The sequence below is a fragment of the Pinus tabuliformis genome, chromosome 1_1, assembly GCF_031772625.1.
Source record: "Pinus tabuliformis cultivar Carrire ecotype Pingquan chromosome 1_1, CPIR1, whole genome shotgun sequence".
NCBI lineage: Eukaryota > Viridiplantae > Streptophyta > Pinopsida > Pinales > Pinaceae > Pinus > Pinus tabuliformis.
The window spans coordinates 529908963-530053141 of record NC_142297.1 but is presented as its reverse complement, the minus strand read 5'-3'; the positions used below and the strand labels follow the sequence as shown (position 1 = coordinate 530053141).

The following is a 144179-nucleotide window of genomic DNA, read 5'->3' as shown; positions in this document are numbered from 1 at the left end:
CAACGATTTTACCTTCACCTGAATGAGTTATCTGATATATAGATAGAAGGTTGCAGAATAAGGTTGGAACACATAATATGTCATTAAATTGACCATTGTCTAGATGAATAGTTTCAGTCCCTACAACACTAAGAGATCTATCATCACCAACATATATATTTTTGGTGTTACAATCATTTAAAGAATAAAACATGGCTTTGTTTTTGCCCATGTGATCAGAAGCTCCAGAATCAATGAGCCACTCATGAGAATGAGAAGAAAAAGTACATTAAGTGCATAACCAAACCGACATGCTTGACAACCATATGCAGAAAATGTTATTCCTGAAGATGAAGATGAAGTTGAAGAATGATCCAAATGGATGTTATGCTTCTTCATTGCTGCTTCCAAGGCTTCTGTATTAGTGGGATGCAGAGAACTTCATTGGTGCACCCAAGAATAATAAAAGGGAGCGAAGACAACCAGACAGATAATAGGCCCTAGTAGCTCAAGTTGGGAACCTTCTAGTTTTCAAGAGGTTGTTCAGCATTAAGAATGGGTAGATGCTATGGTGGAGGAATACAGATCTATAATGGTCAATGATGTATGGGAATTGGTATCTAGGACTTAGGACAAGTCAGTGGTAGGTTCGAGATAGATCTACAAAGTGTGGAGAAATACAAAGCCAAGTTTGTGGCTAAGGCATATGCTCATAAGGAAGGGATAGACTACGAAGAAACCTTTGCCCCAATAGCCAGGTATACTTCTATTAGAACCGTGATATCCCTTGCTGCACAGATGGGGTGGGAGATTCACCAGATGGATGTCAAGACAACATTCTTGAACGGGGTGATAGAAAAGGAAGTATACATTGAATAGCCAGAGGGTTTTGAGACACATGAGAAGAAATCTCATGTATGCAGATTAAAGAAATCCTTGTATGGGCTTAAACAGGCACCTAGAGCATGGTACAGTGGAATTGATGGCTACTTGCAGAAGATGGCGTTCGTCAAGAGTGATGCAGATCCTAATCTCTACTATCTTGTCATAGAGAATGAGCCTCTAATCCTAGTATTATATGTGCATGATCTTTTCCTAACAAGATCATCCACGCTCATCAAAGACTGCATGAAGCATCTAGCCACAAAATTCTACATGAAGGATTTGGTACAGATGCATTATTTCCCGGGGTTGGAAGTTTGGCAACAGAAGGGTGAGATCTTCCTTGGACAAGGGAGATATGCTACAGAGATCTTGAAGAGATTCAGGATGCAGGACTGTAGACCTATGGCTACTCCAATGATCACCAACTGGAAGAAGATTGATGCATCAGAAGACAAAGACGTTGATCCCACCTTGTGTAGACAGCGTATAGGGTCCCTGATGTATCTAGTCAATACCAGGCCAGACATTTGTTACGCTGTCAACACCCTCAGTGAGTTCATGGTGGAACCCAAGAGGGCGCACTGGGCAACAGCCAAACATGTTCTCAAGTATATAGAAGGAACAGTCGAGCATGGACTATTGTACACCAAAGGCAATGACATCAGGCAGATTGGGATGGAAGTTCAGTAGAACGTAAAAGTACAATTGGGTACTGTTTTAACATTGGATCAGGAATGACCTACTGGTGTAGTAGAAAACATAAATTTATGGCTCTAAGCTCAGCTGAAGCAGAATATATGGAAGTTGGCACAACTTCGTGCGCAACCATACAACTTGGAAATTCCTTGTGAATCTATTCAAGAGAAGGATGGAAGCAACCTAGATTTTGTGTGATAATCAGAGTTGCATCAAGCTCTTTGAAAATCCAGTATTTCATGATCAGTAGAAGCACATTGATATCAGGTGTCACTTTGTTAGAGACTATGTCCAACAAGGGGCAGTATAGTTGAGGTACACTCCTACAGGAGAACAGGTGGCAGACATCCTCACCAAGGCTCTAGGAAGAACAAAGTTTTTTTTTTTTTTTTTAGGGAGAAGATGGGGATGGTGAATAATCCATTTCAGTAGCAGAAATGGATAGGTATCGAGAGTTTTAGTGCAGCAGTTAGCAGTGGCAGTGCTATGGGCAGCATGTTGAGAGGGAGTTGAAGTACAGATATAGCAGTGGCAGTAGCAGTGTCATGGGCAACAGTACAGGAAGCAGCAGTGCAGTGGATGAGAGGCAACAGGCCTAGCATCAGCACAGAGGACCGATGTGGAGGATCAGTGTGATGCTTCTATGGTGAAGCATTGCTAGAGCACATTCCTCGCTAAGAGGGAGTGTTGATTTTGGGTAGCATCGGATGTGCTCTAGCCTTGAAATTTGGTGGAGAGGCTAAGGCACACGAGATCTCCAAGTCCCAGAAATTTTTTGGAGAAATTACACTCGAATGAGGAATTATTAAAACCATTAATATTTTTAATGGGTTCCTAAGTCTAAACTTAGGAAAATTAAAATATTAATGGGTATTAATAAAGATAAAGGTGAGAAGCTTCTAAGAGACGAGGATCAATTCTGTTTTAATCTTAACCGTTGATTACAGAATTAATCTCAGTCGTTGATTCATCAATAGGAAAAGTATAATAGAAGACTTGAAGATCATTTGGAGACACACAAGCAGATACGCAGTATCTCAAGGAAAATTGATTTTCAAAGAGAAGGAGATTGATTTTAGAGGGAGAGTTGTAGGGTGGAGGAAGAGGAGGGCATCAGCAACAGTCAGTGACCAAGGAGGAGTTGACACATGGACATTGAGAGACAACGCAGAGGGAGGTACAGTCCAGGGGAGACACAGCCCTCATGCAAGCTGACGCATAGGGACGCAGAGCCACGCAGAAGTGACACAGATGTGGGAGAAGGGTCTCCAAGGTGTCAGAAAGCATCCAAAGGAAAGTCTTCGGTGTTTTCTCTTAGTTTCTCTGTAAAATCATTCCTTGTAAAAGCGATTGTTGTTGAAGATTAATAAAACCCTCATCTATTGCATCGTTTTTCCCACATTGGGTTTTTCTGGGGACAATTGTCCAAAAACAACTGTGTTGATGTGATTAGTTCTTGTGTATGTATTTTCTCTGTGTAATTATGTGATAACTGTAGTAGAATTTATTTTAATATTTGCTAAAGGGATTTTGTAAATAACTTATTGTGAAGAATAAGTAGGTGAAATAAATTAGTTGTTGCAATAGAGTTTCGGGTTAGAAATTTTCACAGAAGAACAGTTGAAAACAATTGATTCTCCTTTTGATGAAAACTCAATCATTGATGCTTATAATGAGGAAATCAATGAGGCTCCTACCTACCCACCTCATGATTATATATTCAAATCGCTTGAGCCTTTAGATTATGGGGAAGGAAAAATCGTCAAATATGGTAGTTCACCCTCCCCTTTGCCTTTCCCTCTTGTTCGTCATCTTGAGTCTTCCTCAAGCAAGTCCCTTGTCCCTTTTGCTATGACCTTGAGTGACCATGCCCCTTTCCCCCTTTCTAAATATGGGGTCAAGGAAGAACCCTTCATTAAATATACCTTATCCCCTTTGACTCACTCGCAGGGTTTTGATCACTCCATGACCTCCCCTCTCTAATGTGACCATCACATTGAGCAACCCATTTGTTGCACTCCTTTCTCTCACCCTTCGTTCCCCTCTCATCACAACCGTGTGACATATTCAAAGCATGATATTACAAGCAATGATTCTGATGAGGATTTATTGAGAGTGATCTTTCATTCTGTCGTTGTGTACTTAGAAAGAAAGCTCGGGACCTCTAGATAGACCTATTTTCTTTCTCCTAGGACTCCCCTTTACCTCGGATGGAGATCATGTTTTCCCACCTCCCACCCGCTTCATCTACCATGTGACTATGCCCACATATGATTTGGGAGTTGTTACATGAGTAATCATACTGGTAGGCACATGTATATTTATGTGATGATATGTTGGTTGCACTGGCTTTTTTATCACACTTAGTATTAGCCTTACTATATGCACGTTAGGATAGGGTGCATTGCATGCTCATTTTCTCATTAGAACTAACATCATATATTATTTCTCATGGTAGATTAGATGCATCTAAATTAGAATTTACATTTTTTTTTTGTTGATTTTATGGCCTAACATTAAGCATGTGCGATCATGAGACGCCGTGAAAGCATGTTACCCCGTGTTCTTCATCTCTTATATGTGCAGGTAACAGGTCTATGGTAACCTAAAGATTGTTGGAGTTTTCATGACCTCCCGTTCAAGTAGCTTCATCTACTTCGAGAGAGATCACATCCCAGTTGGAGCCAGATGTTACCCACCATTTTGTGGGTGATATCCCTAGGAGAATTTTTTTTCCTCCAAGATGGTCCTCAGTCGGCAGCCATCAGCCCTTGCAGCCACTAACTAGTTCATTGTGCCATTTCTCTGCCACCTAAACCAACCATGTGGTCCCTCTCCCATTTGCCATGATTGTATGTTTGAAGGTGGGCCTCTCGAACCTAAAGGTATGCCTTGTCATTTGGTAATTGAGTATTGTAGTTTGCTTATCATGGACACTTCTAGGCATGGATTAATGGGAGGATTCGGTGGAAAGAACGGGATAGGTTTGTTCTTTTGTCCCCTAGACCCCTTTTGGATATTAACCTTTGATTCTAGTCCCATGGGATCTATTTTACTCACCATCTGGCTTTAGGGATGGTATTTCACGGGAAATCTTGATTTTGGTTGTGTGGCCCCACTCCCTCATCTACATATATCACCCCCTTTCCACTCATTATTACCCCATTCATCATTTCTCCCACTTGGGTCCACATTCCTCCACTGGGTCCACATAGGGCTTGTTCTCCCCTTCCCCTTGCCCACACCTTGGGTCAGACCTGGAAAGATGCCCCGGAGGTTGATGGAGCTAAAAAGAAAAGTAAAAGCATAATTTGCCACAATCAACAGGAAAATGTACCACAAAAGGCAAAAGATGGTTAGGACAAACACATTTAGCACGTGGGCAAAAGCCAATACATGGGCTCTACCCCATCATCATGGTCATCACCCTAGTTCCTACACGTTCTATGAGCCTCCTTCATCATATAAGAACCTATGATTGTCCCAACCCCTAGTGGGCAATAAACCGCCCTACCTTAAAAGGGGGCATCCACTTCTATATCTCACACATCATGCTCTTACCCCTTGAGCCCTAAGCAGTTAATTAAAGGAAAATCATGAAAAGGCAAAAGGCATATAAAGAAAGGTGGAAAAATCAAAGTCAGGGCACCTCATGTACCACGATTTCTCCCTTCTATACATTATATACCCAAGTATGGGCTTCCCTTTTATTAGATATCCTTGTGCCTCATCATGTGGTCTGTTGGGTCCCTATAATACTAGTGATTACCCCATTACTATTGTATTTATACCCCTTATTAATATTGTTGTGCCCCTATTGCCCCCATATTGTTATTACTATGCCTCATAGAATCCCTCTATTGTTATTTTTGTGGCTTTATATTATTATTGTTAGGTCGGCTGGATTATATTGTGACTCCTTAAACTCCTATATATAGAAGGGAGGTTTTGTCATTTGAATCATCAAAGAATTGTTCATTTATGTAATGTAAAGGAAGTTGTCCCCTCGAAGAGGCTGAATTCTAAGGCGTTGATCTATCTTTTCTTGAGTTGGTTTCATAACATTTGGTATCAGAGCTTTGGGTTCTAGGGTTTCGCTGCTCTAAACAGGTCATCGTGGCATTTTCGCAATAACGTTTTTTCTGTGACGTTTCAGAAGTCGCAAAAAAAACCCATTTTAGAAGAAATCGCGCTTAACCTTGGATCCGAATTTTAGAGCTTTTAGCCCGATATTTGCGGAGATATGATCTGAGGAATTTGGTCTTTTTGCAGACTCCTGAATTACATTCAAAATAGGTGACCTGGGGAAAATCGTCATAACTTTCTCTCTGGGGATCGGATTGAAATTGCATCAGAAGGTACAGAAAGAGGATAGACTGTAGTTTCTTGTATACATTTTTCAGATCCAAAGGTCAAAACAGTGACTCGTGCCACGTCGTACAAGTTCGCTCTACTGAACTAGTATATAATCAAGTCACTGTGGGAGATTTCGCATAACTTTTCCGTAGAGAATCCAATTTGGGTCAGACTTGTGGCATTGGAAAGAGGACACAGAGGGCCACTTTAGATCACAAATCCAAAACTAGATGATCGAAAAGTACAAAGATACATCAGAGGCAATAACGAGCTCCTACAAAGTGCAAAAAGGTGTGTAGATTTTCTTCAATTTTTGCTTAAGATCGGTTTGAAAATTATTTTGAAGGAATTATTATCGGTATCTAATGCCCCGAGGAAAGAAAATGCAAACACTTACTAAGGAACCTGAAAGCTCTAGCATGACTCATGAAGAAGAGGAAGAAATGCTACATGATATATCAAAATTACAAGAACAAGTGCAACAAATGTCACGCTCACAAAAGCTAACAGAAGCTAAGATAAATGGCATGGAATCTAAGATAAAGGGCGTGGAAGCTAAGATGGATGATTGGAAGACAGATTTGAAGACAGACATGGAAGAATTGAAGATAGATTTGAACACAAACTTGAAGACAGGCATTACGAATATGAAGACAGATTTGACAAATTTTCTACAAGAAATACTTACTAATGGTGAAAAGGTAGTAAAGGAAACTCATGATGTGAACAAAAGAAATGTTAATCATGATATCATAGACTCTAATGTTGGATCGAAGACCCACCATATTCCAAAAATCGATATGAGGAAGTTTGATGGCAAGGATCCCACAACATGGATATTACAGATGGAGCAATTTTTCGATCTCAATAATGTGCAAAACACACAAAAGGTATGTACGACAACTTTATATTTGGAACCAAATCAGTTTGTATGGTATCAATGGCTTTGCTCTCGTAAACAATTTATCACTTTGGCAATTTTTACGGAAGATTTGATAGCACATTATGAGGATAGAAAAAGCAACACTTTTTTTAGCCAATGAATAAGTCTCAAACAAAAGGGTTCAATAATTGAGCACATTGAGGAGTTCCAAAAATTGAACATTAGGGTAAAAGATATTCCAGAGGAGCATAGGATTGATGTGTTCATGGGGTCTTTAAAGGATAATATCCAACATGATGTTCGCCTTTGGGAACCTGATTCATTAGAGAAGGCATTCAGGTTAGCAAGAAAAATGGAAAGCAAAATTATGGCAACCAGGAAGCATACCACTCACAACTATAAAGACGAAAGTGTTGTTGCCCCTAGTCTTCCACAACCTATAAGGTTGACACCACAACAATTGGAAGAAAAAAGAGCAAAAGGGCTTTGTTACAGTTGTGATAGCAAATACACTAAAGGTCATAAGTGTGCTGAGAAGAAATTATTCTACATAGATTGTGAAGAGGAAGAAGAAAAGGAGCAAGAAAGGTCAAAAGAAGAGGATATACTCCAGGAACAAAGCCTAGATGAAGAACAAATAAATCCGACCATATCTTGTAATGCATTGGCGGGAATTACCACTCCTCAAACCATCAAGATAGAAGGACAAATCAAGAAGAAAAAGGTAATAGTGTTGATTGATTCAGGAAGCACCCACAATTTTATTCATTGTAGGGTAGCAAAAGAATTGAATTGCTTCCTATATCCAGCACCAGAGTGTCAAGTGATGATTGCAAATGGAGGAACAATAAATTGCTCTGGAAAGTGCCATAATATCAAGCTATCCATGGGAGAATATGTATTGACTAGCCCAATGCTTTCCATTCCAATGGGAGGTGTTGATGTTGTACTAGGAGTCCAATGGCTACAATCCTTGGGTACAATAGCTTTTAATTTTCAAGAACTTTTCATCAAATTTTCTGCGGAAGGAAAGGAAGTTGAATTAAGGGGTATTGCAGGGAAACCAGGAAAGATAATCAGCTCTAATGGTATGACAAAGCTTCTAAAAAAGGAGCAAAGAGGTGTAATTGCACAATTATGTTCGCTAGATGTTTCCACATCAGAATCATCTATTTCTCCAGATCTCCAAAAAGTCTTGGACAATCATTCCAAGGTATTTGAGACTCCCAAAGGTCTCCCACCTATGCGTGATCATGATCATGCTATTCATCTGATTCCAGGAAGTGTTCCTCCAAACATCAGGCCGTACAGATATCCCTATGTCCAAAAAAGTGAAATTGAACGTATGGTTGCAGAAATGCTAGAGGCTGGTATAATTCAACCGAGTCAAAGTTCTTTCTCTGCTCCAGTAGTATTGGTGCACAAGAAGGATGGATCATGGCGCATGTGTCCGGATTATAGGGAGCTCAACAAGCTCACTATTAAAGATAAGTTCCCCATTCCTGTCATTGATGAATTACTGGATGAATTGCATGGATCAATTTACTTCACCAAGTTGGATCTTCGTTCAGGATATCATCAAATCAGAATGAAGATTGAAGACATTCCGAAAATAGCATTTAGAACTCATGAGGGTCATTATGAATTTTTGGTCATGCCTTTTGGCCTTACCAATGCACCTTCAACATTTCAAGGTTTGATGAATTCAATTTTCAAACCATTCCTTAGAAAATTTGTGTTAGTATTTTTTGATGATATACTAATCTACAACAAGTCTTGGAAGGATCATGTTGAACATGTTGACAGGGTGCTACAACTATTGGAGGAGAAACAATTATATGCAAAAAGATCCAAATGTTTCTTTGGAGTCCAGGAGGTGGAATATTTGGGTCATATTGTATCTCATGAAGGAGTTAAGGTAGACCCTAGCAAAATTAAAGCCATTAAGGAATGGAAAATCCCCACATCCATAAAGCATCTGCGAGGATTTCTGGGTTGACAGGGTATTATCGCAAGTTTGTTAAGAATTATGGGAGAATAGCAGCACCTCTAACAACATTATTGAAGAAAGATGCATTTTCATGGACTCCAGAAGCAACAAAGGCCTTTAAACATCTTAAAGAGGCAATGTGCCAAGCACCGGTCTTAGCTACACCGGACTTCACAAAAACCTTTATTGTGGAATGTGATGCTTCAGGAAATGGAATTGGTGTTGTTCTAATGCAAGATGAAAGACCCATTGCTTTTGAAAGTCGTCCAATCAAGGGAAAGTTTTTAAGCAAAGCTATTTATGAGAAGGAAATGTTGGCAATACTCCATGCACTTAAGAAATGGCGACCCTACCTAATGGGAAGACACTTCAAGGTAAAAAACAGATCATGATAGCCTTAAATACTTTTTAGAACAAAGATTATCCTCTGAAGAGCAACAAAAGTGGGTCACAAAGATGTTGGGTTATGACTTTGAAATCATCTACAAAAAAGGGAAGCAAAATGTGGTGGCAGATGCACTCTCAAGAAAGGATGAGGATGTGGAAGCATTGTTGTGCGCCATTTCTATTATCCAACCAGATTGGATAAATGAAGCAAGGGAGGAATGGAAGAATGACGAAGAAGTGTGGGCACTTATTCGAAAGCTACAACAAGATTCCAGTACGTCTGATACATTTAGCTGGAAAAATGATTCGTTATGGTACAAAGATCGCTTATACCTCTGTAAGAATTCCCAGCTAAAACAAAAGATTCTTATGGAATTGCACACTTCTCCCTTAGGAGGGCACTCAGGATTTTAAAAAACTTACCACAGGGTTAAGAAGGAATTTTTTTGGGATGGCCTTAAATCAGATATTCAAAAGTTTGTGGCGAAATGTTTGGTTTGCCAACAAAATAAAGTTGAAACAATTAAGACACCGGGTCTATTACAACCTTTATCCATTCCAAGCCAACATTGGGAGGAGGTTTCAATGGATTTTATCACAGGTTTACCCAAGTCTGAGGGAAAGAGTGTCATCATGGTGGTAGTTGACAGACTTACCAAGTATGCACACTTTTGTGCATTATCACATCCATTTAAAGCCAGTACAGTTTCTACTGCATTTATGGAAACAATTCAAAAGCTACATGGAAACCCAAAGATTATTGTAAGTGACAGAGATCCCATTTTCACTGGAAATTTTTGGACATATTATTTTCTTGTCTTGGTACTCAGTTAGCTCATAGCTCATCTTATCATCCTCAATCTGATGGGCAAACTGAGATAGTAAACAAATGTTTGGAAGGATATCTTCGTTGCTTTGTATCTGATAAACAGACACAATGGGTCAAATGGTTGCCTCTGGCTGAATGGTGGTATAACACTTCCTTCCATACAGCAACAAAAATGACCCCATTTATGGCACTTTATGGGTATCAACCACCATCCATCACATCATATTTAAGAGAAAATTCTAAGGTTCAGGCAGTGGAACATCACATCGAACATCAACAACAAGTCCTCCAACTCTTAAAGGATAACCTCGTGTTGGCACAGAATAGAATGAAACAACAGGCAAATCAACATCGCAGTGAAAGAAGTTTTGATGTAGGTGATTGGGTATTCCTACGGCTACAACCATATAAGCAAATGTCCCTCAAGCAAGCTAAGAAGGATAATAAATTATCACCAAAGTATTATGGTCCATACAAGGTGTTGCAAAAGATTGGTACTATGGCATACAAATTGGAGCTTCTTGCAGCTTCTCGATTGCACCCAGTTTTCCATGTTTCATGTTTAAAGAAGGTTATAGGTGACAAGCTCCTAGTTCAAACAATATTGCCAGAACTTGACGAGGAAGGAAAAATTATATTGGAACCAGAAGCAGTCATAGAAACAAGAACTCGACAGCTACGAAATCGATCAATTTCAGAGTATCTTATCAAGTGGAAGAACTTATCCGCTGAAGATTCCACATGGGAGGATGAGAATTTTATGCAGAAGTATCTAGAACTACTCAAGCGTTGAGGACAACACATTTTTGAAGGCGAGGGGCATTTTGGGTCCCTATAATACTACTGATTACCCCATTACTATTGTAGTTATACCCCTATTAATATTGTCGTGCCCCTATTGCCCCCATATTGTTATTACTGTGCCCCATAGAATCCCTCTATTGTTATTTTTGTGGCTTTATATTATTATTGCTAAGTCGGCTGGATTACACTGTGACTCCTTAGACTCCTATATATAGAAGGGAGGTTTTGTCATTTGAATCATCAAAGAATTGTTCATTTATGTAATGTAAAGGAGGCTACCCCCTCGAAGAGGCTGAATTCTAAGCCGTTGATCTATCTTTTCTATCTTTTCTTGAGCTGGTTTCATAACATGTTCCAAGGCTGCCCCTTCTCATCCCCTACTTCAATCACCTCTCTATCACATACCCCCACCTTTAAAGGATATAACTTGAACCTATTGTCCCCTTTAGAAGTAGAAACCACCTAATAGGATTATTGTTTAACCCCATTTGGAGCTTGGATACATTAGCACATGCCAAAGCCCATTATGGAAGGGAAGGACATTATGAAGTCCCCCCTTGTGGTCCATGGTTGGTAAGCTCTTTTACTCTATTTCTCTAATGACTTGTTGTAATGGAAGGCTAGGGGACACATTGGATATTATGCAGGATTGCAAATGGTCTCCATCTTGGGTTTGGTCTCCCTATACAGAGTCCTAACTTCCAGAGGGCTACATTGGCACATGTAGGGTGTGCGTTGAGAGCCATGGGCCTCCATAGCAGTAGACATCACTCCAAGGATCCCTCAGGATGTTCAGAATCCAATTATTGCTTGAGATTCACCTATTGGACGAGAAAGATGCACCTAGTTCACCTTTGCCCAACCAACCCCATAGATGTACCATGCACTTGGCAACTAACCCAAGACTTGTAGGATGATGTGGCATCACCTAGACTATCATCAGAGCCCATACAGATGATCGACAAGCATATTCGACTCATTTGGAGATCCATGAAGTTATTATTGTGCCCCCACACCCACTGGGAGCACCACAAGTCTATTGTTTGGAGAACAAGGGGTTGACTTTTGAGGGTCCTATTCTTCATTACGGCACCTATGGAGCTCATCCGACCTCTTGAAGGTCCCTACGACATGTATTATTTATCATTTGACCTCTTAAGAGGCTTATTATTATTTCTATTGTTTGGAGAACAAGGGGCCAACCCCTTGTCCATCACCTTTGTGGGTCCTATTCTTCATTATGGCACCTATGGAGCTCATCTGGCCTCTTGGAGGTCCCTACGACATGTATTATTTATCATTTGACCTCTTAAGAGGCTTATTATTTCATTTGTGAACTAGTTTGGTGGGCTTGTCACCAAAAGTTAGGTTATTACCACATTATTTTATTTTTGGGGCTTATGTAGGCCTAGACGACTAATTCAAACTCCTCATTATCATATAAATACAAGTGAGATGAGTTCATTTGCTCATCATCATTTTGGATTGGATATCTTTTCTCTCTTAAGAATTTCGCACTTTTTCGTGGAGGATGAATTGGAGCTTTATGGATGAATTTTGATGTTTGGATTTGGTTTATCTTATCTTGGAGCTTCTCTATTGTCAAATTGTCGTGGTTGGATATGTTCTAATACATGTAAGTACATGCTTTTAATGTTATTCTTGTTTACTTTGTCATATACATTAGATTGAGAATTTTGTTATTTTTAGGGCTAATTGTTTCATTCATTTACTGCTTAAATTGTGGAATTTTGTCTATATATAACATCTCTCAATGTATGGGCCACGTAATTTTGAATGAACTTTCCTAGGGATAATTCTATTAATGAATTCATCTTGATAAGCCATCACCTTTTGCAATTCGAAGCATAAAAGTTGTAAGGTTGCTTCCCTTTGCCCTAAAAGGCTAGCGAGGTAGTCTTAAGTCCTCCTTGACTAAAAAAAAGGTTCCTCATTCATATTTATCATAGACACAATTCTCCCAAGACAAAGGCATTGATCTAACTATAGGTGGTCACTCAAAATTCAACTCCTTTTCACCTTTTTCTAGGTCTAGCCAGGTTGGGTCACGTAGGGCATCATTTTCCCGACAAAGTAGCCCCCCAAAAAGTTCGATCTCCTAGCCCCTCCTACGTTGATGTGTCCTCAAAGCCTCCTCCAATTTTGAAGCCATTTTAACAGTAAAGTTGTGAGAAAAGCCAAGCCATAGCTCCGAGATCAAACTTTCCCTAGTATCCCCAAGGCTAGTGCCTCATAGGATCAATTCAACACCTTTAAGTGAAAATTCTTACTTTGATCCTTTCCCCCTCCTCTTCTGGGTTAAGAACATCATTGGTTGCTAAATCCTTGTCCCTTGACCTAGGCTAGGTCCACTTGGTCCCATGTGGTCCCACTCCTTTAAAAAGACAATTCTTCAAGAACCATCTCAGATACCGATTTCAAAAAGGATTTTAGGGATTGGGAAACTCTTTCACAAGTCATATTCTATAAACCTAACCTTCAAATCCCCACATCATTCGCCTAGCAGACATTGTACCTTGCTTAGAAAGCAAGCAAGCTCCATTCTTGATCCTCTCTTCTGGAAAAGGATTGTTTGGGTAAAACTTTATATACATTTGTTTATCTATCCTTCATTTGTGACTCCATATATATCAGGTCTCCTCCCATCGGTGAAAGTTCGTAAATAATAGGTAGCGTTAGCTGAAGTGACAACGGGCTAAGTTTCCTTTTGTTGCCCATGGTCTAGCATTTGACCCTTTAGGAATCCCCTTTACGTCCCCTGTTAGTTTGAGCAGTAACAAGTAGTATACATAGAAAAAAATTCTCCTAAATGGTCGTCAGCCCGTAGCTAGCAATCACCAGATAGCTCAATGTGCCACTATCTCTGCCACCTGAGCCAGCCATGTGGTTCATCACCCATTTGTTATGATTGTATATTTGAAGGTGGGCCTCCCCACCCCAAAGGTATGACTTTTCATTTGAGTAATTTTGTTTACTTCTCATGGACACTTTTGGGCATGGATTGGTGGAGGGATTCAGCGGAAAGAGTGGGCTAGGTTTGAACTCTTGCCTCCTATGCCCAATTTGGTAGTTAGCCTTGTATCCTTGTTTCGTGGGATCTCCTTTACTGGCCATTAACTTTAGGGATGGCACTACATGAGAAATCTCAATTTTGGTTGTGTGGTCTCGCTTCCCGACACCATACACATCGCTCTCTTCCGCTCATTTTAACCCCATTCATCGCTTTTCCCATCTGGGTCCACATGTGTTCAATCGGTCCACATAGGGTTATCCTCCCCTTTCCCTTGTCCACACTTCGGGTCGAGCCTGGAATGATGCCCAAAGGTTGATGCAGCTAAAAAGAAAAGAAAATACATAATTTGGCCACTCACAACAAGAAATGTGCCACAAAATGAAAAAATATGGTTGAGACATACAAATTTAACAAGTGGGCAAAAGCCAAACATGAGCTCTACCCCTCATTCATGGCCATCACCCTGGTTCCTATGGGCCTTAGATGAGGCCCCTTCACACAAAGGAACCCATGACTATCCCAAACCCTAGTGGGAAATGAGTTGCCCCACCCTTAAAGGGGGGTATCTACTGCTATATCCTACACTTCATGCTCTCATCCCATGGAGCCCCGAGCAGTTATAAAGGAAAATCAATCAAATAAAAAAGGCATATGAAGAAGGGTGGAAAAACAAAGGTTGGGGTAACTCATGTACCACGATTTTCTCCCTCCTACACGCATATACCCAAGTGTGGGATTCCCTCATCATAGCTACCCTTATGCCATGACATGTGGCTTGGAGCCTTCCCCTGATCCCAATCTATTCCATCACTATATCACATGCCACCTAGCCATTTATGGATGTACCATGGATATGTCATCCCCTTTAAAGGTTGAAACCACCTAATAGGGTCCTTGTTTAACCCTCTTATTGAGCTTGGAGACACTTGTACATGTCAAAGACCACTATGGAAAGGCATGCCACCATGAAGTTCCCAATTGATTCCATGATTTGTAAGCTATTTTGCTTGATTGCTCTAATTATTTGTTGTATTGGAGGGAAAGAGGATGCATTGAATCTTATGCAGGATTGTAGGTGGGTCTCCATTTAGGGTTTGGTCTCCCTTTATGGGGTCCAAGCGTTCCAGAGGGCCACATTGGCACTTGTAGGGTGAGTGTTGAGAGCCATGGGCCTTGTTATGAAACCAGCTCAAGAAAAGATAGAAAAGATAGAAAAGATAGATCAATGCCTTAGAATTCAGCCTTTTCGAGGGGGCAACCTCCTTTACATTACATAAATGAACAATTCTTGGATGATACAAATGAAAAGACCTCCTTTTTATATATAGGAGTCTAAGGGGTCATAACATAATCAGAGCCGACATAACAATAATAATGTAAGGGCATAATAATAACAACAGTGGGCTTCTATGGGGCACATTAATAACAATATGGGCACTACATGGGTACATCAATATAATAAGTGGGTTGTACTAATAACAATAAGGGGTTACACTAGTAGTATAGGGGCCTAACATGCCCCTCTCCTTCAAAAAGCGTTGTCTTCAACGCTTGAGTAGTTCTTGATGCTTCTGTATAAAATTCTTGTCCTCCCATGTGGAATCTTCAGCGGGTAAGTTCTTCCACTTGATGAGATACTCTGAAATTGATCGATTTCGTAGCTGTCGGGTTCTTGCTTCTGTGAATGCTCCAGGTTCCAATATGAATTTTCCTTCCTTTTCAATTTTTGGCAATATTGTTTGAATTGGGATATTTTGCAACTTTTGAATAAGTGGCCATACTTCTTCGTCCTTCTTCCATTCATCCCTTGCTTCGTTTATCCAATCTGGTTGGATAATAGAAATAGCACAAAACAATGCTTCCACATCCTCATCCTTGAAGAGTCTTCCCATTCGGTAAGGTCGCCATTTTTTAAGTGCATGTAGCATTGCCAACATTTCCTTCTCATACATAGCTTGCTTGAGATGTAGCAGTAAAAATACCCAATCACCTACATCAAAACATTTTTCACTACAATGTTTATCTACTTGTTGTTTCGTTTGATTTTGCACCAAAGTGGCGTTATCCTTTAAAAGTTGGAGAACTTGTTGTTGATGCTCGATGTGATCTTTCACTGCTTGAACCTTTTTCTTCTTGATATGTCCTTCTATCTCTAGAGTTTGAGGAGTGGTAATTTCTTCCAATCCTTTACAAAATATGGTCGGATTCATTTCTTGATGCTCGATGTGATCTTTCACTTCTTGAACATTTTTCTTCTTGATATGTCCTTCTATCTTGATAGTTTGAGGAGTGGTAATTTCGAACAATGAATTACAAGATATGGTTGGATTCATTTCTTCTTTCTTGATGTGATCTTTCACTTCTTGCACATTTTTCTTCTTGATATGTCCTTCTATCTTGAGAGTTTGAGGAGTGGTAATTCTTGCCAATGCTTTACAAGATATGGTCTGATTCATTTCTTCTTTCTCTGGGGTGGGGTCCTGGCGTATATCTTCTTCTTTTGATGTTTCTTGATCCTTTTCTTCCTCCTCTTCATATTCTATGTAAAATAATTTCTTCTCAGCACACTTATGACCTTTAGTGCATTTGCTATCACAATTGTAACAAAGCTCTTTTTCTCTTTTTTCTTCCAATTGTTGTGGTGTAACCCTTGTAAGTTGTGGAAGGCTAGGAGAAACAACACTTCCATCTTTATAGTTGTGAGGGGTACGCTTCTTGGTTTCCATAATTTTTCTTTCCACTATGTCACAAAGCCCTTTTACTCTTTCCAATTGTTGTGGTGTTGCTCTAAAGAAGGTGTTGCTCTTTGTATCCTCATAATGTGCTATCATTTCCTCCGTGAAAATTGACCACATAACAAGTTGTTTACGAGAACAAAGCCCTTTGTACCATAAAAATTGATCTGGTTCTAAATATGAAGATGCAATACATACCTTTTGTAATATTTGTACACCATGTAGATCAAAATATTGCTCCATCTGAAGTATCCAATTTACCGGATCCTTGCCATCAAACTTCCTCATCTTGCTTTTTCTTGATTTTAGGAGCTCGACTTTGAAATGACTATAACTCTATCCTTTCAGATCTTTAAGTTCTGAAATTGTGACCTGTAGTAGCCCTCTATGTCCTCTTTCCAATGCCACCAGTCTGATCCAAATTGAATTCTCTAAGAAAGAGTTATGCACAATCTCCCAAGATGACCTGATTATAGACCTTTCCAGAGGAGCGAACTTGTATTAAGTGCCACGTGTCACTGTTTTGACCTTTGGATCTGAAAAAGATATAAAAACAAAAACTGCAGTCTGTCCTCTTTCTGTACCTTCTTACGAAATTTCAATCCAATCCTCAGAGAGAAAGTTATGACGATTTTCCCCAGGTCACCTGTTTTGAATGTAATTCAGGAGTCTGCAAAAAGACCAACTTCCTCAGATCATATCTCCGAAAATATCGCGCGAAACGCTCTGAAATTCGGACCCAAGGTTCAGCGCGATTTCTTTTCAAATGGGTTTGTTTTGCGACTTCTGAAACGTCACAGAAAAAAAGTTATAGCGAAAATGCCACGATGACCTGTTTGGAGCAGCGAAACCCTAGAATCCAAAGCTCTGATACCAAATGTTATGAAACCAGCTCAAGAAAAGATAGATCAATGCCTTAGAATTCAGCGTCTTCGAGGGGGAAACCTCCTTTACATTACATAAATGAACAATTCTTGGATGATACAAATGAAAAGACCTCCTTTTTATATATAGGAGTCTACGGGGTCATAACATAATCAGAGCCGACATAACAATAATAATGTAAGGGCATAATAATAACAACAGTGGGCTTCTATGGGGCACATTAATAACAATATGGGCACTGCATGGGTACATCAATATAATAAGTGGGTTGTACTAATAACAATAAGGGGTTACACTAGTAGTATAGGGGCCTAACAGGCCTCCACCATAGCAGAGAGTACTTCATGGATCTCCAACACCTTGGAGTGATTGCTCGTGTTCCACCTTTTTGGATAAGGCTGATCCACCTAGATCACCATGCCAAGTCGGCTTCACACTTGTACCACACACATGGAAGAGGTTCCAGGATCCAGATGAGGATGTGTCTCACTACAGGAGACAAAGGGAGGACTTATGTCATCATCTTAGCCCTTTCATAGGGTTTACAAAAATTATTGATCCACTTGGAGACCCATAAGGATGTCATAGTGCCCCCACACCCACTTCGGGACACCACATATGACTTGCTTGGATATCAAGGGGCCTGTTGTTGCTCATATTGTATATGCACGGTGCGATAAGGACTCAGGTCGAGGGTTGTCACTCTGATCCCCAACCTCTCCATTCTAGTTGTCTCCCAACAGCAGACTAGAAGGGGTAGTCCTAATGGAATATGGAAATGTAATACTTATTGACAATCAACAAGTCCGAGGGACACAATTGAATGGCCTAGCCACTTGGTTGATTTTAGCAAGTTTTAAATATTTTATTAGATTTATATATGAGACCAGTGCCTTATGGAGTCAACTACTTGCTTTAGATCAATTATGAACCAGTTGACCAGATGAGCAACCGTTGCTTAAATGCTTAGCTATCCTATATGAAATGCAAGATCTAAAACCTAGGTGAAATGAAAGATCTTGGTTTCCTTTAATTAAATGCCTAGCTAAGTTTATCCCTTGGTCTTTATCTATTTTGAGCCTAGTCTCTAAAGTGAGTGGAAGAAAGAAGTCAAGGTGAAGCAAGTGAAGGCTTGGTTAACGATATCTCTACTTGAAATCTAACGTACCTGATGCCTCTGACGCTGCAAAGACTGTGACTCTGATGACTGCAAGGTCACCATTTTAACCACTAGAGAGAGCTAGACTTCTCTTGCAAAGATGAAAGGGTGTTTCTATCTCTCTATCAACCAAGCTTATGCTTGGAGGTAAATTATTAATGCAAGACTAGCTCTAGGATGAAATGCAAGATGGGTGAGTGCTCTCGAGTTAAGATTGTTTGTGATCTTAAGTGCTTAGTTGTGATTAATCTTATGACAAGGAGTACTTAATTAATCAATGAAAAGACAATCTTATACACAAGACAAAGTGCTCAATGTCACAAGTGCCAACAAGATACAAGAGATAACCGAGATACAATTGACCAAGTATTAAATAACCACAAGATATATGCTCTTAAAGAAAAAATCACCAATATGCCAAAGATCCACAATAGATGTCAACCATAAAATAATAATGATAGTAATGACAAGAAAGAGATATGAGAGCTCTTATCCACGATGTTATTCAAAATTATTATCTAATGACAATTACTCAAGAAAGAGACAATAAGATTATCAATGCTCTTTAGACAATTAGAATCCTTCCAAGTTATGTCAACAAGATGATGCCAATATTGTAATTAGATTCTTCAACAAGAGATACCAATATCCAATGAATTCTTAGATTTATCCACTTAAACAACCATTCAAGAAGATTATTGGATTGTGTTAAGTGCTTTAGAGAGTGAGTTTATTAGTGCAAATTTGGAACTTATTGAGATCACACAAGACAACAATATGTTAGTGTTCTTCTTATAAAAACAACTTGAATAATCACTAATCTCTTTAGCAACTTAGGCTTCAAATGTCATTAGAATGAGCAATAGAAAAAATTTATAACAATAGCAAGCTAACAATGAGTAATTTTGATGCCAAATGTGTCAAACAATTCCAATTACTTATTTCTCTCTTTATTTAAATGCAAACAAGAAGGAAATGCTTATGTCACTATTAGGACCAAACCTTAGCATGCAGTCACAAAAGAGTATGACAGTCATCAATAAATCATGAAACAAGTCAAATAGATTGTTATCCAATTATTGTTGATGACTTGTCAATGTGTTAGACAACTTATAGATGATTTTAGGGCACTTAAATGAATCTAATACCACTGTTAATGCAATATTCAGATAGTTGAAAGCTAAGTTGCACGAAACAGAGAAACGGGTACGAGAAATGGGCACAGGTACGAAACGTGATGCCCCAAATTTTGGAAACAGGGAAACGTGAATATATATATATATATATATATAGATATATTAGGACATTTAAGAAATATGTGCAATCATAAAGCATATATCATAAATTTTAAATTATTAAATTTTGATAAAATTGTCAATTGTCAATGCATAAACTATAAGTCTCTAAATTTACATCACATTTACTCATGAATGATCACATAATGAAAATAGAAATATCCAAAATCAGTGACGAGAAATTTCTAATTTCTTGTCTCATGCTTGATTGGGAGTCTCCTCCTACATAGTCAAACGACCTTAGTGCTCTTGATTAAATACAAGTTTCATACCCTAGTACCGTACATGCTCTTGATTATTAGGAGTCTCCCCTGCATAAAGGGCTTGGTTCTCTTGATTAAATACAAGTTCCATACCCTAGTACATGATAAAATCCAATGGAAACATTGCAATCCCCCCAATCCTAAAATCCTGAAAAACAGGTAAGTCTACTGGATTTTGAGTGAGATCTAAGATTCTACTTTCTCCATATGAAATCCAATGAGGTCAAAACCACTCTCAAACATCCTGAGTCATTTCACGATAATGTTAAAAATTTAAGTAAAAATATGAAAATGAAAAATAAAGGAGAATTTCACTTTTACTTTAAGAATTTAACATTACCATGAACTACATATCAACACTAAGGCCATAGGCTTGAACATTCCGCTGCCCCATTCAAAAAAATCCTTTTTTTTATAACTTGAGAGACATCTAGAAGCATCTAGAGGATATTTGAGTTGCCCAATAAAAAATTAGAAGCGAAAAAATAAATACAAGAAAAAGTCAAGTTACAAGAGGAAACTCCGACGTATGGCCCAGAAACGCATTTCCAGCCGTACTGGCCACGTTTCCTCCTCGAGAAATGGGCCATTACGGCCGGCTTCCTGTACTAACCCCATACTTGAACACAATCTCTGCAACCAAACTGCTTCCTTGCTTGCATGAGTGGCTGCCATGTATTCTGCCTCTGTAATTGACAATGCCACTACAGATTGTTTCTTACTCATCCAATTGACTGCACCTCCAAATAGGTTAAACACATATCCACTTGTAGATCTTCTCTAATCCAAATCTCCAGCCCAGTCTGTATCAACAAAGCCATGAATATCGAACACTCTGTCCAATCATGGTCTTCCTTGGTAACACAAACCATAATGACTAGTGCCACGCAAATACCTGAAAAACCGCTTCACTGCGGTCCAGTGCTCCTTCCCTAGTTTTGACATAAACCTGCTCAATACTCCGACTACATGTGCAATGTCTGGTCTAGTACAGACCATTGCATACATCAGGCTACCCACTGCACTTGCATATGGAACATGGGACATGCCCTCTTCCTCTTCTTGTGTCTTGGGACACTATTCAGCAGACAACCTCACACCTACAGGAATAGGAACCTTCACCGGTGTACTATCCTGCATATTAAACCTCTGCAATATTGTCTCGACATACTTCCTCTGGTTTAACCAAAGCTTCTTCTTTGCCCGATCTCTTTTAATTTCCATGCCCAAAATATATTTTGCAACACCAAGATCTTTCATGTCGAATTTGGAGGACAATTGGGTCTTCAAATCCTGGATAACTTCTTTGTCATTTCCAACAAACAACATATCATCCACATACAAGACCAGATAAATAACACGGTCACCAATTAATTTAAAATACACATAGTGATATGCTTTGCTTATGGTGAAGCCAAGTCCCCATATAAATGTATCAAATTTCTGATACCACATCCTTGGTGACTGTTTTAACCCATATGAAGACTTTTTTAACTTACATACCAGTTCTTTCTTACCCTTCACCGCAAAGCCTTCAAGTTGCTTCATGTAGATCTCTTCTTCCAAATCCCCGTGAAGAAATGTTGTTTTCACATCCATCTGTTCTACCTCAAAATCAAAAGCAGCAGTAACCAATAAAAGTAATCTAATAGAAGTTACCTTGGCAACAGGGGAAAAAATATCACCAAAATCAATTCCCAGCACCTGGGAATAACCTTTTGCAACCAACCGAGCTTTGTATTTCTCCACTTTTCCTTTTGCATTTGTCTTCTTTTTGAACACCCATTTGCTGCCAATGGGTTTCCTTCCAGCCGGCAACACCACCAAATCCCATGCCTCATTTTTGTGCAAAGATACCATTTCATCAACCATGGCCTCTTTCCAGAGTTTTCCATCCTTTGAATCCACTACTTCCTTCATAGTTCTAGGATCATCATCAGTAACAGACAAAGCAAAATTTGAACAGAAAGCAGATGGACTATACCTTTCTGGTTGCCTTCTTTCTCGAACTGATCTTCTCATAGCCGGAGTTTGTGGCTCTTCATCTTCTGATTCCTCCTCTGCTGTAGAGTCTGATTCTTCCTCCTTTAGCTCAAACTTTATCTTCTCAGGTTCCTTTGGTTGGACTTCATGTTTAATAACATCTTTCACCTCTCTGAACACCACATCTCGGCTGTACATAACCTTCCTTGTTACTGGGTTCCAAAGCTTATAACCTTTTAAACCATCCTTATACCCAATAAAGATGCGCTTTTTAGATTTACTATCCAACTTTGTTCTTTTCTCATTTGGAACATGTACATATGCATCACATCCAAATACCCTCAGATGTGAAAGAGAGGGTTTTTTACCAGTCCATACCTCTTGTGGAGTCTTATCCTCCAACGCTGATGAAGATGACCTATTGACCAAGTAACATGCAGTATCCACCGCCTCTACCCAGAATTCCTGTCCTAACCCAGCACCACTGAGCATGCTTCTTGCCCTTTCCATCAACATCTTGTTCATTCTTTCTGCAACTCCATTTTGCTGAGGTGTATATGGAGTAGTCTTATACCGTGCTATACCACACTTCTTGCAGAATTCTTCAAATTCTTTACTACAAAACTCTCCACCATTATCTGTCCTTAGCACCTTTATCTTCTTCTCTGTCTAGTTTTCCACTAGATCCTTAAATTCTTTAAACCTATCAAAGACTTCAGATTTCTTCTTAAGGAAATATATCCATGTATTCCTTGAGAAGTCATCCATAAATGATACATACTAGGAAACCGGATTCGTCCTAAACCCCCTGCGAATCCCGAATCCGGCGAATCCGACACGATTCGGTCCGGATTCGTGTCCAAATCACAGGACACGTCGTGTCCGAGGGCGTGTCGCGATTTTAGGACACGTGTCCGGTTTCCAGGACTCGCTAAGCTCAGCGCGGGTATGAAAAGGGCGTGTTTGCTCATTAATATTTTCATTTGGTAAGTGATTTGTGCTGTTGCAGGCTGCAGCAAGGAGTAGAGCATTTTGGCAGCTTCATAATCAAGTCTAGGCCCTAGTATTGATATGCTATTCATGGTAATGTTAAATTCTTAAAGTAAAAGTGACATTCTCCTTAATCTTCATTTTCATCCTTTTACTTAAATTTTTAACATTACCATGAAATGACTCTGGATGTTTGAGAGTGGTTCCGGCCTCATTGGATTTCATATGGAGAAAGTAGAATTTTAGATTTCATTCAAAATCCAGCAGACTTATCAGTTTTTCAGGATTTTAGGATTGGGGGATTGCAATGTTTCCATTGAATTTTGTCATGTATTAGGGTATGGAACTCGTATTTAATCAAGAGCACCAAACCAAGAGCTTCTGAATATGTCGCTCCCCCTCCCGTTTTCGCTCCTGCTCCCAAGTAACACTGTTCCTGATGATATGGGTCTGGACACCATTGTTGAGTTGGCATTGGCCAACATGGATCTCAATGATCCAGTGCTAGAGCCTGTTAGATTTGATGACTTAGAGGGGTCAGCCTCCATACCAGCAGATGCAAAGGCGACTATGGATACAGGGGAGGAGGAGGATGTAGAGGAGAGCAGTGGGGACCATGATGATGGGGACAGTGATGCTGATTCTGATGCTGATTGATGCCTTGAGGCTTGTATACCTGTAGTTGTTTTATATTTTCTATTTCTATTTGCCATTGGCATTGCACCAACACTACCTATGTAACACATTTTGATTTGATGACTTAATGAGAAAACTAACAGTTGTCAGTGTGTTTATCTTACTATCTTGTAGTTGTAAGTTGTCTTTCAGTTATGAATTATGAATCATGATTTAAATTTTTAATAGATTTATCATTTATATGACCAGTACCACTGACATTTATTTGAATTTTGTATGTACTATGCATGCTAATAGCTATAGATGAAGATCTATGTTTGAACTCAATAAATTTGTATCATTAATTAAAATTTGTGTAAGAAATATGATAATATCTAATTTTTAATATATATATATATATATATATATATATATATATATATATATATATTTTTAAATATATATTATATATATATATATTTTTTTTTAAATATATGTTATATATATATATATATTTTTTTTAATAAAATAATATATAACGCGTCCTAACGTGTCCTGTTCCGGGGGTCAGCGTGTCCCGAATCCGACACCACGAATCCCGAATCCTACGTGTCTCGAATCCTCGTGTCAGGTGACTTAGGATACATAGTACACAGACTTACCCAATGATGGAACCTTCACAGGTCCAAACACATCACTGTGCACAAGCTCTAATATATGTTTCGCTCTCTTACCACCAGAGGGGAAACTCCCCGATTCTGCTTCCTATATACAAAATTTTTACAGAAATCAAAATCCAGAGAACTATTACTCATACCTTCTACCATACCTTTACCATGAAGTATTTGAAAGCCCTTCTCTCCAATAAGTCCAAGCCTTTGATGCCACAACATGGTCTTTTCTCCAGAGACCACTAGATTTTCTGCTCCACTTTCAAGAACCACGAAACTGTTGCACCCATCAACAACAGTGCTACCTTGCAGCGTGTACAGAGTTCCAATCCGAACTCCCCGCATCAATACCAGGACTCCCCGAACCATCTTGTAGGTATCCTTCTCGAACACTATTTTTACACCTGCATCATTGATCTTACCAATAGAAATCAGATTTCTCACTAATGCAAGAATATGCAAAACACCCAGAAGTGTTCTAACCCTTCCACCTTGCAGCGTCAACTTTACTTTTCCACGACCAATGATTCTAGCCTTCCTGTCATCCCCCAAGAAGACATCCCCACAATCATATTTCTCATACTCACAGAACCACTCTCTAGGGGAGTGAAGTGAAAGGATGCACCTAAGTCAATCAACCATAGCTCATGATATACATGTGTACTTGAAGAAGCCAAGTACACATCCCCACTTTCATCTGAGGTGGTTTCCGCCTCTGCAGAAAGACCCTCATCAGATCCCTTTCCTTTGTTAGGAGCTTTAGATTTACATTCCCTTTTGAAGTCGCCTTTCTTTTCGCATTTCCAGCACACCACCTTTACAAGTTTTCCTTCCCGGAGATTTAGATCTCCCTCTAGATTTAAATTTCCCACTCGATGACTTATTTTTGTTTCTGTTCTGGGACCGTCCTCGTACAGACAAGGCATCACCATTTTGGCTCCCCATATTTTTCCATTTCATCTCCTTCCTCAACAAGGCTGAGACTATTTCATCAAACTACAAGGCAATTGCATTGCTACCTATTGCAATAACCAGACTATCCCACGAATCTGGTAGAAAACACAACAAACTGATGCACTTATCTTCATATGAAATTTTAATATCAACAGATGCTAACTGACTTACCACAGTATTAAATGCGTTCAGATGCTCTGTCATCGAGTCTCCATCTTTCATCCTCAGGTTATACAGTATTTTCCACAGAAACAGTTTATTCACCAGAGACTTAGATTGGTACAAAGTCCCTAACTTGTCCCACAAAGCCTTTGCTATAGCTTCCCCTGATACATTCAGCAATACTGAATCCGAGACACACAATCGTATTGTGCTCTTTGCCTTTCGATCCAACTTCTTCCATTCTTCATCGGACACTCCCATTGCTTTAGTACCTGGATCTACCGCGATCCACTAATCTTTATCCACCAACAGATCCTCCATCTTGAGTTTCCACAACTCAAAACTCTAACCATTAAATTTCTCGATCTCTATCTTTCCACTGTTCACCATCTTCTTTCACCATTAGAATCGATCTCGCAGATCTCCCACTGAACAGGGTCTATCACAGGCCCGAGCGAAACCCCTCAGCAACAAAGACGTCCCGTTGAAGCCAAATCTACTCTAATACCAAACGTAGGTTTTAACCCCAGAAAGTACCTGCATATGAATTCTAAAACACAGAAAATAAATAATGCGAGAGCAGAACACATTAAACACATATACATAGAGATTTCCCCTGGATCCCAAAACCGGGACTACCAGCTTGATTTTTCATTATTTTCCTTTCAATGTTATAATACATATTTATACATGCCGAAGCATCCAATACCATGGACCGAAAACCATTGTGTCTAATACCATGGACCGAAAACCATCGCGTCCAAAAAACATGTGCAAAAATCATGCACAAAACCATAGGTGGGTCCACCCAACCTAACATAGGGTCCAAAACCAAAATTTTTGGGTTACAAGTGCCCCTCAAACCCCCTGTTAACTACGTGGAAAGAATATAACACGTTCCCGGCCCTACTGGCCACATTTCATCTGGTGGCTTGGTAGATAATTGATCTAAATGTCAAAAAGGTCTTACAGACATGTTAAAAATTCCATTTGTGTTAATGTGTGCAACAAATCGATAAGATTACGAATTAACATAAATAAAAGAACATAAAACCAAATCTAAGTAAACACAAATAAATAACACAGTATTTGATTATGGCGTTCACCAGAACCTCCCTGGCTACCTCTCCAATCCGCTTCTCAATCAACAAACCACTCTTATTAGGCTTCAAATGTGCACTTATAGCAATGACCTCAAAATCAAAGGTTCAAATGCAGAAAAGGACTGCAGAATCGAAATCAGCACGAAAAATCGTGAAATTTGACTATAAACTCAACTATATTTGGACCAGGTGACCTCTGGACCCCCCAAAAGACATTCTCCCCCTACAACACTGCCAAATTTGGAGAAAATCCGCCAATCTGGAGAAATTCTGCTAACTGTAGCAGAGGTTCACTAACTCTGGCTGGTGCTCCTAGTTCCTGCAACTTCAAAATAATTTAAGTTCCTTTCTCTCTACATGAAGGCGATCTGGCACATTGGTTAAATAGCATAGTGGGGGAGGGGAGGTCAGAGGTTCGACTCCCCTTGACCCCGATCCACGGCGCGTTTGGAGATTTGTTGCGATTTGGATATATAATGTTTTATATTATAAGGTTTGAAACCTTATCTGCTCCATTTGTGTGCCATATTTAGAGGTGGCAGTGGCGGAGTTTCCAGTTATGGCGGGCTCCGCCCCCATTTAACTCTGCTCAAATATATAGCCAATAAATACAATCAAATCCGCTATCCTGTCACGAACTGCCTGCCGGATATGTTGGTTAGCCAAATTTGTTGAGGTCCTTGCCGGAGTTTTGTTGCGATTTGGATATATAATGTTTTATATTATAAGGTTTGAAACCTTTTCCGCTCCATTTGTGTGCCATATTTAGAGGTGGGGGTGGCTAAGTTGCCAGTTATGGCGGGCTTTGCCCCCATTTAACTCCGCTCCAATATATAGCCAATAAATACAACCAAATCCGTTATCTTGTCATGAACTACGCACCGGATTCGTTGAGGTCCTTGTCGGATTTAAGGTTACAGGTTTAATTCTCATGGAGTTTGTTGCAACCTTTTTTCGAATTCCTTGGGCCACTTGGCCTTAATTCGAACTGCCACGTGGTGGCTCCGGATTGGGTCGTGCTATCTATTGTGCGCCCAGTCAATGCTGAATCATGGGGTCATGTGGCGCTCCCCAACGACGATGCCATGTAGTCCTTCTTTTTGCAAAAACTGGACAAACTTCAACTGAGCATAGAATTCGCATACGATGTCCATTTGACGTGTCGTTTGCGGCATTGGGTGCGTATCGTTGAGCACTTCAACATGGTACTATGTGCCAATGCATTTGAAGCCTTTTGAAAATAGCATTTGCATTGATCCACCTGGATCACTCCTTCCCACTCAGAAGCTTTTGGACCACCAAAAGTTGGTTTTATTTTGAAAACAAGTGAGGATATAATTCCTTCACCCTCCCTATTTCTATCCATCGAGCCTTGCTAGGATTGGTGCCTTTGAGTCCAATACATAGGTATTCCACATCTCCGTGTTTTGAAGTTTTGACCCTTTTGTCCAAAATTACATCCTCCTGAAGTTCATTCATGTATTCTAGAGCGAAATCTTCTATGGACGGTACTTGACTTCGTTCTTCTTGATCATCGATCATAGAAGGCTCATAAAGGCACAAATTTTCCACATTTATGACGGAATAAATTTGCATGTAAGGTGGCAACTCTAAACAAAAAGCCTTATTACCAATCTTGTCCTTTTGAAAGGACCATATCTGATTGGTTTTAACTTTTTACCTTCACCTTGAAGTCATTCCTTGTTGATGTGTAACCAAACTTGATCACCCACCTTGAATTTATGATCCACCCTGTGCTGGTCGTGTCTTGCTTTGTACTGTGCCTGACTCTTCTTGAGCTGTTCTTGAACTGCTTGTTGTATCAACTAAATCTGTTCGATGAAGCGACTAGCTTTGTCCTTCTCACTTCATCCATTTGTTACAACATCTTTGCCAAAAATAAATTCCAAAGGAGACTTAGGTAAATACACAGAACAAGTCTCGAAAGGAGATCGCTAAGTAGAAGAGTGCTTTGCTTGATTGTATGTATGTCGTATGTAAGGTAGATGTTCATCCCAAAGTTTTGGATGCTTGTTGTTGTATCCTTGAAGCAATTGAACCACTATCATGTTGACTACCTCTGTCTATCCATCTGTCTGTGGATGAAATGTTGTGCTCTTCTTCAATTTTGTGTCCATGAATTCCCACAAACTTGACCAACAAATCTGGTTTCTCGATCAGATACAATTGATGTGGGCAATCCAAAATGAACCCATACATTTTCAAAGAACAACTTAGTTGTTTGTTCAGTTGTGACCTGTTTAGTACATGGTATTAAAATACACATTTTACTAAACCTACCCACTACTACATACAAATAGTCATGATTTTTCCTAGACAAAGGTAATCCTCCTACAAAGTCCATTGAAATGCTTTCCCATGGACAAGATGGAATAGGCAATGGAGTATACAATCCAAACTTTCTATTACTAGGTTTTCTAATAGCACACATAAAACATCCCTTTACATATTTTGATACAGTATCAATCATTCTTAGCCAGTAACAAAATCTTTGAAGATATGCAACTGTCTTGCTGACGCCAAAATGTCCTGCAATTATGACATGTACTCTTTCATTCATTGGAATGCACAATTTTCCAAGATGATATAAAAGTTCGTCATGGAGATGATAATCAAATGCTACACTTTTCTTGCCATTTGTTAAAGTTGCATAAATTTGTTGAAAATAACACTGAGAGGGGGGGTGAATCAGTATTATCAAGCCAAATATTCCCTTTTGAAAATTCAGAAGATATACGCTACTTCAAATAGTCAAACCCGCGTATATACGCAATTATGTAGAATGAAACCCGCGTATACAATGCAAACTTATAATTTACTTTATCTTTCAGATGTTGATTATTAATCTGTGTATCTGAGTGAAATAAACAGTAACCAGACCAGTAAAAACAGAATAGAAGACAGTCACACACAAGAACACAAGATATAAGGTGGAAACCCAATGTGTGTGAAAACCACCTGCTGCAATTCGTCTCTATCTTTCTTTAATTAAAAACTTCTTTTTACAATGTACTGGTGCAGTCCTTTACCAGTACGCAGGCTACAACCTGTAGAGAGCTACAACCCTCTCTCGTTTCCCAGCTTCTCCTGGAAGGGAGCTACGACCTCCTTAGCTCTTGTACTAGCCAAGATACTAGTACGTAGGTGCTGGCCTACTGAAAGTTACAACCTTCTCTTTCTTCCAGGGACCACGTTTCATAAATTTTCAGATTGGATCCATGAACATCAATCAATCATCAAGATTTTTGTTTCAACCAAACTCCTTTTCAACCGAACAAACTGATTCACAATAAACACTTCTCTGATAGCTGTACCCAGAACATAGTAACAGTAACCATATACCAAATTCTGAACCCAAAACACTGCAGCAACAAACAGAGGCAGCTAGATCACAATAAAATACATATACACTACTTAAACAACCTGAAACATGTGTGTATACGCTCATGTATGTGGAGCAACCTGTGTATACGCAGTTTTCCTTTGCTGAACCTGCGTGTATACGCGCCTTCGCTTCACTGAACCTACGTACATATCTATAAAGGATAATTGGCTAACAGTAACCATATACCAAATTCTGAACCCAAAACACTGCAGCAACAAACAAAGGCAGCTAGATCACAATAAAATACATATACGCTACTTAAACAACCTGAAACATGTGTGTATACGCTCCTATATGTGGAGCAACCTGTGTATACGCAGTTTTCCTTTGCTGAACCTGCGTGTATACGCGCCTTCGCTTCACTGAACCTGCGTACAGATCTATAAAGGATAATTGGCTATTTCAAACAGTCAAATACAAGTTAACCCAGATTATCAGATTTATAGATCAAGCGTGCACCTCACAGAACAGATCAAGATCATATAGATATACTATCATTCAAGCCTTAAAGATTATGACCCATCAATAGATCTTATCCTTCTTTGTGCGCTTAGGTTCTTCCTTCATTCAGATCCAGATCTACACCATAACCCCAACCACAAAAGTTTCAGATCTAGCACAGGTTAGATATTCCATTCATTCCCAAAGATGCTTTGCCAAATGATCTCCTTCCTCTTTTATAGCCTTAGGGCTTTCTCAATACCATGGTCCAAAACCATAGTAACTCAATACCACGGGCCCAATACTTTGGGATCAACACTTCTGACGAGATACCATGGTCCAAAACCATAGGTTCAAATACCAAGGACTAACTGCCTTGGACCAAAGGTAAGTTTTCCAACATATATGTGCTTTTCCTTGCATGAAAGTGCGTGTATACGCATACGCGCCTTCGAAACGCCCAACCCGCGTGTATACGCATCTTTGTCTAGATGAACCTGCGTATATGACTTTATCTTCATTCTGAAAGCCTAAACTGAGATCTGTCACCAGATAGAGTTGCCATCAAGGACAATGCCTGTGCCATAGCTCTAAACCTATACCATAATGCCAACAAAATTTCCTTAGAGTCATCATCCTTAGCATATTGTTCAATATATACTTCATGTGATACTGCATTATGCTTAAGAACTGTTGATGCATTAATGATTGGCCTTGATAATAAATCAGCAACTTTATTATGTACGCCTTTCTTATATCTGACTACTAAGTGAAATTGTTGTAGAAAACCCATCCAACGATAATGCCTTGATTGTTGCAACTTAGTTTGTGAATGCAAATATTGAAGTGGTTGATGATTTGTGTGAATTATTGTTTCTTTACCAAGTAGATAATGTTTCCACTTCTTTACGCTTTGAACTAGTGCATATAATTCTTTATCGTATGTAGGATACTTAGCTATTGCTGAAGTAAAAGTTTCAGAATGAAAGCATATAGGTCTTTTGTGTTGGAGCAACATAGCTCCCATGGCATAGTTACTTGCATCTGTCTCTATCTCAAACGGCTGTTGCAAATCTGGCAATGCCAATACTGGTGCAGTACTTATCTTTTCTTTCAGTGTATCGAAGGCTTCCTATCATTTGCCTCCCCACTGAAACTCTTGTTTAATACTTGTTAAAGCATGCAGCGGGACTGCAATAAGGGAGAAGTTTGAAACGAATTTTCTCCAATATTGTGTTGCACCTAAAAAGCTCCTAACTTTTGTAGCAGTTCTTGGGCGTGGCCAATTTACAATAGGCTCAACCTTTGAAGGGTCGATCTTTAACTCACCATTCCCTACAACATATCCTAAGTAAACTAATGAAGTTCTGCCAAATTCACATTTGGACAGTTTTATATATAATTGTTCTTTTCTTAGGACATCTAATACCTACTTTACATGCTTTACATGATCATTTAAAGTCCTACTAAACACAAGAATATCATCTAAGTAAACTATTACAAAAATATCTATGAATGGTCTAAATACATCATTCATGACGCGCATAAATGTAGCTAGTACATTTGTCAAGCCAAAGGGCATGACCATCCACTCGAAGAGTCCCTACTTGGTCTTGAACGTTGTCTTCCAAATATCTTGTTCAGCAGCTCTGATCTGATGATATCCACTACGCAAATCTAGCGTAGTAAAATACACGGCATCCTTCAACTAATCTAACAAGTCATCAATACGTGGAAGCGGATAATGGTTCTTTATTGTGATCTTGTTCAAGGCCCTAAAGTCAACACACATCCTCCATGAACTGTCCTTCTTTCGAACCAAAACGATAGGTGAACCACACGGAGAAGTGCTTGGATGAATCATACCTTGACCAAGCAGTTCTTGAACCTGCTTCTTTATTTATTCATTCTCTAATGCTGATAACCTATACATTCCAATGTTAGGTAGAGAAACATCCTGTTGCAACTGAATTTCATGTTCAATTTGTCGCTTAGGGGGAAGACCTTTAGGTTCCTGAAACAAATCATTGTAATCAGAAATAACTTTCACAAGATCTTCTTTCAATTCGGGCTGACATCCTTCGAAGGCATTGGAATCTGTAATGTCTTTGTTTTTACAACCGTAAGCATGAACTGTTTGCTAGAATTTATTATTCTCTTCATTTGTCCTAAGTTGATGAGTGAAAAATTATTCTTGAACTTATGTGCTCTGACGGTATAATTTACTCTGTCTTTAGTTAACTGATATTTGTTTTCTTCTCGATAGAAAATAGCCTTTCTATCATACAAAAATGGACTACCAAGTACAATTCCACATATATCAAGTGGGACTATATCTAATTCTACCTCATCCATGTATTGTGAGCCTATGGCAAAACGAAGTTTACATTGTTTAGATACTTGAAGTTTCGTTTTGTCACAAACCCATCCTAATGGATATGGTTTTGGATAAGAAGTAGCCACAATGCCCAACTTTTTAACAATAGTTTCAGAAATCAACTTGACTTGTGACCCACTATCAAACAAAGTATCAATTTTGTTATGTTCAACAATTACTCTGATATGAAAGAGCGCACTTCTTTTCCTTTAATCATTTGCCTCATTATGAACTTTAGAAGAACTAATACTAGCAATGGGATTTTTACCTTTAATGTTCGTGCTTATCACCTTTGTTTCATCTCCCGAATCCTAAGTCAAAGGACACGTCCCCTAGGGCCCCGTGTCCCGTATTTTTCGTATTAGACACGAAAACGGCCCTAATACGTGTCCAATACGATTTTCAACGTGTCATCAAAATTTGAATACGTATTCGAAGTTTTCTTTCGTGTCCCACATTCCGAATACGCGTATTTCGTAGGTAGAATACGTTGCCCTAACGTATTTCGACTGTTTGAATACGTACTGCGAAAAAATCATAGTTTAAAGCCGACGCGTTGGTCTATTCCGGGTTATTTTCGTCCAACTGTCGTCTGGAGCCGTCGTCTGGAGCTGCAGCAGGGTGTTTGTCTTTGAAGTTAGCATTATAGCTGAAGTCTGGATCTATTTGAAGTCTGGAGCTGCGAGCAAAGTGTGCCAGTGTGCAGCGTTCAGGCATTGCTGGGCCAAAGACCCTCCGCTCTGATTTCAGGCCTGAGGTACTCTAAACATCACTGGGGTAACTTCTCTTTACATCTGCGCTAATGGAACACTCCACCAGTGCCGTAATCCTTATCCAACAAATGCAGCAGCAGATCCTTGATTGGGCATAGAGGAGGAGGATGGAGTACAGTCAGATGGCAGTGGCAGTGATGGTGACTATGACATAGAGCTAGAGGACATGGACTATTGATAGTGATGAGTCATGACTCATGGACCTGGGACCAGTACCGACTACCGAGCTATGATATTCCTACTTATTTTGTATCTACTCTTTTGTATTTTCCATTGGCATTCTCTCAAGAGTCAGTATCTACTATGATCTATGATCTATCTATGTACAATGTACATTGTAAAGACTGAATAGTGATACATTTTGATTTTGATGACTTAATGGAAAATATGTATTTTATGGTTTTAATATCTAAGTTCTAAATTTATAATTAGTAGTAAGTACTTACTACTTAGTTTCTTATGTGCTTGTAAGTTGTAAATTTTGATTTTATTTATTTTTTTAAAGTGAAGTTGAACTATGAACTTTGAGAAGTAATTATATTTTAATTTGATTAGATAAGTTGCAACCTGCAATTTAATATGGATAAAAATATATATAAAACGTGTCCCCCGTGTCCTGTTTCCGGGTCGCTACGTTTCGTATTGAATACTCGTATTTACGTGTCCTCCGTGTCTCGTGTCCTCGTGTCATGTGACTTAGCCCGAATCTGATCCCAAGTCTTTGAATGTAGACGCAACATTCTTTTCTTCCTTATTGAATTTCTTTGGTTTCAACTTTGGATGAAGCTTCCAACGGTGACTTTCATCGTGACCCTCTTTCTGGCAATGTGTGCAAGTCACTTTTTCCTTTTTAACTACCATTGTCTTTTTCGCTTCCCACTTTTGCTTTCCTTTCCCTTTATCTTTACTTTCTGCAGATTTAGATGAAGGTACAAATTCCCTATTCTTTCCTCTAGCTTCTATGTGAGTGGATTGTACTGAAACATCATCTAATCTAGTAGGATTTAACATCAAAATAGTATGTCGTGAATAACTATGTAGACCTCCAATATATTTCAACAAAGTTTCTGGAGAGTCTAATGCTATCCCTAACATTAATGCACGCTTTCTAAATTCTTGTGTATAGCTTTGAACATTTTGACCTTTAAGTTGGCGTAAAGTTTGCCAACTCATCATAGCTTGTTGAACATAGGCCAAAGGATAAAATTGCTTCCTTAAAGCAGAAATAAATTCACTCCATGATGAAATGATCTTACCATGTCTTTGAAGGTCAGTTTGAGTTTTTCCTTCCCACCACACGAGTGTAGTTCCTCCAAGTCTTAAACTTGCCAATTGGATCTTCTATCGACCCTTCACTATCTTCTATATCCTTCAGTAGATTTCAACTTGTCTGATCCAATTGTCTAATTTTTCAACATTTAATTCACCATCATAAATTGGCAAATCAAATTTTACATCAAGCTTAATTAAAGAAGAAACTTTCTTTTTTTTCTTTTTAGATGAAGATTTTTTAGCAGAAGATGAAGAAGATTTATTAGAGGAAGAAGAAGATGATGGAGGAGAAGGTGGAGACGTAGGCTTTGTCACTGCTCCCACATCTGAATTTCCTGATTTTTACCCGCCTTTTCCTTTTTTTAAATCGTTGTACATCTCCTCAACCATAGCTTTGATTGCCATGAATGAGTCCACGAATTGAGCTTCTGATCCCAACGATCCTTCTTCAGTCATATTTTTCTTGCGAAATAATCTTCCAATTTCTGACTTTGGCGAAACGAGTTCTCCTTCTCCTTGCTTCAATTTCAGCCTTGTAATCATTCAACACTGTCAAGCCTTATCAAACCATTAGCTCTGATACCAAAACTTGATCTAAATGTCAAAAAGGTCTTACAAACATGTTAAAAATTCCATTTATGTTAATGTGTGCAACGGATCGATAAGATTGTGAATTAACATAAATAAAAGAACATAAAGCCAAATCTGAGCAAACACAAACAAATAACACAGTATTTGATTACAGAGTTCACCAGAACCTCCCTGGCTACCTCTCTGGGTTGCTTCTCAATCAGCAAACCACTCTTATAAGGCTTCAAATGTGCACTTACAGAAATGACCTCAAAATCAAAGGTTCAGATGCAGAAAAGGATTGCAGAATCGAAATCAGCACGAAAAATCATGAAATTTGAGTATAAACTCGACTATATTTGGACCAAGTGACCTCTGGACCCCCCAAAAGTCATTCTCCACCTGCAACACTGCCAAATTTGGAGAAAATCCACCAATCTAGAGCAATTCTGCTAACTGTAGCGGAGGTCCGCTAACTCTGGCTGGTGCTCCTGGTTCTTGCAACTTCAAAATAATTTAAGTTCCTTTCTTTCTACATGAACGTGCTCTCGCACAATGGTTAAATAACACAGTGGGGTAGGGGAGGTCGGAGGTTCGACTCCCCTTGACCCCGATCTACAGCACGTTTGGAGATTTGTTGTGATTTGGATATATAATGTTTTATATTATAAGGTTTGAAACCTTATCCGCTCCATTTGTGTGCCATATTTAGCGGTGGGGGTGGCAGAGTCGCCAGTTATGGCGGGCTCCGCCCCCATTTAACTCCGCTCAAATATATAGCCAATAAATACAACCAAATCCGCTATCCTGTCACCAACTGTCCACCAGATATGTTGGTTAGCCGGATTTGTTGAGATCCTTGCTGGATTTGAGGATACGGGTTCGATTCTCATGGACTCTGTTGCAACCTTTTTTCGAATTCCTTGGGCCACTTGGCCTCAATTTGAACTGCCACGTGGCGGCTCCGGATTGGGTCGTGCTGTCTACTGTGCGCCCAGTGACTGCTGAATCATGGGGTCATGTGGCGCTCCCGGGTGGCTCCATGTGGCCCTTCTTTTTGCAAGAGCTAAACAAACTTCCACGGAGCATAGAATTCGCATACGATGTCCATTTGACGTGCCATTCGCGGCATTGGGTGCGTATCGTCGAGCACTTCAACATGGTACTATGTGCCGACACATTTGAAGCCTTTTGAAAATAAGCATTTGCATTGATCCACCTAGATCAATAATTCACACAAAGCAAGTATTTAACTCCATTTAATGCATTGGTCTTTCAAAGTAATCTAATCAAATCATTAAATTTGCTAAATTAACCAAGTTGCTATGTCATTCAGTTGTGTCTCCTGGACTTATCGGTTGTCAACAGGGATTTCATCTTCACATCTCATAGGGACAACCCCCCATATCCTATTGTTGGGAGACAACTAGAATGGAGAGGACAGGGACCAAAGTGATAGCCCCTGCCCTGATCGTGGTCACATCTTGCTTGTACAATTTGAGCAACAACATTTTGGTGTTGTTGTTGGGGATAGATTTTGTTATGTTTCCATTTTCATGACATCCTTTTTCATCTTTCATCTTTTCATTTATGTCGGCAACTCCACATTTTGGTGTCGTTGACCTCTTTCTTCTCAACCATCATCTTATCATCTTCATCATAACAACATCCTCTGGTTTCTATCCACACTTGGACATTTTGGGTTAATTTCCTGTTTGGGTGGCGACTCCACTTATTCATCCATTAACAAGGGCCTATACTAGAGGGTATCCTGGTACCCTAATTAAACCTGCTCCTGATCCTGAAAAGGCTTTCAAAGTTCATCTAAGCTGGGTTACTTCTAGTAGAAAGCTCATCTTTCTCGGACAAGAAGCCCTCCCTGATATCCACTTACTCTTCCTTGATCCCATTAATTAACCCATCATGGATCTTTTCGCTCCTTGCATCTTTACAAATGTGCAGGATATCCTCATGATCTTCCAAATTTTGGCCTGGAAAAGATACCTATGTTTCATGGGAACAATGCGATCGATGTAGAAACCTTCTCCCGTAACATCTTCCCTCACGTTGCTGATGTCTGACATCTATAACTGTCCATCAAGCTACTGCGCATACTCTGATTCATCTACCAACAATGTAGCTGAACCATCTAGCATCTGTGTTGTTGTTGACATCTGCACCATGCCTCCTTGCACTGCTGCCAATTGTGCTCTGCACTGCAACTAATCTCATGTTGTTGTTGTTGCAACTACTGCAACTAAAAACCAAATCCCAACAACTGACTTTCTAACTATCCACTGAGTCTCTGATTGCAACTAGCTCTGCTCTGTCTACTAAGTAATTGTCTATGCCCCTCAGTAAATGACTGCTACTACCTCTGAAACCGTCTCTCAGTAACTGACTGTGTCTGCTGCATAATACGATCCAATTGCAACAGAAAAACTGTGGGCCCATGTAGCAAGGGTACTAATCCATGAGAAAACACGTCTGATGTTATCCTCCTTGGATCCTGCCTAAATATCTGCAACTCAGGGGACTATAGTTCAAGGTCTCCCCACCTCTCTCGTGGAGGTATAGATACATACAAGGTGAATTCGTCCTCCAATCTAGTGGACAAATCATCTATGTATGCTAAAGTTGTTGTATGTTGCTCCCCCTTCTTATCCTCCTTCTTGGGACAGTGGGTACTGTAGTGAGAAAACTCACCACACCTAAAGCATTTGATCTTCGACAAATCTTTCTTCTTCTTTTCTCCTCCCTATGAGCCTTGTCCCTGACTAGGACCTTTTCTCGCTTTCCCTTTAGATGCAAGGGCTAAATTCTCCTCAACTTTAACACTCTTTAGTCCTTTGCTACTGTTGTTGCAGCTATTACTCTCGACAAGAGAAAGCCTCATCTTTTCCTGAGAGAAATCACTCCACAATCAATCCCATCCACGTAGTTGATCTCGTCTAGTGATACCCTGAACAAATGTTGCCCACTCCTTGGTGAAACCATTGAGAATTGTACGCACTAGCTCATTTCGAGAGGTGTCTCTCCAACTATTGAAAGCTCATCTCGGAAATTCTGAATTATGGCGAGATAAGGAGTCACTCCCTCACCTTTTTGCATTCTGGTAGTCCTCAACTTCTTTAAAAACATCTTTCGATTCTCAGAAGGATCCTGGAAAAGCTTTGCAACGACATCCCACATCTCTTTGGCAGTATTCTTTCCAGATAAATGTGGAACTATATGATCCCGAACTCCATCAAGGATCATCCTCTTCACCTTGGCCATCTCCATGTTGTAGTTTCCTAGTTGTTGATGATATGTAGGTATGGCTACAACATTCTCTGTATACGTCTTCAGACCATACTCATCTAGAAGGAAAGTCATTTTGGCTTTCCAGACACAATAATTAGAGGCTCCTTCAAGCCTATCCTAATCTCAGAGGCCTGCTACGAGCATTTCTGCGAAAAATCAAACTCGGAAATAAACAGGAATATCCTCCCTTTCCTGTTCGGCCTCTCTCTGTTACTAGCACTCCCTCCAAGAATGCTCAGATCTGCTACTAATTGCCTCTGGATATCCCTTCTCCCATATTCACTCTGCCTGCTACCTCAATTGGGTAACTCGCTCAACCTTCCGAAAGTCCTTCTTCGGAATCTGGCTGACTGGCAAAACTACTACGACCTACTACAACTGCAAATAATGATATCCTCCTCAAAACTGGATCTGGAAACCCTCTAATAAATTCTGGAAATTCCTTTGTGTGTGGTTTTCTCTTGCACCCGACATTGATCTGCTACTACGAAATCTGCTACAAAATCACTACACCTGGATCTGCTCACTCGAACTGCTTCCCAGTAAATCCACTATCCGCAAATCTCTGCTTCTAAGGATGACCGAATTTTTTTGATCGCTGCAACTGAAAATCAAACTCATGCCTCTGCAATTCGTACCTCTGGTTGGCCTTAGCACAAATCAGAGAAATTTTTCCCAGAAACTCCCTCTGAAGCTGTAAAATTTATCCTTCGCCCCTAAGCTTCTGATCTATCTTCAAACATGCTCTATTACCATGTGAAAATTTCCTTGAAATACAACAACTAGAAATTTATTCTTCTAACTGATTAATTATACAGTTTATTTGTTACAACAAATAACAAATAAATCACACTACAATTTCTTCACAATAAAATTACTCTGCGGAAAATAAACTGCAACTAAGAACATAGAGCACACACACAATAAAATGACACCAATATAATATTTTTGGACAAAAGAGGGCAGCCTCCCTTGATAGGCTACCTACATTCTGATTTTTGGGTGCTTTCACATTTCCTAAGGTAGTTCATATTGTTCGAGTCACTTTATGTATATCGAAGCATTGGTCACACCTCTCGAAGTAGGTTTGGGGTTGTTAGTGGAAACTTGGACACCTCCTATGCATGCAACGTGGAAGATCCTTTATCATTGCTTTAGTTATCACTTTATGAGCTGATTTCTCACATTCTCGGGGCCAATTTGCACCTATAACACATGTGGTAGCAGTTTTAGGTACTTTGGATGACATGGAATGTTTGTATGGATGATGTGGACATAGCTTGGTTGAAGCATCTTGAACAGCAAGTGAGATGGAGTAAGGATTAATTGAATTATATTTGGCATCACTAGGCTAGATGAGGGTTTTATGACCAAATTCTGACTTAAGAAATCATTGGCATGCATCATCAAGGTGCCTTGACCCAAGGCATAACCTTGAGCCTTCATTTGCAGCACTAATTAGAGGAGTTTTACCATTATAATACACATAATTTTTGGTTATGCTAGCATGTTTTTGCCCCTTTGATGGAGAATGGTTACACTTCCTTGAGGTCATTGCATTAAAGAAGAAGCTTGTTGAAGTATTTTTTGACTTGAGAAGGCATGCACCATTCTTAAGGAGTGTGTTGATTTTTTGTAGTATACCTAGGGCAGATATTATGGGATATTATGGGGTACAGAGGGAGGTACCCAAGGTAATAATGAGATGCAAGGATAATAAATAAATGGGCCATAGTTAATAAATAAAGTGGTTAACCCGCATCATGTAAGGGACCACAAGTAGTTAGGAATAACGTGATAAGCCCATTGTATTAGATATATGGTATTGAGAGAACCATGGTAATGACCCATGGTATTGTATGTATGAAGCCTTATATAGAGGCTAGAGACTCCCCATTGAGAGAGGTCAAGGATTATTGTATTGGCAAGCATGTGGCTTGTGGAGTGTTCTCCTTCCTTAAGGAGTGATTGTATGGTGTTACCCTACCTTAAGAGTTATGATTAATAAAGAGAAGCATTTCTATATTTAGATCTTGTTATTTATGAACATATTTCTATTTTCATATATTTGCAGGTCAGATCTATTACAATTGGTATCAGAGCCAGGTTTCGATCCTAGGACCTGTGGGTTATGGGCCCACCACGCTTTCGCTGGAGCACACACAGGTTAATAATGAGAAGGTGCAAGTTTATAAAGATTGGAAGATTTCTATGGATAAGTATGTATTGCATTCTGATTTTTATGCTTCAGATATAGCTAATGTGGATGTTGTTTTGGGATACCCTTGGATGGAATCTATTGGTACTATCAATATTTATGTGTAGAAGAAATTTCTGAAGCTCTGGTATAAAAAGAAGAAAATTACATTACAGGATATTTCCATCAATAAATAGGTAGAGTCCAAGGAGGCTAAAGCAGAAAATGTTGCAGGTAGTAATAAATCAGATGAGGAGTCTGTGGTTGAAGTAATATTGGACAATAAGCAACAATTATCGGCACCACAACATGTACCAGATACCAATCATGCTTCATTAGGTAGTGAATTAAAGAAAGATACACCATTGGTTAAAACTTTAGCATATCACCACCCACATCACCCAGCAAGAAAACAACCAAAAATATGGCAACGAATTAGCAACAAGGACAACAACCCCCACACGACAAATAGAGAGGTGCGAAGATCCACCCACGACACATCAACACCGAGGAACCGCCAAGATCAACTCCCATCTCAAGCAAGCGAGGCACTGGCTAGATCGAGTAATCAACTGTCTTTGGGATGGCTAGATGCATGTGCATGGTACTAGTGGACTACTCTGTTGAGTAGATCTTATTATTTGTGTCTTTCTTATGTTTCGTGGACGAAACATGTTTAAGGGGGTGGAATGTAGTATACCTGGGGGGATATTATGGGGTACAAAGGGAGGTACCCAAGGTAATAATGAGATGTAAGGATAATAAATAAATGGGCCATAGTTAATAAATAAAGTGGTTAACCCGCATCATGTAAGGGACCACAAGTAGTTAGGAATAATGTGATAAACCCATTATATTAGATATATGGTATTGAGAGAACCATGGTAATGACCCATGGTTTTGTATGTATGAAGCCTTATATAGAGGCTAGAGACTCCCCATTGAGAGAGGTCAAGGATTATTGTATTGGAAAGCATATCGCTTGTGGAGTGTTCTCCTTCCTTAAGGAGTGATTGTATGGTGTTACCCTACCTTAAGGGTTTTGATTAATAAAGAGAAGCATTTCTATATTCAAATCTTGTTATTTCTGGGCATATTTCTATTTTCATATATTTGCAGGTCAGATCTGTTACATTTTTCCATGACACTTCAGCTATAGGTGTATGTCTAAAATCACGATCATAAACACACTGAAATACCTCAACACTACTACTTTGCACATCGAAATAACATACATCAGTGGATCAACTAGTGCACATGACAATTTTTAACTTTTAACCCACTACTTGTTATATTACAAAATTTAATACAACAGCCTTGGGACTCTCTTACCAAGGATCATTGCCCTTACATACAGCCTTGATACAAGGACACAACTAGGGCTTGGTGTCAATAACTTTGACCACCAATCTGCCATGAACAAAGTACACTTGACTTACTTGTTGATGTAGCACTCCACGGCCCTTTCAGTCGACATACTTTGAACACATTTAGCAAGTCCCTTGCCTCCCCATTTATTGATCACTGCAACTGCATCTCCATCTATCCAATCTACCACTATCAACCACACTTGGCTTCTCCAAGATCACTGAACTTTGACTCATAAATTTTCCCACTAGCTGCTCTCCTGCTCCACTAGGATCATCAACTCTTAGGGTCTTCACCAAACTGACCCCTTGTCAGTGAAATGCCTCCTTGCATTCACTGAACTAGGGCACAAAACACCACCTCCTACCAACCCATCGACTCCTTCAATGATCACTATACATGGGTACTTCTACAAAGTTGGCTTCTCACAATAGATAAGTCCATCTACCCACTGCATACTCACCCACGAGAAACACTATTTACAACTTCGTTTGTGAATAGAACTCAGTTTCCTTCACACAGTGTCTTAGCTACTCCAAGATCACTATCATAAGGCCTTTCAGATATGCCCACTTGTCCACCTTCTAGCTACTTCAGAGTGCTAATCCTAGGGCATCATCAAATCTATCCTCTAATTGACTTCTGCTCCTCCATAAGATAAGTTCTTAGGGTAGTCGCACATCCATCTTATCAATGATAAGTCTACTACTTATGCACTGAGCTAGGGCTATGGTCATTGTTGTTCAAACCCTTAAACATACCTTAAACAATACTTCCATCTCATACACAGTCAACCCTACACTCTGTCCTTTTCCCACTGTTGTTGTGGCCTCTTGTACCACCTATAGACATGTGCAAATTTCCTGAGTAATGCGAACTTAACTCAAAGATACACGTCCACTTATTTTAGAGTCTCGTCCCTCTCTTTTATGCATAGGAATAGGCTGCAATAACAGACTTATGGAACAGATCTTTAGGGTGATTCTATGCACAAGAAGAAGCCCTAACTAGGGCATCAAACTTTTGTCCTAAACCCTAGGACAAACCTCCATCTACTGACATTCGATCAACATGAGAAGCAATCAACTTACCTCCTCCAAGACGTCTACTACAGCCTTGAAGGCACATGGTTTTGAGCATACTTCTCTTAGGTTTCAGCCCTCCTTTTAGGGCTCTTGAACAGCTATAGGAGTGCCCTAATTTTGGCCTCCAAAACAGTCCTCAAAACCTACACTGAACTCTTCTTTCTAGCCCTTATCTTTTGCATTCTTCCTCAAAGTACCTCAGCCTCAAAGTATGTCAGTGCTTGCTTGTGGCCTTCCTACTCAGAAGACCAAGGGTGTCAACCCTTCTTAGATGCACAGAACTCCCTGCAGCCAGATCACAAAAAGAGCCTCTAATGCATGTCCAGAATACTCCTCTTCAACCCGACCTGCCTTCACCCTAACTTGGCTTACCAGATCACAAGAGATGAGACCTAAACTTGTCCTCCTCTTCACGTTGAATCAGCGCCTTAGGTCTATGGCCATTTCAGATATGCCTCTTAATGCATGACAGAATACACTTGGATTGTAGCTCAAATTGCTTGAAGTCCGTTCTTCTTATAGTTTTCTATGAGGGTGAACGTTAGCCCTTAAGGGGTCTCTTCAAGCCTAGGCCGACTTGACTTTTTGGTCAACACCCCAACTAACCAAGAATTAATTTCCTCCTCCATTTGATCAAGACATCCATTGGTTACCTTAGGTCCCCTTGGTCCATTGAGGTTGCCCACATGGAAACAATGACTAAACAATTATTTCTTTGCTTGGTTTTGCCCCCACACATTGGGTACTTCGCCCACAAAACCCTCTTATGGTCAAAATTCTCACAAACCCAACACCTAGGATTGTGGAGTACCTCCCAAGCTACAAAAATCAACAGAGTGAACATGGACCATCTACACCAACTATTAACCATTTTTGGGGCATCTTCAAGCAAGCATTGACTCGTTGCACCATGTGAAAAGTCCTTGAACTGCAACAGCTCGATAATAATCTCCTAGCTTTAACAATTTATTTGTCTTCTGTAATTATTATTAAGGAAAATATCGAATAATTCACAATGCAATTCTTCACAAATAAAATTATGTTCCAGAAATAAAAATGTGGAACTGAGAAATAGATGCACACACACACACAATAAAATGACACCATTGTTTTTGGACAGTTGTCCTCAGAAAAACCCTGATTGGAAAACCGATGCAGCAAATAAGGAAGTTTACTTATTATGCAACAATTTGAGAATTATTACAACTAGTTGCCCAATTGTCAAACCTCTGGCAATACACTGGCAACATATACTGGAGACACCCTTGTATCCTCTATAACTAATCTGATCTCTCTCTAGGCAACTGGCACCCCTATCTCGGATTTGTACTTCCTACAGAAATGTGCACTGTTGTTCAGAATCATTTCGCACAGCCCTGGAATTGACTCCAACTAGGACGTCTAACCTCCCTCTACCTCTAGAATGAATTCGCTATACCTCTGCAACACTAATCCGACACTATGCAACAAAATCAACTTCCTTCCGATAACCTGCACTAGGGTTTCTAGCTAACGCACGCTGCACAAATCAGCCTCCTCTTTTCCTGCCTTGCGGTCACTGGAAAACCAAGGAAAATCACCTCTAGATCACTGTTCCAAATCTTTGTTACTCCCTCTCTCTGATGCTCTTTCCCTAGCTTGAACTGCACCGTCACTGAATATTGTGAACTAGTGAATTCGAACTACCTTGCTCTCTTGCTATTTGATGTGACTTCTCCAAGCCCCTTCGACTTGCTCTTATAATCCCTCACTGGAGCATCAACAGGCAAGATCTAATCATGATCAATGGCTCAGATCATCTTAGACTCCGTCAAATTATTTTTTCTAGAAGTCTCTAGAGAAAAATCGATTTCCTCAATTAATACCCATTAATTAATCAATTTTCCTAAGTTAGATTTGAGAACTTTTTAATTATTGATCAATTAATTTCACTGAGAGGTTTCTAAGTGTTTTCTCTCGAAACCTTTTATGGGTTTTGGAGTCCTTGTGTTCCTTAGCCTCTTTGACACTTAGAGACTAGAACACATGCCTGATGCTATCATATCCATTAAAAACTAACACACCATTCAAGGAACCTTTGGAGGCTAAGCATTGGCATCCTAGACCCTTTGTTCCCTCTTGGGTGGATTTCCCCCTCTTTTGGGACATTTTGTCATCAAATCATTGTACATGTGGATTGAACACTTTATTTTTAATATGTGTTAGTTTACTTGATTTTAGGGGTTAGTTTTATTTATTTTTCTTAGGCTAGATATAAGGAATTAAATCTAATATTATCATTTTATTGTAAAGGGAGTAGATCTCACTCTATAAATAGAGGAGAGCTTCCTCATCTGTACTCAAATAGTTGGATTGTCACAAACTCCTCTCCTTGAAGTTTAATGGAAATATCTTTATTGGAGAAATTTTGGTGTCAAGGGCTTATCTATGTTGACTTAACACCAATTCTTTCCTGGTTACTTTTCTTCTGTGATTGTTCATAACTACCATAAGTCTACAAAAATTGATCCATTTGAAGGGTGACTTTCTCACTTGGAGGGAGGCATCTAGAGGCTCTTCTCACATGTTATTCTTTATTGGTTTGGGGCAAGTTTTAAATCTCCTTGCTAGGCCATACTCTCAAGTTCCTTAATAATGGTTTTCATACCACTTCATGCCATACTCAATTTTGTGGATGGACACTTTCCCCATGGAGGGATCCTCGTGGAGCCATGACTTCATAATTTTCCTTAATTAGCCAAGGGGTTAATTTCTATCGAGTCCTAACCACTTGCCTTATTCCATACAAATTGAGTACTTATGCGGGTTTTCTTCTTAATCTCATTTTTTCCACTTGATCCCTCTTGATTGCATTCCCAATAGGATATTGGCATTAATATTATTATCCTTTCATCACACATTTTTTCCTATTTTACAAAAAACACTAAAAACCTCCACAAAAGTATGTTTTACTAAGGCTACCATTTGACATCAACTTGTTCCTAATTGACGATGCCTTAGTGATCCTAGTAGAGAAACCCTCCTTAAGTAAGAGTAGAGTCCCCTAAAGCAAGAGAACAGGTTGTTGAGGGGACAGTGGGTGACATTCTTGAAGGTTCTCATCAGATTGTTCATTGCACATTAGGACTTTTGTCACACACGTACAATTTGAGCGATAACAAGACACATGCTAGGGCATGGAGTGGAACATTCATATTATGCCACAGTTTGACAATATGTTTATGGATCTGATCGTACAAGATCACATCCCTCAACTGAACAATGTCTTTCATTTGTCCTAGCATATTGTGCATCTACTCATACAACTCTACAATCATTGGCTAATATATATCTGCGAACAAAATCATACTGTAAATGGGTTTGGTAAACTACAAAATATACCTAACCTGTTGCCAAAAATCACCATCAAGCAGTGTCCTCTACCTCCTGAAATTCATTTATGTCGAATGAAAACATAACCCTATCCTTTAGAACATGTCATTAATCACTTGATACCACACTAGCTAATGCCTCTCTTACCTTCAAAAGGCACTTGAAGGTGAGATAATAACTAACAAATTTGGCCTTTACAATCTTTAATAACTCCAACTTAGAGTGATTACACAAGATGAAGTGAGCCATGGTATGATTGATAATAAATTTTACAATTTTCTTCCCTCTCTTGTACAAAGCAGCAAACCATCTATAATCTGTGAAATTTCCTTAATTACTGATACTGGAATTTATTCTTCTATCTTACGCAAATTATTTGTCTTTAGAAATTAATCACGACAAATAACTAATAAATCACTATTGCAATTTTCACAAATAATAATAGGAACTAAGAAATAATGCACACACATAAAATAATCAACACCAATATTGTCAAATTGTCCCTGGAAAAACCCCAGTGTGGGGGAAACCAGTTCTGCAAATGACGGTTTTATTATTAATCTTTAGAGAAAATTGAGAAATACAACAATTGCTTACCTCTCACTTGCAAATCTCCAACAAATATTTTTCTCCACTCTTATTGGCAAAATCGAACTGGAAATGCAAGTTTCCTTCTACAAAAACAATTCAGCCTCCCTCTAGATATTCACACCTCCTCCTGTTGCTTGCACTGGTAACTGAAAATGCACACAACCTGCTCTGGAAATTCTCTCAGGCTCCCAAGTAGTGCCCTTCCTAAATCCATAGGCCAATAGGGGAGATCCCACAGGACTAGGGTTGAAGATTAACCCTCGATTTAAGGTGAGGGAACAAAACCACGATCAAAGCTTCCTTCTTCCAAGTTACCCAATAATCCATGCCAAAATGCCCAAATGAAAAGCATGCATAAGCACGCGATTGCACAATGAAAAACATAGCTTTTGGGTTAGATTGGCCACCTTCTAACATGTGCCCTTGACAAATGGGCGAGGAAACATAAAACTGATGCAGGTGGTAGCATAGTTATCAGAACTGGACCGTTCATTGAACCAGTAGACCCCCTAGACCGGGAACCAGTCAAAACCATACAGAAACTAGTAAAAAAACCGGACCAAAATACCGGTCAACCAAAAACACAAAAAATATTCAAATTTTAAAGAAAAAACATATATATTCATGTGCATCCATATGAATCCAAGCCATTTATACACAAATAATCAAAATTTATCATTTATGTAGCATGTTGTGAAAAAACAATTACCCGATTCCTACTGCAGCAAGTGATGTTAATTCTTCTAATTGTTAATTCGTTTAACCAATTTACTTGTTGTATGCTACGGAAAATATCCCATTAAATACACTGCAACCTACACAAATAAAAACTGCAGAAACTAAATACAACACAGGAGAGAAATAAACATCACACACATCTACACAGTTATTTTTGGACAAATGTCCCCGGAAAAACCCAGTGTGGGAAAATCGGTGCACAGCTGAGGGTTTGAATTATTAAGCAGTAGTTTTCTTAATACAATCTTTGGATGCCTTGCTGGCTATCCAATACAGAGAATCTGACTAACAGAAAGTTGAGTGAGATATACCTCACACTATCACTAGTGATCCTGTCTAATCCAGCCACATAATGTCTAGTCCCTTGTTGCCTCTGCGCAGTCACTGCATAGGCCCCACATCACAGCTTCTGGGGACTGCATCACTCCTTCTGTTGATCGATTTTCCTCTGAGACTTCGATTTTTGTCCGCCCAGTCTCTCACCCCAGCTTCCGGCTTCAGAACTCGACCTCTCCAGCAAAATACAGATCTCCTCTCAAGCTCTGCGCTGCTTCTGCGTCAGCCTACGCTGCCCAACATAGCCTCTGCGCTACCTCTTCTGAATCTCTCTCGGATCAGGAAATTCTCCAACCAGAACTATCCTTGCCCCTCACTGCAAGAAATCACCTCGAATCTCTCTCTGGAAACTGCTGCACTGCTCCCTTCAGAAATTCGATCTTTGGTCTCCCTCTCGATGTATTTTCCAAATGCCCATCGATGTCCTTCTTATAATCCTCCAATTGAGTAATCAACGGCCCAGATTAGATTCTAATCAATGGCCCAGATCATTTGGACTCAATCTCTGTCTTCTTCTAGAAGTTTCACCCATAGTTAGATTAATACCCTTTAACTATTTTAATTTCCTAAGTTTAGACATAGGCACCCATTAAAAATAATTGATTATTTTAATAAATCTGCCTCCAGGTGGAATTTCCCAAAACGATTTCTAGGTATTGTGGAATACATGTGTCCTAGCCTCCCTGCAAATTTTGAGGCTAAGAGCACATCTAATGCTACCAAAAATCAACAATCCCTCTTAGAGAGGAATGTGCTCTAGTAATGCAATCTGCTGAAGCATCACCTTGACTCTAAAACATCTCCCTCTGCACTGTTGATGTATGACATGGCTTCCCATCAACTACTGTGCAAATGTTACATATGTACTATTGTTGACCCTGCCACTACCAACACTGCATCTGTACTGCAACTCTTCTTAAATTTTGCATCTGTGTTGTTGCTGGCACTGCCACTGCCAACACTGCATCTGCACTACAACCTTCTCCAACTGCTACTACTACTGCATCAACAACAGAAAAGCATCCAAAATTACTGAACAGGTGTTCAACATGATGCATCTCTTGTTGGATTTCTGACTGCTGCTAGTCTCTGCGTTGACCCTCTGAGTCCTCTGCGCTACTGCTGGAATCTGCTTTGTGTCAACTGCACTACTACCAACTCTGTTCTGCGTTGCTCAGTCTCTGGCACTCCTAGCCACTACAACTATCACTCCGGCACTCCTCTACACCAACTGACAGTGGTCCATCCTGCTAATACTGATCTGGGCTCCCGTAGCAAGGTATTGATCTAAGAGGTGGACTCCTCAAGGATCCTGCCCATCTGCAGTCCTTTAGAACTACAGCTCTAGATCACCCCACCTCCTCCCTGGAGGTATCTGGGCAACCATGGAAAACTCCTCCTCCTCTATCTTTGCGGATGCAGCCTTCAAATCATGCTTCTCTTCCTTGTCCTTCTTCTTGAGAGGACATTGTGTAGCGTAGTGACTATTCACCACACCAGAAGCACTTGATCTTCGAGACGTCTTTCTTCCGCCTCCACTACTCTTGCTACCCCTTGGATGAAAGGGTTGCATTCTCTTCCTCCTCCTTGGGCTTCGTCCCATTGCTGTCATGTTTGTACTTGACCAAGTTTCTCCTCATCTCTTCCTGCTGAAGAGTGGCCCACATTCCTTCCCAATCCGGCAATCTCTCTTTGCCCAGGATACTCTTGACAAATACTTGCCCTTCTTCTGAGACTGAATTCAGGGCTAGCCTCACCATCTCGGTAGCCTGAGGTGTTGACCCTATAGCTGCCAACGTATCTCGAATTTCCTGAAGCTTCGTTAGGAACAGATCAATGTGTTCCCCCTTCTGCATCTGTGTGGATCTCATCTTTTGCTCCAAGTACATCTTTCATTGCTCGAAAGATCCTTTGTATAGCGTAGCCAATTCTTCCCACATCTGTCGGGCAATATCCTTGCCAGCAATATGACACACGACGTGATCTCTCACTCCATCGAGGATCAATCGCTTGGCCTTTGCCATCTCAGCCTTGTACTTCTTGAGCGGATCCAAATCCGAGGATACAGCTACCACACTGTCGACGTATGTCTTGAGATCGTGCTCATCCAGAAGGCATGAGATCCTTGCCTTCCAAATCATATAGTTGGATGCACCATCCAACCAATCCTGATCTCGTAACCCACCAGCTGCCATCTTTGCCAACAAGAATGTTGAACTGCCTCCTATATCCTCTACGCAGCACTGGGTTGGCCTACGTACTCCCTGCTGGAGTTAGTAGAGCAACTTCTCTCCGCTACTGCTCAGTAATAAAGAAATCGAATTCCCTGGCTAGGAATTCTCTGAGGAAGAAATTTCCTCAAGTGTGTCTCCTTCTCTCCCACTGACATTATTCTGCCAGTAACTGCTGCAAAATATCTGCGTCCCAGCTGAAGATCTACTCTGCAAGAAAAAATATTCTACTCTCTTCTGCCTCTGGAAAGTTTCGAACTAGAGATTGAATTTCTTTGTCGACTCACTCAGAGAAATCGAATTCTCCTCAAAACTTCGTCCTCCTTGGCCCACGAACTACGTTACCTCAGGGGTTTCGAATTGCTACCTCTGCAATAATTTCGAACTCCTCTTCCTTTCTGCTTCTGAGCTCTTCTGCTCACGATTTGTGCTCTGATACCATGTGAAAAATCGGTTGCCCGATTCCTACTGCAACAATTGATGTTAATTCTTCTAATTGTTAATTCATTCAACCAATTTACTTGATGTGTACTACAACAAATATCGAATTAAATACACTGCAACCGACACAAATAAAAACTGCGGAAACTAAATACAACACAGGAGAGAAATAAACATCACACACATCTACATAGTTATTTTTGGACAAATGTCCCCGGAAAAACCCAGTGTGGGAAAACCGATGCAGTAGCTGAGGGTTTGTATTATTAAACAATAGTTTTCTGAATACAATCTTTGGATGCCTTGTTGGCTATCCAATACAGAAAATCTGACTGACAGAGAGCTGAGTGAGATATACCTCACACTATCATTGGTGATCCTGATTGATCCAGCCACAGAATGGTTAGTCCCTTGCTGTCTTTGGGCAGCCTCTATGCAGTCACTGCATAGGACCTGCGTCACAGCTTCTAGGGACTGCGTCACTCCTTCTGTTGATCGATTTGCCTTTGAGACTTCGATTTCTATACTCCCGGTCTCACACCCTGGCTTCCAGCTCCAGAACTTGACCTCTCCAGCAAAATACAGATCTCATCTCAGACTCTGCGCTGCTTCTGCGGAAGCTTACGCTGCCCAGTGTAGCCTCTGTGTTGCCTCTTCTGGATCTCTCTCTGCCTCCTCTGCAATGTATTCCCGGATCAGGAAATTCTCTAACCGGAACTATCCCTACCTCTCACTACAAGAAATCACCTTGAATCTCTCTTTAGCAATTGTTGCGCTGCTCTCTTCAGAAATTCGATCTCTGATCTCCCTCTCGATGTATTTTCCAAATGCCCATCGATGTCCTCCTTATAATCCTCCAGTTGAGTAATCAACGACCCAAGTTAGATTCTAATCAATGGCTTAGATCATTTGGACTCAATCTTCGTCTTCTTCTAGAAGTTTCACCCATAGTTAGATTAATACCCACCCATTAGAAAATAATTAATTATTTTAATAAAACTGTCTCCGAGTGGAATTTCCCAAAACGATTTCTAGGTATTGTAGAATACATGTGTCCTAGCTTCCCTGCAAATTTTGAGGCTAAGAGAACACATCCGATGCTACAAGAAATCAACACATGTAAGGGTGCACATAACCAAAATAGCACTGAGTGCAATCCATCTCTAAACCAAAAATACATCAACAAACAAGCTCCACATGGCCTCTAACATCCAAAAAAAATCATGCTACAACAAATACCTACATATCATCAAAATCATTGCCTATATTGGGATCTTTGTCATCAACATCACCCTGTAAGGATTAAAATAAGATAGAAAAATCATAACATGTCAAGTCAAGATTCTGTTTGAGTGATGGGTATTTTTTTTAGTAGGCTCATGATAAAGGAGTTCAACAACCATTGCCACTAAGATCAAGGAAAATAGAGGGCTTGGTGCTCTTAATTAAATACGAGTTCCATACTCTCGTACATGAGATAATCCAATGTAGCATTGCAATCCCCCCAATCCTAAAATCCTGTAAAACTGTTAAGTACGTTGGATTTTGAGTGAGATCTAAAATTCTACTTTCTCCATATGAAATCCAATGAGGTCAAAGCCACTCTCAAATATCTTGAGTCATTTTGTCCTGAGGTCAAAAGGATGAAAAAGAAAAGATAAATGAGAATGTCAGTTTTACTTTAAGAATTTAACATTACCATGAAATGCATAGCAATAGTAGGACCATATGCATGAATATTAGACACCTATTACGGTCTAGTGCCCAACTAAGACAAACATTAAAAGAAGAAAACAAAACAGGCCCCACTTGATGCATTCTACGTGCCTTTACCGTATTGAACCGAACAAAAATGGTTCAAGTCACCAGTTCGAACCGGTTTTTGCCTCAAAACGGTCTGACCGATCTGAACCAGTCGCTCCTGTTCGATCCTTATAACACTGGGTGGTAGAGTTAAAGTGGCACATCACATCGACTAAAAGGTGGTTTTTAAGGGCTACTAGCTATTGACTAGGAGAAGATGAATAGGAGAAAAGCTCTCTTAGGGGTACCCACTTTTGGTGGGTAATAGGCCACACCTCATATTGTTGTGTTTGGGTCTAGTTCTTGTCTTGTGAGCTCCCCTCACAAGACCTGCTAGGTTTCGAGGCAACAATTCCTATTGCAGTGGCACTCGTTATATCCCAAGAGGCCATTTAGAAAAGTTACAAGATAACACATCTAACTTGGTGGCAGGTTTGCCTTAGGTACCACAGAAACCTAGCTTAGTGATCATGGATGGGTTCACTTATTTTACACCACTTGGCATGGATATTGAGTCGACATAATAGGTTAAAATGAACAATGAGAAGGTGGTCTTCTCTCATGGTAGGGTGAATTGACTTGTTGGGGATTTTAGCCCCCAACTATGTGATGGCCCTTTTGTATAGTTTGCATGAATTTGAGACGAAAAAATGATTCAATAGTTTATGCCTTCATCTCCCTTGAAATGAATCTCCCCTTACTGTTTAGGAATGTTAGTGGGATGACACTTCCCATTTGTAAGATTTTTGTGTAGTGTGTTGCTATGTTTCAACCAAATGTGGCCTTTCTTTAAGCAGTTAAGACCACTGGTTTTGTGTTTCGTAACAAAATGAACTATTGTTGGAATGGTCTTTTTTGGACATCAAAGCATTATCAAGGGAGTGGAAGTGTGTTGAATGTTGTCCCTTCCTCTTTTTAGAGTTTTGTAGTTGTGTTTGGTTTGTACCTAGATATATGATGTCTATGGGTCACCCTTTTAATTTAGGACTGGATGGTCATTTTTGTGCAATTTATGCTCCTAATCTTAGCTCAAAGCGATGTGAGCTTTCAGATGGGATGGTTTCATCTCTTCTAGTAATAGAAGAGATTATTAGAGGGGATAAAAATATGGTTGACTAGAAAGGGGATAGATGTGGGGGTGCAGGGTTGGTGATCAATTATTCAAAGAAGCATGCTTGGCATCATTGTAAACATACTCTTTAGAAATTTTACCCTAGAAACATAAAGGGTTGGACTATGACAGTTGGTATACTTGGTCTAACTATTGACAAGGAAAGGATAGGGTGCAAGACTAGATCGATTCTATGGGCAATGAGAGGGTTTAACTTTCTCTGGTTGGTTTTGTCCTGTTAATGTGCTTTCAGATGTGACTGATTCAGATCATTTGTTGATCTAGACTATGTTGGAATTTATAAGTCTAACTGTTAGAAACCCTTCATGTACTTTTCTGATTTATTTTGGCCTAGTTGTTCTGATTAATTAACAAGTTATTTACCATGTAAATACTGAAAATAAATACAAGTACATGTTCAACACATTACAGATCATCAACTGAAGGAAACAAAGCAAACACACAAGTGACCGTTGTTTTTGGACCAATGTCCCCCGGAAAAACCCAATGTAGGAAAACCAGTGCAGCTATCTAAGGGTTTTAATTATTAATAAGTTTCAGAATACAATCTGGGTGCCAAAACCAACTCACCCAACAAAGAATAATCTCGGCAATAGTACCTCTCAGTCGGAGACAGATGTTCCGGTTGAAACCCCGAATAAACACTCCGACAGCTCCCAGCTCCAAGCTACCCCACAAAAACCCTAGCGTCAGCGTCTAGGGGCTACGTCATCCTTTTCTGGCCCAAAGTCTGTCCAGCATCACCCTAGCTCGCTCTGCATCAGCCCTTAGAGCCTCTGCGTCAACCACGTTGGCTCTCTCAAGCACTGCGCAGCTCCTAGTTGCCTTTGCGTGAGCCCTAGCTGGCTCTGCATGAACCTCTGGCTGACTCTGCGTCCCTCTCTCCCGTCTTCTACGTTGATCATCCCAGTATTATCTCTGCTTCTCTGCTTCTGTATTCACTGCCCCTCAGTTGCAACTCTGATCACTCTTTCGACTTCCTCAGCAAACCCTTCCCCATAAAATCGAAATCTTGATCAACTCGGTGTGTTCTCCAAGTGACCCTCAAGCCTCCTCTTATACTTTTCTCGTTGAGAATTCAACGACCAAGATTAAGTCCCTAATCAACGGCTAAGATTAGATCTGGCTTGATCCATGACTTTTGGACCATTCTAACTCAGTTTTATATTAATTCACATTAATATTTTATTGGACTCCATTAGAAATATTAATTATTTTAATATCTCCCAAACTGGTTAGATTCTGCCCAAACCATTTATGGGTCTTGGAGACCTCATGCGCTTTAGCCTCTCCACCAATTTTCATGGCTAGAGCACATTCGATGCTACCCCAAATCAAAAGACTATAGTTTCCTTGTGACAATCTGTCAATTCGCCCCCTTGTTCACTATTCAAGCTGAATGTCTCTAATTTTGAATTGAAGGAGTTTTGGGATTGTTGCCCCATCAAGGTAACTACCTTAGAGGCACAAAAGGTTTTTGTCCCAATTCCTCAAATCCAGTCTCGCTTCTCTCTTATACTCTATCATACACCTGTGCTTGATATTAATTCTGCATTGATATATCAATTATCTGAGGATCCCTACTCCCCAAATACTTCATTTCATAGCTAGCAGACATTACTCCATTATGATTCCTTCCTACCTTGGAGACACACAAGGTTTTTGTCCCAATTCCTCAGATCCAGTCTTGCTTCTCCCTTATACTCTATCATACACTTGTGCTTGATATTAATTCTGCATTGGTATATCAATTATCTGAGGATCCCTGGTCCCCAAATACTTCATTTCATAGCTAGCAGACATTGCTCCATTATGATTCCTTCCAGTTATTATGAATCCATTTATTGTTCCTAGCTTAGAATGGTGTTGATGATTCTGATTTGTTTGTGAAGTGTGCTTTGACACAGATACAAACCTTCATTCCCTATAACTAGGTAAAAGTCTTACCTTTTTATCTTGTCTCACCATGGAGGGGGAGGGGAACATAATTGTTCTCAGATTGATGTGTCTTGTCTTGGGCCACCACGTATTACAAGGGATCAAAGTATGTGGCATAATCACATCACCTCCATAATTAACAATTTCTGCGGTTCCCCTTACATTTCCATCTCATCTATATACATTTCAGTTCCCCGACTTATGAATAGTTTGTCAAATGTCATCATAAAAAGTCTGAATAAAAAAAGGAAAAATCATGCAAACCAGTCAAATCAAGCCAAAATAATAAGCTGACAGGTAAAGAGAAAGGAAAAATAAAAAAAGAAATATGTACTACTTCAATAAAAGGCCCACCTCTAAAGTCCTAGAATTGAATCTTTATTTAAAAGAAAAAAAGATGAAAAAATTAATAAAAAATAACAGAAAAGGAAAGAAAATGATGCCAAAGTAGCAAAATGTTGAATAACAAAGACTCCCTCTCAAAAGTTTGCAATAAATTATATGAAGATTCCTAGTCATTGACTAGTTGGACCAGAAACAGACTTGATACTTCACTTCATGACTGTGTTTTAGTCCACTGAATTGTGGTCTAGTGGTGGAAATGTAGTGTCACCGTGTTAATAACACAAGTTCACACCCCGGCAGTATTAAGCCCTCAATCATAAGTTGGCAGAGTACAAGTTCACACCCCGGCAGTATTAAGCCCTCAATCATAAGTTGGCAGAGTTTTACAGGATTCATATGAAGCATTCATTCAATTAAAAAAAGAGGAAGAATATGAAAGTCAACTCATACAGCATTTTGCATTTCTTTGCTTTTTCTCCTTTAATTTAACAATGAGAATGCGCAGTTTGAGAATGCCATTTTCTTCTTTTTTCACTTTCCCTTGGCCAACATCCACAGAAACTATTACTTATCAAGGACCAAATTAACTAACTAATAAACATATTAGTACATAAATCACGACATACTCTTCAAAACATGTCCATTCCGGGGGGATTTCAGTACAGATATGTAACTTGAAATTGGAAAAAACATTTCTCAACAATAATTTACAAATTTGGACATTATCTAATTAGGACTTCGAAAAATAAATAAAAGTTGCATCTTCATATATAAGTCAAACAGAAAAAAGAAATCACCTTTGTACAATTTAGAGAGTATGTACTTGACAACAACAGCCTCTATGATGTTCCTTTTACTCATCCCAAAGTCATCTTCCTCTTCTCTTCCGTCTGCAACATTAATAAATTTATATGCTCCATACATTTCAGACGTGAGATAGGTATAACCATATGGCTCCACTTCAACGTTGGGACCATTCTTGATACTGTTATCATAAAACTCTCTATTTGGGAAAAGACTTATCCATGGATGCATGCGATATTGTATATCTAAAATATGGACCGAGTGTCCAAGTTTCTCCAATCTTTCAAAGAGGCTTCTTCCATAGTTCATTTTTTCTGCAAGCTGATGAACCAATCGTAGCATAGACTTAGAAACTTTACAAGAACTAGTGGCAAAGTTAAATAAAGAAAAGTCCTTCAGAAAAGCCATTGAAAACAAACCTTACTGATTACTGTTGCAGGCAGCTGTTTCGGATCTCCTATCATAAATGCATGTGTTATACCTGCAATTTGTAGTGCAATTGTAGATTCAGCCTCTTTGAGCTGGGCGGCCTCGTCAATAATCAAACAGTCAAATGGTGCTGCCAAGTTCATGTACTTTTTCCCAGAAGATGATACGGTTGAAAATACCACCTTAGCACGCGACAAACAAAGTTTCAAAATATCTTGGTTGGGGAGTGTTCTTTCACAACATAACTCTCTTTTTAGGAAATGCATACATTCACTTCTACTCGAGCAGAGGGATTCTTTAAAGAGATTCTTATTGTTAATCACACTCTCTCTAAAATTCGCTGTGCACCTTGATGCTTCTTTACAGAATTCTCCATTACCAGAAAAACATTCTCTAAGGCTTTTTTCCTCGAGTGCATTTTCCTGAATTAGATTTACAAAATGCTCAACTACTTTAATCAGGCAATCCAAGTTCTGTTTCTCTGAGATTGATCCTGGATAATCATTTAATAAAATTTTTGCACTGTTAAAAAAGTCTGAGGCTAATTTTTCCAAGCTCTCTCTGATGAACTGTAGAAAATTAATTGCATCCTTCTGCTGTGCTTCATATTGTGAGATTGCTGATTCAAGAAAATCAAGAAGATATGTCACAATCTTCCTCCATCCTTTCAGTGGCTGACAACAATTTTTCAGACGATCCATTCGACATTCAAGAAATATATTCCCCAGATGACCTTCAACATTCAACCGCTCCTCATTTCCAACTAGTACAAGGTCACTTGAAGTCACAATACAAGAAAAATAATCTGTATCGGGGCACTGGTCTGAAGGACTTCTAACTACGTTCAGGAACCTCATTGCAATTTCTGATATTGCAGCATTCGTTGGTGCACACACAAGTACTTTGTACCTCAGATGGAGTAAAACGGAAAGAAGTGAAACCAGCATCGAGGTCTTCCCTGCTCCAGGGGGCCCTTGGATCAGCTTTATACATGGATGCTCTTTGTTTTTAACAGCATTCACTGCACTAACTAAAGCAGATCTCTGAGAAACATTCAACTTGTGGGACTCAAAATGCTTGCTTCTGAATCTTTCTATGTCATTTTCATTTTCTTCAACTAAGGCTTCATTAGAGTCCTGCAAAACCTAGTCAGGTTAGACCTCATTCCCTGGTTTGTCAACTACATTACAGTTCACTCAAAACCAACTGACAAAAAAGAAATATTGAAAGTCCTATAAAGGCCTCAAACATTTAAAGTACATACTTCTCTATTGCAGTGTACTGCCTTGTCAAGCATAATAGTCCAATTTGTTTGATCGTCCAAGTCAGTAAGCAAAGCTCTCCAGATTCGCAAATTTGTAGACAGATGACCAACATAAATACCAAAAATTTTATCCTCTGTGTTGCTATTTTGGGAGCAAAATGGATGCATATCTGGAACATATGCTCTCACCTCCAACATATTGCTATCCTGATTCTTACCATCTGTATCTTCACATTGAAACTCAGTTCTACTTACGACAGCTAGCATGTAGTCCCGAAGGTCTTCCACATACTGAGGTACTCTTGACGAGAGTATAAGAATATCCTTTGGTTTGAGAATTAAGCTTTGTTTTCCCTCCCTCTCTCCCATATCATATTCTCTGTCAATCAGCATTTTGTATACCACCACTGCACCTTTTGATGGCCGTATTTTTTCTGTAAAGTTTACAGCTGCATTTGGAGCTTCAGAGATAGATTTAAGAGTATTGTGGAGTTCAGCCCTCGTTTCTTCTATGAGAGGTGTAATAAAAGAGCCAAGGTACTCCTTTACGGACTCAAACCTCTCTGGGATATATTTAACCTGAAAGAGCCATCAAGGAGCTTTGTATAAAAAATTCAGTTTTGTATATAAAATTTTGCAAAATGAAAGTACGTCAAGCACTAGGATTGAATCTATGCAACAAACGTTAGAATTCTTGTGGAATATCATGTCAACTATTCTGCAAAATTGAAGTAGCTCAAGCCCACTCTATGAAACAAAATTTAGAAAGTTTATGTAATATCATGGCAACTATCCTGCAAAATTAAAGCATCTAGAGCTCACCAACAACAGCAGAAGGTAATTAATGCAGTGAAGAAAGAGCATTATCACCGACCATATCATCAAAAGACTTTGGAAAAGTATTAAAACATGGATAGCAGGCCATGGTAATCTTAAGCCCAACAACCTACACCATTAGATTTTCGCAGTAAAATTATTCTTCAATACCTTCTATTTTACTCAAGGTTCAACCTGGTATTTTTTTTACACCATTAGATTTTCGCAGTAAAATTATTCTTCAATACCTTCTATTTTACTCAAGGTTCAACCTGGTAATTTTTTTTTCAAATCTTGAAGGAAAACAGGCGTATATAGGAAGCATTACGTCACTAGATTAACATAGCAAACAATTAGTCATTGTGCTTAGGAAGATGTTTTTAAGGTAATAAATAGGAAATATTGGCATTATGCTATGACCCCAAACAACAAAATTTCCATAAAGAAAGAAAGAGCGTCATCACCGACCATATCATCAAAAGACTTTGGAAAAGTGTTAAAACATGTATAGCAGGTCATGGTAATCTTAAGCCCAACAATCTACATCATTAGATTTTAGCAGTAAAAATATTTTTCGATACCTTTACTTTACACAAAGTTCATCCTGGTATTTATTATTTCAACGCGAAGGGAAGCAGGTGTATAGAGGAAGCATTACATCACTAGATTAACATAGCAAACAATTAATCATTGTTCATAGGAAGATTTTGTTAAGGTAATAAATAAGAAACATTGGCATTATGCTATGACCCAAAATAGCAGGATTTTTATAAACAGAGTTAGCTTTGTGCAACTGGAATGTATTCTAACACAAAGGACATATTTTTTTATACCCATATTGAGGTCAGGTATTTGACTATCATATAACAGGGGTAAAATGTGCATCATTTTCTGATAAAGGACAGCTGACAGTTTCTCAGGAAGGGCAAAGAACAGCTACTGTAAATCCTAGAAAAGAGAAAACTGGATCGAATTTTGATGAAACAGCAACAGGTAATCCAGGTCCTGTGGATATTGGACGAGTTATTCCAAATCATAATGAAGAAATTGTTTCAAACTATATGCAGACTCTTGGCTAAAATATGAACAATGAAGCTTAAATTTTTTGCTTTAATATATGGCATAAAAGCTTGAATGAAGTTAGGATATAAATCCACTATAGAAGAAGGGGATTCAGAACTGGTAATCAGTTTAACGTGAAAGGCCGATAACCAATCCAATTGGAAGCTAGAGAGTCATTACGATATTAAGTTACAAAATGAGGGATGGGCACTGAATTTTTGCATGTTCGAAGACTGCAAATAAAATGGCTAATGCTAACCGACAAAGCAAATAAATTGCTAGATTCCAATCTTTATATGCCAGTATACTAGATATCAGCAAGGCAAATAGGAAAATGATTTGGGAAATTCAATCCAAGATATCAGTTGGGCCGTGATCCAGCAGATAGGTGGGAGTTAACCACAACTACCACATGTTGGATTTTCAGGCCCCCACCCCATAATGATTCTTACCTCAAAATCCCTAAAGCAAGATGTCCAATGAGTTTCAATCCCACTACGACAAAAAATTGTGTAGTTTCTTTTGCGCGCACAAAAAAAAAAAGAAACAGGCAATCCAAGGGAAAGTTATCAGAAACAGAACCTGATGGGAACTGGAATTTTCATAATCATGAACCAAACTGAAACTAGACAGGACTGGCCTAAAAACTGGGTTTGAAAAAGCAGTGGACTACATATAGCATCAAATATTCAAATTATGACTGAGAAATCGTATATTCAGGTACATCAATGTAAATCCAAACCATTAACAACAAAATATGTAGAAGTTTACTCATGTATATAGAATGTAATGATGAATATAGCTTAAGGATAGATAGCCAATTGGCATCTAGAAATAATTTTTGAAATATCTAATATTTAAATTTATGTGGGAAATTCCATAGACATTGAAGTTCTAAATAGTCTTGGAGTCGACAAATCACCATATCATAATCAGTTGAGTAAATGGCTCATCTCATCACACTAACTCAGCTGAATCCAAGAATCGTAAGTTTAATCAGTGAGGCTTGAACCATTGTTATCAGTTGATGTTTTCAATCACTTAGCACCACTAGGAATCATATAGTTGTCAACTAGCTGGCAGCGTGATTTGACCTATTGCTGAAAAATCTAGCATACCTTGTGACAGGACTCACAAGGCAAGGGCCAGATGTTATGGCAACAATGAGGAAGGATTCCCACTGTCACCTCAGTCATCGTCCTCCTGCTGTCGAGTGGAATTTCACAAGAAGGGAGGCTTCTGTGTATTCACCTATAAGGGTTTTATAATGAGAGAGCTCAATGTGATATGAAAGCCTAGGGAAAGATACTTCAAAACAAAATAGGCTCAAGTCTTGTGTATAAAGGAACAAATACTTTAACCCTAGACTAGTCAAGGACTAATACTACAGGCTAGGGTTTATAAATATACAGTGATAGAGGAGCATCCTAACATGTAGAAGTCAAAGGAAGGATTTAGGACTAATACTACAGGCTAGGGTTTATAAATATACAGTGATAGAGGAGCATCCTAACATGTAGAAGTCAAAGGAAAGATTTAGGCCAACAAAGGAAAGAAGGAAACCCTTAAATAGGCTTCAAGTTGAAGCTCAGCAAGGGACTAGGGTTTTAATGACATAAAGGAGCTTGAAAAGGTGACATCAACTCTAATTCGAGAGATTTTGAATCAATAAATGCTAGATTTTTCATTTATAAGTAAAACAAAGGCAAAAATGGAGTTTCATCCACTAATGTCCACCCCCAACTCAACCTATACCAATTCTGCCCTAGAAAAAGCACTAGCGACTTGCCTTGAGAAGCCTAGGAGATGAAGAAAAAGGGAACTTTTGGTGTTTTGATAATTTTTTATTAACACAAACCCTAACCAGTGCCTAATCCTCCTTGGGCTAATGCAGTTTTGGAGCGAATTTCAAAGAGGAATGCAAACTACTTGAAGGGGGGAAAATAATTTTCCTCTTCCAAAACACTAGCTATCTTCTTTGTGAAGCGAGAAATTAAATATAGAAGATGCAACCTAAGAGTTCTTCTATAGGTTTCATGGAGGAATAATTTAAGCATGCAAAATTTCACCAAGATTTCTAATAAACCACAAGCATTTAATCATGAAACATTTAGAAACCCTATATATATTCATTCACATTCAAAAATATAAAAAGATATGCAACAAACTTACAATTTCCAACAAGAAAGCCTTCTTTCAATACAAAAAAGACATCTCCAATGTAAAATTTTATCTCCAATACAAAGATGCTCCATAAAAATCACATTTTTACAAGTAGCAAAATAGACGAGGGTAATTCGCACTCACTAAAGGAGGTTGAATCTCAAGTGTGATGATGATCTAATGGGAAGTGATTGTATCCTCTATTTATAAGAGGTATATATCTCACTTTTACAAATAAAATATTAGCCTACAAGCCCTAATTACAAGTTCTTCGATGAGTGTGACAAAACAAAGAGATTACAAGGCAACCTCATATAGCTTAAACAAGATAAAATAGCCATAAAATGCTACAAATGTGGGAATAAATGCTCCACCAATGTGACAACATGCTCCAAAAGAGCTCAATAAGCCCTCAAAAGGGAGGGTAAGGGCTAAAATGCTCCCTACTACATGAATTGATCGAGGGTCATGTGCTAACCATCCATAATTGGGTGACGTGGCACTAAACAACCAAAGCATTGGGGCTCCATGGTAGTGTATAAGCTCTCCCAAGTCATCTCAAGGATGGTCATTCTCATCAAAACTCTAGATCCAATGATACCCATCAAATAATGTCAAGGCCAACCTGGGCGCATCCAAGGTCCACTAGGCACATCAACGGTTCAACCACATCTCTAAATCTAGGCATCATGGGCTCAACGTTTCAGCGTTTGGGGAATCATCTAGGTCTCTGGTATCATGTGGAAACAAAAAGTAACCCCAACACTGTGCTCAAAGGGGGAAATGCTACATCATCAAGATCAAACTATCTCTCTGTTTTAGATGGTACAACCTCTATTGCTTTGCTAAAAGGGAGGTAAAATCATCTATAGAGGCCTCTGTTGGTGTGATGTTGATCCATCTGGCAAAACAAACTCGAAGCCCAATAAAGTCACCAATCATTATGGACAATAACCATAGATACATCATTGTTGACCATACTTAATTATGCAAAGGGCATAGTAACACTTCAAATTGAGATCACCTTGAAATATCTAACTAGACCTTGTCCTGTAAAAGTGTTCCCTACTTGCTTTAGGGGCGGCTAGATGGTAAACCCTATTAGGTGTATGTGCTTCCAGCCCCGAAGGAGAAGTGACATGTCTAAGTTCAACCCTTCAATCCATAGAAGTTCGTGAAAAATGATGATAATGGATGGGAAAGGCTTCAAGGCAAGGTGTCATGGTCATGGGGCCAACTTATGGGGTCCAACATCCTAAGTATACAAATATAAGGAAGGAGCAATTGTGAAGGCATGAGTTACCCTGCTCGGCTTGATTTTTCCACCCATCTAATGTGCCTTTTACTTATTTTTTATAATTCTTTGATAAGGTGCATAGCTCAAGTGCCCAAGCTTGCATTTGAGTGATTTAGCCTTTATTACCCCTTGAGGCAGTTTATCACTCATCAGGGTTGGGACATTACAAGGGTTCCACTTTTAATGTGTGGAGCATCTAGTGCTCTGGGAATTAAGTGATGTATAATGAGGGTAGAGCTCATGTTAGGCTTTTTCCCACATGTTAATTAATTGTCCTAACCATATTTTGCATTTTAACATTCTTTTTCTTTGATTGTGGCAATTTTATGCTTTATTTTTCATTTAGGTGCATCAACCTCTTGGGGAAAAGTTTCTGACCTGAACTCAAGGATGAGGATAAGAGAGTGCCAACCTAGATGAACCAATGGTTGCAATCCCATGTAGAAAATCTTGTAGATTCACAAGCTAATGCAATTTGCTAAAGCAAGAGACAAGAATCTACTTCTACTCTTTACAGTGGAAGCCCATAAAGATCGAGCAAAACAATAATCGACAAGAGGAAGATAATTAATGGCACATAACACAATAAATATCCGGAGAAAGCCACCGCTGAAAGCCCCACTATCTGTATTGCATTATCAGAAATCCAAGATGATAATACAAGGCTTGTTCTCACAACAAAAACCCCAGCACTCAGTATGATCAATCTCTTAATATTTTAATATATTTACTTTTTAGTAAACATATTAATAATTAGTAATGATGGATTATTTACCCTAAGCTAGTATTAATAGTAGTAATAGTAATATTTTTTTGAAATTAATAATAATAATATTACTATTATTTTAACATGATTCACTTGATATTAACATAACACATATCCGAAACGAGAGGATGGCTCCGCGGTTGAACCCTAGCTCTGCCGCCTCTTTGCCCTCGGCTGCCATCAGTTCCTTGATCGCCCCTGCGGCGGATGATCTTGAGAATCTCAAGCTCGGGTCAAGGGAGTTCTCACTCTCTGCAGACACGCAGAATGCTAATATCAGGAAGGCCGGAGCCGCAAGCATATGTCCTCAAGAGGTTCTCTCTGCAGATAACGCTGGGGTAGCACAGCCTCAGGCCCACGATTCCACTACACGATTTAGAAGCCATCTTCAGATTGCTGGCGTAGCAGCACAGGGAGTTCAAGCAGAACCAAACGCAGTTTCGCCTCCGATCTTGGTAGTGGGGAAGGAAAAGCCTGCACCGACTAGCTGTAAGCCTCTTCCTCTTCACCAGGAAACGAATGCCGATCATCACGCGAGCCATCTCTCTACACAGATCTGCAGGGGAAAGGGGCACACGGACTCGGATCTCTCAGCCTCGTTCCAGATCCAGATCAGGCTCCTTTCTGGAAAAACTCTGCTACAATGGGTAAGCGCTTCAGATCTAGTGCAGAACCTCAAGCAATCTCTGGAATTTAGGTTGGGGATTCCCTTCGCTTCTCAACGACTCCTCTACGAAGGTAAACATCTTGAGGATCTGTATCCCCTTTCTTTTTACAGCATTAGAAGAAATGCCTCCATCATTCTTGCCCTCCGTTTGAGAGGGGGAGCTGTGGGACAGTCATCTTCAGCTGCGGCTTTTTCTTACAAGGATGCAGTCCATGCTCAGAAGCCTAAGAAAGCTGCTCCACCAGCTCAGGGTCCTAAACCGTTCTTGGTGGACAAGCTGGAGGAAACCCCCTCCATTGAAATAACGCATCCTTCGCTGGATGATCAAATCCAAAAATATGCAGAGCATGGCATTATTTGCAGGTTCAATGGACTATGGCCTCGCACAGCGGATCTCTACCAATGGATCCACTCACACTGGACCAACAACTGCAAGGTTTTTCTTTGCTCAAAGGGTTTCTTCATTGTAGTTTTTGCTTTCACCGAAGATTACCAAAAAGCATTAACTGAAGGCCCATGGTTTTGGGGCTCAGCAGGACTATTCCTCACCCCTTGGTTCCCAGATTTCGATCCTTCTTCAGCGATCATCACAAAGCTCCCCATCTGGGTCAGACTACCTAACCTCCCGGCGCATCTATGGCACTTTGCTGTATTCCAAGGAATCGGTGACTCTCTAGGCCGCTTTCTAGCAACAGACACCTCTAGGGGGGAAAAAGGCATATACACCTTCGCCAGAATTTGTGCAGAAATAGACATGAGCAAAGGTCTACCGGATCAGATTAATCTCAAAATTGGAGACTTCCATTGGACCCAGTCCCTAGACTACGAGAACACAGCCTTTCGCTGCCGAAACTGCCATAACACAGGGCACCTTCAGAACTCTTGTCCCTCGCGGCCTGCCCAGAAGAAGAAAGCCAATCCTAAGCCGAAATCCAAAAGTTGGAAGCCTCATGATCCTCCTCCTATGGATGATTTGGATTCCAGCTCAGATGAAGAAGCAGAGGATGCAGAAGGAATGGAAACAAAGCAGGCACAGGATCCGCCTTCGACTGGTTGTGCGGATACTTCGGTCCCTCCAAACTCACAGAAAAGAACTCATGAGTCCTCTCCCTCGGATTCAGACAAGGAGTCCTCTCCGTCAGCGCAGCTTAGTTTGCAAATCATGCCAATTCAGCAGAGTCATCTTGATTGGGTCAAAGTTGGTAAAAAGAAAGGGAAAAAATGCCGAATAGTTGATCCTACCCACGTTGGGTAGAATCCTCTGTTTCTTCGCCTGTTTCTCTGTTCCTCTTGTTACTTCTTGTTTAGCAATGTTCTCTTCCCAGTTTCTCTCAAGAGCCGAGGTGGATTGCCATTCCTTTCCGGTTGCCTGTTCTCTTGCTTCTCTTGGCTGTAATGTCATTTTGTACCATATTTTCTCTTAATAGAATTAGTTTTTACCAAGAAAAAAAAAACATGAGTCACTTTAATATATTTACTCTTGAGTAAAATATTTTGGTAATTAGTAATAATGGAATTATTTACCCTAGACTATTATTAATATTAATAATAGTAATAGTAATAATATTATTTTGAAGTTAATAATAATAATAATATTAATATCAATTTAACATTGGTCACTTTAATTTTAATATTGGATTTACCCTAATATTAAGAATTTTAATATTAGTATCATAGTAACAATAATTTAGTAATAATAATAATAATATTATTATTCTTTTAATAGAATTATTTACCTTAATATTAATACTAATAATAAGAATAATAATATTATTATTTTAAAATTAATAATAATAGTATTAATAATATTATTAATAATATAAATTTAATTTAATTTGCCCTAATAATTTATTTAAGAGATTTTTCAACTTTAACATCTTTGACCCCTCCCCTTGATCCTTATCAACCTGGTCCCTGGTCAAATCTAGCCGTTAGAAGTCATTTTTAACCGTTGCCCGGTCAAATATGGCTATTGGAAGGACCTGCATTCCCTATTTAACTTGTTGCTCAGATTTGTTCTTCAACTTGTCCTGACAATGAACCACACTGGTTGGTTCGAAACGTGTCGTCAAATGATTTTCTATGTGATTTTTCCAAAATCATTCTCTCAAACATGATCAATCTCCCAGCGCATAAGCAAGCTCAAGGCCAAATCTTAGCCTCTTCACAAGCTCTCCAAATCTCTATTCCAATGTGTAATTCCTATGGATGATAGCTTGTATTTAAAGGTAAATCAAGCCTCTAAAAACTACGCAATCCCTTAAGAATCAGTTCCTGAATGCATGCACTATTAGTGCAACTCAAAAAATTATACAACAAATAGTACATTGTCCCTGCACTCTAGTCTCAACTGGGTCTTTCTCAGAATCAACATGATGAGGTTCTGATCAGCGAATCTTCAGTTAACTAGAGCAGCACTAATTGATTGCATTAGTGCACCAACTGATTGTTAACTCACTATTAGTTCCTCAAACAGTTTGGAACTAATTTAACTGAACATAACTCAGTAAACTGAGTTGTCTAATTACAACTCACATGTCTAATTACAACTCACAATTAACTCATAATCGACCCCTAAAATATAGGGAGAACATATACATGACTTCAGAAAGACTTTCAACTAAAAATTCCTAAGTTAACTAAGTCAACTTAACTTAGTTAATTATTACAAGTTTCTATGAGAAAAGAATTCGATTTTAACTCTCAGTTTAATTCAAGGACAAATTAAACTCGAATTTCTAGATTTTTATTTTTATCATTTCTTGTTGCTATTTTCAACACTACCTCTCAACAAGAAAGGAATTCAACTCGATCCCGATTCTGAAGCTTTGGAATGTTTTGCATGCAACACTTCTCTCTAGTGTTGTTGCTCCAGCAACTCCAACAATAAAACATCCAACCTTAATCAGAATGATGCCTTTGTCATCAAAGTCTTTGACTACTATTGCCTCTATTGACTGAAAACTCTGCGCTTCTGTTGAATCTGCCTTTTTGCACTGTTGTCAACCCTCTCTACACTTCTTCAGTATCTGACTACTCTAGCCTTTGTCACATTGATCTCTGACTACATCAATCCCACTAATTCCTCCCGCTACTATGTACTTTGGGCTCCCGTGGCAAGGTACAATCCATGAAATAAAACCACTCAATGGACCTTGCCCAATTTCAACCCTCTTGGGACTATCACTTCAAATCGTCTCACCTCACACCTAGACGTATGGCTACATGTGATCCCCCTACCCACTTGGCTCGAAATTTCCCCCTATTGGAGGTCTCTGCATGATTGGATGCCTCCACTCGGTCTCCTCTTGGCTTCTCTAGTTGTGGTTGCTACACAACTTCTTGAAGTTGCTTCTAACACTTCTTCTAGGGCTACATGTTGAGAGGTAATTTACTCTCCCTCTCAACCACCAAGTCTCTAACCTTTGCCTTGCTCCTTAAGGTTTTGCATGCATCCTCAAGAGAATAGAGGTTCCTGGCTAGCACACCAATTTGTTTCATCTGTCCCGTCGTCACGGAATTTTCTGGAAAAAGAGTTGATTTTAAATCAATGATATCTCCCTCATCCGAACTCCGATTCGACCTATGTTTTTTTTGAATTTGGGTGTTTTTTCGCAAGGAATCCAAATATGTCATTTGTTTCTGGAAATTTTCCACAACAATTTTCAGATATGCTCTGCAAACTCGCGACCCAAAACACAAAACTTCGAAATCTCCTCTAGTATATTGTTCTCAGCTCTAATACCATGTAGAAAATCTTGTAGATTCACAAGCTAATGCAATTTTCTAAAGCAAGAGACAAGAATCTACTTCTACTCTTTACAGCGGAAACCCATAAAAGTCTAGCAAAGAAAAAATCGACAAGAGGAAGATAATCAATGGCACATAACACAATAAATATCTGGGGAAAGCCACAACTCAAAACCCCACTATATGTATTGCATTAAATCAGAAATCCAAGATGATAAGACAATGTTTGTTCTCACAAGAACAATCCCAGTACTCAGTATGATCAATCTCCCAGCTCAAAAGCAAGCTCAAGGCCAAAACTTAGCCTCTTCACAAGCTCTCCAAGTCTCTATTCCAATGTGTAATTCCTATGGAGGATAGCTTGTATTTAAAGGTAAATCAAGCCTCTAAAAACTGTGCAATCCCTTAAGGATCAGTTCTTGAATGCATCCACTATCAATGCAACTCAAAGAATTATACAACAAATAGTACACTGTCCCTACACTTTAGTCTCAATTGGTTCTTTCTCAGAATCGACATGTATGAGTTTCTGATGAGGGAATCTTCAGTTAACTAGAGTAGCACTAGTTGAGTGCATTAGTGCACCAACTCACTGTTAACTCACTATTAGTTCCTCAAACAATTTGGAACTAATTTAACTTAACTCAGTAAATTGAGTTGTCTAATTACAACTCACAATTAACTCATACTAGACCCCTAAAATATATGGAGAACATATACATGACTTCAAAAAGACTTTCAACTCGAAATTCCTAAGTTAACTAAGTCAACTTAACTTAGTTAACTATTACAAGTTTCTATGAGAAAAGAATTCGATTTTAATTTTCAGTTTAATTCAAGGACAAATTAAACTGGAATTTCTAGATTCTATTTTTATCATTTCTTGTTGCTATTTTCAACGTCCCGAAGAATGGAGGTGAGATCCAAGGAATGATGGAAAGTGGTAAGTATGGAGTAACATGGACACGTTACTTCAATCCAAGTCTCCCAAAGAAGTGCCCTTCATATAACCCTGACACCTCAGAGGAGGTCCCACTGGAATAGGGTCAAAAACTAAACCCCATGGTGATGTGAGAGAACAAATTTATAGTAAAGATCAATCAATCATCCAAATCACTCCTTAATTCATGCTAAAATGCCCAACACACTAAGTAAAACCACATGATTGCAAGATGGTTAATGTACCTGCCAAATGATGACCTACCTTCCTTTAAAAAGGAATGTCAGAGGATGAGACAAGTCTGACCAGAGCATATGTGTGGAGGTTCCATGGCATCATGTCAAAGGTTGTTCAATAGTTTTGATGCCTATCTAGCTATCCAAAGAGGAGAAAATTTTGTCCTGTTTGTTACCCACTTTTTGGTGGGTAACATGACCCTTTCCCCTTGTAACAATCTTAGAATCCCACAATTCATAACTGTGGGGGTTCAAGAGAAAAACATAAAAGGTTTTGCTTTGAGCATATGCTGAAGTGCTGAAAAAAATGCTAGAGCATCTTGGAATCTTAAGAAACACCCAAATTTCTATCTTCTTCATGTGAGATGTGCTAGGCTTAATCCCATTGCCAAACATACTGAAAAAAACGATCTCATTTTAAATATTAATGTTAGAATTAAGTTAGTGAATGCAAAATACATGTAAAGTTGTATGTTAACGTCAATTTTAAATAACCAACGAGATGTGAAAAGTCAACAAAATGAGCATATGTGGAGGGTCCATGCATCATGTCAAGGGTTCATGGCATCATGTCAAGTGTTGTTCAATAGGGTTGACGGTTATCTGGCTATCCAAAGAGGAGAAAATTTTCCCCTCTGTGTTACCCACTTTTTAGTGGGTAACATTACCCATTCCCCTTTTAACTTTGAATCTTAGAATCCCACAATTCCCAACTGTAGGGGTTCAAGAGGAAATCATATAAGGTTTTTCTTTGACCATATACTGAAGTGTTGAAAAAAATGTTAGAGCATATTGGAATCTTAAGAAACACCCGAATTTCTATCTTCTTCATGTGAGGTGCGCTAGGCCTAATCCCATTGCCAAACATATTGAAAAATGGGATCTCACCTGAACTATTAATGTTAGAACTAAGTTAGTGAAGTCAAAATATAAGTAAAGCTATATGTCAACATCAATTTTAAATAACCCACGATATGTAAAAAGTCGACCCTTAGATGTGAAATATCTAACTAGGCCTTGCCCTGTAAAAGTGTGCCCTACTTGCTTTAGGGGTGGCTAGATGGTAAACCCTATTAGGTCTAGGTGCTTTCAGCCCCTAACGGGAAGTGAAATGTCTCAGGTCAACCCTTCTAAAGTTCTATCTATAGGTTTTATGAGCTACTATGGAGATAGCCCTTAGCCCAATTGGTCCCTTGGAAAAAAAGGGTTAAATTGAAAAAGGGATCACCTTTTGACATATTAGCACCTTATACTTAAGGAAATATGGATAATAAGTGGGTCCCATGTAAAAAAGGGGTAACTTAAGTTGTGGACCATATAGCTAGTAAGTCGCACCACTAGAAGGGGGTCAAACTCACATGAAAATATCGGGGCCACGAAGGGGGGTGAACGGGCCTATGAGGTATACAAGGGCAGAAAAAAATCACTTCCCTCATCTTTTGCCTACTATACTTATGAAATCGACCTCTTGTGAGCTGTTCAGTGCAAGGGTTTGGAGAGTTGCTTAGCACGTGGATTTCAAGTTGAATCCGGGCTAGTTTCGAAGAACTTTGAGTGTCTCCTTAGCTGGAAATCTAGAGTAGTCCATTTTAGGGCTTCACTTGTGCATCATCTTATAAGAATTGAACTGAGTGTGCATTTTATGGGGCATGGAGGATGTAGCTCTTGGCCTCACAATTTCATCTTAAGGAGGGTTCGTTGTGGAGAGAAATTCCGGGGGTTCAATCTTCTATCTAGCATTGGCATTTTGGTTGAGATTGCGCACAGGGGAGAAGAGAATTTGTGGATTCTAAGTCACTATTTCCAGCAATTCGTGGGTCTCCCTGAGGAAAGCCTATGCAGTCTTTTTATGGGACGAGTTGTTACTTCTTGCAGTTGGAGTTTCGTGGTTTCCCTTGGAGGATATTGCTGAGATTTTTGGGGGAGTTTATAGTGGACAGATAGGGGCCATTTCAAGCAGTATTATTTCTTGTAGAGGGCTGCATTAGCTGCTTAGTTGGGCCATATGCACTATTTGGTGAGGTCTCTCACTTCCAGGTTCTGGGCCAAACCTTTTCGGGTTTTCAGGGTTTTTGGAGAGGATTTCATGGGTGTATTTTAAAACTGATCCAGGCATTTTCCAGGCCAACCTTCATCGTTACTTCAACCAACTAGCAACAGATTACTCACTTAGTAGTGCACATCATCATTTTGGGCCAAACTTCACTTGGGTCAAAGGCATCTTTTTGGGTTTTTGCTTTGCTCGCTTAGCAAGCCTAGGTTTCATTGTTTCTTCCTACTGATGTAATCTTTCAGGTGAAATAATAAAATCGTTGAGTGATTTTGTTGGTGTCCTCTGTGTATCTAATTGTTGGTTTTGTTATTTTGTTATTATTTATTGTTTCAAGTTCATCTATGATTATTTCTGTATTTTTCCCAAAAAGAATATTACAGGAGCCATGGTCATGGGGCCTATTACCGCTCAAACTAGTAGGGGTCCTAGGAAGTGATCCTATAGAGCAACTACTAGGTCAAGGGGAAAAAATGGAGCGATAACCCACTGTCACCTCAGCTAAAGCTCCTTGCTCTTTACAGACTTTCACCAATGGGAGGAGTCTCAGTATAAGAGGAATCACAAGAATGGATGGATCAATGATAAGATATGAGGTTATTCCTAAAGCCTATTCTCAAGAGAGGCTCAAATAATGCTTGCTTTGAAATCGAGGTGATAGGCTCTCTAGGAAGAGCAAAGAGGACACTTGAGCCTAGGTTTGGGGAATATTCCTTAACAAGGGGCTTCCTAGACTTAAGGATCCTTGAGGAGAAATGGATTCTATGTAATATTTGTGGAATTTGAGATATGAAGTTGTGGGACCGTGAAGAATCCATGTAGACCCAAACTAGGCCAAGGGTATGGACTTGATCAACCAAGGAGGGGCTTGACATAATTAGGGAGGGAATAGGATTAGAGGACCAATTTTCTTTTGAGATTTGAATGCAATGATCCAAGTGAGGACACTAACCCAAACCAACCTAGGGCAAGAATTGGTCTTATGACTAGGGCTTGCTATATCTCGGGATTCCACTGACGGATTTGCCTTAAACTTGGAAGACCTCTAGAGATCACCCCAATGCAGTAGTGGACCAAGAATCGAGGGTTTTGGATGGATACAATGAAAATCGATTAATACACTAGGTGACCCTCTAGGGTTAGGCCTAGAATTGGGAAGAGTAAAGAAAAGAAAGATAAATTTGACCACCAAGAGGATTCAAGGATCAATGCCTTGCTTAGGGGGATCAATGGAGTCAAGATACACCTAGATCGAGGAATTTCGTGAGTGAACTAGTGTTAATTCACCTTCGATAGCCTACTTAGGGTAGCAACTAGGTTATTAGATATTTATAGTTCAAATTTGCCAAAGAGATAAATTTCGAGGCCTTTCAACCTAAAAGGTATCTCTAGGAACATTCACCCAATCCTTCAAGAGCAACACATGCATTACATCACTTATTCAAGGTCCCATAAGAATTTCCGCATTACATTTAACCCATACAAGAATAATGATAGCAATATACAAGCATTTTACAAGTAAGATAACAAGAATAGCATTAAAAGTTCACTTACATGAGAGAGAGAGTATACCCATTCATCAACTTTTCATTAGAAAGAAGCTCCAAAGACAATGGCGAAAATCCAAACATCATAGTGAATCATGAAACTCCAAAAAGTTCACCCCAACAAAAAGTGTGAAAATCTCTCAAGAAATACTACTCCAATCCAAGTGATGATGAGAGGAATGAATGAACCTCTAACCAATTTGTATCCTCTCTAAAGAGTTCTATTTTCCTAATGAGGCCTAATTAAACCCCAAATAATAAAATAACGTGTAACAATGGCATTCCTTGGTGACAAGACCACCAAGATAGCTCAAAATAGAAAAATAAGCCTCTCAAGTGGGTAAAATAGTAAACATGATGGGTCATTGGGCCATTGAGAAGGTCTAGTGGAGTCCAGAGTGTGCTAATGTGTGAGAATAAGCTCCAAACATAGTGAATAAGGGGTTGGCCCCGTCATATCCAAGCATGTCACATATGGTGTCCCCAAGTGGGTGTGGAGGCACAATGACATCCTCATGGGTCTCCAAGTGGATCGATAATGCCTGTAAACCATCTGCAAGGGCTAGGATGATGACATAAGCCCTACCTTTGTCTCACGAGATGAGACACATCCTCATCTAGAATATGGAACCTCTGCCAAGTGTATGGTGCAATGTGAAGCCGGCTGGGCATGGTGATGAGGTGCATCATCCTCATCCATAAAGATGGAACACGAGCAATCATTGAATGGTACTGGATATCCATGAAGTGCTCTCTACTATGGTGGAGGCCCATGGCTCTCAACACTCATCCTATAAGTGCCAATGTGACCCTTTGGAGGGCTTGGACCCCATATAGAGAGACCAAACCCCAAATGGAGACCCACCTACAATCTTGCATAAGATCCAATGCGTCCCCTTGCCCTCCAGTACAATCAAATCATTAGAATAATCAAGTAAAAGAGCTTAAAAATCATGGAATCAAATGGGCACTTCATGGTGGCATGCCCTTCCATAGAAGACTTTGACATGTACAAGTGTCTCCAAGCTCAATAAGGGGACTAACCAAGGACCCTATTAGGTGGTTTCAACCTTTAAAGGAGGTGACATGTCCATGGTACATCCATCAAGTGGCAAGTGGCATGTGATACAATGATGGAATGGAGTGGGGACCACGGGAAATGGTACAAGGGTAGCTATAATAAGGGAAGCCCACACTTGGGTATATGGATGTAGGAGGAAGTAATCGTGGTACATGAGCTACCCCGACCTTCGTTTTTCCATCCTTCTTCATATGTTTTTTTCCTTTTATTGATTCTTCTTTTATCATTGCTTGAGGCTCCAGGGAATGAGAGCATGATGTGTAGTATATAGCAGTAGATACCTCCTTAAGGTGGAGTGATTCATTGCCCACTGAGGGTTGGGACAATCATGGGTTCCTTAATGATGGAGCGGGCTCATATAGAGCCCATAAGAACCATGGTGATGGCTATGAAAAGGGGTAGAGCTCATGTTTGGTTTTTTCCCACATACTAAATTTCTATGTCTCAGCCATCATTTTCATTTTATGGTACAATTTCCTATTGAGAGTGGTCATTAAATATGCTTTTTTATTTTTTTTTTAGCTACATCAACCTCTGGGGCATTGTTTCAAGCCCGAACCAAAGTGTAGATAAGGGGAGGGGGAGGCTAACCCTTTGTGGACCTAGTGGACACATGTGACCCCAGATGGGAAATATGATGAATGGGGTTGTAATGAGCGGAAGGGGGTGACGTATATGGTGTCGAGAAGCGGGACCACAACCAAAATCGAGATTTCCCATGTAGTGGCAGCTCTGAAGCTAATAGCCAATAAAGGAGATCTCACAGGGCTAGGATACAAGGCTAACCACCAAATCGGGTAGAGGAGACAAGAGTATAGAGCTAGCCCACTCTTTCCGCCGAAACCCCCCACCAATCCATTCCCAAAAGTTTCCATGAAATTGAAACAAAATTACTCAATTAAACCAATGAAAAGCCATACATTTGGGGTCGGGAGGCCCACCTTCAAACATACAATCATAACAGATGGGCAAGGGACCACATGGATGGCTCAGGTGGCAAAGAAGATGGCACATCGAACTATCTAATGGTTGCAAGGGGCTACTGGTTATCTGTTGAGAACAATTTAGGAGAAAAAAATTCTCCCATTATACCACCCACGGATTTATCCAGGTGGGATGTTGGTGGCCACCCACCTATCCCACTTGGACCCCCACAACTGTCTCTTTCAGTTTTTCAGTGTCCTTAATTGTAGCACAGTTTACTATTTTTAGCAGTTTTTCGGGTCCTAAACTTCCGGAGCCATTTTGAGGCCCTTGACAACAGTTTTTGGGAAAACATGCACCTATGCTACTCATCCCAAAGTCGTAGTCCTCGGCTAGATCTTTCTAACGAGGTATTGTGCATGTCAAATGGAGATCGTACGCCAAAGTTACGACCCCGGGAAGTTGATGTACCAATTTACCCAAAAGGGGCCCATAGTTTGGCGCTTCATCTCCTAAGGTTAGGTTTTTGGATGTTTAAGGTTTTCCATTGTTTCTCAACAATAAATAGGCCTTCAAGCCTCATTGTAAGACAGTTTAGAGGCATGTAGCCGCCACATCTCTTCTTAGAGATAAGAAACCATCGCCCGAGCTAATTTATTTCCATTTCTGTTTGTAAGCATATTTCAGTATTTTACATTAATGAAATGAAGTATTATTTCCGTTGCATCTTTGTATTTATGGTTATATCTGTAATCTGTTGCGTTCCTGTTTAATTCCGGATCACGGATGTTGGGTAATATCTAGCTCCAATTGGGACATGAACTCTCGAAAGAATGCACAAACATAACAGCAACAATCTCTTGGGACCACAAGATCAATGCCTTGCTTAAGGGGCTTAATGGAGTCAAGATACACCTAGATCGAGGAATTTCATGAGCTAATGAACCCTAATTCACCTTCGCTAGCCTACTCAGGGCAGCAACTAGGTTATTAGATATTTATACTTCAAATTTTCCAAAGAGATGAAGTTTCGAGGTCTTTCAACCTAATAGGTGCCTCTAGAAAAATTCACCCAATCCCTCAAGAGCAACACATGCATTACATCACTTATTCAAGGTCCCAAAAGAATTTTCGCATCACATTTAACCCATACAAGAATAATGATAACAACGTACATGCATTTGACAAGATAACAAGAATAACATTAAAAGTTTACTTACATGAGAGAGAGATTATATCCATTCATCAACTTTCCATTAGAAAGAATCTCTAAAGACAATAGCGAAAATAAAAACATCATAGTGCATAAAGAAACTCCAAAAAGTTCACCCCAAAAAAAAGTGCGAAAATCTCTCAAGAGATGCTAATCCAATACAAGTGATGATGAGAGGAATGAATGAGCCTCTCACCAATTTATATCCTCTCTAAAGAGTTCGATTTTCCTAATTAGGCCTAATTAAGCCCCAAATAATAAAATAATGTGCAACAATGACATTCCTTGGTGACAAGCCCACCAAGATAGCTCAAGATAGAAAAATAAGCCTTTCAAGAGGGAAGAATATTAAACATGATGGGTCGTTGGGCCATTGCAAAGGCCTAGTGGAGTCCAAAGTGTGCCAATGTGTGAGAATAAGCTCAAAACATAGTGAATAATGGGTTGGCCCCTTGATATCCAAGCATGTCACATGTGGTGTCCCCAAGTGGGTGTGGGGGCACAATGACATCCTCATGGGTCTCCAAGTGAATCGATAATGCCTGTAAACCATATGTAAGGGTTAGTATGATGGCATAAGCCCTCCTTTTGTCTCCTACGGTAAGACACATCCTCCTATGGACCCTAGTACCTCTGCCACATGTATGGTGCAATGTGAAGTCTGTTGGGCATGTTGATCCAGGTGCATCATCCTCATCCATAAAGGTGGAACACGAGCAATCACTGAATGGTACTGGGGATACATTAAGTTCTCTCTACTATGGTGGAGGCCCATGGCTCTCTACGCTCAGCCTACAAGTGCCAATGTGACCCTCTGTAGGGCTTGGACCCCGTATAGGAAAACCAAACCCCAAGTGGAGACCCACTTGCAATCATGCATAAGATCCAATGTGTTCCCTTGCCCTCCTATATAATTAAATCATTAGAATGATCAAATAAAAGAGTTTAGAATTCATGGAATGAAATGGGCAGTTCATGGTGGCATGTCTTTCCATAGTGGGCTTTGACATGTATAAGTGTCTCCAAGCTCAATAAGGGGGTTAACCAAGGACCCTCTTAGGTGGTTTCAGCCTTTAAAGGAGGTGAAATGTCCATGGTGCATCCATTAAGTGGTAGGTGGCATGTGATACAATGATGGAATGGAGTGGGGACCAAGGGAAGCCTCCAAGCCACATGGCATGGTACAAAGGTAGCTAAAATAAGGGAAGCCCAAGCTTGGGTTTATGGATGTAGGAGGTAGCAATTATGGTACCTAAGTTATCCCGACCTTTGTTTTTCCAACCTTCTTATCCTTATTATCCTAATTGGAAATGATAATTTTGTCAAAATCAAACCATGGCTCAAATTCCTAATATTGCCAATCTCAACACCTAAATTGACCCTCTCTGTTGTTAGGTTTGTCAAATAAAAGCTAAGTTTGAATGTCAACCACACTAGATATTTTCCTAATCCTGTGAAAGCAAAAAGGGTATTTCTTACAATCACTGCTACTAACATGGCCAAGTTAAACAAATTCAACTTCCTTGGCATAGTTAGCAAAGTTGCAAAGTTTGATAGAGCCTTGAACATAGTGTGGTTTCTTCACATCAATCTAACATATAAATCAGTCTTGAATCCTAGTTTATTATTATTGGACAAGTAAGTGCAAAGAAAAATTTTGGAACCATCGGTATCAAGAGGAAATGTGCTGAAATGAGTCATTGTTGGCAGCCTTTACTTCACAAGAGAGGTTGTATTCACAAATAAGCATCCATAGAACCTTCATTGTTTGAGGGAAAAAATATGTGACTCCTAGGACAACACACAATAGATAAGCAACCTAGTAATTCCTTGCAAACAATACTAAACACAATTCAACAACTATCCTGAAAATAGAAGTGGGTTTAGAAACTTGTTAAATGTGCCACATAGGAATGGACTCAAAGACTACCTACTTCACCTTCACAACAATACTAGAAGGTTTTCATCAACAATAATTGTGTCCTGATTCATGCCACAGGAAATAAAGGTTGGCAAACTTCTTAATTATTTCTAAAGTGATGTCATTTTTAAGCAACAGTAATTATAGGCAGAGGTCTAGTAGTGAGGGCTATTGCTTTAGACAGTTAAGTGATAAAAAGAGGAGAAAATAAATTCCAACACTGAACAGGAGTTATTTTAGCAGTTATCTTTGGAAGTTAGCATAAACAACTTTTTCACACTATAATCCCACCCATAGCAACAAGAAAAGTCAACCAAACTGCAAAGTAAAGCCAATCAAAATCGGTTCAGACATACCATTTTTCCCTCGGGGATGGTGGAATGGTACCGAAAAATTCTCCAAAATTTTCCCTAGACAAATTAGAACGACTTGGAAGTCCCCAGGTCCCAATGAAGTCCCCAAAAAATTAGGGATGTTCCCAACCCCTCTAAAAGTCCTCGATATGCCGAAATGTAGAGTACAAAAGATTTTTTGGTCAGGACGGGTCTTCGTGCAACATATATTTATTACCCCTTGAGGCAATTTATCGTTCATTGAGGTTGGTACATTACAAGGGTTCCACTTTTAATGTGTGGAGCATCTAGTGCTCTGGGAAATGGGTGATGGATAATGAGGGTAGAGCTCATTTTAGGTTTTTTCCAATGAAATAATTTATTGTCCGGACCATGTTTTGCATTTTAACATTCTTTTTCTTTCATTGTGGCCATTTTATGCTTTTATTGTTCTTTTCGCTACATCAACCTCCTCGGGAAATTTTTCTGACCCAAACTCAAGGATGAGGATAAGAGAGTGTCAACCCAGATGAACCAATGGTTGCAATCCCAAAGAATGGAGGTGATATCTAAGGATTGATGGAAAGTGGTAAGTATGGAGTAACATGGACACACTAATTCAATCCAAGTCTCCCAAGAAGTGCCCTTCTTATAACCCTGAGGCCTTAAGGAGGTCCCACTGGACTAGGGTCAAAAACTAAACCCCATGGTGAAGTGAGAGAACAAGTTTATAGTAAAGATTGATCAATCATCCAAATCACCCCTTAATTCACACTAAAATTCATGACACACTAACTAAAAGCCCATGATAGCACAATGGTTAAAGTACCTTTCAAATGATGACCCCCCTTCCCTTAAGAGGGAATGATGAATGGCAAGAGAAGTTTGACTGAAGCATATGCGTGGAGGATCCATGGCATCATGTCAAGGGTTGTTCCATATGGTTGTTGCCTATCTAGCAATCCAAAAGGGAGAAACTTTTCTCCTTTGTGTTACCCATTTTTTGGTGGGTAACATGACCCATTCCCCTTGTAACCTTGAATCTTAGAATCCCACAATTCCAAACTCTAGGGGTTCAAGAGGAAAGCATACAAGGTTTTCTTTGAGCATATGTTTAAGTGTTGAAAAAAATGTTAGAGCATATTAGAATCTTAAGAAACACCTAATTTCTATCTTCTTCATGTGAGGTGCATTAGGCCTAATCCCATCACCAATGATACTAAAAAAAAGGATGTCACTTTAACTATTAATTTTAGAATTAAGTTAGTGATTGCAAAATATAAGTAAAGCTATATGTCAACATCAACTTTAAATAACCCACAAGATGTGAAAAGTCGACAAAAGGGTGTTTTGTAAAGGCACTCCTTATATGAAGGTCGTTGGTTCAAAATCTTGTGGGTACCAAAAATACAACTACGTTGTGTGGCCCAAGCCAGGTGTGATCCTCGAGTGATTTTGATGGGTTTCGATGCCATTAAGTTGCAGATTCTTATCCAAAATGCTAGTTTGCAAGTCTCGAACAAACTAACAAACAAAACAAACATCAATTTTAAATAGAATTTAAAAAACAAAGGATGATTTCTTCTTTTCTTGTGTTCTTCTAAAGGCTTTTGGCAAACTAGTCAGTGTTGAATTTGTAACTATGGTTGGTTTTCATAATGTATTTTTGGCCACTAGATGTATTTGTATTGATTATCCTAAAGCATATTTTAAATGCTAGAGTCAAAAGAAAAATGTGTTTTGAGTCAAAGTCCCATTGCGACTTTTAAAAGAAGAAAATTGTAATTTTTGGATCCAAAGTTGTCAAATCAGCTTCCCTCCAAGTAAAGTCAACCCAGGGCAAAGGACACCCATTCAACCCAACAAAACACTATATATAGGCAGCTCAACCTCCTCAAGTGCAATTTGCATCTCATCACTCATTATCTATTCTTCAATTTATCTATGCAAAGGAGAGAGAACACAGGAAGTGTGCACGTGTCACAAGAAGTGCGCATGAGTCACAGAAAGTGCGCAGGTGTCCCAAGAAGTGCGCATGAGTCACTGAAAGTGCGCAGGTGTCACAAGAAGTGCACGAGTCACAGAAATTGCGCATGAGTAACAAGAAGTTCGCATGACTTGCAGGGGATGAAATCTTCGGTCAGATTAGGCAAAGTGAAATTTTGGATCAAATTGGGAGGCTTGGAGGGGTTGACCAAGTTTGACCATAAGTCTAGGTGTGTCTGTTGTTGAACAAAAGAATTTCTCTATTGAAAAGGTTGTGGGTTTTTCCCCTTGGTGGGTTTTCCTAGTGTAAATCTTGTCTTCTCTTTGTGCATTGTGATCTCTATTATTCTAGTGTTCTTGTATGGTTGAATTTATGAAGCTTATTGGAATAATTTAAAAAAATATCAACATCAAAAGTAATTATCAATGTTTCAAAAATGTTGTGCTAGTCTATATTGCACTTAGAAAATCAACATGGTATCAGAGGTTTGGCGAAGGAAGTAACATTGAGATCACTCTTGCAAAAGCCCTAGAGATCACCTTTTTTAAGAATTGTGGACCTTGTGTGCTCAAGAAGAATCATGGTTAATATCAGGAGATCGAAATAAAGAAGAAGCTCAAGCATTTGCAACTCGCTTCAAGAACAAAGCAAAGAAGAAGTTTGGTTCTCAACACAAGAAGTCAGGAAAAGGACCTTCTCCTTCTCAAAGGAAGAAGGCCATGTCAAAGATTCAATGTTATGGTTGTCATAAATTTGGACACTTCAAGAGAGATTGTCCTGAAATGGCTAATAACACGAAGAGAAAGGGAAAACAACATGATTTTGTAGCAGATGTTGAGGATGAGCACCCAAAGAAGTCCAAAGGTGACAAAGACTTCTTTTAATTTTATGCTCTAACATGTTCTATTGCAAATGATGATTATATGTGGTTCATTGATAGTGGTGCATCAAGACATATGAACAAAAATCATGTCAATCTCTCCAGCATGATGGAAAAGAGGTTGTCCCAAAGAGTAAAGCTTGGATACAATCACAGCTATGCAATCAAAGGAGTTGGAAAAGCATCCATAGAGCTGGAATCTGGTAACTGTTACCCACCACTGGTGGGTAACCCTTGTAGGAGAAATTTTCTCCTAGATTTGTCTTTAGCCAGTAGCCAACAGCCCCTTGCAACCACCAGATAGCTGGATGTGCCACCATTCTCCATCCCGTTAGGCAACCATTATGTTCCCTCTCTCATCTGTTATAACTTATGATTGTATGTTTGAAGATGGGTCTTCCAACCTTGAAGGTATGCCTTTTCATTATGTAACTGGGTGTTTATGCTTGCTCTTCTTGGGCATCTTTGGACATAGATTAGTTAGGGGATTCGGAAGAAAGAATGGACTTGGATTGTACTCTCATTCTCTTGTCCCAACCTAGGGTTTAATCTTGTATCTTGGTCCCATGAGATTTTCTCTATGGGCTACTAGCTTTAGGAGTGGCACTACATGGGAAACCCTAAATTTGGTTGTGTGGTCTCGCTTCCTGAAACCATATATCTCACTCCCCTCCGCTTATTACAACCCCTTTTCACACTTTTCCCATCCAAGTCCACATTTGTCCATTGGGTCCACAAGGTGTTACCCTCCCCCTCCTCGTGTCCACACTTTGAGTTGGGCCTCAAAGATTAATGCAGCTAAAAATAAAGATAAAAGCATAATTTGGCCACTTACAACAGAAAATGTACCCACAAAATGCAAAATATGGCTGGGACATACAAATTTAGCACGTGGGCAAAAGGCAAACATGAGCTCTATCACCTATCATTATGGCCATCACCCTGGTTCCTAGGGCCCTTATGAGTGCCCCCTACATCATTAAGGAACCCATGACCATCCCAACCCGTGGAGGGTAATCACTGCTACATCATATAGATCATGCTCTCATCCCCTGGGGCCCCGAGCAGTAAAAACAAGAAAAATCAATAAAAGGAAAAATGCATATGAAGAAGGGTGGAAAAACAAAGGTCGAGGCAACTCATGTTCCACGATTTCTCCCTCCTACATTCATACCCAAGGTGTGGGCTGCCCTCATTCTAGCTTCCCTTGTACCAAGGCATGTGGCTTGGAGCCTTCCCTATTGCCCCACTTTGTTCCATCATCATTTCACATGACACCTGGCATTTGATTGATGTACCATGGACCTGTCACTCCCTTAGAGGTTGAAACCACCTAATAGGGTCCTTTATTAACCTCTCTTGTCGAGCAAGGAAACACCTATACAGTTTGAAGCCCATTTGGATGGGAATGCCACTATGAAGTGTCCACTTTTGCCCCTAATTAGCAAGCTTATTTACTCAATTGCACTACTGATTAGTTGTACTGGGAGGTGAGGAGACGCATTGGATCTTATACAAGATTGCAGGTGGGTCTCCATTTCGTACTTGGTCTAGAGGGTCATAATGGCACTTGTAGGGTGAGCGTTGAGAACCATGGGCCTCCACCACAGCAGAGTATTGATGGTTATATCATGGGATTCTTCAACACCACATGTTGCTTGTCCGTGCCCCGACCATACAGAGACGGTGATGCACTTGGATCATGTTGTGAAATTTGTAATCTATTGTAGCAACTGGAAACTATTCTTCTAACTAATTAAAAATTAAGTGTAGTCTATATGCTACGACAAATGACGGATAAAATAACAATTAAAATTTTCACCATAAAAACGTTGCAAAAAATAAAATGCTGGAAACTGAGAAAATGCTAGCATACACATAATAATTTGACACAATTATTTTTGGACACAATAATTTGTAGTTGAATTGACCCCCTTCTCAACCAATTCGATATGCCACTATAAAGTTGCTTGTGCAATCCTTGCGCAACCTTTAGTGGAATAACTCGGCCTCTTGATGTTGCCTCTTCGGAACTGGAAATCTTCCTCCGCACTCGCTATCTCTACTTCCCTTTTGGCTCAAACTCTCTCTACTCAACTGTTGGATGCTCGTTCTGCCAAGGAAATCAACCTCTCAAGTGTGTCTAGCTCCAACCCCATTGACCTCCTCTTACAATCTCTCGTGGCAAACCAATGACCATGATTAAATCTCCATCAATGGCTAAGATCATGTATGAGTCGATCCATGTGAGTTTCTAGAGAAATATCACCTTTCTCAATTAATTCATGTTAATTAATCACTCTTCCTAAGTTAGACTTAGAAAACATTTAATTATTGATTAATTAACTTAATTGGGTCATCTCTATTTGTTTTCTCCTTAAACGTTTTTTAGATTCTGGTGATCTAGTGGTCCTTGGACTCTTTGACCAAAGTCAAGACTAGAAAACCTGTCTGATGCTACAAAATTTAACACATGTTGCCTAGTCGACCACACATTTACACCCAACACTTGGCAGTCGATCCAGGGCCCAACTGGTGTTTTGTCTCATCCGAAGAGACACAAGAGGGCATGCATCCTCTTCTAGCCCTCATTGATGGAGCATGAACTTGTTATTGAGCCACTGGAGACCCATGAGACCATTGATTGTGCCCCACAGCCACTTTGGAACACCACAAGATGTTTTGATTGTAAATCAAGGGGCCACCCCTTTGATCATCATTTTGGGAGTTGTCCTCTTCATCATGGCACTTTGAGGACTCATTTAGGCCCTCCAACGACCCCCTTGACCATTATTCAATCATTTCGGCTAGCTTTGGATGCCTTATTTTTCACTTATTGAGCTATTTGGTGAGCTTGTCACCAAAAGAGATGTTATTTGCACATTAAAATATTATTAGGGGCTTAATTAGACTAATGAGACTAATTCAAACATGTAAAGGCTCATATAAGTAAAGGAGAGCCTCATTTTGTATCTCATCATCACTTGGATTTCAATCTATGTTGTGAAAAAGAATTCAGACCTACAATTGTTCGACGAAATTGGATGTTTTGGATGCATTTTGCTGTGTGGAAATTTCGTTATCTTGTCTTGGAGCTTCTCTTAGCAATTTTGATGGATGGATATACTCTCATTATCTTGTAAGTGCCTTTAATGCTATATTTTTACATTGATACATGTCTAATGTATGGAATATCATGTCAAGATCTTGAATGTGCCCTAATTTAATGCGAATTTGTGAAAACACTGGGATTATTGGTTGTATTCCATGCATTACTCATAGATAATGTGAATGAATGTTCATATAGGCTCGTTTTGCATATTTCAACCTTGAAACTTCATCAATCTTTGATAACTAAGTATAAATATTTATTGTAGTTGTGTAACGACCTCCTTTAGGGCTAGCAAAGTTGCATAGGTCTCCTTGATAGAGCGAAGATCTTAAATCAAAGTAACTCTTGACTCCATTTCTCCCAATTGATAGGAACTGGGTCTGGGATCCTTGGTGATCATATCTTCATTGAAAATTCACTTCTCCTCACCTTATCTCTCCTCCTATTTCTTCGTCCTTTCAAGGAAAGGTAACCTCACTAGGGCTTGGTACGAAATTCTTTGGGAGTAATATCTTGCAAAACCAATTAGAAAATATTTTGCACCGGTGTTTCCCCAGTTCTCCTCAAAATTTCACGCAACTCTCACGGTTGAATCTCGATATTATTGATGCCCTAGCCATCGTACCAAGTGGGAACCCTCGAAGCTGCTTTGACTTGGGGATTTCTTGAAGGTTTGCAACTTAGAGGCATATCGTTCAAGACCTTTTCTCTTGACTATATTGACCTTGGATGAACTCATATCCCGTCACATACTCCAACCCTAGGTCCTAAATAGTCTTTCTACCAAGGGGTTTTTCATGGAAATCCTTTCTAGCTTCTCCCAAATCTCACACCTCAATTCAGCCTTTCCATTGAATGAGATATCCTTGCCTCACTCCAAACCTTAGTAAAAAGACATCAATAAAATGTGAGGGTTATTGGGACTCCTCCCATTGGTGAAAATCAAAGAAGAGCAAGGGACATACGCTGTTGTGACAGTGGGCCTTTGTCCCAAATTGTTGTTGTGCCCTCTAGCTCTAGCCTATTAACTAGGTCTACTAGTTTATGCAGCAATAGTAACCATGTACATCTCAGCGATGTTCTATATGTACCAAGTTTGAAAAATAATCTTGTCTCTATTTCATGTTTAAAAAACAAAGGAGATAGAGTAGCTTTTGTGGATGGCAAAGTACTTATGTTGTCCAAGGCTCTAGTATAGATAATGTGGGGGTTATTGGGATTCGTGATGGGATACTATATAGGCTCACGAGTCAACTAGATCAAGCACTAGTGTATGATGAAATCAATCCAAGTGAGCTATGGCATAGAAGGTATGGACATCTTCATTATAGAGCATTGCCTAATTTGAGTCAAATAGTTTCAGGAGTTCCTAAATTGCAGATAAAGCATGATGGTGTATGTGAAGGTTCCGCACTTGGAAAGAACATCGAGAAACCATTTCCAAGTAGTGACAATAGATATAAAGAAATCTTATATTTGATTCACTATGATGTGTGTGGTCTATGAATTTTCCTTGAAATTGCAATAACTAGAATTTATTCTCCTAACTGATAAGCCATTTAATTGTTTGCGGTAGTTAATGAATACATCACACCGCTATTCTTCACAAAATAAATATGTTGCGCAAGTAAATACGGAACTGAGAAATAGATACACACTCATCAAAATCGACAAAACTATTTTTCATTGAAAAGTCTCGAAAAACCCTGAAGGAAAATATGGTGTAGTAGAGGAGGGTTTTTTATATTATTATTCAACAAATTTTGAGAGTACAATAATCTAGATGCCCAACTAGAAATCCTCTGGCGAATACACTAGAAAAATATCTAGGAGTTCATTTTCTCCCTCTGCAAATCAACTCACCCTCCACTAGCCTGCTTGCACTCCTCACAGGAAACTCACACCTCTGCCCATAATGTGCATTGTTGGCCTGGAATAAGTCGCACTGCCTACAAATTGGCTCTATATTAGTCGCACGGCCTCCCTCTGCCCTTGGAAAATATTTGCACTGCCTTCCGATTGATCTCTCGACCTCGAGCAACTGAAACGACCTCTTTCCATTTACTAGCACTGGGGTTTTTGGCTGCTCGCGTTGCCTTCTGCAATCCTCTCTACAGATAATTCGGCTTCCCTACTCCTGCCTCTCCGACACTGGAAAAATCCCCAGAATCCTCTTGAATTTTATACTGCTCCCTCTCTCTGATGCTCTCTCTTTGGCCCGAATTGCGCCCATGTTGAATCACTGCAAATGGGTAGCTTGATCTTCCTTGGCTAACTTGCTCTCCCTCTTGTATCTTTCTCCATGCCATTGGCTTGATCTTATAATCTCTTGTTGGAGCATCAATGGACAAGATCTAATCGTAATCAATTGCTAAGATTATCTTAGACTAGATCCAAGTCATTTTCTAGAAGTCTCTAGAGCATAAGCCAATCTCCTCAATTAATTCCCATTAATTAATTAATTTTCCTAAGTTAGACTTAGGAATTTTTAATTATTGATCAATTAATTTAATTGAATGGTATCTAGGTGCTTTCTCCCGAAGCCTTTTTTGGGTTTTGGAGATCTTGTGTTTCATTGCCTCTTAGACACAAATCGAGACTATAACACATGTTTGATACTACCATATCATCCAAGAACTAACACTCTCTCTTAGCGAGGAAGGTGTTCTCTCCCCAACATCTCTTTCCTCTACAACCTGTAGCTAGACTAACCATATTGTTGATGTCTGACATCTGTTACACCTCCTTTCTTCAAATTTCACACTGATCTAACTCCCCGTCATTGGAAACCACTATGAAGCCTGTTGGGAAAACTCTATCCACCAACACTGTGCATACTCTGTTCTACCTCACACTGTTGTTTCTACTGTTTTGTTGCTAATACTACATTGTTTCTACAACTACTGCAATAATGAGTCTGGAAACTCCTTTGTGGAGTCTCACTCAAGTTGGAATTTCTCCGACAACCAGCGTCAGACCTATGCAAACCAATCAATGAAGAAGAGAAGAAGATGATGCTTGGTGATGATCGAAATGAGCTTGAGGTCACTTGTATTTATAAGCTTCCAAGGGTGTCCATTTTCTTGTTAGGGCCGACATATCCTTTTGTGCACATGTTGGATTTTCTTCAAAAATACACTTTCCCTTGTCCAAATTGAGTGCTTCAATAGTAAAAATTGGTCCTCTCGAAAAGAGGAATCTACTCCCATGGTTGGAATTTGTCACTAAGCTGCCAAAAATTAACACTCCCTCTCAACTAGGGAGAAATTCAAATCTTGTCATCATATCATGTCCCATCTCAAGTATCTCGTCATCAAATGTCATCACTTCTGATCTTGGTTCATCTCTACTTATCCTTGCTCATCTCTTGTTGAACTCTGCTCATATGATGAACACTCTCGAATCTAAAATAAGAATAATTTGACATTAGAGGGGAGCTCAATCTACCACCCTCTATCCATCGGGAAGCCACTTCTACCACCCGAAAGCATTGCTAGCGGGAAGCCAATTTTGTTTCCCGAGAATCTCTACCAGAAGGGAGCCAATGCTACGACCCAGGAAACTCTGCCAACAGGGAGCCAATGCTATGACCCAGGAAACTCTGCCAGCGGGGAGCCAATGGTACAAACTGGGAAATTCTGCCAGCAAGGAGCCAAGGCTAAGTTCCAGGAAACTCTGCCAGCAGGGAGCCAATGATACATCCCAAGAAACTCTGCCAGCAGGGAACCAATGCTATGACCTGGGAAACTACAGATAATAGGAGGGATGCCACTTACCTTATGAGGTAAGGATTGCGCATATCCCACTACCTGGAGATAATAGGAGGGATACCACTTACCATAAATGGTAAGGATCACACCTATCATATTATCTATTGATTTTCCCAACAAGATCCTAAAGAGTCAATTGGTAGAACACCTGCATCTCTAGCTTAAGTGGGATGTCATTTACCATAAGTAGTAAGGATCGCGCCTAACTCAAGAAACCAACACCCATTGCCCAGATTAGTGGGAAACACAGATGGCAACTGGGGTATACTCTGCATAGACCAAGATAGTGGAGCTACATCTTCCACCCTATGGGTAACAAATAGGGGTGATACCTTATTTTCCAGAGATCCCTCAACCCCAAGAGCCCTACATCTCAATTCCTCACACTGGGAGCTCACACAAGGGGGAAGAGTCGGCTCAGTGTCCTTGATCATCTAAGGCTATTACTCCGTAGGGTCACATCCATCAATCCATGCTGCTCTTTGTAGATCAAAAACATATCACTGTGCTCATATCCAGTAACATCTTAACCAACTCAATGAAGAGTTCAATCACACTACCTTATACATTACCAAGAGCAGTAGTCCTTTATATTCTTGTTAATGCAAAACATCAATTCAAATATTATGTTATAATTTAATACAGGGCACAAAAGGATACCTTATTTATCCTCCCTCTCATGGAGGCAAAAACCACAAGCCTAATCTTGTCTCACACAATGACACTGTCTCAATCTATGAAGATATCTCTGTCCTAGCTATATACAGGATTATCTGTCAATCAAACTCCACTCGTCTTCGTAATATGTCACTGTCATATTCAAGACCTGCTCACATATTTCTCCAAATATCTTTCTCAACCAAACTGTCTCATAGCTCACCATGTTAGTAGCAATACACTTTGCCTCAACCGAGATTTTTGTTTCCTACTCATCCAAGATATCATCACAAATCCTAAGTTGTGCTCGTTGTGCTCTTTCTGTTCCAACCCAATCATTAGTGTATCCATGTAGACTCGTGTCAGAAGTATATCTCACAATATTTCATCTCAAACTCAAAGGCCAACTCCCTCTTACACCCAATCATCAGAGGCTCACTACCTGTCAAGAATAGATCGTCAACATATAAAACCAAAATCAAAGGCATACCTTCGACCACTTTGATGTAGAGGTTTGGATCGGAACTTCTTCCAGGCTTCACCAAATAACTTGTCAATGCCTACCTACTAGGCTCAGGGAGCTTTGCTTCAAATTTCAAACCATACAATTCTTTCTACAAACATAACATTAGACAAGACATTCACATTCTCTATAATAAGTCATACATTCAATCTTCCCTGCTCATAAAACTTTCTATTATCTTCTCCTTATCTGTAGGATTGTCATACTCTTCGTGCGCTCCTAATCTTGTGTCCTACAGGCTCAACCGCACCCATAGGCCTTCTTTCATGTGGTTTGGGAGGCTTATAACCACACCCTTAAGCCTTTCTCGCGGCGATTGAGGCTTGAACTAGGAGAAACTTTCTCTATGCAAATCAGAACTTGTCAAAACTTCTTCAACAATATCATATGGTTATTCATGTCCACGATCCTTCCTTCAACAAACAAATGTCTTATTTTCAGATAATACTAGGCATTGAGATCTCATCAAGAGCCTCTCCCTCTAAATGGGAAGCCTCTTCAATAATTCACAACATCAACTTGTCTATCATAATATTTTCATGCTATAGCAAAACTGTTAGATCATGAAATCAAACTATAGCAGGTTCTAAAAACATATATTCATCATAGTCATAACAAATCATCGTCAACTGCTTTATTGTCACATATGAACATAACATCAAATATTCATCAAAGATTAGTGTCATATAATTAAGGCAACTAACAAGTGTATCATCATACTTCAAGGATCATAATCATAACATCAAGTTAAGGAATCAATTTTACCACTTGTCAGATTTACTAAGCTTAACAAAACCTTACCAAGATCAACAAGAGTATCAATTTCATTTTCACACTTTCATCATGCTTATCACAAGAATTAGCAATAGTATCATGATACGATATGTCAAAATCAATATCTCTAGACAACTTTATAAAATCATGAAATCCACTATATCTTGCCAAATATTAAGGGCACCAATATATCACATGTACCTAAAATTAAACATACTTTCTTATGTATGCATGAAGGTGATACTCTTGTCATACCTCAGGGCTTACCTTGCCATCCAATATCACAGCTTACATACCTTGTAGTATTCATATACCTTTGCAACTTGAAACACTTATTTGTCTTTGGAAGCTATTGCACTTGCATATTGTAATTTCCGGATGCAACTTTGAAAGCTTTGACAACTTTCTCAGGTCATTCTTTCCTTTTCCAGCACCATCCCTTCTCTTCCTGCACTAGCTTTCTTTTCCTGCACATTGGATGATCCTCAAGAAGGATCTGGATTTTGCATCTCATCTGGAGATTAGAAGTATACATATACTCAAATATTCATGCAAGAAGTATAAGCAATAATCAAAACAAGTATAGAATCACAAAAAAGTAACATAAATATAAAAGATACTTATCTTTCATGAGAGGTGATCATCTCCCTCTTGATTCAATATTTTCATCTACTTCATTAGCAACCAGGCATAGCTAAGACTAGCCCAGCTAGGGTTACACTAAATCTGACACAAGTACTAAAACAATTTCTCATTGATCATGAATCATGATGCAAAATTCAAGCCATTATCTTATTCCAAGGTTTCTTTCAAACCACGCAGAAGAGGCTCACGAAGAGCCATGCAGAAGACCAGGAGGGTTGACACAGTTGGCCACGGGAGCAAATGAGCCTTGTCGGGATTATGCAAAGCCTAGCAGCTCAATTCTTCAGTTGTTGGGGCATAGGAAGTTGTGGGCAGATTGCAAAAAGTAAAGTTGGTGAGGCGTTGTTGTTGTCAATGAAAAAAGATACCTAACCGGACAAAACCAAGGTAGAGGCAGTCGCTACCTAGGCAGATTTCTAGCTAAGAAATCCAAATCAGTGTTGCAGGAGCATAGGAGATTGGATAGGTGCGATTCGACTGTTGGCAAGAGGATTTCCAGGAGGGAAATTGAGACTTAGAAGGAGTCTAACAGAGAACTTCCAGGAGGGAAGTAGAGACTCAGAGGGAGTCGAAGAGAGAACTTCCAGGAAGTAGAAAAGAAGAGCATAGATGGCCATGAACAGACTTAGGGATTAGGACAAGCTGGACGGAATGTCCAACTTTGTCATCTGGAAGGCCAGGATCTTGTCTGTTTTGGATAGACATCACATCAAGGCCTTCACCTTGAGAACCATGGCTATCCCAGTCAATCCAACTGATAACAAAAGGTTGAAGATGCGATGGCCAGGGCGAAATGCATAATCTTTGATGGGGTCAAGGATCATGTGGTCTAGCATATTTCCGAGAAGAAGACGACAAAGTAAATGTGGGATACCTTGAAGACATTGTATCAAGCCACTTCCATGCAGAGGAAGATGCTACTGGATAATCAATTGCGGTCGTACTAGATGCAAAAGGGGGACCAAATAGATCACTTCCTCGACAAGTTGCAAGAGATCTAGGACCAACTAACTTCCATAGGGGCCACGCTGGAACAAGAGTTAATGGTGAGGACCGCCCTGAACGCAGTCTCCAAGGAGTCGGAGACGTTCGTCCAAATCATTTTGGGCAGAGAAAATCTTCTAGGATGGGAAGAATTGTGGGCAGCTCTTCGCCAAGAAGAGATCAAACAACTAACCAAGACCGGAAGTAGAAACAAAGGAGCCCGGGTCAAGAAAGGGGAGGAAGAGGATGCAGCTCTGGCGTCTGCGGGGCAGCAGGGGTAGAGGAAGAAAAAGGATCTCTCCAAGATTAAGTGCTTGAACTGTGGGAAGTTGGGCCATTATGCAAATCAGTGTCCCAGGAAGAAGAATAAGGGAGAGGCATCTGACTCCAAGGCAATGCCAGCGAAGGCGGAAAAGAAGGTAGAGGCTGATGAAGATTGTGCCATGAGTGCTCATGTACCTCTAGAGAAGAGGTGGGGAGACATCAAGCTGTAGTCAGGAAGACTACAGGAGATGAGGGGCAGGATCCTTGAGGTACCCAAACTCTTGGATCATATCCGGTTACAGGAGCCTCGAAGTGATAGTAGCAGGATGGCGGATATCGATAGAAATGAATGCAGATGAAGCGACATAGAGTGCTAAAGTGCAGGGATTTGTAACAATGTAGTGGGGATTGCAACAACACAAGAGGCACAAAGAAAGTTGCAGCAGTGCAGGAAGGCACAGAGGGGTTTGCAGTGGTGCAAGAGGCACATAGTTGTTGCAGCAGCGCAGAGATAGCTGAAGAGGCACAGGATAGCGACAGAGAGAGCTTCAGCATCAGGAGGGTTTCTAGCCTGACAAGGATGTCAATAGTTGGGTAGATCAATTACCATCATCTCAGTAACTGAGTTGCAGTGCAGCAGTGGAAGTGGTAGTGCTATGGGTAGCACGATGCAGCATGAGGAGAGAGGGATGCAGTATTGGGAGAAAGGACCACCAGAAGCACAAATGCAGAGGAGCTTCCGTATAGATGTAGCAGTGGCAGTGGTAGAGCCATGAGCAGCAGTGCAAAGGACGTTGGCTAGGAAGGCCAAGCATTAGCACAGGTACCGATGTCGTATGATCAGAATGATGTTCAGCTGTGGATCCTTACTAGAGCACATTCCTCGCTAAGAGGGAGTGTTGATTTGGGGTAGCATCGGATGTGCTCTAGCCATGAAAATTGGTGGAGAGGCTAAAGCACATGAGATCTCCAAGACCCAGAAATGGTTTGGGGAAATTCTACCCGGTGAAGGAGATATTAAAATAATTAATATTTTTAACGAGTTCCTAAGTCTAAACATAAGAAAATAAAAATATTAATGGGTATTAATATAAAATTGGGTTAGAAGGTTCTAAATGACATGGATCAAGCCAAATCTAATCTTAGCCATTGATTAGAGATGTAATCTCAGTCGTTGAAGACTCAATAGAAAAAGTATAAGAGGAGGCTTGAGGGTCAGTTGGAGATACACCAGAGTGATCAGTCAGTTCGATTTTATAGAGCGGGGTTTGCTAAGAGAAATCGAACCAGTGATCAATATTGCAGCGAGGGGTAGTGAGTACGAGGAAGAGAGGCAGAGATAGTTCTGGAAGACCAGCGCAGAGGCAGAGAGGTAGACGCAGAGCCAGAGGGAGCCATGCAAAGGCCAGCAATGACTATGCAAAGGCCAAAAGAGCCTGCGTGACCCACACAAAGGCTACAGAAGTGACGCAGAGGGCCAAGGAGCTTGCACAGAGCCTCAGAGGGCTAACACAGAGGCCAGGTGTGCTGACACAGTGCCTCAAATTGTGTTGGAGAGGATTTCGTGGGGCAAACTTTCATAATATCTGCTTCAGAAGAGAGGTATTACTGCCAGATTTTTCTATCTCTGTTGGGTGAGCCAGTTTGGCACCCAATGTACTCAAGAAACGCTACTTAATAATAAAACCCTTAGAACTGTTGCACCAGTTTTCCCAAGTTGGGTTTTTCCGGGGACGATTGTCCAAAAATAACGGTGTCCCTTGTGTGTTTGTTCATTTATTTCAGTTGTTGATCTATAGATGGTTGAGATTGTATTGTGTTTATTTCAGTGTTTATATGGTTAAATAACTTGTTAGTAATTAAACAAGTAGGTGAAATAAACTAGAGAATACAGATAAAATTTCTAACGAGTAATACTTAGAAATTTCAACAATTTATTCAAAAGAACCCATTGTTTGGTATAAGAAAGACGAACAAAGCAATTTAAATAATGATTCAGAAATTGAAATTCATGTTGTAAACCAAACATGGAGTGATAATCAATAAAATGAAGACATACTTCTCCAACTTAGAGATCTCATGATCGTGCCCCCTGCTGCAATTATTATTTGTCGAAGAAAGCAAAGATAGAAATCTGGACGTTCAAGAGTCACGACCCAGAACAACTCGATTCAACGAATATATAGATAAAGTTTGTCAAATCGACAAGTCATCTTTAATAAAAGTTAAAGTTGACAACCAAGAATATAGTTCAAGCGTGATGCGTCAATGAGAAGTCGAAGTCGATAAGACCAACCAGAAAGAAACACCTCCACTAATAAAAATGGGGCTTAATCATATTCCTCTTTATGAAGGAGATGAATACCCAAAGAAGCATTGGTTTGTTTGTGAGAAATTTTGGACAGTGAATGATAATCATATTACAAATTAGGATAAACAAATGGCCCAATTTGCATGCACTCTTCGGAAGCGCGTGCTAACTTGGTTCATAAATATCACAAAAAACCAAGCGAAGAGAAAAAATGATATTAAACAAATTTTTTCTCCTTCTTCAAAGTGTAATATGTTAAACATCTTGTGATTCAAAAACTTAAAAGAGATTAAACAACGACCGCATGATATAGTAAGGGAATATGATAAGTGATTCAAAGATCTATTAAACCAAATTCCATATGTTATTGATGAAGCATTATTAGTTCAATGGTATGTTGTTGGCCTATTGTAGAAAATCTGAGTGCCACTGAGAATGCATGAGGTGCAAACATGCGAAGAAGCCCTTAAACTTGCTTAACGCTTTGAAACAGATGATGAAAGGTAATCAAACAACTCAACAACTAACAAAAAATTGGTAGAAAAGATTGAACAATTATAAAGTTCATTGTTGGCATTATCTCTCCAAAAGAACAATCTTTGGTGTATAAATTGCAGAAGTGAAGGGCATACAAAGGACAAATGCAAATTTGTTGACTATTTTGACCAAGATGTTCGATGAGTTCAGTGGAATGTATATTGTGACATATGCCAAATTGCTTTGAATCACAGTACTAAGGAGTGTCGATATAGTTTGTGTAACTCTAAGCTAAAGTTGTGCGCCATATGTGAAGATAACAGCCACTCGACTCAAGAATTTCAGTTGAACACGAAAAATAAGCCCAATTACCATGTTGTTTATCATACTCAAGCTTCGGAACAATTTAGAGAACCACCTATCCAAGGAGGAAGGGGAAATGGAAGAGGAGGATACAGAGGTTGACGTGGAGGATATAATGGTCGAGGACGTGGTCATAGTCAAAGGCAAGGAATATTCTATTATTTTACATGCCAGTAAGAGTGCCACACAACACCTAGTTGTCCACTCAAAGATAAGACCGACATACTTTTCTGTAATATGTGCGGTCTGGGTGATCACTCATTAGATGATTTCCCTAAAATTCTTGAAAAAGTATTAAATAAAAGAGTTGTCAATTTGTTACAGACTGTCCCAAAGCAGGAGATTCTGAATCCAAAAAATCTCCATGTCATTACAAGGTCTAGCGCAGGTAAAGAAAATACTTCTCAGAATCAACGAATTCTTCGATCGAATAAAGCACCTCTAATTACCCAGATATGCAGGCTTAGAATGAAACTACGGGAAAAGCAATAGAATTTTTCAAAAATGAAGTCGATATGCAAAGATTGACAAAGGACACTTTACTCAAGGAATTTCTAGAATTATTAAAAGAAGAACAATCAGTTGGTCATCTTGTTGAACTTTTAAATCTATTAAAGGACTATAATGTAGGAAGAAACCAATACAAGAATTTGCAACAACTCTTACAAGGAAATCACTTAGATGATCACGACCCTCAAGTTGACTCAGAAATAAATGGATATATGGTCAAATAATTTCTGGTCGACTTCGGATCGCAAGTAAATATGCTTCCAAGAGAAACATGGATTAATCTAGGAAAACCAACCCTTTACAGGATGACTAACTACCTAAAATTAGTTGTCCAAAGGTTCATTGAACCCATTGAAACCTAGGAAACCGGCTTCGTCCTAAACCCCCTGAGAATCCCGAATCAGGCGAATCCGACACGATTCGGTCCGGCTTCGTGTCCAAATCACAGGACACGTCGTGTCCGAGGTCGTGTCGCGATTTTCAGGGGCGTGTCGCGATTTTAGGACACGTGTCCGGTTTCCAGGACTCACTAAGCTCAGCGCGGGTATGAAAAGGGCGTGTTTGCTCATTAATATTTTCATTTGGTAAGTGATTTGTGCTGTTGCAGCAAGGAGTAGAGCATTTTGGCAGCTTCATAATCAAGTCTAGGCCCTAGTATTGATATGCTATTCATGGTAATGTTAAATTCTTAAAGTAAAAGTGACATTCTCCTTAATCTTCATTTTCATCCTTTTACTTAAATTTTTAACATTATAATGAAATGACTCAGGATGTTTGAGAGTGGTTCCGGCCTCATTGGATTTCATATGGAGAAAGTAGAATTTTAGATTTCATTCAAAATCCAGCAGACTTATCAGTTTTTCAAGATTTTAGGATTGGGGGATTGCAATGTTTCCATTGAATTTTGTCATGTATTAGGGTATGGAACTCGTATTTAATCAAGAGCACCAAACCAAGAGCTTCTGAATATGTTGCTCCCGCTCCCGTTTTCACTCCCGCTCCCAAGTAACACTGTTCCTGATGATATGGGTCTGGACACCATTGTTGAGTTGGCATTGGCCAACATGGATCTCAATGATCCAGTGCTAGAGCCTGTTAGATTTGATGACTTAGAGGGGTCAGCCTCCATACCAGCAGATGCAAAGGCGACTATGGATACAGGGGAGGAGGAGGATGTAGAGGAGAGCAGTGGGGACCATGATGATGGGGACAGTGATGCTGATTCTGATGCTGATTGATGCCTTGAGGCTTGTATACCTGTAGTTGTTTTATATTTTCTATTTCTATTTTCCATTGGCATTGCACCGATGTTGTTAAAAGCGCGATCAGGATTAAATCGGCGCCGGGAATAAAGCAGAAAAAATCGGCAAAAGCGGGAAAAAAGCGTTTGGCACAAAAATATTCATTTTTTTTCATTTTTTTTCAATTTTTTTAATATCTAAACCATCTACAACATAAAATAAATACATTGACACATAAATATGATAAAAAAAACTAATATATAAGATGTTTAATATCATTTCTAGCGCTAAAATCACACATAACATTGAATCATGTCCTGAATAGTAAGTCCTGAGTCCCAACTCAGCCTCAAAATATCAACAAAAAATATGATAATGTATCTCATCATGTCATAATGTCATATACAATAAAATGAAAGTCTAATCCTATTGATTTCCTCTGCCCCTCTTGCGAGAAAATGGCACAACTTTCTGTTTCCCTCTAGATGTAGAAGCTGGTGCCTGTGCTGGTGGAAATGGCAGTGGAGTCTGACGTGCTCTAGAAGTTGAAGAACTAGTAGTAGCAGCTACAGGAGGCTGAGGTAGACGGAGACCACATCCTCTACTGGTGGTAGTGGTAGCCCGGGTAGGCGGTGTCACCTCCTCCTCCTGCTCCTCCTCCTCCTCCTCCTGCTCCTGCTGCTCCTGCTCCTCCTCCTCCCCCTCCTCCTCCCCCTCATCCTGCACTAACCAATCATCAGTGGGATCCATGAGAGGCCTCTCGGTCTCAACCCTCCATTCAGCAGTGGTGTCAATCCCATCCAATGAGATGGCTTCCGTATCAGGTGTCCTCTCTAGTTGTCTCACCCACAATCGAAGATTGTAGTAGACATAGACCATGTCATTAAGTCTATGGGACTCCAACCTGTACAAAGTTCATGAAATAATAATTAATATTATAAAAAAAATATTGTTTAAAACTTTAATGAATTCAAAAATTTATTTGGAAATTTGCAATATTTTAAATGTTTAAGTGTTAACCTATTGCGCTTCTTGTTGTGTATTTTTTCAAATACACTCCAATTGCGCTCACATCCTGAGGAGCTGCATGTTTGGCTGAGGATGCGTACGGCAAGATTTTGCAAAAGGGGTACTCTGCCACCATACATCTTCCACCATGCGTCTACAACAAAATTACAAATAAAATTTTAAATAAACATAAGAAAAAAATGGAATTTGAAGAGACAATGAAATTTGAAACAAAGTTACAAAGTACAAACTAAAAAATACCTGGCATTTTAATCGTCCTATCAATGACAGCCATCTCAAAGCCAAATGTGCCACCTGACATCTTATATGTCTCAATTTGTCTAGAGATCTCTATACGTTGTTCTGGAGATCTCACCATCTTCTGGACACAGGTTAATAATCCTTCCACGACCTCAGCATCAAAATCAAACCCACATGCATAAGAAAATGCAGGGTTCAGGAAAAGCCCAGCAGCATGAATGGGACGATGGAGTGTGTTGTTCCATCGCTCATCAATCACTTCCCATAGAAGGAGTTGTCTCTGAAACCCATCATCTCCCTTATCATCATAGTAGGACCGAATGGCTTCTTTGGCCCTGTCCATGGCTTCATACAAATAGCCCATTGCGGGCTTCTCACCATCAACCAACCGAAGAACCTTTACCAAAGGTTCAGTAACAGCGCACACCTCCTGCACTCCCGCCCAGAAGTCTTCCTGGTATGAAACTAGTCTGCACACGACCTCTCCTTCTGGTTTGCGGCTCATTGACGAAGCACGCCACTCCTCTGAAAGAAACATTCTCTTCAAATCCCACATAGAATTCAAGAGGGATTGAAGAGATATGAAACTCGTCGCAAACCGTGTAATGGCGGGGCGCACCAACTCTTTGTTGTTGGTGCATTTTCTCATCAAGCTAAGCACAGATGTGTGATTGTAAATAAATTTTGTGATGCTTTTTGATGAGTCAACAATATCTTTGACAAAGGGAATTTTCCCTATGTCCTCTAACATCAAATCAATACAATGGGCAGCACAAGGTGTCCAAAATAAAGTAGGATGCCTGTCCATAAGCATTCTACCAGCAACAACATAATTTGCAGCATTGTCCGTTATGACTTGGACAACATTTTCTGCACCCACCTCCAAAATAAACACATCCAGCAAATCACATAAAGTTCTTGCATCTTTGATTTGATGAGTTGCATCAATAGATTTGATAAACATAGTCCCCTTGGGACAACTAACCAAGAAGTTTATAAGGGTTCTCCCCTTTTGGTCAGTCCAACCATCTGACATAACAGTGCATCCTGTTTGTGCCCATGATGCCCTAAAATCCTCCAATCTTTGGGTGCAGTCACGCTTTTCCTCTTGAAGAATCCAGCCTCTGAAATCATGAAGAGAAGGGATTTTGTACCCCGGGCCAACACTGGCAATAGCATCAACAGTAGGTTGGAAAAATGGATTATTCCTTACAATGCTGAAAGGAATATCACTCCAGAGGAGAAATTTTGCCATCAACCTATCAGCTTGTTCTTTTTCAGTTCTTTTTAGCATTGAACCGATAGTTGGTTGTGAACCAGGTGTGGTTCGAGGAACAAAAAATGATGCTGCAGCTACCGGATTGACTGACGCTGCAGTAGAACCAGTGCCACTTGGCCCACTTCCTTCAGCTGACCTTTTTAGTTGCCTTTTGAGTTCTTCTTTGGCCTCTCTAGTGTGCTCTAATTCTCCCAATGCTCTCATGGCTCTTTGGATAATTTCAGGATTTGTATTTATACAGGGCCCCACATCACGTCCAGGGATTTGTGCAAGGTGGAACTTCAACCTGTACAACCCCCCGAATATCTCCTTTCCACACAACTTGCAATTCAAGTTTTGTCTATCATTCGGAGCTTTAGGTTCACCATATTCCCAGAAAGGATCCAATTTCCTTGGCATGTTTGTTTTTGAATTTTGAATTTGCAAACCTATGGAAAAATAAGGATTAGGAAATAGGAATTTAGGATTACAAATTACAATTTAGTATTTACAAAATTACAAGTTACAAATTTACAAAATCCCAAGTTACCCAACCAAATGGCAAATGCCAAAAAACAATGAAAATCAAAAAACATAAACAATGTTTAAAAAAAATGAAAAAAAAAATAAAAAATTGGTTCCCATAGTCATACCAAGTTACCCATCCCAAATCAATGAAAAATTACAAAAAAATCTTTAAAAACAATGAACATTGAAAACAAATGGTGCCCATATGAAATTTCTCAACCAAAAACAATGAAAAACAAAGTTTATAACAAGGAAAACAAAAAAAAATTAATCTACATACCGTTTTTATGGACAAATTGGTGATCTTGTCTTGGATTTCTCCTAAAACCACTTGGATTCGCTCCCAAACCCTTCAGCTCTCCTCCACAAGGCGTCTCCTCCTCCTCCGCGCGGCGACAGTCAGAAATGACTAAATAAAAATCGATTTTCATAAGTTATAAGCCCGCTGCCCCACGCCCCGGCGATTTTTTCCAAAAAATTCGCGATTTTTTCGGAAAAAATCGTTATAAAAAAAGCCCGCGATTTTTTGGGATAAAAATCGCGATTTAAGCGGGATAGTGATAAAATCGCGATTTTTTCACGGGATAGTGAAAAAATCGCGATTTTTTGAAAAAATCGCGATTTTAACAACACTGCATTGCACCAACACTACCTATGTAACACATTTTGATTTGATGACTTAATGAGAAAACTACAGTTGTCAGTGTGTTTATCTTACCATCTTGTAGTTGTAAGTTGTCTTTCAGTTATGAATTATGAATCATGATTTAAATTTTTAATAGATTTATCATTTATGTGACCAGTACCACTGACATTTATTTGAATTTTGTATGTACTATGCATGCTAATAGCTATAGATGAAGATCTATGTTTGAAATCAATAAATTTGTATCATTAATTAAAATTTGTGTAAGAAATATGATAATATCTAATTTTTAATATATATATATATATATATATTTTAATAAAATAATATATAACGTGTCCTGTTCCGGGGGGTCAGCGTGTCCCGAATCCGACACCACGAATCCCGAATCCTACGTGTCCCGAATCCCCGTGTCAGGTGACTTAGATTGAAACGATGCGACAAGTTAAAACATTGATTATGGGAATTCCAACATTTATCAATTTTGAGGTCATTGACTTGGTCGATGGTATTTCAGCTTATCCAACATTAGTTGAGAGACCATGCGGCCAAAGAATGAAAGCTATTATATCCCTTGAGAAAGAGAGAATTAAATTAAAAGTTAATAACAAGAAAATAATTTTCCTCTTGACCTCCGAGAAGGGAAGCCATGGGAAGAAGACTAAAAAACAAGGAGAATATATCAAGTGTTGCACAAAGACAAAGACAATGTGGAGCCTAATGCATTGGGAGAAATATTAACTAGTTCCCCACTTTCCATCGGACAAAACTCTGACACCAAGCTCTATGAATGGTAAATTGAGAATTATGACTCTAAAGAAAAGGAATGTTGGACAATCAAAGCTATACCAAGGAAGAATGTCCGACCACGTTTTTCCATACAAGCTATACCTATAATCCGGGAAAATAAAACTAAACAAACGCCATCACTATTACCATTTGATATAAATGAGGAATCCACCAATATAATTAGATTCAAGAAATGGGCATCTCCTATAAATCATGTGGAACAAGCGACTAAATCTATTGGAGAGCAAGGGAGAATGCAAAGTTTGGTTTAAACTTTCATTGACCAAGTACCCTGTTGGCAGGATACTTATGTGAACCGACTTCAAACATGGACGACAACAACAATATCATTTATTGAAAGGTTTGGAGGTCGAAAGTTATCGATTCAAGGTAATATCCCAACACTTAAGCCTAGACAAGAACCCGTTCTCCATATACAAACTTGTGAGTCAGAATGGTGAAGAATCAAATATAGGGATGAAAGGGTTTGGCCTCACATGTTTCCTAATACTCTAGATGTTTTGCCTAATAAATGGTATAAATTAGAGGAATCTTGTGGCCAATAATTACACTAGAAAGAATTAAAGGACAATTTTATTAAAGACTTTGAATTTCAACCAAAAGAGTTGGAACTGGTTGAGACAACCAAGTATATTAAAGAATTTTTGAAGGGAAAATCCCCCACCAAGTGTAAAGAAGAATCACTAGTCAACATCGCGTCGACCATTGTATGTAATAATGTGTCATGCTCATCTAATGGAAAATTTTCCAGTAGGTTACAAATGGAAGGAACTTATACTACTGGTCAAAGCTTTTGCTGGAAGAAGGAACCCCTTGAGAATCTTAGAAAAATTAAATTAGTGTTCAAAGTGGACAAGAAGGAAAATAAGAAATCTGATCAACTGGAATTTCCACCCACATATAAAGAAATAAAAGTCGAAAGACCGGACACTCGATGAGTCAAAGGCCTTGACTGGATGGATGCAAAAATTAAGAGATAAAGGAAGTCGATATATCATATGACGACAGAATAAATATGGCTTGACTAGGAGATTATTAGTTGGACAAACAAACGACAGAATTTATCAACCATTTAAAATAGTATCAATATTTTTTTGCCCATGATTATAAAGATCTCAAGGACTCATGAAAGAAATGGGAGAAATGAAAATTGACCTCATTCCAAGAGCCAAAACCATAAAGAAAAGACCATATAAGCTCGCACATAAATATAAGCCCATTTTATAGAAAGAGATAGAGGGGATGTTAGCAGCTGGCATCATCTACCCTATTGACAAGTCAGAATGGGCAAGTCCCATGGTTGTGCAACCTAAAAAGTATGACCGCATTTGATTGAGAATATGCGTTAATTTCCGCGGATTTAATAAACTAACGATAATTGATCCATTTCCTACCCCTTTTGTGAATGAAATAATAAATGAAGTAGCGGGCCATGAATGTTACTCTTTAACAGACAACTTCTCAAGGTACATGAAGCAAGGAAAACTGGCACCAAGAGATGGTTGAGATGGGTAACCAAAGATTCAAAGAAATTGTAGACAACTCATACTAGCTAGACCCCAAGGATTTAAAAGTGCAGTGGAGCATCTTTGCAACCACAACCAAGTTTAAGAAAAAACTATCTGGTCCCTCGGGAGGATTGTGAGAGATTAATTGAGGTAGAGCACAAGCAAATCAAAGTGGAGAAAGCAAATAGATAACTTCTTAAGTGCATAGTTAAGCATAAGAACAACCACAGAATCTAGACTCCAAGGAGATTCCACTTACTAAGATATACAATGAGACAAAAACATGGGCAAACTCTTTTCAAGAATAGACAAACATGTACACCCCACCACATACTACTAGTGATGACAAGTATTTGTTGAGCACACAACCAGAAGACTGACAAGTACTATTATCATGCCAAATTTCAATTGTTATACCTGATCTTGTATGAGGCTCCACATTGTGATTTCCATCTCATTTAATGGAGTTTGATGGTGGTTCCTTGGAGCTTTTGATGGACTTATAAGAGATACACTTTCATTGAGTTTCTTCTCTTCTTGGTATTGGAGATATTCCGTTGAGGAGCTCCACTTATCTTTTTTATTGATGGTCATATTTTGGTACTACTTACATGCCCTTTTTGCTTGATGGACCACTCTCTCAACATGTAGATGTGTGATATTTCATGTGGTGTCTTATTGAACCATCCTAGTGACTAGGTATCTTGAAGTGGAGAGGGTGTTCTACATGGTCCGTGTTACCCTTTGACATGTAGGAGTAGCTAGAGATTTCTCACTTATAAACAACATTTCCACAAATGAGATCTATAGTTTTCCACAAACACATGGGCAGTGATGCTTCCCACATTTGATCAACTCACTCACATTTCACGATTATGATGCCTAATATACACGAGGTACAATATTTCATTGTTTCATACTAGGTGTTAATCTCTCGGGTACTTGTCATGAAAGTAGTGATCATTTATTGAGTCAAACAATGGATTATGATGCTCTAAATTTTTGCTACTTACCTTGTTTTTCTTTGGTGGATCATCATCCTTCTTTTGATAAGCATTTTCATTCATGGATTGATTTGTACTGCTAGGAGGCTTTGGAAGGTGTAGCATGTCCATTTACCAATCCATACTTAACACTCTCCATCTTACCTAATTTCCTTTATCTTGTTCATGAGTTTGTTGTCATGTGTCACGGAAAAAGGGTTCATGTTTCATAGTATTATCAAAAGAACCTCACATTAAAAGAGCTATAAGCTCAAGGTAAAGATAATAAATAAATAAAATCAAAAGCCAAAATAAACCTTGAGTAATGCTCCCTTTCTATGAGGCCATTAACTCAAATCCTATTTGTAAAAGCCATCTCTAATAAAGGGGTAACTAAATGAAAAATAAAATAAAAAATCCAAGGGGTAGTAAGAAATAGTGCTGAGGAAAGGGTAACTTAATGCATAATTGCTCCCTCATATTTCGAATGCACTCATGTGGATGAATATCTTAAACAACCTCATCATGACAATGTAATTCAACTCTTGAATTTAACCACCAAACCATACCATCTATCACTACACATGATCCTTGATTGGTTTTCCTAGGAACTACTCTTCTTGGGAGTTGCCACATGCAATAAGGGTTAATGATACCCCTAACCACACCTAAACTTGGTAAATTGTATGAATTCTACGACTTATTGTGAAGTTAGAAAATAAAACTCAGTGTCCTCTACCTAATGGAATTTACATTTGACATGTTTCATTGTTTATGTTGCATTTGATTTGTGCGCACAAATTAAGGTTGATGACTACTTTGTGTCGCTTAGGCCTTTCTTTGGAAAATGTACCTTTGGAGAACATTGAGGTCAATTTTTTGCTTGATAAAGGTTGTCCCACCTATGGAGGAGGTCGTTGGGGCTTCTAGAGAGAATGTTGCACCCTTTGAAGGCAATGTTTCACTTTTGAGACCTTTTTCATGCCTTTTCACATGATTTTTGAGGGAGTTGTCCACTTTTGGGAGCCCAAATATGTCACATGTGGGACTTTTTCATTCTTATGAAGAGGACGACTTGGAAATTGATGAGAGTTTACTTCATTATCTTTAAGGCCTTTTGACTCATTCACTCATGTATCATAGATATTGTATATATCATTGACCATATTTATAGGGTTTGTAAAGAGATGACAGTATTTTATATTTTTTTAAGATAAAAGCTAGGAGAATATTATTCTTATATTGAGAGGGTTGCTACCTCTCTTCATAAAAATAAGAGAAGCACCTATCTCATTGCTATAACTTGTGAAGAACACTAATTGTCTAATATTATAATTTTCATTTTGCTATGGATGGAGAATTAAAGCACTCTCTTTGAGAAAGATGTCTTGTGGATGTTTTTGGATCTAGGGTTTTGTGTATGAAATCAATTTATTGAGCAAGTGATATTTCTTAATCTTTGTACATTTTATTTATGAATGGTTGCAAGTGTAGTTGTGCTTTTCTATTGTTTGTGGTGCACTCTCTTTCTATATTTTTGAACAAGTCCCTTAAAAAGTTTTTTTACGATTACTAGTGATGTATCTTCCCCTTGAATTATCTTGAAGCTTGTAAGGAACTAGGTGGATTTGTTAGGGTTTGTAGTGGACAAGTATAACTATCACCCTAGTTTCACTTACACATGAGAGGGGAGCCTTGGTTGACCCCATACACCCAAAAAAATTAGGCACTAATCTTTCCTTATCTAGTCAACCATAAAGTCAAAATTCCAAATGGTTAAATTTTGTTTTAGGGTAAATCTAGGGTTTTTAAGCTTGTAACTAATTTCTCATCCATCAAAACCCAAGATGTCAAGGGTTGTCTTGCATGTGTTTGACTTAAAAATATTTTTAACAAAATCAACTTAGCTAGTTTACAAATACATTTTTATTACAAAATCTTCCATTAAGCTTGTGAAATTGATGTAAAATGTAGCCGAAGGGGAGAGCTTCTCATGCCCCAAATATGTAGTGCTCACAAATGGAGAAGGGGCTCATCACCTAAAATAGGTCTTTTACCATGTCAGGATGTTGAATGGCCCTACATATAGTGCGCACTCCAATGTACTAGATAAATAATACAAACAAAATAATCCTTGACATGGGAGGATGTACTCCGAGGCCCGCCTAAAGGAACTCACTAAGTGTAGCCTCCAAAATGATTGCATGCAAATACAAAAAGAATTCTCTCGAGTAACCCCTTGCATAAAACAAGTTCAACAAATGATAAAATAATTAAGTAGTTACAACCTCCAACATGTAAGGCTCCATGAAAAAATAAGATATGCTCCTCCATATGTGCACCCTCCAAGGAAGCAATGAAATAATCATAGGGTGCACTCCAACAAGTAAGACCCTCCACAAATGACAAGAGTAATGTCTCCACATCCATGCCCTCCAAGGAGAATCTCCAAATACAAAAATAAGACCAAGTAAATACATGCAATAATAACATGTGTGGTCCTCCTCAAACTCCAAGCTCATGTAAAAAGCCACTGGTCCTCTCCACGTGCAACATATTCTCAAAGAAAACTCCTCCATTGTTGAGAAATCTATGGCAACATATATATTAGGTTTCTTAAAATGATTTCTCTTTCCTTCGACAAATTCTTGTGGTCATCATATTAGTTCTTCATTATTATTATTGTGTTTATTTTATCATCAAGACAAATGCCAAAAAAGAAGATCAAATAAGACACGAGAGTTAGGCTCCAAGTTAGGGAAAAACCCCTATGAAGGGGAAAACCCAGTCAAACTCTTCCACTATAGATTCAAATCAGATTGAGAGGACCAAGACCTTTTTTACTTTAAAAACCAACACACCATGATCAAATCAGCCACCTATCCAAGAGATCAACTTCAACAAAGTCAACTGCTAGCTTCTGCTTTATTAAGACCTATGGAAACCCTAACATCTTCAAAAATTCGCTTCTTTCACAGATGAAGAATCCTCCTTCTATTCCTTCATTGGGCTTCATGCTTCTTCCCGGGCTCCTAGCATTCTTTATCTACTTCAGATTGGATCAGAAATATGTGTGATTGATGTGCTACCAAAAGAGGTTGAATTGCATCATATTTATAGTCTTCTTGAGCACTGGAAGGGTTCCTTCAAGGCCGATTTGTAGGGCTAGCTGACCTGATCATTTAGTGGACACTAAGACACTTTTTACAAAAATAATTTTTCTTTCTTGTTTACAAGAGCCCCAATGGGTCTATGACATCATGACTTTGACTTTGACTCAAAATAAAATCCCTAGAGCACACAATGGGTGATTTGACCTATTGACCATTGACCCAAGCATGCAACCCATGCTTTAATAAGTCAACTTCTTTTTATAATAAAATTCCATTTTCTTTTCATTTGAAAAATAAATTACATCATGAATTCAAATACAATTATGAAAACCAACACTGATTACATTCTTCAACACTCCCTCTTAACTAGGGAGGTATTCATAATTACCTATATATAGAGGTACATGGAACATCTCAAAATGATAAGTTCTACGAAGAGTCACAACACACGTAGTGCTACAAATTAGATACTTGAACAAGGTATCTAATTGGGTGGGACTAAGGTGTGTTCCAAGCTTCAGCCACTCTAAGTACCATCAGGCTCCTGCTTTAACACCAACCCAGTGATCTAGGTGCATATCCAAGGTCAAAGCTCCAAGACCAACGCCACCCTCCCTACTTCGGGATCTAGGCATCATCACAAGCCGACTAGAGGTCCTCCCAAGCGTCTTGTCGCCCCAAGATGCTTCATCTATCATTAACAACTAAATCAGATATATCCACCAGTCCAAGCATGCTTCAAAACGTTCAACCATCTTACGGAGAGATCCTGCACAATCACAACCCCCATTAATAAAAAAACTTTATACATAAGTTAAATCAAACCTCCGGGGTTTTTGAAATATACATATGTTGCTTAGGTCATCATCATACTATCCAAACACATCTTCATTGGAGGCTTTCTTCTTTAACTTCTTACAGCAACACCAAACTCAATACTTCTCAACACAGCGAGGTCTTTGTTTGCAACTTCATGAATCAAGAACATCCATCTACAATACTTTCATTATTTGGTCTTATTCTTTCTTTAAAGGTATTCACTATAATTGTCATAATATGCCCTCCCTCTTAACTGGGGAGATATACCCTTTCTTTATATCCAAGCTCCCTCTCAACTAAGGGAGATCGATAGCTTCATAACATCGAAGAAACTTCAACCTTTCAAAGCTTAAGGGACATCATTCCTTTTACAACAAGAGCATCCAACTCCTCTTTTTTCATCATGCTCATTACTATTATGATCAAGTCCTCTTCAATTGTGAGATAGATGAACTTCTTCAACATCTTGAAGATTATGTACCTACAAATCTTCAACAACAAGTACACCCAAGTACAAATCAACCCATGAATGACTATACACTTGACTTAGTAGCTTTTAGTCAAAAAAATCTAACTATACACTTGACTTGACAAACTACTCATGCAATACAATGTGAAATAAGAAGTACTTTATACCAAGTCATCTATTCCACCCTGTTTTGCCTTTCGAGGAATGATAAAGTTCAACTTCTTATTTCACATTGTATTGCACTAGTAGTTTGTCAAGTCAAGTGTTTAGTTAGATTTTTTTTACTAAAAGCTACAAAGTTAAGTGTGTAGTTAGATTATTTTGACTAAAAGCTACTTAGCTTAGTAGCTTTTAGTCAAAATAATCTAACTACACACTTGACTTAGTAGCTTTTAGTGAAATAAGAAGTTGAACTTTATCATCCTCGAAAGGCAAAACAAGGTGGAATAGATGACTTTACCAATTAAAAATGAACTCATTTTTCCTTAATTAAATGTAACCAGTTAAATCTATCTTAATTATGAATATATCAAGTGTTTAAAGGCAAGGCAAACATTTCTCAATTTTTTAAATACAAAAGGTTTGTATGATTTTCTCAAATAAAAAGAAATAGAGCCAGCATATGTTCTTGTTTGAAGGCAACATTTTTGAAGAAGTAAATGAATACACCTCGGGATTGATTTCAACAAGAAGCTTAATTGGGAGCACTTCAAAAGAATAGAAATTTAGGAGGGTGGAAAGCATTATATGCTCTTCAAAACAAGATGTAGAGAGGCACAGTTATGTGATTGGAAAACAATTCAAGTGCTTTTTGAGCTTTGTCCAGTAATATTATATGGGTGTGAATTGTGGGTTAACAAATTGAGAAAACCCAAAAACAGATGTAGAGATGCAGAGTTGTGGGAGTGTAAAACAATTAAAGTGCTTTTTGGGCTCCTAGTTTGTCTAGTAATATTATATGGGTGTGAATTGTGGGTTAACAAATTGAGAGGAAAACAATTAAAGTGCTTTTTGGGCTCCTAGTTTATCCAATAATATTATATCGGTGTGAATTGTGGGTTAACAAATTGAGAAAATCCAAAAACACTTATTATTAAAGTAATAAATCAAAATAACAAGAGCCAACTAAACAACAAAATGCAGGAATGTCAAATCTATTGGATTTATTTGGACCAACAATATTAAATTGGCGGGTAGAGAATACTACACATAAATATCTCTAACATAATAGGAAAGGGTGATACTACACATAAATATCTCTAACATAATAGGAAAGGGTGGCCACCAACGATATTAAATTGACATGTAGAGGATACTACACATAAATATCTCCAACATAATAGGAAAAGGAGTTGTGACTTTTTGTAAGCTTTTCTGGTAGATTTCCAGTTGGATTTTCTGGTTTAATTTTTCTAAAATCTGGCCGGAATTCATTGAAATCACAAGATTGATGGGTAAATCCTGCACAATAGAAGTGCCCTAGGGGTTTTCTATGGTGTTGAATCCATATATAGTAAAAAAAAAACTAATTTAAATAATACAAATCAAGATTTTACTTCAATTTTTTCCACTGGATTCGGGCACCGGAAACTCCAAAAAGTCCCACTATAGACAACTCCGAAAAATATACACTTAACCGGAAAAGACCAATTTGGCAGGAGAATATTGAAAATTTTATAAAAATAAAAGAAAACAAAAGATAAAAATTACAAGTAAAAGTTAAGAAGATAATGCCCTGTTTTATATACATGGAAGTAAGGCTGGATCTACTTGAAAGCATATAACTCTATAGCTATAACCTCAACAATGAGTTTACTGGACACTATTTTTTAGATACTATCTAAGGTGAAACTGTCTTTCTTTCTGATTTTAAAGAAAAACCTAAAACTGCTTCAGCCAATTGGCTGAGAGTTCATATTTCTTAAATGCTAAAAAAATATTAATAAACCCAAAAATATCTAGCAAGAATAAAAGTATACATTTTTACTAATCAAATTTTACTTAAATAATAATGATAAATCAATTTACATTACAAATACCACCATTAATATAATAATAATAATATAATTAAATAATAAATCAAATAAATAAATAATGTAATACGTTTCACATAGTTATTCCAAATATGAACTTCCACATATTCAAGCAACTGCAGCTACTTATATCAAGCAATCATAGCTAGTTCTGAATTATTAAACATAAAAGATCTTGACCTCGTTCTTGAAGAGATTTTCGTTCATTATATCCTCCAAGGACCATCCAAGCACCATATTCTCGAAAAATTCAGTTGCCAATTTATATTTGGCTCTCTTTACGCTGCTGTCTTCCCTTTCTGGGGCTGTTCCCCCATACAGAAGCGATCTCAGACCCGAAAGCATTTCTCAAACGCCCAACCACTTATAACTACAAGCAACAGCAGGCACAGGTATTTCAAGCTATAAAACCAGCTGGTTAACAACTCAATTTGCAATATATTACATGTTCAAATGAACTTTGAACTGCCCTATTTGAGCTCTCCATGGGATTAGAGTGAAAAACAGAATGAGAATAATGCTATTGTTGAAGGGTTAAAAAGATCCACAGTGCATTTATACGCAAACTAGTAGAACAGCGACGGCGGCCAGTTGGAATTCCAGCTAAGATTGACGACACACTTGCAGATTTTGGGATTTCCAATAAAGATTGATGATGGTGTTATCAAATTTAACACTAAATGTGATTGGAGTGGTTTTTAAGTGTGATTTAAAAAAAAAATATATATATTTTTCTATTTAATTTGTCTAAAATTTAGTCGACATTCATTGAAATCACAAATTTTATAAATAAATTTTAAACCATCACACTAAAAAATAAATACTAAATCCATATAATTAAATATCCACCCAAAAAAAACTCCAAAATATCACTTAAAACAACACCACTGCAAAATGACTAGGCAATTTGCCTCTCAAATTCCCTCGCTAAACTGTCTGATTCCATCAGCAAAGCAAGAATAAATGCGAACGAAGTACGAGTTGACGGTCGTATGGACGAGGTGATTGAAAATATTGAAGTATAAATGTTAGAACTGCCAGCTCCAATTCCAATGGGAACATGGGCAGCTATTTGAGAGTAGACGATTCCTATTTCCAATTTCTATCCATTTGAGAGTAGGCGATTCCTATTTCTAATTCCATAGAAAAGTTACTGTGCTTTGACATATGCTTTCAATAGGCAGATATAATACGTGGGTGGTAATGACTAGAAAAAAAGAAAAAACGAAAACAATATGTTATATAAGACTATAATATGTCATCCACAATCACTTTTTTATGGGGTTGGAAATAGAAATCGCCTTTAAAAATATCACCACCCCCACTTCAAAGAAAGCGCAGAATAAATCGAAAAAAAAAGTATGAGTTGATTGTCGGAAGTACGATGTAATTGAAAATATTAAATTATAATAATAATAAATGCAAAAGAAAGCACTGTTGAAGGATAATGCGACTAAAAAGTTATTCGCACAATAATAAATGCAAAAGAAAGCACGGTTGAAGGATGATGCGACTGAAAATTTATTCGCACGCACAATGGATAGAGCTAAGCACCATTACCGATAAAATATTATCATCCACTGTTTTTATTCTAAATTCGCTTTGTTTATATTATCATCCACTTTTTTTATTCTAAATTCGTTTTGTTTATATTATCATTTTTATTATTATTTATTTTAAATATGTTTTTGATTTTATATATATAGATTTAGCATGAAAAAATGATGGGAGTATTTAAATTGTGAAAAGTTCAAATTAAACAATTAATCTCCAGGGGAGTAAATTGGATCAAAATAATATATTTAAAAAATTCCAAAATTCATTGTTTTTAAATTTTGTATATTACCATTATTATTAAATTTGATAAATAATTATTAGTATTTTATTTATTTAAGTGTTAACTAGTACAACCACATTAAAAATATTAATGTGATTGATATAGCCTAAATTTCATAAATATAACAAAAAAATCTATTGTAATAGGAAGAATAGCTTACCAATGCACACATTTATCTGATTAAACCATGTATAAAAAGGTTATGGGTCAACTTTAACTTGAAAAAAAAATTACACAATAACAAAAAAATCTATTGCAACGCCAAGAATACCTTACCAATGCACACATTTCCCTGATTAACCATGTATAAAAAGGTTATGGTCAACTTTAACTTGAGAAAAAAAGAAGGAATTACCCAACTTATTATAAAATGAACCATTTTGCTAAATACAATTTTCTTATATATTAATTTCTCCATCTAATTAGAATATGAACTTGTTAGAATTAGAATAATCTCAAATCCCTAGGAAATTGGTGGGTGGGAGAACGTGGCAAGATTTATTTTTTTTTGTTAAGCTTGGCAGGACCTCCTTTTTTTATTTATAAAAAGCAAGTTTACACCACATATATGAGATAGGTGGCCTCAACTTGCCCAGTGGGAAACCAAGTCTGTTGGCCACCTATCCTCATTATAAGCCATCCAAAAACAATATAGTATTAGTCATTCTAACCAATCTATATACGTATCAGTATCATGATAAGAGTTTATATGTCTATCTATCATAAGCAAGCATCTTTAAAAAACTGACTAATCCTATTGTCCTTCTGAGGCAGACTCAACCGAAGCTGGGTCATTGGCTGAGTCCCTAGGCATATCAGCTAGCTCAATAATGCAAGGGATGTGCCTTTGGATTCTGTCTAGGTGGATGTCCTGCTTGTGCAACTGGAATTAGATCATCTGCAAGTCTTTTTTGTAATTGGGCATGTCCTGGAGAGTCATAGCCATCCCCACTGAGATTTGCTCCATTGCGTTCCCCATAAGGCTCTTCATGAGCCAGTACATATAGAGGGTCTGTTTAAACTGGGTGAGTTTGCCCCTGGTATTCCTGAGATCCGAGATTATTGCCCGCCAATTCTCCATCTCCTCTTCGAATTCATCCTCTTGTTTTATTTTCCCCTCCCATTCGTCCAGAAGCTTACGGATGCCTGCATCCGTTCCTTCCCTGTAGGTTGTCGTTGCTTCACTAATGAGGTGTTCTACAGGCTTCCTCCCATGTCTAGGTTCCGAAGTGCTCTGGTCAGCAGCTCGAGTCGACTCCCTCCCCCTTCTGTCACGTCCTCTTCCACGTGCAGGTCGGGCCATCTCTCCTTTATTCTTTGCCTGTTCACAAGCGAAATGAATTAGCTCTCGATACGTTGTCTCATGCCTCTTTGGCTTGATACAGGTTCCCCTCCCCTCGTGCATCTAAGTGCAATTGCCTTTGCCCGGGTACCCCTCTGCCTCAAAATGTTGTGCCACTTCTCTTCCTAGTGTAGCTGTGCCACTCACCTTGCTCTCGCTCCTGCCTTTCGTTTGCCTCACCACCCACATGGTAGTAACAATTCTCTTGACTACACACAGGAGTGGTTTCACGGTGCCAGACCCAGTTAACGCTCATGGCTCTCACAGCCAGCCCATCGAGTCGAGTTACCGTCACTCCCAATCGTGGTGCCTTCCCCCGCCCCTCTGCCCAGTGCTGTTGCATCACTCCTCTGCCCAGAAGAGCTACCTCACTTCTCTGCCCCTCCCTTGGCCATCGCTCATGCTTAGCCTCAGCCTCACCACCCGCATTGGGATACCGATTGTCTCACTCGCTCACAAGAGGGGTCTCTCGTTCCCAACCCCGAGTATCTCTCATGGCTCTCACCTTCGACCCAAGCCCGATCACCATCACCCCCAACTTATGCTAGTCTCCTCGACCATCCCCCAATTTCCCTCCCCTGTCATCTCCCGAACCCCCTAGCCATAAATCAACAAAGTTGCCATAGTAAGGGGCTTGAAAGACCAAGATACATACCTGGGAATGCTTCGTTGAAACCGTTGTTGGCAACTCCACTCACTTACACCCTCGCTCCTCCGTCCACCCGCAATCTCAACAATACTCTTCTCTCTGTCCTGAATTCCTTCATATTCCCATTCAACCTTGCTCTGTCGCGTCACCCGCCCTACCTTAGCCGCCTCACCTCCTTCTCCATCCTGGCCATGCCTACCACTTCTCCCATCTCCTCTGTCAGATTGCATGTGGGAGCCCACCGCACCCATCACCATGAGCATGTGGGGGGCGGTGGGTGGTACCCTGCCTTTAAACGTCATAGCTACCATATTTGTCCGTTGTCCTCTCCTGCCTCGAGCATGCACCCCCGATCGGGGGGAGCACGTGGCAAGAATTTTAACTTGAGAAAAAAAAAAGGAATTAAACATCTTATTGTAAAATGAACCATTTTGCTAAATAAAATTTGTTTATATGTTAATTTCCCCATCTAATTAGAATATGAACTTATTAGAATTGGAATAATCTCAAATCCCTAAGAAATTGGTGGGCAGGGGAGTCACTTGGCACGAATCTATTTTTTTAATTTATTAAAAGCCAATGCAACCTAACAAACTCTGTAACACACTACAGCTGTTGATAAGCATTAAAAAGAAGCATATGATGAGCATATTCCCTTGAGAATCATTCTAGGCCTTCAATTAAAAAATAAAATAAAAAGTCAACAAATCCTCATCCACCTTAAGTTAAAATAGAAAGTATTCTACAAATATTGATCATTTTAAAATCTTCTTTAATTTTTAAAGTCATAGATGAGTTAAACATTTACACATATAAAACTCTAATATATGAGCAATTTCAAATACCATTTTGGAAAATAAAAAAATCCAAAGAAGTTGTTGGTTAAAACTTCAAGATAATCATCAAACTATGCACTTCCCACCATACTAAGACCCCAATATGAGACTTCCCTTTAGCACAGAGACTCCAAAATAAGCACAAACTTGCCAATAGTGGGTTTTTGGCCATGTAACAAAACGCTTGTATTCATCTCCATTCACATCATGCAACATTGCATTGTGCATCCTTAAAGACAAAACCCTGAATAGTGAACCCTTAAGCTTAAAGGTTGAGCCTCATGTGGCATGCCACACCCACGGTCATTGATATGTAATATAAAACACTAACTATGAGGATAGAGTAATCAAATTAAAGGGATTTTTAATTGTTCAATAGAAATAATAGAATTGACTTTTCTTATTTGTCTTAAGTGCATAATAGTGTTTAATTTGATTTTGAGAGTTTTTAGGTAATTTTTTAGTGTTGGTATATTTGTGATAGATCTTAATTTTTATTAAAAAAGAGTCTATTTAGTATTCTAATTAGAAAATGGATATATTTTATTCAATATAGAAATCTCAAATGTGTGATTACCATGCCTCTAATAAATTTGATATGTTAAAATGTGAATGCAATTGGGTTTAGGTCTTTCAAAATGTATGCTCATAAATTATTATTAGTTGAAATGTTAGAATCTTCCTAAATTCCTATTTAAAAGTGAGTTCAAACCTTTTTAAATTATTTATAAAATTCTTTTCATTTCAATTCATTGTATTAAAGTTCTCTTCATTCCAATTTATTACATTAAAAGTCGAAATTAATTATTCATCTTCAAAACACATGTTAATAAGTTTAACCAAACCATTTGAAAATTTTCTAAAACATGATTTGTAAAATCTTTAAAATTACATAAATAATATTTATTAAAATTGTATTAAAATATAAATAAATATAATTAAACATTTTTAATTTTTTAAAAACATAAAAGACTATCATATTATTTTATTAAACCATATTTTATAATACACCTAAAACTAAAAGGCTTCATATTTTCATATTCATAACCTAATTAAAAATATATATATATGAAAAACTTGTATAATATAATATATGGCATTTAAATTATGAAGAAAAAAAAATACGAAGAGCAGTTTAAAAAGGAATAAATCACCATATGAATGCGGTAAAATGTATACCAATTTTTCAGACATATTCCAACTAGTTTTCAAATTTTGATAACTACTGATGTAGATAGAAACTGGACATTTCGAGAAGGATGATGTGACTCAAAATATATTCGCACGCGTGATGGTGCGAGCTAAGCACCACTAGCGATAAATGTTATTATGACTGTCCGAAACTTTATGAATATGTTTTTTTTTTTAAAATTGCTTTGGTATGTTTTTTTCTTCAAGATCTTGAAAATTTTGGTAATATTTTGATAAATTTTGGGAGGGATTTTTGTAAATCTAAGTTAAAGTTGTTAAATTTCAAAATTTTGGGTGTCTCAGAAGTTTTTGATGGTGCTGAATCTATTGTCACCCTCAAAAACATAATTTAAACATTGCTTCTACAAAATTTATTGAAATTTTTTTACCCAAATTCTGGCCAATTCTGTTCAATTCCTCCACCTTTTAAAATTTGCCTTTTTGCCATGCTCACGATACATATACCAATTAATGGGAAGAATATTATAAGGAAATAAAAAATATTTTAAAAAATTACCAGTTTCCACACATATTTAGCCAAAAGTTTTTTATTTGAATTTAAAGTGGATGTTGATGACCTAGATTGGTTCTCAAGTATGTTCAGCGTATGCTTTGTCTGAATGATTATCAATGGTTGTAGTGTGTTAGAGATTGTACTTTCATGAGTATTTATGTCCTTATTATGTTGGTTATGTATGTGTTTTATGACAACATCCTTGTATGGTTTTCCTTATGTTTTTACTTGTAATTGAATGATCAATGTATCTATGACCTAATGGATGGAATGGCAGTTGATGTGTTGAGGCATCAATGGTTCTTAGTGATTCTCAGCTAAGTATGAGACCCCTATGCTCAGAACTGTTAATTACACCTGTAGATTACACATTTGTAATATGTTTGATGAAATGCCTGTCGTGGTTAGTAGGGGTCCAATCAAGGTCTCGAACAAGTATTTTCTTTAGTACTGTCATTTCCATGTTAATTTATTGATATGAATATATGGTTCAATTATGGGCAGTGACCTGGGCTCTGGGCCTGAAAAAGTGGCTCAAATCTTGGAGTCATTGGCATAGCACTGACTGTTTTGGTCTCTGGTAGCTGGTAGAAAAGCCTGTGAGAGAGACTTTGAGTTGTTTGCCGCACTCATGCCTATAGCATGGGAGCGACATGAGCCTCAAATTTTCCAAAATCTCAGTGGGACCCTAAGGCAAGATGTCTAAAGTATTGGATTGGTTCCTTAGGGTCCTATAGCAAATAATTAATGTATGTATGGTGTGTTTCCTTCGATTTCACTTCCTTAACGTGACTTGGGAGGTCGAATTATATCATAGTGGCCTCTCGTTGCATATTTACCTTGGTTGTCTATTTGCTTGGGTAGATGTGAGAGGAGGGTGTTAAAACTTCGGCAGAGGCAACTCCCTGAGGGAATGGCCAGTGGGATATGACTGTTGGGGGTCGAGATAGATCTGACGACAGTGTGAAGCATGGAGGCCGTGGTGGGGGTCGTGGTGCCAATTATGGTTCAAGTAGTCGACCACCAAGAGCCACAACTCAGAAGATACCTTTGCAGTCTATATGGGAGAAGCTGGAAGAGTAGGACATAACTCAGCGTGAAGAGCATGAAGCACTAGTTGTTTCTCTCCATTAGTTGTAGTACTTTCAGGCCCATCTCCACGAGCGAGTGGTCGTTGTGTGGCGTGGACAAACTCTTCTTTTAGATAAAATGGACAACATGGAAGCATGGCTAGTACATATGGAGCAACATTTCAAATTTATCTATAGCCCTCCTTCCCCTCTAGGTGCAAGGCTAGACAATTTGATGTTCATTACATTTGATAAGTAGGTATGGTTTCTGGGGGGTCAAAGCATGGAGTTAGGTTGTAATTTTTGGCGAAATGAGGGCACGTTTTGCTGAAAAATAAATGCTCAATTGAGCAATTTTTAAGCACTCGATCGAGCAATTTTTAAGCTCTCGATCGGGTTGTTGAGGTGCTTAAGAATAACTCGGTCGAGCATTTAAACAAACTCTCGATCGAGCCATTTTCTAACCCGAGTTAACAGCTCGATCAGATTTATGGCAATCCAGTCCTTGAGCCGTATGGTTAACCATTATTACTATTAATAAAAGTTGGTAAGGGCGTTGGCGAGTTAGCTTTTTAATGGTGAGCTCGATCGAGCCACTGGTTAACCATGTACATCGCTCTATCAAGGGTTACTTTAACTCTTGATCAAGCAATTTGAATTTTGAATTTAAGCACTTGATTGAGTGTTTAAAGCGCTCAACCAAATTCTTGAAGTCCTAAAAATTACTGTTTCAACACCTCTTCTGCAAATTTCTCCCATCATATTTAAGGCAGAATTTGTTCTTAAGTGGCAGAGTTGATGACGTTGGATTTGTGAAAGAATCCTTTATCCAATGACATATGAATTTGACTCATTCGAATTCATATGATATTTTTCATCTAATTTCTTTTAAACATAACACTTGAATCTTTTTTGGACAGTTTCAAAGGGGTTGAATAAAAAATCAATTACATAAAATATACACAACAAAAAAAATTCAAAAAATACCACTATCTTAGTTTACTAGTCCTCTTCAAAAGGGTATTCTTGGTTTTTCAATTTATTTAAAGTGTTAAAAAAAAATTACTTGAACACACGTGTCTCCAAGATGCAATTAAAATATTACTTCACCAACTTCAAAACATAAAAAAAATATAATTTTTCATAAAAAAAAATTAATATGAAAAACTTAGTTCTTTCCGTGTAGATCATGCTCATTTATATATTTTTTTAAAATTACACATTTTAGACCAAGGTATGCTACATCAACACAAGCATACATCTTAAGTTTTGAGAAAATGTGTGATGGGACCCAGCCCACTTGGCGTAGCTTTGGCGCTTTATATGATATTTGGTTTGTTGACGTGGCGGTGAACTGTTGTCTTTCCCGCGGCTCTATAGTTGTGGTAGCTGTGCATTGAATGCAAACGTAAATGTGACAGTACCATGCCTTGGTAAACTATACAACCCTAATCTTCACGCGCCTTCTCGACTCTTCTCTGTTTATCGTTCTGTAGGCTCCGAGGGTTTGCGAGCTCTGCGTATGGAAAAATGATGGGTGTGCTGTGCTATGGTTCCTTCGGCTTTGTAATGCAATTTTATGGCAGTTTACGGTGTTTGAGCTGGTTCTGGTTGTTGGTTAAGGCCTTCGCTGCGCGTTTGGTTACTTGTCCGCCTGTTTGTAACAATGCTGTTTGGCTATGGGGTTTTCTTGCCTGGGTTTTGTACTCGCTCTTCGGTAAGTCGCCCTTTCACCCTGTTGGCTATGTCTTTGGTAAAATATCGATTCTTTGCGTGCTTGTAATAGTCACTGTGACTGTGGTTGGTCATAAAACGACTGGGGCTCGAATTTAATCTTTCAGTTCTGTCATGTAACTTTCGTGATTTCGTTTTTGTGTGTGCTACTGGTCTTCTGGTCTATCACTCCAAGTTTGGTTGTTGGTAATGTTTTCTGGGTTCCTTCGCCTTCTGGTAATGCTGCCTTGTCTGTGGCTGCAAGCACAGGAATATCCGGGAAGCGACTTCAGTTTTTGATACAGGTAAAATGTTTCTCCATGCTTCAATTTTTACTTGCTCCTCGTTCTGGGTCTAACCCCAAATTGTTCCTCCTCTCTTCAGTTGCTCTGTGGCGTACTCTGCTTCAAAAATATGGCTTCTCCTCTCGCGTTCTCCAGGTAAGGGTTTTCTTTTTTTTTTTCGTTATCAGTCTTTATGTTGATTTTAGAGGGTTTCGTCCCTCTGAGCTTTTCTGTGGCTCGAACTCATTCACGCCTGGTTCTTGCAGGTCCTCTCAGGCGACCTGGACGGCGCAAGCCCCTGTGTTCAACGACATTTGGTTGCGTATCTTTTGGTAGGCCTGCAACTTGTTCTGTTCTGTTGAATATGGGTCACTGTTCGAAGGACGGCCCGCCCAATAGTTGGTTGTCTGGTCACTGTGTGGTCCTCTGTTTGCCATTGTCGTTCTGAGTTGAGTCCTATGTGTGGAAATGTGGCTTCAACGTAACCCTGTTACAAATCTATTTCAAACCCTAACCTAGGGTTTTATGCTTGACCTGTATAATTGTAATTTCTGGTTGAATTTTCACTCGTCGTGACTATGTTGGTCTCTGTATATGTGAGGGAACTCGACCCTATCGATTCTAGCTATGAATTGCTATTCTGGACAATGTAAATGAAATTCGTTTTTAATGAAAGAAAGTTATGGTGATTGATACCTGTGATGTCTTCGCTTGTCTTTCGGTTACGTTGCTGGGCATTCAATTTGTTTGCTTGTCTTTCATTTAGTGGTTGTGCGTTGAACGTATTCGCTCATCCGTAATTGTATTGCTGTGCGCTTGTATGTAAGCGTGACTGCTTGTCTTGTGGCCTGGAATTTATTTAAGATTCTCTCTGCTTGTCTACAATTTAACTGTAACTCGTACTTGTACAATAGCCATGACAGTGTGCTTAGTTTATAATAATACAAAGGTCTGTTAAATGATGAAAAACATAGGAATGAGAGATCAACAAATAATTTAGAAAGTAATTTTGATGGACAGTACTTTTCTGGTTTTGAATGCTTGACAATTCTATTAGTAAATTTACTCAACTTATTCTCTTCTGAACTGAACCTTTTCCAGTACATGTATTTTTGGCTTTATAGCCTTTGTCTTCAGTTAAGGCTTACAGTTTGTCTTTTTCTGTTACAAAGACAGTTACATAACTTCTGTTTCTATCCGTAACTATAATCATTTTGACATTACAAGACTTGTATGACAGTTAAGAGTTATTTCTCCTAATTACATAAACTACCTTTTAATCAACAATGAAACTACATTAATCCTAAACTGGAAAAGTAAAGACATCTAACTGTTGCTGACTTGTAAAATAAAGTAAAAGAAATATTATTCCCAATAGAATCTTAACAGTTCAGTTCCTCGCTTGTGAACCTGGTTGGAGTCCTTTCTGCCTCGTCACTGTGAGCTGGATGCTCCTGCATCAGGCTCCCGGGGTGAGAAAAGATCATGACTCCGGTTCATGAGCTCCTCCACTGATGTCCCTGTTCATTCAATCTGCCTGGCGTCAAGCCATGAGCTGTCCTCAATCGGACGGTTCTTCCACTTGACCAGGTACTGAAAATAATTTTTCCGCCGAGTACGCCTAACTACCTGAGTTTCGAGGATGCTTTCGATCTCAGGAGGTTGGACATAAGGCATTTGTTTCTTCCAACTTTCTCCGTCTTCCTGGGTGTTCCGCGTGGATTGTCTGGGTTCATCCTTCTTCTCTTCCAACAGATCGCCTGTATACGGAAACAAATCTGCCACATTGAAGATAGGTGATATGCCTACTCCAGGTGGTAGTTGTATTTCGTAGGCATTCGCTGAAAACTTCCGCAAGATCTTACAAGGCCCTATCTTCTTGTATTTCAGTTTATTGTACGTACCTTTAGGGAACCGCTCCTTACGTAAGTGTACCAGAACTTCATCCCCTACCTCAAAATGAACTTCTCTTCTCCTCAAATCTGCATGTCCCTTATACTTCGAGCTGTTGTCCTGTAATTTTGCCTTCACCTGTTCGTGCAAATCCCTCATTGCATTTGCAAAATCTTCTCCATCCGCACTCCGTCGTTCCTGTAAACCAAGATCCCGAAGCTCATGCACTCCACGAGGGTGCATGCCATAAAGAATCTGGAAGGGACTGAGACCCGTGCTACGATTCGGCGAATCGTTGTAAGCAAACTCTGCTTGCGCTAGGACTCGGTCCCACATTCTAGAATTTTCTCCGACTAAGCTGCATAACAGATTTCCTAGACTTCTGTTCACAACTTCTGTTTGCCCGTCGGTCTGCGGGTGGTAAGCAGAACTGTAGCTTAATTGGGTGTTCATCTTTTTCCACAAGGTACGCCAAAAATGTCCCGTGAACTTCACGTCTCTGTCTGATAGGATGGTTGTTGGTAACCCGTGTAATCTGACAATCTCATTAAAAAACAAGTGGGCCACGTAAGTGGCATCACTAGTTTTCCGACAAGGTACAAAATGTGCCATTTTCGAGAAACGATCTATCACTACCATTACCGAACCATATCCTTTCTGTGTTTTTGGCAGTCCCAACACGAAATCTAAACTCACTAAATCCCAAGGTCTGCCTGGAATAGGCAACGACGTATACAATCCTGTGTTCTAGCTATGCCCCTTCGCTAGTTGACACACCTTACACTTAGCCACAAAACGTTGTATGTCCCGTCGCATTCTTGGCCAAAAATAGAAGTGACTAAGTTGCTCCAAAGTCTTGTCAATACCAAAGTGTCCAGCCAAACCCCACTGTGTTTTTCACGAATGATGTTCTCCCTCATAGAACAGCTGGGGATACACAGTTGTCCTCCCTTAAAAAGCAATTTCTCCTGTATGTTATAGTCCAACCAAGGACTATTCCCTCTTATCAAAGGATTTTGGCACGCCTCATAGGCTTCTCTGAAATCTGTGTCTGTCTTATAAAGATCCCGTAAATGTTCAAAGCCCAAAACCTGCACAATGCTTTCCTGCAATAGTAAAGCTTTTCTGCTCAATGCGTCGGCTACCTTATTCGCTTGCCCGCTGATATGCTTCAGCACAAAATTAAAACTCTGTAAGTACTCCACCCATTTGGCATGTTTATGATTAAGTTTGTGTTGCTGCATTACATATTGTAATGCAGAATTATCTGAAAACAACACGAACTCGTTCCCCAACAAATAATGCCTCCAGTGCCTTAGCGCCTGTACCACTGCGTAGAATTCCTTGTCATACGAGGAGTACTTCTGCCTACTCTCATTCAGTTTTTCACTGAAAAATGCCACCGGTCTGTCCTCCTGACTGAGTACAGCCCCGATTGCTGTTCCACTAGCATCACAACGTACCTGAAATAATTTTTGAAAATCTGGTAGCCTGAGAATCGGTCTTTCTGTTATTTTCTTTTTCAATAGCTGAAAGCTCTTTTCTGCTGCTTCTGTCCATCGAAAAGGTTGGCTGGCCTTTTTGATGGTCTCCAACATAGGAGCACAAATTCCGCTGAAATTTTTAATAAACTTCCTGTAAAAACTCGCTAATCCGTGGAAACTACGTACCTCAAACAAATTCTTCGGTGACGGCCAATTTATGATTGTTGTCACTTTCTCCGGATCCATCTTTAATTCGTTCTCCGCTATCACAAATCCCAGATAAATTAACTCTTTCTGCAAAAACGTACATTTCTTCAAATTGATCAATAACTTGTTCTGCTGTAGCTTCTCCAACACTTTACGCACATGCTGGAAGTGTTCTTCTCGTGTCTTACTAAAAATAAGTATGTCGTCCAAATAAACAATTACAAACTTCCCAATATATTCCTTTAGCATCTCATTCATGAGTCTCATGAAAGTGTTGGGCGCATTGCTCAACCCGAACGACATGACTAGCCATTCATATAAGCCCTCATTGGTTTTAAAAGCTGTCTTCCACTCGTCTCCCTCACGTATCCGAATCTGGTGATATCCGCTCTTTAAATCTATCTTAGAAAAGTAAGCTGCCCCACTCAGACAGTCCATCATATCATCCATACGCGGTAACGGAAACTTGTACCGTATGGTGATTTTATTGATGGCCCTGGAATCAGTGCACATCCGCCATTCTCCTCCCTTTTTGGGGGTGAGAACTGTTGGTACAGCACATGGGCTCAAACTCTCCCTGATCAATCCTTTGTCCAATAGCTCCTGCACCTGTTTTCTGATTTCTTCATTATCCTTGGGGCTCATTCGATAAGCTGCCTTATTTGGTAAGCTAGCTCCTGGTATGAAATCAATATGGTGACTAATGCTCCACTTGGCAGGTAACTTATCCGGCAAGTCGTCCACTACTATATCTGTAAACTCTTCCAACATCTGCTGTATTTCTATAGGCAAATCTGTGATTTCTGTGTGCAATAAAACTGTCCTTGTCTTTCTGACTACAGCATAATTCATCTCGCTGTTTTCAACCTGCTTTAAAAATTGTTTTTCGCTCATAAGCAACGCCTTAGGTTCATTTACTTCAGCTGCCTCTTTCTCTTCCCTGATAGGCACAAGGGTATGCCTAACCCCATCTTTTTCGAACTTATAACAGTTCAACACCCCATCATGTGTCACTTTTTTGTCATATTGCCAAGGTCTGCCCAACAAGATGTGGCATACGTCCATTGGCATAATGTCGCAAATAATTTTGTCCTTATAACGTCCTATCTGAAATTCCACTTCACTCTGCTCATCCACCAGCAACTGGTGTCCCTTCTGTAGCCATGAAACTCGATATGGACTGGGGTGTTTCAGACGCTTCAGTCCTAACTTCTCCACCATCTCGACTGACACCAAATTGTCAGTACTTCCGCTGTCAATTATCATTTTACAGCACTTACCTTGCGATTTACAAACTGTCCTGAACAGAGCTTTCCGTTGCGTCTGCTCAATACTCTCATCAACTGGCTTCAACAACACCTTATGCAGCACTAAAGCTTCTCCTGTTTCTGGGGCATTTTCTGCCTCTTGAGGAGGTGCTGCTGCTTCCTCCGGTTGCGCCACATATGCGCCTCGCTGTCCAGTTGAATCTGTTTCTGGGCACTCAAAAGAGCGGTGCCCCCACTTGTGGCATCTGTAGCACTGGTAACCAGCTCCCCTTCCACGGCCATTTCCTCTGCCGCGCTGAAACGATCTGCCACCTCTCGTTCCATCTCCTTTTTCTGTTGTTCCCGAAGTTCTCGAACTGCTGGCTTCCTCACTGTTGCTGGCAGTTCGGCCCCTGCCATAGGACTGGCCTCTTCCTCTGTTAGACCCTCGTCCTCTCCGGGCATTCTGTCTTCGGTTAAGTTTTTCCTCTGCTTTGACCGCGCTCTGGTATGCCTCCTCCGTATTGTTGGGAGACAAAATGCTTATTTCATCCAAAATCTCCATCCTCAGCCCATTTACATATCTGGCTGTCCTTTCTGCTGTATCCTCTGTGTATCCTGCTCGCAAATTTACTCGATAAAATTCCTCCGTATACTCTTTCACCGTCAGACCCCTCTGTCTCAAATTCTGAACCTGCCTATGTAACGCAATTTGGTAATCTCTTGGCAGAAATCTGCCCTTCAATTTAGCTACCATCCTCGTCCAAGTCTTTATCGGAGGTTTGTTCAATCTCTTCCTCTCATTCTGGACACTGTCCCACCACAGGGTTGCGTGTCCTTTCAGCTTTGTTGCTGCAAATTTGACCCTACGGTCTTCACTAATTTCCTCGCATTCAAAGTACTTGTCCATCTCGCTAATCCAATCTAATACAACATCAATCGATAAACTGCCATCGTAGGTTGGTAATTCTGGTTTTGGTTTGCTATTTGACAATAATACAGACTTCAATAACTTCACTTCTGGTGAATCACCTTCAGCCCCATCTGCCGCTACTTCCACTTCTTCTTCACTCACATCACCTAACTCTGGATCTCTCCTCCTGCCTGCCTCTACTGCTTCCAATCGGGCAGTAAGAACTCTGAGTTCTTCTCTTAACGCCTCATCTGCCATTCTACGGGCACCTCTGCCTCGTCCTCGTCTACCTATATCCATTTCTCCCAAATCTCTTCAACTCAAACTGCTCTGATACCACTCTGATGGGACCCAACCCACTTGGTGTAGCTTTTGCGCTTTATATGATATTTGGTTTGTTGACGTGGCGGTGAACTGTTGTCTTTCCCGCGGCTCTGTAGTTGTGCATTGAATGCAAACGTAAATGTGACAGTACCCTGCCTTGGTAAACTATACAACCCTAATCTTCACGCGCCTTCTTGACTCTTCTCTGTTTATCGTTCTGTAGGCTCCGAGGGTTTGCGAGCTCTGCGTATGGAAAAATGATGGGTGCGCTGTGCTATGGTTCCTTCGGCTTTGTAATGCAATTTTATGGCAGTTTACGGTGTTTGAGCTGGTTCTGGTTGTTGGTTAAGGCCTTCGCTGCGCATTTGGTTACTTGTCCGCCTGTTTGTAACAATGTTGTTTGGCTATGGGGTTTTCTTGCCTGGATTTTGTACTCGCTCTTCGGTAAGTCGCCCTTTCACCCTGTTGGCTATGTCTTTGGTAAAATATCGATTCTTTGCGTGCTTGTAATAGTCACTGTGACTGTGGTTGGTCATAAAACGATTGGGGATCAAATTTAATCTTTCAGTTCTGTCATGTAACTTTCGTGATTTCGTTTCTGTGTGTGCTACTGGTCTTGTGGTCTATCACTCCAAGTTTGGTTGTTGGTAATGTTTTCTGGGTTCCTTCGCCTTCTGGTAACGCTGCCTTGTCTGTGGCTGCAAGCACAGGAATATCCAGGAAGCGACTTCAGTTTTTGATACAGGTAAAATGTTTCTCCATGCTTCAATTTTTACTTGCTCCTCGTTCTGGGTCTAACCCCAAATTGTTCCTCCTCTCTTCAGTTGCTCTGTGGCATACTCTGCTTCAAAAATATGGCTTCTCCTCTCGCGTTCTCCAGGTAAAGGTTTTTTTTTTTTCTTTTTTTTTTTCGTTATCAGTCTTTATGTTGATCTTAGAGGGTTTCGTCCCTCTGAGCTTTTTTGTGGCTCGAACTCATTCACGCCTGGTTCTTGCAAGTCCTCTCAGGCGACCTGGACGGCGCAAGCCCCTGTGTTCAACGAAATTTGGTTGCGTATCTTTTGGTAGGCCTGCAACTTGTTCTGTTCTGTTGAATATGGGTCACTGTTCGAAGGACGACCCGCCCAATAGTTGGTTGTTCGGTCACTGTGTGGTCCTCTGTTTGCCGTTGTCGTTCTGAGTTGAGTCCTATGTGTGGAAATGTGGCTTCAACGTAACCCTGTTACAAATCTGTTTCAAACCCTAACCTAGGGTTTTATGCTTGACCTGTATAATTGTAATTTCTGGTTGAATTTTCACTCGCCGTGACTATGTTGGTCTCTGTATATGTGAGGGAACTCGACCCTATCGATTCTAGCTAAGAATTGCTATTCTGGACAATGTAAATGAAATTCGTTTTTAATGAAAGAAAGTTATGGTGATTGATACATGTGATGTCTTCGCTTGTCTTTCGGTTACGTTGCTGGGCATTCAACTTGTTTGCTTGTCTTTCATTTAGTGGTTGTGCGTTGAACGTATTCGCTCATCCGTAATTGTATTGCTGTGCGCTTGTATGTAAGCGTGACTGCTTGTCTTGTGGCCTGGAATTTATTTAAGATTCTCTCTGCTTGTCTACAATTTAACTGTAACTCGTACTTGTACAATAGCCATGACAATGTGCTTAGTTTATAATAATACAAAGGTCTGTTAAATGATGAAAAACATAGGAATGAGAGATCAACAAATAATTTAGAAAGTAATTTTGATGGACAGTACTTTTCTGGTTTTGAATGCTTGACAATTCTATTAGTAAATTTACTCAACTTATTCTCTTCTGAACTGAACCTTTTCCAGTACATGTATTTTTGGCTTTATAGCCTCTGTCTTCAGTTAAGGCTTACAGTTTGTCTTTTTCTGTTACAAAGACAGTTACATAACTTCTGTTTCTATCCGTAACTATAATCATTTTGACATTACAAGACTTGTAGGACAGTTAAGAGTTATTTCTCCTAATTACATAAACTACCTTTTAATCAACAATGAAACTACAGTAATCCTAAACTGGAAAAGTAAAGACATCTAACTGTTGCTGACTTGTAAAATAAAGTAAAAGAAAAATTATTCCCAATAGAATTTTAATAGTTCAGTTCCTCGCTTGTGAACCTGGTTGGAGTCCTTTTTGCCTCGTCACTGTGAGCTGGATGCTCCTGCATCAATGTGCAATGACATATATTGCATTTAATGGAAAATTGAGAGATTATACAACACTAAGTTTTTTGCAAAAAATATTATTGGGACAACATAGTTCTCCACATTGTATTTTTACTCCCAATCAAAATTCATAATTCTTATATGATATTTGAGGGGTGCAATTAATGAAATTTTTCCAAAAAAATAACATTAAGACAACATTATTCTTCACATATTGTATTTTTAATCCCAATCAAATTCATAATTCTTACATGAATTTTGAGGGGTGCAATTCTATAAAAGAGATAAAAAATTCATCACCACATTTGGCCCAAAAGTGTAACCCATCTTCATTTTATGTAATTTTCATAAGCACTTAATAGAATGTTTGACTTTATATATATATATATATATATTATTTTAAAATTGTTATAGTAATGAATGCAATAATAAATGTGGTCTTAGATATAAAAAAAAAATCTTGTGTAAAAGAGTTATGGTCAAAGTAAAGATATTAAATAGATTTTTTTTGATATAGAAGAGAGAGTTTCTTATTCCATGATAAGTGTTTTTTAATTAGGCTAAGAAGAAAAAATTGTAATGGAGTTATATGTAACATTTGAAAATATATATTAATAAAAAATTAATGTAAATATATATTTAGAGGGAGAGTAATTATATATTATATAAAACAAATGAAAATAAGAAAAATTTCAAAATTAAAATATTTTATTAATATGTTGTTAAAGATAAAAATGTGTAGTTTTTCTTATGTTTAGTAGAGTTGATAAATACGCTCATATTTATATATATATATATAAAACATAAATTCATGTTAACTTTTAATTTATAAGCATCTTGAAAAATGAAATCAAACCCTTTTTTAAAATTTTATACTTTAAAAAAGATATTCCAATCAAAAAATTAATGCTTAAACACTTCAAGATTAACATAGATCTATGTTGATGTGGTGATGATATTTCAAATTTTACATTTTAAAAAAGATTTACGCATCTAAAAAATTGATCCTTAAACACTTGGATGAGTCAACATAAATCTATGTTGATCCTCCATTATATATGCACCAATGATAGTGGTCAAATAAACACTTCAGGGTGGGTCATGGATCTATGTTGATCATCCATCATATATGCACCAATGATAATGGTCAAATAGACACTTCAGAGTGGGTCAACATGGATCTATGTTGATTCTTCATCATATATGCACCAATGATAGTGGTCAAATAGTGCCTGCCACCATACAGACTCGGATTCCATTCCTGATTGGTGCATTATGATATCTGAACCTCTTCTCTGGGAAAGGTGCATCGTGATATCTGCATTTTGCTTTCGGAAAGAGGATATTCACAGTTCAATCTCCGACGATTGTGATGTTTCTACTATGTTTGGAGATGCGTTTCAGTCATGCCCAGAAACAAATAATCACAATCATCACTAAATGATTTACTTGTAGATCTTCTTACCTTCGTAGCTGGATAGGAGGCAGAAGTTTTATCAGGCACCAGTGGTCTAGTGGTAGAGTAGTACCCTGCCACGGTACAGACCCGGGTTTGATTCCCGGCTGGTGCATTACGATGTCAGAGATTTTGCTTGTATATATTACAACAAGAGGGAGTGTTAGTGGGGTCAAATGCTCTGTGGTTGTTTTTTTTTTCAGAGAGAAAATCAGTATATGGCCGAGGCCAGCAGATGTTTACAACATATGACCGAAGCCAGCAAATCTTTACAACATATGGTCAAATGCTCTGTGGTTGTTATAAACAGATCAAAATGTAATTTATATGCTTTAATTCCTTTCTTTGTTATTGCTGGCATGACCGGGTATATAATCTCATTTTTAGTAATTTCATAGAATAATTCGCTACTCAAGAGGAAATTGTGGTATATAATCTCATTTTTAGTAATTTCATAGAATAATTCGCTACTCAAGAGGAAATTGTGTGTTATTACTAATTTTTTTTTCATGGAAAATGTTCTTGGAAATCACGCTCGTCCCAATGCCATCTAGTGTTTCCTTGAATGACACCAACGGTAAATGCTGCAGCTGCCAGAGTACATTTGCACCTAATGAAGAGGGGCTTTACCAGACTTGAACACATGACTTCTCAGGAACCTTCACCTTGAAATTGGTTGATTAAATTGAGTTATCTAACCCACTGACCTAAATTGTGTGTGACTTACTGTTATGTTATATATAGGATGGATTGACTGGGATTATTTCTATCTGCATCATGATCATAGAATATGGATGGGACTTTGGAGGTTTCATTCAATTGTTTCTTACTTGGAGTGTTTGGGCTTGCTCTTTAATATTTGTTCTTCAATATTTCCTGGTTGGACTTTAAGTTTGGGATATAGTCAACTTGCTTTCCCAGCGTTTCCGTTTCCCAGCGGTTGTGATTCCTTTAGCCTTTACAGCGTAAATGAGTTGTTTGGCTGTCCTTTTTTTTATTTAATATAATCCTCCTGCCACCACCCTACACCTTCATTTCCAATATCAGAGCGGATCAGAACGGGACAGGAGGATGGAGATCCCTCATTATGCCAAATAATTAGCTCTGATCTGGTCAGATTATAGTTATGATTGGAGTATATGTGCAGATTGTTTACATTTGCAGTGTTCAAGGTTTAATGCAACTTTTTTTTCTTTCTATTTGTAAGCAGATTTGCAAGAGGTTGTATAAGGAATAAGGAATGAGAAAAATATGAATGTTTAAGATTTAATAGGAGGCACTTTGCAAGCCAGTATACAAGAGATGTTGTAATGTCTTGTTTTGTAAATATTTTGTCTCAATCAAATTATATAAGAAAAAAAAATGAAGATGTGTAATATAATGTAATGTGAATATAAGTTGGTTCGAAACATCCACCAAACAATAATGATGTGACTAATCCAAAAGACATTCTTGCTTACAATATGGATCACAAAAGCTTAAGATCTAACTTAATGTAAACATTTTAACTGGGTGAAAAAAATAATAATAATAAAATAACGTTAAAATAAAAATAACTTCATGGTATTTACCCATGGTATTTATGTGAAAGATAATCTATTTAAGAGAAACTTCTATTTTAACTCCGGATGTACCAAAAATCAAATCTCTTAATTGAAATGCAAACTTTTTTCAAAATGAAAATTTATTCAATCCCTCAATAAATAAATTTAAACTTATATATATACAACTCGGGCAAACTTTTTTCAAAATGAAAAGCTATTCAATCCCTCTCGACTTGACTCAATAAATCCAGAATGAATGAATCTAAACTTATATATATATATATATATATATATATACACCTCTCTACTACAAAATACAAAATACAACAAAATATCTAGATACCCAAACAAAAATATTAGGAAAATTAAAAACATTAAAAAATATTCATTTCTTTTCTCTTTTTAACGTTTTAAAATATTCATTTTTATCGTAGTTTGTTTTAGTCTATTAGTTTTTTGGTCCCTTCATTGTGCTTTCCTGGTCATTTTGTTCACGGTAATCACCTCTCAATGGTGGCTGCGATAGTCATAGTCTTTTTACATTTTTGTCATATTCTGTCATATTTTTGTGTTGCAGTGATATTGCTAATTTATCATATTTGTCTCTTGTTATATGGTTTTTAGGTGACGACGTATTAGTATTTAAGTTGAGTTTTTAGGGAGGTGTAATTTGTTTTTTATTTTATTTGGGAGGATAGACAAGTTGAGACTTAACAATTTTTTTTTTCTTTGGAAGATGTCAAAAGAATAATTCGTAACCTCAGGGATTATTTGGATAGTGTAGAATTTTGATTGGCTTGTGTTGAAGGTTGAAGGTTTTCTAGTTAGTGACTCTACCTCAGGAGACCTTATTGATCCTATGGGTGATCATCATCGACAAACTCCCACTATTATCTCCTCAAATTAGGATTAAGGATGGTCCAATTCAGAGTTTTGATGTTACTTTTGTTTTAGTTGTCTCTTGGCTATAGATAGTATGACATAGCATTTTTCTCGGCATGTTCTAAAGTTTCCAAGTTATGAAATCACGCTTTTTTGCCACTTGTATGTGATTGTATGGATTTTTATGCTCTTGTTGATGGTGGAGAGTGTATATGGAGCGAATCATCCTTTATATCATTGTACATGCTCTAGAGGAGGAGGATTCTCTTAGATTTCGTGGATATAATTCTTATTTGATCTTTTATTGGCAGCTTATGTTTTTATGCTACTTGGTACTTGGTGTTAGCATCAGAGTATACTCTGTTTTCACTCTTTTTGGGGGCACCTTTAACTAGTATTTTTCGAATTGAAGCTTGTTTCAATATATGCCTACAACTTGGCTTGTTCTAGGATTGATGTGTCTTTTGGCTTACATCTTTGAGTAAGTGGTTACTCTTTTCATGTTGGTTGGATGGCGTGGCATTTTGTAGAGGATGCGCTGGAAGACTATATCTCAGCTCACAAATGTTTCCCTCTATCAAAGGTCGCTCTCCTCTGGTTGCAATGCTTGTTTCTTCTTGTTTTCAATGCACTTGCTATTGAAGCACACTCGTTCTCAACTTATGTGCACTCATTCTCTCGAATTGTCTCAATTTGATGATGGACATATCTTTAGTTGTTTTTGTAATGGGGTTTTGGTATTGTTGTAATAGTGTTTTCTATGGTTCTAGGATTTTGTGGTTGTTGGAGGCAGGGGTTTTTGTCTCTATTGTTCTCAGTGTTATTTGGCAATTGTTTTCATGCCTCCTCAGCAAAGGATGAGTAGTAGGAGGGGTGGCGGAGGCAATGCCAGCACAAAGAGAATTTGTCATTTTTCCTATGATTTTGTGGCCACCTTCTTGGATGTCGTTCCTTTGGAAGTTAGCAATGAGATTTTATTGTTGGAGAGTAAAGAGGTTGAGGACTGCCTTATCACTCATATTTTGAGGTGATGGGGGAATATTTGAAATGGGTACCAGACCCTAGAAAATTTCGAAAGAAACGAATTCATTTTCTGAACTCGTTGGCCTTACACTAGCAAATAGCCACTTTGCTTCGCCTTATATTTAAGGATAGACAAGTTAATACCTACAATCTCTTTTCTTCTTTAGAAGATGTCAAAAGAATGATTTGTAACCTCGGTAGTGTTTGGATAGTGTGGACTCTCGGTTGGCTTGTGTTCAAGGTTTTCTAGTTAGTGACTCTCCCCCAGGAGACCGTATTGATCCTCTGATTGAACATCATGGACAAACTCCCTCTATTGTCTCCTCTGATTACGATTAAGGATGGTAGAATTCAGGGTTTTGATGTTATTTTTTTTAATTGTCTCTTGGCTATAGATAGTATGATAGTCCACTTTTCTCAGCATGTTTTGAAGATTTCAAGTTATGAAATCATGTTTTTTTGTCACTTATACGTGATTGTATGGATTTTTATGCTCTTGCCGATGGTGGAGAGAGTATGTGGTGTGGATCATCATTTGATATCAATGTACATGCTTTGGAGGAGGAGGATTCCCTTTTATTTCATGGATATAATGCTTACCTAGTCTTTTGTTGGTGGTTTATGTTTTTATGCTACTTGGTACTTGGTGTTAGCATCAAAGTATATTTTGTTTTCACTCTTTTTTCGAGGCACCTGTAACTAGTATTTTTCCAATTGAACCTTGTTGAAATATATGCCTGCAAGTTGGCTTGTTCTGGGGTGAATGGCTCTGTTGGCTTATATCTCTGAGTATGTGGTTACTCTTTTTCATGTTGGTTGGATGACATGGTATTTTGCAGAGGATGCCCTAGAAGACTATATCTCAACTTGCAAATGTTTTTGTTTGTCGAAGGTCACTCTTCTTTGGTTGCAGTGGTCATTTTTTCTTGTTTTCAAGGCACTCGCTACTGAAGCACTCTTTATGAGCTTATATGCAACCATTCTCTAGAATTGTCTCAATTTGATGAGGGACACATCTTTAGTTCTTGTTGTAATGGGGTTTTGGTATTGTAATGATGTTTTTTGTGGTTCTGGGATTTTGTGGTTGTTGGAGATGTTGGTACTTCTAGAGTATATCAACTTAATGATCAAGTTGGTAATGTAATTTTCTTTTTGATATGAATACAGAGAACTTTAATTTAAATAAATAAATAAATAACAACCTTGAATAAATGCATCACTACATATATATGACGATTGAACCAAGATATGAGATGTATAAGATGACTATTGCTACATCTCACATGAACATTGAATCCTATAATCTTGACTCAGGCTTTAATTATTAACAAAAAATTATAATTAATGTATCCCATCATCATGAGTCATTTACAATGAAACTAGATAGATTATTGGTTTCCTTTAAACCTTTGTTTGTTACATTGGTATCAAAATTAGAGGGAGATTTGTAATGAAGTTACATGTCACATTTTAAAAAAACTACTAATAACCTAAAAATTTGAATCTAAATGTCTATCTAGAAATAACAAATTTCTTATGGTTAAAATATTCCATGTTGTCACGATGAAAATGGGTAACTTTTTCCTTGTTTAGTATGGAGTTGACACACAATTAACCAGCTTAAATTGAAAATGAGTAACTTTTTCCTTGTTTAGTATGGAGTTGACACACAATTAACCAGCTTAAATTGATGTTAAGCCCAATTTATAAACACTTAGATATATCAAATTTATAGATGTCTAAACATTTCTTAACTTATATGTGCAAATGTGGTTGTGGTGTTGTGCTACAATAGTACCCTGTCATAGTACGGACTCGGGATCAGATCCCGGCTGGTGGATTACGATATCTGAATATAGCTTTCCAAAATGTGCAATATCTGAATTTTGTTTTATTCAGTCTTTGGTATGCTAGCGGTTATAAACACTCGTACCATGAATTTGGGAAGAAAAACAAATTTTAATTAAAAATTATATAATTTTAGTGTAAAAGTTAGTTTATTCTATTTGAATTACATGCTTAATTTATATCAAATATGTTTATAATGGAGATATTTTGTTTCAGGTTTGTTATTGGATTATTTGTTTAATTTACATTTTTATATATATTTAATTTTATTATCTAAATAATAAATTATATAATTTTAATATATAACTTTTAAAAAAAATTGTGAACCAAAGTTCTGTCCAAAAAGATAAATTTTAAAATTGTGAACCAAAGTTGTGTCCAAAAAGGATAAATTTTATAAATTCATTAACATGTAGAGTGACATTTAAAATGGAATGGATGCCTACATATTTTCCATTTCCTGGTCATGTATATTGTATATTTTTTCAGTGAGATAAATTTAGTTCTCAACCTTCATGGTAACAGGTCTATTAGTCATTATCTTTTTATTTTTCCAAGAAAACTGATCTTACGAGGGATGAATGAATTCAAGCAGATATATAGATGGAAATGGTTATATCAAGGAAACCAGTGTTGATCATTAAAATAAATTCCTAGGTGCGGTTTTAAAAAACAATATGAATTCATTAGAGTCTGCTACGATTTAATGACATTTTGATTTTAATATTTCGATTCTGCTACAAGAATTGAGACGCATGTCTCTATATCATTCAGGGACCTTCAGAAGCACTAGAGGATGCCTTTAATGGCTGGCATCTGGGATATTATGGGTTCTAATATATATCAATTAGAAAAAATAATATTGAATATATATATATATATATATATATATATATATATATATATATATATATATATATAAAGTGAGAATGAAAAAATATATAAATATTATATCAATTAAATTATAATAATAACAATAATAAAATTATTAAAAAGAAAAGAAAAATGGTTGTTAAAGTCTTGAGCTCATCTCGAAAAGAAACAAATATGGAGACGAGTAAAAATGTTATCACATTTTCTAAAATCAAAAGATCACTTGCATGGAAAGATATTATAATCTCAATCGATCCTATTCAAGATAATAATTATGTTAATATTGAATGTCCTAACCAATCAGTGATTCTTGAATCAAATATAATTGAAACAATGGAATCAATGAATAAAGAACAATATGATGTAAGCAATCTACAACTAAGTATTGGAGATTATACTTTTGTCTCACAATTCACAATTAAATCCTTATTTTGTGATGATAGTGACATAATTTTGAGTTCACCCTGGATGAAATCACTAATATTGTTCACTAATGTTGTTCATTTTAAATACGAAGAAAAAGTTTCTAACATTTTTCTACAAGAATTAAAAAATAAAGCTACAGAATGTTACGTTGAAACCAGATTCAATAACACTAGAAGACATAAAAAATATCATCTCAAAAATAATCCTTCAAAAAAGTCAGAAGTCAATGCAAAATATGTAGAAGGAAGTTGACAAGATTATCAAAAACAAAAACGAAGAAGTTTCTCACCTCAAGGAACCCAATGAAAAATCACTGATGCAAATTAAGAAGCTTAGGAAAGACAAGAAGTCGTTGGAAAACAAGGTACAACAATTTATCGAGAAAGAAGCGTCAAAATCTTCAAATGTGGAAATTCAAGTTTAAGCAAAGGGAACAAATATATATCTCATTAACCTCATTGTTCAAGCAAGTCCCAACTCAATTGAAGCCAAAGCATACCCAGATGTTGCAGTGCAAATGACAAAGATTTTAAGTGAAGATCCAGTGATTAACTAAACAATATTTGTATCTAAAGGAAATTAAATACCTCAAGTAAACCAAGAGATGGACACAAACAAGTTAAGGGAAAATCAGATAATAAGAACACCTTTATGAACACCCAGATAATAAAAGCACACATCATAACCAATCTGCATATCCATCAGACTAGAAACAACTAACATTTGTTGCCAAGAAGCTCAATGTCATCACAATTTAGTCTTATGATAAAAATTCATTAGAAGTATCCAATAACCACAAGATTCTGAAAAAGATTGAATGAGGATGGTCAAATCCCTTCTCGGTTCGACAATTTTGTTTATTACCTGCATAATCCTATCATTTTGTATCATTAAAGATGACAACTTGAAGAATTTCGAAAGATATGAATAGATTACAAGGAAAAGAAACAGATGACACACATTGTTAGCAATAAACTTTGAGAACAAAGTTTTTTTGAAGAGGAAGCCAATGCTATGAATATAATATTTATAAACAATATAAGTAATAATAATTAATTAAAAAAAATTAGAAAATGAAGAAGCATGTCTTAAAGGACATGACTGTTCATGAAGGGGTACTTGTCTAAGTATATAAGTGAGCCCTCATATGTAATCATCTCATAGCATATCACATCTTTTGTGCATTTAGCATTCTTATATATATATATATATATATATATATATATATATATATATATATATATATATATACTTGTTCTATAATGTATATTTACATATTCTAGATATTTTGAATATTTTGTTGTGTATATAAACCCTATTCATTACCAATTTAAAAAGTAAAAAACCATTATCATAGAAAATAAATATGAGTTTAATAACAATAAGCACAATTTAGGATAATGTATACCCTGATTTTACCTTGAAATCATCTTGAATTCAAAAAAAAATTAAAAGAGTTTCCTCTTGTAATCTAAATAGGAGTTCTCATTTAAGAGCAATGCACTGGATTTTTCATTTGCAATTTGTATGTTTTGTTGAATTCACATACGTTTATATTTCAATCATATATTCACAAATTGGCTCTAGAATAGCTTAATTCCATTAAATATTAAATGAATGTTTTTGTCTCATTTGTTAAATTTGTATATGTTTATGTTTCAATCATATATTCACAAATTGGCTCCATTTTGGCTTAATCCCATTAAATATTAAGTCAATTCTTAGAATCCCTAGGTATAAATTAATGTCACACAATTGCATGGAAACCACTTGAATGGTTTGACATGACTTCAAGTTAAAAGAGGGACCATGAATAATGTAATGTTAAAGTATTTTTGTATGGCCAAAGGATAAGTGATTTTGCGAATGGTATACAAACAATTATATATATATATATATATATATATATATATCGTAATTCAATATCTTATTCAACTAGCATAAAAGATATATATCCGAAGTTTCAAAAAATAGGTGGTCTCACCCTGACCAGGTTTGTTGACCACCGTATGCAAGAGGTGACAGAAATAATAAAGGGATGCTAGAGACATAGTCCCAGCTTGAGGGCCACTGACTCCAAAAAACAAGTAATACCAAGAGGTCACCTGCAATCATGCTATTCATCAGAAGTCATGGAAGTTGGGTTATCCAAGTTTTTCCTGGAGGAGGTGGTGGACGGAAGGCACATTGAACATGCCCTTCGAAGTGAGTCATCCATGACTCTAGCTTTTCCACCTTTTTAGGGATCAAGTTGTGGCCACCCTAAACCATCACCACTCACTCGCAAACCTGGCACTGGAAGTAGTGCATTCTATTCAAGGTGGCCATCGGCTCTACGTGTTCCTCCCTTATGATTCTCTTAGTTGTTTCAATCTGATCTAGTAAAGGTTGGATTAATTCTCGACAATTCTCCATGCAGCAATGCTGAATTTCCTGTGGGTCGGTTTCCAAGCAACTACCAGACCCACAACTCCTCTTCCCACCATGCTTCGTTCCTCCTCACCTTTGAGCCTGCGGAGGTCATCCACCTCTCCTTGTCACCTTCCCGCCACTTCCATGTCCCCCTCACGCACCAGCTGCCTAGAACGTCCTACAACCTTTCCTCCTCGACTTGACCCAGCACCCTCCTGCCCCGAATTCGCTAGTGGGATGGCCAATTCCGGGTCTTCACGTACCGTCGAGCTATGCTTCGTAGGGAGCAAGGACCGACCACGTCGTAGGGATGGCCTCATCCTAAAGGGGCCTGCGATACCACAATAGTCACTACAAATGGGAAAGCTGGAGCAGCCACCCACTAACCAAGCGACCTCGACTCTGAACCACCACCATCTCCTCTCCAAAATCAAAACCCTCACGTCACTCGAGCAAGAATTTGAACCGCGAATACCTTTCTCGAAGCAGCACCTTGTTTCCCACCACCCTTTTCCACTCCAATGATCGATTCCACCACAGAAGTGGCTGGACAGAGCACCAAGGTGGTCGAATTCCAGGCTCAGAGTGGTCCAGATGAACCCCACTCTGACCAAAGCACACCAACACCCTTCTTGCTAAATACTTCGACACTCAAACCCAGTGAATTGCAGGAGAGTAGCTCTCCTTCCCTCAGTATGTACCGAAAACCACAAGAGCCACACGTTGTGGCTCCACTCAGCCCACCAGAGACTTTGCCCGTGCACCCACTTTCTACACCCACTAGAGAACCAGAATCCCACACCTTCCAAATTCAAATTGAACCAAAAAATTTGGGTGGTTATTGTTACCTCAATCTGTGCTGCACCAGACTAGAAAATCTCGAGGAACCCTTCCAGGGATAAGCGTAGGACCAAACAACGTCGCTTGAACTCAGAGAGAAAACACTTCCAATGCCTCCAAAACCAAAAGGCCAAGCTCCTATGCCTTCGTCATTACACATAAAACCACTATGACACATGAAGTTGAACCACCACCTCAACACAAATGTCGTTCAAATTACCCATCCGTCGCCTTATAACACATCCTCCCACACTTAATGAGGCGATGATCTGTCTCACATGCTCGACATTACTCACCTCTGATCGCTTAATGAAGTGAGGGGACTGAGGGGTCGGTCCCCCTTCCACTTGCCGCATGACTACTGACATGGGCCATGAGGAGCCACGCAATCCTGGGATCTCACCCCCATTGGAGTTTTAATAATATATATTAATTAGTATAGTTATTTAAATTAGATATTAATAAAAGTCAAAATATTTATTTTATTATATATTTCATATTCTCAAAATTTGAAATATTAAAGGTGTAAACCATTTTTTTTAGTGAAAATTTTGAGAAAAGGTTTACACCTCAAGGATTTGTTCCCTCTTGGCCTCTAGAGTTAAGATAGATTTAAGTTGGTTCAATTTCTATAAATAAAGTGTAAAGTTAAAATAATATAATTTTCATATTTAAATATATGATATTGAAAAACTAATTATATTAATTTTTAAAAGATTACCACCAAAACTGATCTGATATGACCATATACTAAAAATTGATGTAGAATTGATTAGCCATTAGTGATTTGAATGATAACTGAAAGCACTGAAATCGAGGATAACTGCTGGAGCATAACACTTTACGACAGCTGATAAACCATAATGAAGATGCAAAACAGAAGTGAAAACAACAAAAACACAATTTTACCAGACATCAAGATTGATTATGGGGTTTGTCCCTGATGGACTGTGTCTCTGAGTCTGCTTTCAAGATGGGCGATCATTTCTATTAGGAATGAGAAGAAGTCGATTACACAGTGATTTGGAAAAACTGAACTTACACATAGGCAATTATGACCTCTGTCATCAGATAACTCTCTGAAGCAGCTTTCTAATGTTGCTTACAGTTTCCAAATCCGACTCTAAATACTCCCGAAACCCTGAAAACAAAATCAGCCTCTAACCTCCAGAACCTGCATACAAGAGCTGAAAACCACTCTTGTATTCTTCATGGACAAAATCCACCTTTTAAAGGCCTCCAGGTTCGTTAAAACCTCCCTAGCTAGTTTTGGGGATGCATCAACTAACTTTAGGTGTTGATTTGGTTTGGTCTAGTAGCATAGGGATACCTTAGGGTTTAGTCACAAGGTCACCAAATTAGTTTTTAAAACAAACTAAATGAAAAACCCAAAAATAGACCTTGGTTAATTCTAAAATCACAAGTGGTTAGGCAAACTGAGCGGAGGTGCTAACGGTCCATGTGACTAGCATTATTTTCCGCGGTTTAAGAGCCGGTAGCTCCGCTGCCAACTAACGGTTATGGTGATGATGGCAGTGGTAGTCACATGCCGTGGTTTGCTCCATAGTCTCCGTTGCAGTGAGAGCTCCACAGCTTTGCAAACTCCGACAGTCAACTGCAAACCTGATTGCTCACATGTTGATTGTTCTGATGCAGTTAAGGTCTACAGTTATGGTTAACACTGTCTCTGTTCACATGCCAAACCTTCGCCGCAGTCTACAAACTGGCGGTTAACCCAAAATGGTCAGCCATACCTCCAACAGTGTACAAATAACGCTAGTCACATGAACTCTGACATGGTCACAGTTAGCGACTGACGGTTTGACTGCCGATTTTTGTTAACCCGACAGTTTACCAATGCGCGTTCACATGTTAAAAATCCTGCTGCAGTTGTGGTAAGGGACTATTATTACATTTTTGTAATGTTTTTAAAATGTTTGTAGGCTGAGAGGGTTAGAATCTTAGGTGTATGTTTATTAATACATAGTTTAATGTATTAGGGTGAGGGTTTTAGCATAGTTTTAGGCTAGGTTTTGATGTGTAGCATAGGATTTGGCCATAGGATTTAGGGTTTGAAGAATTTAGGCTTAGGTTTAGGGTTTGTACATAGATTAGGATTTATTTTTAAAAAAACCCATGTGTACAATTTTGTCACAATGCGACGTTCATGTAATCGTGACATGATGACAAAAAACCCATGCTGATCGTCGACAAACGACGATATCGGTCCTCTGCCACAACGACAACCCATGCACATCATTGACTCTAGCTATCTTTGCAACAACAACTCGGACAATGAATCTATGCCACTGACAACATTGGTGTCAACACATCAAACTGCAAAGTTGGACAACAAAACACATGTCATCGACCAAACCCTGGGGAATTGTCGATGAACTCAAGTTGACAACTAGGCGCTAAACCATCTTAGTTGAACACCATAAAACCATAACATTACCTAAACAACCTGATCATAACCAACACTATCAAAACTGAACTGAAGCAACGACAACACTGAACAACACCCATGAACACTAGTGACGACACTTTGAACACTTGTGCAATTGGATCGATGGATCCTCTTAGATCATTCCTCTCCACTTGAAATCTTTTGGACCACAAAAGTTTGACTAATCAATTAGTCGATGAGGGTAGAACTCCCTCTCTTTCCACCTTGACCTGAAAATGTACCAATGCATTCGATCAATCACCTGCAAGTGATGACCCTGATGATGCTGACCATGATACCTTTCGATTCGGTGACCTGTTTCTTCCATTCACAGTATGAACAACTTGCGACGATGGGAAAACAACCTGTTATCAACATGGAAATTGTATTCTTTCCACAAAGAATCATGAGTTAGTGATTCAAAAACATCTTTGAAAATAGTATTTGTAGAACTTTGTTCAATACATCTGATGGGTATTAACAATCTACTTTCCGGAATAACTGAAATATTCAAAGACTCCTTCGATTTTGACTTCACATCAATTACTCGACTTGATTTACTTTCCTGTTGACTGATTACTAAGTGAACTTTCTACACAAAACTCATCTAGTTGTGATGTAAAGACTACTGCAACTTAGTTTAATTTTGAAAGTATCTAAGTAATTGTTGATTTACTTGAATCATTATTTCTTATTCTATTAACTGATATTTCCACTGACTAACACTTTCATTTAATGCAATAGTTTTCAAATCATAATAAGGAAACTTTAGATCTGCTTTCGAAAATGCTTTGTCATGAAAACTTATAAACTTCCTCTCCACTTGAAAAGAGGCTTCATTACTTTTTAAAGCATGAAATGATGATGCAATACTAAAGGAATGTAACATTGTCTACTTGAATGGTTCATGAGGCACAATACTTGCTAAGGTTTTGCAAATGGGGTAGCAAGCTAAGTGGGCTTGATTGTGGGGAAAACTCCACAGTTAAGCGCGCTTGAGCCAGAGGAGTTCTAGGAGGAAGCCCTGGTTACCGGGTGCAAGCCCCGAAAGTGATGATTGACGCTATGTGATTCATTTCACTGGTTTCAATCCCACTTCTTCACCCCTATGAGCATCACCTAATGCAATGAGTGCTAAGTGAACTATTCAAAAATCATG

General features: G+C 38.7%; 2 protein-coding genes across 3 annotated transcripts; both read right to left on the bottom strand.

Moving 5' to 3' along the window:
• Positions 1–57091: 57091 nt before the first annotated feature.
• Positions 57092–112119, bottom strand: LOC149214113 (uncharacterized). Of its 2 annotated transcripts, none has more exons than XM_089390855.1 (4): positions 111754–112119; positions 58875–59453; positions 57601–58755; positions 57092–57502 (listed from the first exon to the last, which is right to left on the bottom strand). In XM_089390855.1, the coding sequence occupies exons 1-4, from the start codon at positions 111916–111918 to the stop codon at positions 57104–57106; spliced, it is 2298 nt and encodes a 765-aa protein (XP_089246981.1). In that variant the 5' UTR covers positions 111919–112119; the 3' UTR covers positions 57092–57103. The 2 variants fall into 2 exon arrangements, with proteins under 2 accessions (XP_089246981.1, XP_089246982.1); XM_089390856.1 differs by having other exon boundaries at positions 57601–58746; positions 111754–112118.
• An 11547-nt stretch (positions 112120–123666) lies between these two features.
• Positions 123667–127053, bottom strand: LOC149214112 (uncharacterized). The gene has a single exon (XM_089389298.1). It carries the CDS (start codon positions 127051–127053, stop codon positions 123667–123669), a length of 3387 nt encoding a protein of 1128 aa, XP_089245424.1.
• Positions 127054–144179: the final 17126 nt, after the last annotated feature.

Excerpts from the sequence above, each read along its gene's own strand:
- LOC149214113 (XM_089390855.1), bottom strand. The coding sequence starts at position 111,918 with ATGCTTTCGGGTCTGAGATCGCTTCTGTATGGGGGAACAGCCCCAGAA. Across the intron at positions 59,454-111,753 it reads AAAATCTCTTCAAGAACGAG|GTTAAATATATCCCAGAGAG; the intron begins GTCAAGATCTTT and ends TGGCTCTTTCAG. Across the intron at positions 57,503-57,600 it reads CTGCAACAGTAATCAGTAAG|CTTGCAGAAAAAATGAACTA; the intron begins GTTTGTTTTCAA and ends TTGGTTCATCAG.
- LOC149214112 (XM_089389298.1), bottom strand. The coding sequence starts at position 127,053 with ATGGATATAGGTAGACGAGGACGAGGCAGAGGTGCCCGTAGAATGGCA.